Source organism: Cygnus atratus, chromosome 1 (genome assembly GCF_013377495.2).
Source record: "Cygnus atratus isolate AKBS03 ecotype Queensland, Australia chromosome 1, CAtr_DNAZoo_HiC_assembly, whole genome shotgun sequence".
Classification (NCBI taxonomy): Eukaryota; Metazoa; Chordata; class Aves; order Anseriformes; family Anatidae; genus Cygnus; species Cygnus atratus.
This window is the reverse complement of record NC_066362.1, coordinates 136270007-136414185: the sequence shown is the minus strand read 5'-3', so window position 1 is coordinate 136414185 and position 144179 is coordinate 136270007. Positions and strand designations below refer to the sequence as shown.

Genomic DNA, 144179 nt, shown 5'->3' with positions numbered 1-144179 from the left:
ATAAATATGGATCATAATTCCACATTGTTGTTGTAGACAAAAAGAAAAAAAAAAAAGGAGAACTGTGGAGATTTGTACTTTATGAATGGTCTCTGGGAGAGGTTGAGATGAAGGATGCAGGAAAATATCAACTGAAAGATTAAATCAGTATAAAGGAGGAAGAAGAAGAAGAAAAAAAAAAAAAGCATGTTTTCAAGAAAGCTCAGTACTCTTCTGAGAAGCATTTCCATATATGTCAAATGTTTCACTTCTATGTAATCTGGTTGTTAAACTTCACTTCAGTTTTGAAAACAATTATGGGAAAGGCAATGCCAATTCTTCAAAGAAGTTCCTGCTAAAAGACTTACAGATTGAAAATACACTATTGATTTTTTTCCAAAATTCTGCTCTTTAGCAGAGGTTAAATGCTGCAAATTTCATCCTCCCAGCATCACCGAAAAAATTGTTCATACAAAAGGAATTAAGATGGAACAAGCTAATTTCTTAAGGGATGATTTTCTATTTGTTATTTCACTCATCTGTCGATAGATACATGTGCAAAATTTGTAAGTGTCTACATCATTAAATGAAGCAGACACACTGTCATCTAGCAAAGAAAAAGCTCTCAGTCTGGTTGTTTTCTATTTAGGAAACAAACATCACTGGAAACTCCTACATATTTGACAGTTTCAATGCAGAAAAAAGATACAGCATCAAAATCAGAGCTACTGACAATGGTTGCCTAGTGAGCAAAAACTGGGGGGAGTGGAGTACACCTGTAGAGTTTGGTAAGAGTGAAAATCATTTTCTTGACCTAATTTTCTCTCAGATATTACTTGTCTGCCTCACTTCTTACTTCACAGATAGAAACATTTTTATATTTGCAAATTTCTTCAATTTGCTAGGATGAAAGGAGCAAAGAACCGGAATATCTCTTAATATAAGGGAGGTTTCCAACCATTCTGTTGTGACAGTTAATTCTTCTTGCAAGAAGATAGTGAACAAAGCACATTTTTTTCAGGTCTTCATTGCTAGCTGTTTTCTTTCTTCCATTTCTACTTCTGTCTTTATAAACTTCTCATTTCCCTGTTGCTCTGTGACACCTTGAATTTTGAAGTGCTCGGTAGGCCTCAGAACCTCACAAAATGCTTGGTAGTCTCAAGTTACTGGAGATGGCCCACATATTGTCTGCCATCCTACTCTTTCACATGTTACAGGATCATGAGGAGCTAGGCTAAGGAAGAAGTGACTTCATACTGGTGTTTCACATAGTTGAGCAATCTTTCTTTTTCTGTGATACTAAACAACATTTTGATGACTACATGTCTTTCAGGAGGAGAACAACTTATGTCTACTTCATCATATGTGCTACTTCTGGTATCAGGACTGGCAGCAAGTATCGTATTTTTTCTCTGTGCAGTGTAAGCTTTGTTACTTGTGCATTTTTTTTTATTTTTATTTTTATTCTGTACCTGAAATAACTCCTCTTTCTCCAATAGAAATGTTCCGGTGTCTTTTAAGGAGGGGGGAGGGGGGAAAAACTGACACTGAATTATTGCAGGAGTCATGACACCATGGACATTCCTCAAGTGGGCTCTACATTTCTGATTGCCAACCTTTTTACTTTCTTGATCAATATTGCACAACTCCTTTCAAGACAAGGTCTTATATCAGTTCCCCTTTCCTACTTTCAGATACTGCAATGTAGAGGGGTGGCATGTAAAATTTCCTTGTTTTAAGAATATTTCTCTTTAAGAGAATGAAAAAACTTCCTATGATTTTTTAAAAAGTCATAAAATAGATTATTATAATCAAAATTCTGAACAATGAACTGATGCCATTGTTTTCAATTCACATAATTTTTAGTTAATCTTTCATTATTTTTGTCTTGGAGGAAGAAAATGATAACTCAGGAGTATAATAATAATATAGTACATTTTGATATGTTTACATACTGAGTCTTTTCTTCACCACCCCTTTTTGTCACTGTAGAAACATTTATTTGAAAACAGTACCTGCTAGAGTACTACAGCCAAAAGACCCATTCCATGAGATCGCTCCAATGAATTTCCAGGTATATTTTCCTTCCATTTGTCTGAAATTTGTTGTAAACGAGGATCCATTGCAGTTTCAAAGGTATGACCTAAGTGTCAGAGAAATGTGTAGAAGCACAGATTATATTTTTTTTCCTTCTATTGGTGTACTGAAAGAGGAGTTCCATATGAAAATAATTCTTCTGGTTTTCCTTTTCCATTCTACGATATTTGTGATATGTCCACCTGGAGCATTTGACAAGTACATAATTTCACCCAGCTCTCCCTATAAACCATATGTTATCACTAAAAGAGAGCTGAGCCTAAGCTCAGCACAATAATAACGTAGATCCAGGCTGCTGCTCAGCTATGGGGTGAGAATGGACAGAGAAATCTACTTTGGTCAAAAATACTTGTGTCATAGCAGATGCTGAGACCATGTCAATATTTGGCAACACTGCTTAAGAAGGGAAGTTTTTGAGGTTATGGTAAGAAAGCACAGTAGAGAGCTAAGAGATTCTAGCTTACGCAGAGTGCTCGAGAGATTCATGAGAGCAAGGAACAGATTGCAAGTAACAAGGGAACTGACAGTCTGGAGAGCATTGTGCAAAACTTGCTGCAATTCAGAAAGTATTTGAGTTAGCTACAGGCAGGCCTGGAAGCAAGAACATGTCCACAAGGAAACACTGGATCACTGGAAGCCTCTCTTAATCCTTTTAATTTCAGTTCCTTAGTCACACGAACTTTCCAATGTTAAAAAAAAAAAAAAAAAAAAGAATAGATTTCTGGCTTTTGAGTGGAATGACCCCAGGCACCAGTACAGACTGGGGGGTGACCTGCTGCAGAGCAGCTCTGCAGAGAGAGACGTGGGAGTCCTGGTGTGCAGCAGGCTGACCATGAGTTAGCAATGTGCCGTTGTGGCCAAGAAGGCCAACAGTATCCTGGGCTGCATTTGGAAGAGTGCTGCCAGCAGGTCAAGGGAGGTGATCCTCCCCCTCTGTGCAGCCCTGGTGAGGCCTCACCTGGAGTATTGTGTCCAGTTCTGGGCTCCCCAGTACAAGAGGGACATAGAACTACTGAAGCGAGTCCAGAGGAGGGCTACTAAGGTGATTAGAGGGCTGGAGCACCTGTCGTATGAGGATAGGCTGAGAGAACTGGGCCTGTTTAGCCCGGGAAAGAGAAGACTGAGGGGAGACATCATAAATGTGTATAAATATCTGAGGGGAGGTTGTCAAGAGGATGGAGCCAATCTCTTTTCAGTTGTGCCCAGCAACAGGACAGGAGGCAACGGGCACAAACTGAAGCACAGGAGGTTCCAGCTAAATACGAGAGGGCACTTCTTTACTGTGAGGGTGACAGAGCACTAGCACAGGTTGCCCAGGGAGGTTGTGGGGTCTCCTTCTCTGGAGGTATTCAAAACCCACCTGGATGCCATCCTGTGCAACGTGGTCTAGGCGATCCTGCTCGGCAGGGGGGTAGGATTAGATGGTCTTCAGAGGTCCCTTCCAACCTCAGCCATTCTGGGATTCTGGGATTCTGTGAGATGTCCTTTGGTCCTCTTTGGGGAGCTCATCATGAAGGGAATATCTAGATGCTACTACTTCACTCCTCTCACTGACAGAGTCCTACAACAGCTTCTATATAATAAATAACTGCCATTTAAATAATAGGAGGTTCAAAATTGTAAACTAGTGACTAATCTAATGCGTGAAACACTAATTAAATGTTTTATTCTTCCTTTAATAGACAGAATATGAGAATCAATTAATAAAGCATGAAACTGAAGAAATAATAACCGTTATTGAAGAAGTGGCATAATGGCATGCAAGTGAAGAGAGTCGGATTTTTTTTTGTTGTTTTTGTTTTTGTTTTCACATGAACAATTATGTATCTTGTTGGCAATAATTTATAGGTTTTTCATATTGTCCTTCTTGTAAGCAGAGATAACAGCATTGCCTGTAGAGGCAGCTCCTCAGGAACCTGTCTTTGAAAAACTCCTTGTATTTGCTTGCAGTTTCCAAAAATATTTTCAGTTGTGTGGACTTCCTTCTTCCTATGACGATTTCTTCATTCTTCTTATGAAGACCATTTTTGCAGTGTTTCAGCAAAAATATTTCAGTAGAGCTCTGGAAGTTATTATACTACTTTTCAATCTCATCCAGAAGAATAAAATAGGAGCAACCAAAGTTAAGTGTTTTATTCACAACCTCCAGCGGTCCACTGCCTAGGAAGCAGCTTGATCAAGGCTGTAATCAGGAGTAAAAATTTATCATCTCTATGAAAACCCACTGAAAATAGGCCAAGATTAAACATCTCAAAAATGCTCACTTGCCCACAGAAAATGAATATTGTTAAAGATTTCAGGAGACAATTTTCTCATAAACCCATTTGTTGCCTCCAAACTATGTTGCTAAGTCCTTCAGCACAATATCACCTAGAGGCTGATCCTCACTATTTACAAACCCAAAGGTTTCTTCCCACTTCTCATCACTTCATATTTGTGGTAGATAAAAATATAACTTGAATTGTGAATACTAACAGGTAGCAGATAACTGGGAAGGGGAGGAGGGATGGTGTGCAATGTCAGAAATTAAACGTTTGAACTTTCAACCAGAAGCCTGTCACTTGCAAGCTGAAGTACAGGCTGGCTGTTTTTATAACATCTGGACAAAACAGAAGTGACACATCCTGAACCTCTAACTAGCAAGCAGATATGAGACACAACCTTAGTATGGAAGCTAATCATGCATTTCACTTTAGCACGTGGATCGTTTCAGTTGGGGAAACCAAGGGTTAGAGGTCATTCATAACCATGGGGTGCCCAGTGGCCCATCTCTTATTCCCCCTGTGCCTGTACACCTCATTACTGTACCCTGTGTCTCTACTTCTAAAGGCCTCTGTTGTCATCCAAGGATACACTGCATCAGTGGTGGTACCTTGGTGGAACCACACAAATATAAAAGTAAACAAATTAGCTACAAAAACCTGTTCAATGGTCTGTTACTAGCAATAGAAATACCATGTTACAGGACTACATGGCTACAACAGCTGAGTTCACTATTACTGCCATTGTAAATGATCTGTTTTTCCTCATGCCAGCATTACTGGCATGACTGTCCCTCCAGGCTCAATACTAAACGTCTCCCATGCCTACAAAGCAATTCTGTTCCTTACTGTTTTTTCAAAAGTTTTCCCCGAGACTGCTAAAAAACTTATTCTGGAATTGGTTTCGTCTTTGTTTCTGTGATTCTGCCAGAAAAAGAAACAAACAAACAAACAAAACAAGCAGAGCCCTGGCTGGAGGGAAGCATGCCTTGAGCCATCCCATAGCATGAACCAGGCAGGCACCAAGTGAGTTCCTGCAGCAGAGTAGATCCTCAAAGTCAGGAGGAAGCAAGTGGGGGTAGAGGTCTCGGAGACCCTAGTCTGTGTGGTATGAGAGGACACCTCTAGAATGGTAAGTTGTGTGCCAGGGGCAAAGGTAGCAGATGTCAAAATCTGTTTAAAGATGTTGCTTGGGACTGAAAAGGATGAGCTGTGGTCTGTATCATGGTATCCAAGACACAGCAAGAAGAGAAAGGATGTTCTGGAACCTAAATCCAGGCTGCTGGCAGAACACTTCCATAGAAGTCTCTGAATTACTGCCAGTCTCCTAGCTAATATGTGAGAGACAGACAGAGCTCTGGATCTGAGACCCTATCCTGCCCTGAGCAAGCTGAAGTTGACTCTCATGACATCCAATGCATATATTACACTATTTGCCTTTCTGCTTTCTCTCACGATTTTTGAAGTCCATCACATCATAGTCCTTGCATTCAAGACTGCCCTTGACTCACATCCTTGACCAGTTTTTGTTTAATGAGTTGCAGATCCAGCTGAGGAGCTCCTGTAGTTCGCTTGTCCAGCATATGTATCTAAATATTGTTTCTGGTGATTTCTATAATTCTCCTGTTTTGCATGTACCCTGACACATTGCCCTTCCAGCAGGTCTCAGGATGGTTAAAAACACCTCAGGCAGCTGAAATCCCATCCTGGCAGATAAAGTTCACTCAGGGTGACAAAATTCCACTAGTCCACATGACCTTCAAGAAGTCCCCTTTGAAACCAATTTTTTCTGATTGTGTTTCCAAACAAGCTTTTATTAACATTTTCTTTCAAATACCTTTAAAAACAGTAACAGAGAAGGAGCCTACTCTTTAAATTATTGCTTCCTAACAATAAGAGCTTCTGCATCAAAAGTGTCCAACTAAAGGCAAAGTTTATTTTAATTTAAAGGAAATGAAACAGATAAAGTCTACCGGATCCTCTCACTCCTGTTTCGCTCGCATTCAATCATGGCCATTGGTGAACTCCTTGCATCCACACTGCTTTCACTAGGAAAGCTGATGAGGCTACAAAGCCACTCAACAACCTGGAATTCACTTCTAGCATCCTGATGAGAACACGAGAAATCCTATCCATGACACAGTAGAGGAGGGAGTAGGTGTGGGGTTAAGGCATCCCTTTCCCATCCCTGAGCAAAGGCCCCATATAGTGATCACTACAAAAGGATGGTCAGGCTGTGTAACCTTCTATTCAAGTGATTTGAATGTTCACACAGATAGAAGTCCTGCATTCTGGTCTCCTGCTGCTGTTCCTCTGTTCTGTGGAAAACATCATCTCCTGAAAAACAAAGAATCTTTGGTGCAAGGACCAAAAAGAAGGTCTTTGTAATGTTGCAGTCTATACAAAAGTCATAATACATCAGCAATACAAAATGTCTAGGCAGTTCATGTGAGTGCCCTTATTGCTGTTGGATCAATGAATTATTCTTCAAGCTTTAGGGACTTTTAGGAAAGGTTGTTTTTAATTCTGTTTCCGCAGTGACTTTACTCCTTGTAGAGCTCAAAGGTGGGAACCAATCTCAGTATCTCTGCCCAGTTTTCCTCTGGAAATAGCCTATTCATCTTCCTCTCCTGGGTTATAGTGAGACAGCTCAGCGCTGGTTTCCTAGCCTCCAGAAGATAACAGGCTTTGATAACATCATCAACTGCACTGGCCTTGCTTGGAGATTTTTTTTTTTTTTTTTTTTTACATTTTTTAAAGCCTCAGGTGAGGTTTTGCCCTAAATATAGTTAAACAAAGAAATCCCCTGGGTAGAAGAGTTCCTTTGTGGTGGTTACAACACTGTCCTTGTGGGCTGTTTGGACTGTTCTGCTGTAATGTTTTCTAATTTAAAAAAAAAAAAAAAAAAAAGTATCCAAACCCCAAAACCTCAAAACCCAGACTTCCTCAACATGTTATGCAGATCCACAATCTGAGAGAGTGCCAGAGAGCATGCCACTCCTCTGCTGTTTGCTACAGGCTTGGAAGCTCTTCAGAGTGGGAGCAGGAAGATCTGTCTGGGATGCACAAGTAACCATGTGGAGGTACAGCCCCCTCACACCAAGAGTTGACATTAAACACCATCTCTGAAGTGGTGCAGGATCAACAAATGCAATTTTAATGGCATTGATCCTTCCTCCTCTCCAGCCCAATCTCTGGGCTCAACTCAACTCCCTCCCTTCTTCGCTCCTGCAGTGTGAGGTGCCTGGAGGTGAGCAGAGCTCCTATTTTGGAGGTGTCTGCTGCAGGAATGGGTGGGAGACAGCTTAGCACTCTGGGAGCTATATTGTTGGAGGAGGGAGAAAAAGGGAAGTAAAAGGCTGGGAGAAAGGAGAGTGAAAGGCACAGAAACTCTGTCTTCCTTCAATTTCCTGAACCCCATTTGATTCTCCCAGGAATTTCCTATGGCTTTAATTTTATTAGCCCAGGCACTTTGCCCCCCTCCTTCTCTATAAAATGTAATCACCATAAAAATCTGTTACCACCATAAAAATGAGTGATTTTCTTCCAAAGATGAGGACACAATAAAGCGTGTTTTTGCTTGTTTGTTTGTTTTTAATTCTTTGTAGTCGGAAGTCCTTTCTTCTACCTCTACAGCTCAGTAAGTGTTCTAAAGATATCTGCATGGGCAAGCACGGAATTTCTTTTACCTGCAAGTGCAGTGAATCTTCAGATGATATACTACCTTTTCCTCTGAATGTCCATGCTGGGTTCAGACCTGAAGTCTGAACTTTCAGTTGCTTTGTCTATTGACATCTTCAATGCGATAGAAAAAGTGATTCTCAACAGAAAGAGCTTCTTCTGTAACTAAATCTGTGTTTTGTTTTTTTTTGACAAAAAAAAAAAATCCACCTATTCCCATTTGCTCATCATTCCTGTTTGCTTCACAGTGTTTGTTTGTTTCATAATTATGCTTCAGAAAAACTTTGCCACATTTTTATTCTCTCCTGAAATACAGAGAAAGTGCACTCCCAAGGGACTCATGAATGCATCCTCATAAAACCACCATTCCCTTAAACCTTTCCATTTGAAACCATGAAGGACCAAGCCAGTCTTTCTTGATTCCCTTGTGATTACTGTTTCTAGGGATGACTGGAGGGGTTTTTTTTTTGTTGTTGTTTTGTTTTGTTTTTTGAGTTCTGAATGCTCAAGGTGAGTTGTTCATCTTCTAAATCAATACTGAGTAACTGATGGACATGATCAAACGCATGAAATCAGCGACAAGGTGTCACTTAATACATTGCTTTCCAGTTCAGCCTTGTTCTACACTTCTAATACATCATGTGAGCATAAGTGGAGATGGTGTGATTTTCATTTCTGTAGAAAAGACTTTTGCAGTCAAAAAGCTGATAAGGAGATTTACTGTGCCGCACCAGTTCTCTTTTTGACTTGCAGAGAAGAAAGCAGGTCAGAAATCCATTTGGGGGTGATGGTTGGTCTTAGTGACAATTCAGTATCATTTATGTTTACAAGCAGTATAAGAGCATGAACCTGGAAAACAATGGCACACTTATGGCTCATCAGTCATCAGTCTCACACTGCAGCGGGAATTTAGACAGTGGAAATACTCATGAGCCCACTGCGTTATATCTTTAGCTTTTTCCTTTGGAAATAACTGTATCATACCTATATATGACTAGCTGATATACAAACTAATACTGATATGGTTATATCTTTCCATATGTCAATAAAGCAGTAGCAGGACAGGAATGAACTGGGGATTTTGACAGAGAATGGTGACTCCTGGAGCAGCCTGGTAGGGTGCTGGGCAGCAGCCTTTTTTTTTTTTTCCCAAATATAATAGGCAAGAAACAGGAGTGGTAAAGGAGCACATAGACAGACTCCTGTAAGATTTTAACCACAGTAGAATGCATCTGCCTGTTCTTAAGAAGAAAATGTTGTCATACTGTCCTGGTTTGGGCTGGGATTGAGTTACTTTTCTTTGTAGAGGCTCACAGGTGCTGTGTGTTGGATTTTTTATTAAAGTAGTGGTGATAGCACACCGATGTTTTAGTTGTTGCTGAGCAGTGCTTATGCTGCCCTGTCAGCAAAGAGGCTGGGGGTGCTCAAGAAGCTGTGAGGGGATAGAACCAGGACAACTGACTTCAACTGATGAAAGGGATATCCCATCCCATATGATATTGTGCTCAACAATAAAAGCTGGGGGACAAAAAAGGAGGAAGTGGTGATGTTTGGAGTAATAGCATTTGTCTTCTCAAGTAACCGTTGCATGTGATATGCCCTGCTTTCCTGGAAATGGCTGAACATCTACCTGCAGTGAGAGGTAGTGAATGAGTCCCTTGTTTTGTTTTGCTTGTGTAAGCAGCTTTTGCTTTAACTAGTGAATTGTCTTTATCTCAACCCATGAATTCTCACACTTTTTTACCTTTCCATTTCTCTCCCTCATTCCACCTGGAGAGAGTGAGTGAACTGTGTGGTGCTGAGCTGCCTATCAGGGTTAAACCACAATACATATCTTACTGTTTGAAAAAAAAAAAATTTCTAATGATGTTTCAATTTCAATAAGTGGTGAAATCAGATTACTTTATGTGGACCGCAAAGCTCCTTATTAAGTAAAGTACATTGCCTTGTGTGAAGAAAATCATTTCAGGGTATAAGAGAATTTTTACTTTTTTTGGACTCTTTATAATTACCCTCTCCTCTAGAAAATAGATAGCTGTGACCTGAGAACGGAAAGGATGTTAACTTGCTTTTTTTTTTTTTTTTTTTTGTCTGTTTTGCTGAGCTTCTGTTTTGGGGGACTGTTTGTTTGTTTTCCTGACACTGGGACAACTGGACTCAGAACAAACTCAAGGCATAACTTCTGGTTCAGTTGTAGCTTATGAAAAGACTTGAGATCCAAGATTTGAAGTCCTCTTTTTCCACAAGCTTAAGTAATTTTTAGAGTGTGCATTGTCATGTCACTGAGCATCACCCTTAAACACACCAACCCTGTCCTCCCCCACCTGCTGAGGCCCAGGCCCCCACAACACCCTGGGATCGCCAGCCCCTGCTCCAGCAAGGCTGCAGCAGGGCCAGGCTCCACCTCACCATGGCCAGGCCCGACCATGAACCCTGCCCAACAGGGTCCAACCACAGGCTCATGTCCAGCCTGTCCCCAGGGAAATGCCCAGGTCTGCAGCTGAGGCTGTGCTTGTGCCCCCAGCTGCCTGCTCCTGGCAGGGTGGTGCGATGGGACCTGGCTGCCAGTGCCCACCCACCCTCAGCAACCATGGGTAGCCCCAATGACTCCTTGGGTGAGAGGCTTTGTATTGAGAGATTCTTTGTACTACTAAGCATTATTTAGAGCTGTGGTGGTTTTACTCAGGCAGGCAGCAGAGCTCCACCACAACCACCCTCTCACTCCCCATCCTCAAAGGGAACGGGAGAGACAATACAACGAAAAGGGCTCAAGGACTGAGATAAAGACAGGGAGATTACTCAACAATTATCATCACAGGCAAAACAGACTCAGCATAGGGAGAACAGAAAAAATTATTGCCCATTACTAACAAGCTAGAGAACTGAGAAACAAAGAAAACAAACAGAAACACTTTCCTTCTCTTCATCCGCCCTCTTCTACTTCCTCCTCCTGAGTGGTACAAGGGAACAGGGAATGGGGGCTGCGGTCAGTCCCTGACGCTTCGTCTCCGCCGCTCCCTCACAGTCACTCCCTGCCCCTGCCCCACGTGGGGTCCCTCCCACGGGATGCCGTCCTTCCCGAACTGAGCCTGCGGGGGCTGCCCACAGGCAGCAGCTCTTCAAGAACTGCTCCCACATGGCTCCGTACCATGGGGTCCATCCCCCAGGAGCAAACTGCTCCAGCACGGGTCCCCCATGGGCGGCAGCTCCCCCCAGACCCCCTGCTCCTGCGTGGGCTCCTCTCCACGGGCTGCAGCTCCAGCCCGGGGCCTGCTCCTGCGGGGGCTCTCCATGGGCCACAGCCTCCTCCAGGCCACATCCACCTGCTCCACCGGGGGCTCCTCCAGGGGCTGCAGCGTGGAGATCTGCTCCATGTGGGACCCATGGGCTGCAGGGGGACAGCCTGCTCCACCAGGGCCTCTCCACAGGCCACAGGGGAGCTGCTGCTGCATGCCTGGAGCACCTCCTGCCCTCCTGCTGCACTGACCTTGGGGGCTTCAGGGCTGCTTCTCACTCCTCCCAGCCACTGTAGTGCAGCATTTTTTTTCCATCCTTCTCAAATATGCTCTCACAGAGGCACAAACACTCTAGCTCGTCTCTGGGCAGCAGTGGGTCCCACTTTAAAGCCAGCAGAAACTGGCCCTTATCTAACATGGGGCAGCTTCTGGATTCTTCTCACAGAGGCTATCCCGTGCAGTCCCCCGCTACCAAAACCTTGCCACATAAGCCCGCTACAAAGAGCCAGACATAAATATCTGTAAAGGAAATTTTTTATGTACTTATTGGATTCCCTAGCACAAGCAGACTCAATACAACAGAAAATTTAACAAGCTAGCTGCTTGTTTGAGTTTAATGGAATTGTGACTTCTATAGTTGCATTAATTTGCTAAGAATCAGGAAGGAAGTGATGAACATCATACCTTGCAACACTTCCGATGGTTCCGACTGTTCTCTAAAACTCAAGTGACAAGCAAGACAGCCCTATTTGTAACTGTACAACCATTTCAACTGTAAGTCTTTCCATCTTCTCTGAGCCTCAAGACTATGATACAAAAATAAAGGAGACAAAGAAGTTTTGAAATACAAGGTAGGTCCATCTTTGTGTGTGTGTTGCTTTTTTTGTTTGTGGGTTTTTTTGTTTGTTTGTTTCTTTTTTCTTGTAGAGGTATTTGGTAAGGCTCTAGGATAGATACTGGAAGCCCAGGGCTGGAGGGATGATATCCCAGGCAAAATCTTAAAAGCTGCCAAAGAAATATGCGGAGCTAAGTTGAATGAAGTTTATTTGCAAGGACCTACTGCCTGCTAAGAAAGTTCCCAGCCATATGGTTTATTCTCTTTCTAGTTTTGGTACTGAATTTGTAGTAACAGTAGACACTCCTACTGGATTCACTTTTATGCATGTACTCAAAAATATCCTTGAAAGTACATGAACTATTATGTGGTAACATGATCACAAAACTTACTGATCAATGGGTAACGAAAGCTGACTGATACTGAAAATGTCTCTATCTCCAAGTGGAGGCCAGTGACGAGTGGTGTCCCTCAGGGGTCTGTCCTGGAACTGGTACTGTTTAATATCTTTACCAGTGACATAGACAGTGGGATCAAGTACACCCTCAGCAAGTTTGCAGATGACACCAAGCTGAGTGGTAGAATTGATACAACAGAAGGAAGTGATGCCATCCAAAGGGACATGGACAAGTTTAAGATTTGGGCCCACATGAACCTCATGAGGTTCAACAAGTCAAAGTGCAAGGTGCTGCACCTGGGTTGGGGCAATCCCAGACATGAGCACAGAATGGGAAAACTCATTGAGAGCAGCCCTGCAGAGAAGGACTTGGGGGTTCTGGTGGACAAAAAGCCCAACAGGAGCCGGCAGTGCACACTTGCAGTCCAGAAGACCAACTGCATCCTGGACTGCATCAACAGGGGAGTGGCCAGCAGGGCAAGGGAGGTGATTGTGCCCCTCTACTCTTCTCTTCTGAGGCCCCACCTGGAGTACTGTGTCTGTGGGCCACAGCACAAGAAAGATGTTGGTCTGTTCAGGCAGGTCCAGAGGAAGGCCACAAAGATGATCAGAGGGATGGAGCACCTCTCCTGTGAAGAAAGGCTGAGAGAGCTGGGAATGTTCAGCCTACAGAAGAGAAGGCTCCAGGGTGACCTCACTGCAACGTTTCAGTACTTAAAGGGGACTTATAAAAAAGATGGAGCTCAATCAGATAATGACAGGACAAGGGGGAATGGTTTTAAACTAAAAGAGGGGAGATCTAGATTAGAGATTAGGAGGAAATTCTTCACTCAGAGGGTGGTCAGGCACTGGCACAGGTTGCCCAGAGAAGCTGTGGATGCCCCATCCCTGGAGATGTTCAAGACCAGGTTGGATGGGGCCCTGAGCAACCTGATCTAGAGGGTGGCATCCCTGTCCATGGCAAGGGGGTTGGAACTAGATGATCTTTGAGGTCCCTTCTAACCCAAGCCATTCTATGATTCTATGATATTGCTGTGACCGATTTTGATATTTTCTGTTTGCAGCTGTTTACCCACATGCTTGAGGTCTACTCATCCTAACCGTTCTATGCACCAGACAGGTGATCTTTAGGCCTTAAGACAGCAGTCATAAAGTGTATGCATTTCTAGAGTGATTCCCAAATAGCTTTATGAATCATCACACATTTGGTTTTTCTGCAGAAAAGAACAACTTCATTAACTTTGTTACCATTTATTTGAATGTTCCTATGACTGCTTGAGAGGTGTATTGAATCTTTTCTTGCTCAGTAATTGAGAGGTGGGCAGATGGTGTTGAAGCAGGCGGCATGAGCAGATCAGACCAGACAAATTCAGGGGACAGTGATTCAGTCTGGTGTCTTTCACCTTGGGCAAGTTCTGCTGCTTTCTGTCTCCAAGGAAGAAGAGATGCTTGCTTGTCTTGGACTCATCTTCATGACCCAGTGGCTGCTTCCTGTTGCCCAGACGTATGTTGACTGGCAATGCACAGATTGTGAGTAGAACACTTCCATGCAGACAACCTCCAAGATGAGGTGTAGCATTTTTCTCTTTACAGGTAGTTGTCTTCCAGTTACCTTTTGTCTTAGACCTGATAGGTAGTAGCCTTTGCACTCCAAAAAATTGGGTAGCATCAATCCTGCACCTTACTGATCCTGTTATGTGATATTTTCAGTGGAGATGCCAGAACCACCTATCAGAAATTTGACACTGAATCCTTGGAAAATGCAACTGAGTTGGATAAGCAGTACGAATTTCACCGAGTACGAGTGTTCTGTGGCAGCAGACAATGAAAAGGCCATTATAAAGGTAAATTTTCTATATAAAGTTTTAACAGAAATAAATCACTACACTTTGTTCTTTCTCTTTCATATTCTTAAGTAATTGAAAAAGGTATTCTTGGTTAGAACAAGATAGTCTCTGTTTTAGCAGTTTTTTCTAGTTTTTATTAAGGCCCATCTTGGTACTGAGATATGTCTGCCCTCTCTGGCCATTCTTGTGAAATTCTTGCCTTGAGATCATCCTTGGGAGGTCAGAACCTTGATGAGACTTAAGTGTAAGATTGCCTCTTTTCCTGGTTTCAGAGGATCTTCAGTGAGAGGCATCTCATGCTGTACAGATGCTGTACTTAAAGTACGGAGGAGAAACTGAGTTAGATACATGTGTCCTGACTGACTTACCTAAAAATAAGGCATTGGAAATGTAGTGAATGATCAGCTCAGGACTGACTGATGTGACACAGAAGCCTGTGAAGGGATAATATTTCTGGAGTGGCTCCTGGGAGCTAAGCAGGTTATCTGGGGTATTTCAAATGCAGCAGGCACCTTTGTATAGGCCAACAGAGCCAAGACCTTAAAAAACGTGTGCCTGAGCAGCCAGCAGCTCTGTAGCTAGACATTCTTGGAAGGCATGCACTCTAGATCACTCTGCAAGTCAGCATGTTCCAGATGCTCATCTTAGCCTGATGCAATTGTTAACCTATACAAAGAGCTAAAAAGGAGAAATACACTGGATTTTTAAACTATAGATCTAACCTTTTGATAACAGACCGGAGGCATGGAACTCAAATTTTGTGTGAATGGATTACCTGAGAAGTGTTCTGACATTATAGAAAGGTAACTTCTGCTTCTGATTTAGTCTGTTTTCAGAAGTTCTCATGCAGAGAACATTGCAAGCTAAAACTTTCCCTATTTGGTAATTACTATGCATGTTAACCAGAATAGTTTCTCTTTTACCAGCCTCTGCAAACTGCACAGATACATTAAAGCAAGTTGTGAAGTTGTTCCCTTGCACTTATTCTTTCTTGAATACGTGTATTATTCCAGCCTTCACTAAGCTCTCTTCCTCTAGATCCCAAAGTTGCATTAATTTTGAAGTCTATCTGGCCAATATTTCTTGTGCATCAGATAGAGTAGGTTATCTCTAAAATCAAGTTATTTCAGGAAGAGGAACTGTAGCAGAAGTCACTGTTTTTGATGCTGCATTTTGCACTAATAGAGAGTAAGCATGTTATGCTACACAAGTGTGTCAATAAGTCAAATATATACCATGCTTACTGGTTCTGTAGGCAGTTCCTAGAAAAGTCTGACTTTGGGGAACTCTTTTAATACTCCATGCAGTTATATCACCGGTATCGCTAATCACAGATCAGAATAGGGTTATATCACCCTCATTTCAGCTATCAAAGCATGGAAATTGTAGTCTTCTAAGCTCTGACAGGTGTGACTAGAGAGGTATAGGCCCTGCCTGAGACAGTGTATCTCATATGTCTCAGATGCTAACATCTGTGTTCCCCTTCACTGCTGCACAGACAAGGCAGCTATATGAGTTGTTGAAACTGGCTGCTAGTATTCAGAAAGGTAATGTTACTGGAGATGAACCTCAAGCCATCTCCTTATGCAGGCAGTCATTTGTGGGGTATCTGCCTTTGTCACTGAAAGGAGAGTAAAGCACATTGAAGTCATCTTTTGATTCTTATGAAGGAGCATACGCTCCATTTTGAGGAGGCACAATAGATTTGTTGGAAAGAGGGGAGGAACTTCTATTCCTGGCACTGTTCTGTCATGAGATTTTCTGGAGGGAAGCACCAATGTCTTCACCTTGCACTGTTAAAGTTTCATTACACAAAACTTCTGGGAAGGAGGTTCTTAAACCTGGGGAGACATCAGTACCTACTTCACTACTGTAGTGGTTACACTGTTACAAAGCAAGCACAAGATTTCTACAGGAAGTGTTATGTAAACCATTAGATGAAAAACTGAAAATAAACCACCAGCATGTCATTTTTCAGGCAGAGGACATGACCTGCATATTTGATGGAAATCTAATGTTTCCTCTGCACAACGGGGCAAAGTTTTCAGTTACAGCAGTGAACATCAACAGTACATACTCAAGCATATGCAGATGTATTCCTCAAGGTAATACACTAGACTTTGAGAGAGGATTTGCCTTCTTCCAATGGCCTGAGGGTTAAATAAATAAATAAATAAATAATAAAAAAAATCTTTCATTACTAAATTCTTTCTTTCCTATAAATGGATAGCTCCCTGTTCACACCCTTATGACAATCTTTCTTAGACAAGTAAAGGAGTTTCCTACAACTAACTCAGTAATTCTTTAGTCCTTAGTTGCTGCCTTGCTTGGTGCCATCTTTTTAATTGCTAATTCTCTTTTAAATGTTTGTGCTAATATTTTGTTGGCTGCATTTGCATGTCTATGCTATTAAAAGTCAAGGTGAAACAGGTTTGTGTCTGTAGTTTTTAAATTCTTTCTTGAGAATTCTATGACACCTTAAATTTTGTCACAGCATAACTCATGGTGTTATGCCTAACACTTTGTTCAATCCACAATAATGAAAGTTCTGACAGAAACTACCCCTCTTTGTATGAGAGGGATAGTTGATACAAGAGTGTTAAGAGAATGAGGTACATGATCTGCTCCTTTAAGCAACATGGAGTTGGCAGGTATGAAAAAAACAAACAAACAAAAAAAAAGACACTACTTCCTATCTCATCAGGCTCAAAGAAGTCGTTGTTTCCTTATAAAAGGGAGAGTGTCATCCTTCCTCTTAAACAGCATGTTTAGTCTCCTTATTAGTCTTTGCTGGGGGTAGGTGCTCAAGAGCTATTTGAAATGTTTGTGATATGGGGAAGATTCCTGGTGTTTATCCCAGGTATAAGAAGGTTTCCCTGCAGAGAACACCTCAGATGTTTACATATTCACTTCCATGAAGTCTGGAAAATCTTCACAGCTCTGCATTTGACCTTCTCTCCCTCTCTGGAGTCCTCAGTGAAGCTCCTCGTGCTCTTCATTCATCTGACAGAATGCTGAAGAACATCCCTCAAACAAAAATGCTATGGCAGGATCCTGAAGGATGATAGGCAGAGATTTCAGTCTGCAGCATTGGACACCAGTGTGTCCTTTTGAATCAGAACAGTTCAAAGCACAACGGTGGCCACTTTGGGTGTCAGCCTATGGCAGTATAGGCTTCCCTGAGCCTCATTCTAACAAATACAACTGTTATTATATCTTTGGAGGATATAGCCACATTAAATTTTTCATATCAGTCCAAGTATCTTCCAATGCTGCTACCTAAAATGAATTCCATCATTACTAACACTAGCAGTAATTGGTTGGAGTTGCAGGTATTTAGCATATCTAAACATGTGCCAAGATCCTCCATCTTGGAGCAGTCAAACAGTTCTTCCTCCTAACAGAGATTGCTGTGTTTGCAGGTATGAATGGGTCAGCCATTGAAAACTTCTCCTGTGTGATTTATAATGTTTCTCTCATGAACTGCACTTGGCAGGCAGGCAGGAATACTCCAGGAGATACCCAGTATTTTCTCTACTGGCAGAATTCAAGGTAAGTAAGCCTGCTTGAGTCCTGGGAAGTCTGAATTCTCACTCAACACATTACACTGCCCACCTTTAACTAAAACACTTTGTTATATGCAGAGATGATAATGAGACAGAATGTGAGCTTTATATTAAAGATGAAAATGGCAGACACGTGGGATGTAGATTCCAAAATGTGATGATTGAAGACAAAACTGCTTACTTCATGGTGAATGGGTCTAGCAATGTCTCCCTGATCCGGTTCTATGATAAATACATCGAACTGTATACAATTGGTGAGTAAATAATTTATCTCTGGTTTATTTCCATTATTGCATGAGGGTGGTAGAGCACCCATCCCTGAGATGGAGACTGAATTCATTTCAGAATTGTCACCCCACAAGATAGTCTTTTCTTTTCTTTGAAAAGCTTTGATCTTGTCCTCAATTTCTGCAAAAATATAGTTCCAAAGTGGACCACAAGAGGAGGTAGAAACATTCAGAAACAACTGTTCAGAGAAGTCTAAACACCCTAACAGAATTCTCATTGTTGAGAGTTAGGATTTCCTGGTTTGGATATCATTACCTAAAAAACATGTGAGCATTTGATGTTGGTATCAGAGTTTCAAAATTCCAGTTGAAATCTCTACTTATGTCTTCATGTAGCTATAGTGAAATTTTGTTGCCTAGACTGTCAACTGATTTAGCTGATTATTAACCTAAAAGACAATGAATATTGACTTTATCACTGCATTTACTACAGACCTCCATACCATTTTCTATTATACTTAAAACTTCTGAAAATGGTCTTATGTCTGGGATCAGTGCTTGGCTGCATAATTTTACTCCAGTATACTCCCCTGTGTAATCATTTTCTTTTGATGGACTTTCTACACGTCAGTTCAGACTGCAGTTAACCACTTACCAGCATCATTGGACAGAATGTTTTTTATTTAAGAATGGTATCCATTGAGGCAAGCCCTGAAATGTCATTTCACATATTATCGTTTTTCAATTATTCTATTCTCACTATACTATACTCACTTCGTTTATCACCTGTGACAGTACCCTGTCATGCCTTTAGACCTAGGGTCAAAAGTAAGAGACTGTAGCTTCTTCAGGAAAATCTGTTCCCTAAGAAAAACAGCCCTGAGGGAAAGGAAGCAAAAAAGCTTCACAGCTGCAGCCTCTCTCAGCTTCTTTAGCAACCTACTCTAATTGCATTTAAGTCTTTCTCTAGCAGGGTCCACAGGACTTAGAAGATTGCAATTCACATTGCTGTCTTTTCAGTGATGGCCACAGACATTTCAACTGAAGAGACTTTGCAGAATAACATTCTTTGGGCAATTGCTCCTCCTTCTCATTGCCAGTAGGGATAGCGTGAATGGACACCATACCCTTGACTAAAGAAACCAACATGTATAGAACAGCTCAGGTTTTCATATGCACTTGCACATATGTTGATCTACTTGGGAGCTTCCTGTGCAATTACTTATACTATTGGTAAAGCCTTTTTGGCAAAGCCCTACTGATTTTGGTATTGCCTCCAAAAATGGACAAAGCTTCATTCTATAAAAAGACATCAAGCTATAATATTACTCCTGGGACATGAAACAGGAGTGTTCTTTGACCAAACAGCCCATCACAAATAACCCAGTTTTGTCTGTAAAGACTGGTGCAAGGTAATCTAACTGAAACTATTTCCTCTATCATCCTTTTATCACCCTTTTAGTCATCAGTGACTATTTGTCTTTTGCTGTTACAATAATCATCAAGTCCTTGGCGATGATCAAAATTCAAAGGTCTGCAATACTTTTGTCCACACCTCTGAAATTAGGGGAGATATATTTGTGAAGTTCTAGATTCGTAAAACTGAACTCTTAAATTTGTATGACTATTTTTGGAGGGGGAATAAGCTGCATAGTTCACAACACCAAGCAAGCCATAAGTTCATGTAACAGAAGAATCATGCAAGGAGTCTTAGAGAAAGAAATGATCTTCAGATTTCTTACATTAGGGCTGTCATCATATTATTCTTCCCTGGTCATGTTCCATGGTTTTTTTTTTTGTTTGTTTTTGTTTTCTGATCCTATGGGCAAGATCTAGAGACCTCTGGTCTTTCAATTATTTCTAACAGAGCTCCCAAGAAAAAAATAGATATAAATATTTCTTCACAGAGATGTTACCTGCTATTGCACTCTCTTTTATCAAAGCAAAAAGAGATTACATGATTATTTGAATTCTCAATTGTATCATTTCAGAAAAGCTCATGCCTCCTTCAGATGTCACTGTCAAATGTGACAAAAATCAAAATGATTGCATAATTCAGTGGCAACGACCCCAAATAAGTCATTTGGACAAAGACAAGTGTTTTAAATATGAAGTCAAAATAACATATAAGGTAAGAGGAGAGTTTCTTGATCTACATTTAACATTAATACATACACTTTGTTTTCTACTACACATGGGTAAAAAGAAAATCTCTCTCTCTTATATGGTGTAGCCTTCCTCATATGTAGCACCATATTTCTTTGTGGTTGTGCCTTTCTTGCACCCTGACATGCTATACTGCCCCACTTTTTTATCCCTCTTATCCTGAGTGCCATGCATACACTGAACATACACTCAGTGACTATGACTGCGTGGTACTAAGAGGGGAAGGATGGTTAATCAAGACTTGAATAGACTACAACTTCAGTTGTGACAAAATTCAGAAAAGTCACTTCTTTCAATGAGACCTGCTAGAACTGTCCTGGACTGGATTTTTTCCAGTAGCAACTGTATCTTTTTGAAACAGCAGAGCTGGGCTGTAAATAGTGGATGGAGAAATGGACGTCTAGTTAAGGAATACGAATTGGTGGAGGGGACTGAAATTTCTATATATTCAAAATGCAAACAGCTTACCAGATATTATAGACAAGAAACACACATTTTGGTCTAACAATTGAAGCTGCATAATATTATGTAAAATGAAAACAAATGAGAGAAAGCAGAAAGGCAGTGTGACTAAGCACAGGTCATTGTGCAGAACCATTTAAGCTACTGAAAGTGAAGTTCAGATCTTGATTTTACAAGGTTTTTTGCACGAAAAAAAAAAAAAAAAAAAGAGAGAGAGAGAGACTGCTGTGTGCCATTGCAAGAAGAGTAGACCGAAAATACTGTGTCAGAATTGCGGCAAATGACCACAAGATGGCAGATAGCGACTATGAAGGAAGAACCTGCTTGTACTACTACCGGACAGCCACTGAGACGCTGGTTGAAGGCATTCGTTGGATTTCTCTTATTTGGACTTTAGTCCAAAGACTAAAAGTCTTTAGACTTAGGGGCTTGCTACTTCAGAAATGAGTTGTGTTTTGTTTTGTTTTGTTTTTCACAAGCCCAGCTAGCTGCTGCAAAAAAAATATTACTTCTCTGACTCCCTTTGCCTTTGTTTTTCTTTGCAAAGAAAGCTTATACCAAAGTCCGTGTGACTTTAGCATAAAAATCACAGTAAAACAATACATCATTCTTTAAGACTTCATCTGAGACAAAATAATAATAATAATAATATTTGAATAGTATTTGCAATTAAACATAGTGAAATTTATTTTAAAATACAAATACTAAATTTAAAATAAAAAATCTCAAATATTTTTTTCTGGTATGTGTAAGAATGAAGCTATAGTTTTCATTCAGATCAGGTCTGGTTTGTTTGTCTTCAATCACAAATTGGAAATAAAATGTATTTCTTGACTCTAGTAGTAAGGAAAACAAATACTTTTCCAAAGAAAAATTAGCTACTCTATAAAATTGGCATTGCAGTTGAATTACATATCAGAAACTAAACATTAGGTAAATTGTTGGTTCTTCTGAACAAACTGTAAAGTAGATAAGAAAGTAATGTAGTAATGGAGAGAAAGGACACGGTAGGTTAAAATGACATCTCAACAAAAACCAAGCAATCATAAAAATAAAGGTTTTCTCTCAATTTACAGGGTAATTCTGCAGAAGAGGTCATACATACTTTTACAAAAGTAAGTCTTGCCTTTTCTATTTATCAGCATCAAATGTTAGTTTCATAGTCATTTGTGAAAATTAAATAGTATGTAAATGCCTTTAGTATCAGTATCCTATGCTTTATGGGATCGTTATTTGTAAGTTTCTTTTTATAAGTGTCAAACTGATAAATAATTATGATAATTAAGTAATTTATCACACATTTAAAGAGAACTTTATTACTATTCTGCAACTACTCTGGAAAAAAAAAAAAACTTCCATTTTACATTATATTGTTCCCTCTGCCCCTCAAATGTTTGGATCAGAACTTGAAGTTATACATTAGTAACAGCAAAGAAAAGAGACACATAAAACACCTCCTAGGAATTGAATTTTATTTCTGAAACACAGAGAACACACAAGCTTTGTGGAATGGGGGCTGTTCTTCAGGTACGCAGCACTTTCTTCTAACCAGTGAAGTTTGGACATCCCCTTGCTATCCTGAAAGTACCTCAGAGTAACCATGTTTCAGGAACTTCTAGTAACACTGAATATTGCAGTATTCTACTTATTTTGCACGTTTGAATGGGAATTTATTCTTGTCCTGAAGAGTCATAATCCAAAGACTGAGGAATGTGAGTGAGGTGCATGGAGACAGTTTATTACTCACATCACGTATTATAGCTGTAATAATATGAGACAATTCAAGATATTTTTCTGCTTCTGTCAACTTGCCAAGGGAAACTATCAATAAATCAGGCTATATCATAAGAAATTGTAGGCTACAATGTCAAAGATTAAAAGCTTCTGAACAGAAGAATTTACAGACTGTCAAACTATTTTTGAAAGAAGATACATAGATACATATCCATTACATATTTAAAAACATGCAAGTTTATTTTTTGCTCTCTAACAGCAGTCTGCTCTAACAAGCAATTCTCTCATTACCTTGTGAAATTTCACTGGTAAATGGAACTTGCATATTGTCAACATCCAGACATGCAAAAAAGTAAAAGTTTAATTGCTTTGTTCATTGTTCTTGTTGTTTGTTGTTGTTCTTGTTGTTGTTTAAGGAAATTGAAAGAAGCCACATACTTCAAAGTTACAATATGGGAAAGAAGTACCTTGTGAAAATCAGAGCAGCTGGCCATTACTGTTTTGTGAATAATGCCTGGGGGGAGTGGAGTGCAGCTGTTGAGTTTGGTAAGAACAAAAATCTTTGCTTTGGTTTACCTCGCCTAGCTATAAACTATCTACTCTGCACAGTACTGCAGTGGTGGTTTTACCCAGCTGGACAGCAGAGCTCCACCACAACCACTCTCTCACTCCCCATCCTCAAAGGGAACGGGAGAGACAATACAACGAAAAGGGCTCAAGGACTGAGATAAAGACAGGGAGATCACTCAACAATTATCATCACAGGCAAAACAGACTCAGCATAGGGAGAACAGAAAAAATTATTGCCCATTATTAACAAGCTGGAGAAGTGAGGAACAAAGAAAACAAACAAAAACCACTTTCCTTCCCTTCATCCGCCCTCTTCTACTTCCTCCTCCTGAGTGGTACAAGGGAACAGGGAATGGGGGCTGGGGTCAGTCCCTGACGCTTCGTCTCCGCCACTCCTTCATGGTCACTCCCTGCCCCTGCTCCCCGTGGGGTCCCTCCCACGGGATGCCGTCCTTCCCGAACTGAGCCTGCGGGGGCTGCCCACAGGCAGCAGCTCTTCCAGCACTGCTCCCACATGGCTCCGTACCACGGGGTCCATCCCCCAGGAGCAAACTGCTCCAGCACGGGTCCCCCACGGGCGGCAGCTCCCCCCAGACCCCCTGCTCCTGCGTGGGCTCCTCTCCACGGGCTCTAGCTCCGGCCCGGGGCCTGCTCCTGCGGGGGCTCTCCATGGGCCGCAGCCTCCTCCAGGCCACATCCACCTGCTCCACCGGGGGCTCCTCCAGGGGCTGCAGTGTGGAGATCTGCTCCATGTGGGACCCATGGGCTGCGGGGGGACAGCCTGCTCCACCAGGGGCTTCTCCACAGGCCGCAGGGGAACTGCTGCTGCCTGCCTGGAGCACCTCCTGCCCTCCTGCTGCACTGACCTGTGGGTCTGCAGGGCTGCTTCTTCTCCCATGTCCTCTGTCCCAGCTGCTGTTGCGCAGCAGTTTTTTTTCCCCTTTTCTTAACTCTGCTCTCCCAGAGGCCCACCCAGCATTACTTCCTGGCTCAGCTCTGGGCAGTGGAGGGTACCTTTGGAGCTAGCAGAAACTGGCTCCTATCTAACACAGGGCAGCTTATGGATTCTTCTCACAGATGCCAGCCCGTGTAGCCCCTCACTACCAAAACCTTGCCACGTAAGCCCGCTACAACTGCAGACACACAAAAATATAAAGGACTGTTAAACATTATCTTTCATTCTACCTTATTGAGAAGAAGAAGAGAGAGAGAATTAGTTCATCTCTTAGCAGTAACATTGGGAATTAATATAAAAGTAATCAATTTGCAAGTGGAGTGACTACCTGCTTACTGCTAGAGATTAACAAACAGGTTCAATGTCGATCCTTCCCAGAAAACTGTACTGCTAAGGTGCTAAATTTAAGAGTTGATTTTTATTCCAGGAGAAACCTTTCAGACTGACATTCAGCAGTCACTCATCAGAGACATGTTTGGCATAGCTGTGCATCTGTTGCTTTTCATTAACTAAAATACTTCATGACTTTTGTTCTTTCAGGAAACGAAGACATTTTTTCTTCTTCAGCATGGATTTTATCTGTGGTGGCAGTTGCAATATTCTTCGTGGCTTTTTTCACAATTTTGTTCTGCAAAAGGTAAATTTAATTTATGCATTTTTAAAAATTTTTGGAGGTTTGTGATGCATCTGCAATTCTTAAACAAATAAATAATGTAGAGATGCCTTTGAAATATAGGTGCAACTGTTTCACTCACACTGTAGTGGAAGCCAAACCAAAATGGCGGTCCTGAGGCAGGTAATGTAATTGTGATGCCCAATGTCCTTCTTTGGATGATCCACACAAATATTTCCGGGGTCTCTTCTGTCAATATGGCAAAGAGAGCAATTATATGCAATCACTTAGATTAGCAGTACAGCTACTGGATATCTACAATATAGAATAGAATAGAAAATAGAATAGAAAATGAACAGAACAGAACAGAATAGAATAGAATAGTTCAGATGGAAGGGACCTTCAACGATCATCTGGTCCAACTGCCTGAACACTTCAGGGCTAACCAAAAGTTAAAGCATATTATTAAGGGTTAAGGTTAACCCAACTATCTGTTGAACACTGACAGGTATGGGGCATCAACCACCTTGCTAGGAAGTCTGTTTCACCATCCTCATGGTAAAGAAATTTTTCCTAATGTCCAGACTGAACCTCCCTTGACACGGTTCTTTCTGGCGTGCAAGGAAGATCAGCATTCCTTGGGAAGTTGTAGAGAGCAATGAGATCACCTCTCAGACTCCTTTTCTTGAAACCAGACACATCAGGTGTCCTTAGCCTCTCCTCATAGGACATGTCCTCCAGCCCTTTTATCAGACTTGTTGCCCACTTCTGGATGCATTCAAGTATCTCACTATCCTTGTTATACTGTGGAGCCCAGAACTGCACACAGTGTTCAAGGTGAGGCTGCACCAAGTGTAGACTGTCTACCAACATGTAGACAGTCTGCAAAACAAATCTGATTTGTTGAAATGTAGTTATTGCACACAACAGGCTGATTGTACTTAACAGTAAAGATTTTGCAACATTCACTAAAATTGTCCTAGCAAGCGAAATGGATCTAAGACCACAAAAACTAAGCAGGTTGTTTCTTGAAATAAACTATGCCAGGGAAAAAAGAAAGAAAAAGGATAATCTTCTTTATCATACATTTGATATAGAAATATACAGTCATTCAGGGAAGATACTGTTCTTCCAAGTTGTTTAAATGTTTATGTTCACTTTACACTGGTTGCAGTGACTTAAAGAGGAGGACAATAGGAAGTTCCTTTTTCTTTCAAAGAAGAAAATAACTATTAGTGAATCTTTTACCAAAAATGAAACTATTAGCATCCAAATTCTTAGTGTTATCCTTATATATATTCATTCTGTGCTGTGATGATGTATAGTTTTCATTTCTCTTCTATCCTGGAAGAGTAATATAAGAGCTGGGCACAATGGTTTTGATACATGCTAGATACTTATTTTTTCCTTTTAACTCCATCCCTTTTGACCTCCAGGACTCATTACTGGAAAACAGCATTTCCAAAAGTCCCACAGCCAAAAAATCCATTTAATGGACAGCCTGATATAAATCCAGAGGTAGGCTTTATTTATATTAAATATATGAAATGCATACTATACTTTACTGAAGGTTGAAAGGTATTATTTAAATGGTAAGGAACTTAACACAAAGAATAACTGTTTTCTCTGCCGTATTTTGAGGAATTATGAGAGAAAATTAACAGGGAGTTTGCTAAGGGAGGTCAAATGCAGTGGCCTGCCAGACCCAGAGGGTTTCTCCCATTCCAATCTAACAGGTACAGGGATTGATGCTCCCTTTGGTAGGTCCAGCCAGCAGCAAAGGCTGTGTATTTTCCCAATACAAGGCACACACATGCACAAACACACACACAGAGGACACTGAGATAGCCAGTCACACAGATCAGCACAGGTGCCTTTACCAGTACCACATTAACGCTGACACCAGTCACATAAACAGTGTCACAGACACCCCAGTACTATTTTTCCTCTCCACCTGAGCAGGGCTGAAGTTTGCCAGTGAGATGTGCACACACCCTCACTCTGCATTCACAATCACTACACATTCACAAATCCTTCACATCTGATCTTTGTGCCCAGACTCTGGGTCCTCCCACCAAGTCATCATCTCACCTTGTCTTTCCAGGTGTGGATCTTCCACTGACCCACTATCTCAGCTTTAATAAAGTTTGTTAGCAAGTTGCAAAAACGGTTACACAGAAAACAGTTCAAAACAGGATTTTGTAAGATGATAGGGCAGACTGTAATTGTCAGACCAGACAAACATACAGCCCAGCAGCTCCAGATATCCTTTTTCTTGGCCAGCAGGTTCTCATGTGACATTCAATAATTTCTTATGGTCCGCTCAATTAGCCAAGCTTCAGGCCAATGTGTCTACTTGCATACCTTTTTGTTCTGATTCTTTAGAAATGATTTGTGGTAAGCTGTGGTGTGTTGGAGAAAAAGCATGTTCTCCCTATCCACTTCCAGGCCAGCCAAAAATCATGTGTCAGCATTACAGAGATGTTGAAATTTCAATTTTTTGACTTTCTAAGGAAAGCTTATTGGCTAAAGAACTAAGAAGTGAACTATTTTTATAAAATATGCAACAGAAGTTGAAATACTGTCAGAATTACACATGAGTAAGTAGAGTTCAACTTATCCATACGTACAAAACTAATGGACATTTTTATTTTCCTCTCAGCTGATGGAGTGCAAAATGCAGTCAATAACATCTGAAAATGAACAGATTTTAGTTGCTGAATTAGTAAAATAACAAAGAAAAATTGAGGAACCTGAAAGTGTATTTCTCAGCTCAGGCAACTGTATGTCCCTGTGGAAATTCGGGAATAATAATGCACAGGCCTTCTTCACTTACTTTCTTTTCTTGGCAAAAACAGTAGTACAGCCAAGAGAGAAGATTACTTCACATGTAATTTTGTAATTTTTTGAAATTCTATTGTATTTTCTTTTAATTTTGGCTGACTTTAACTGTTTGTGTAACTGCCCTTATTGTGTATCTTCTATTTTGTGAATATGATTTAAATATTTCAGTAAAGAAGTTTCAGTTACATTTCAATTTGTTTAAGGAAAAACAATGTTTTTGTTTTTTTTTTTTTTCTTATATTACAAAGAATGTGTTCATTAAGGTTAATAAACTTTTTTTGTTGAGATTCCTGGCTGCTGAATGCTATTGTTCTAGTCAAGAATATGCCTATTTATACTTCAAGTTTCCTCAGATCTCTTAAAATACATATAGGCAACCTGAAAATTAAGAATGGGATTAAAAACTGGATGGCATATTCAGTGGTGGTCTGTAATCAACAGAAATCTCAGAGAACATGTAAGTTTGTTATTTACACGTTAAGAGATCGGCCACCATTAACATGATAGCAGCCCAGAATCTACTCTAGGCATCCAGCTCTTTTTGTTCTTACTGCTTACTTGCTTTCTCATTACTTTCGTTTTTCTTTATCTACTTCATATTTTAAAATATGGAGTGTGTGACTCAGTTAATCTCTGTGTCCTTTTATTTGAGTAGAAACCTTTACTACTCAGTATTTTTCAGAGTTATGGGGTTAGTACAAGGTACCAGGAAAATAGCCCAGGCTGTTGAATGCACTGTCTGGCTATGAGCAATGCTTCTACAGGATCAATGCTAAGACTAATACTGCTTAGTACTAACAACAGCTTGGACAGTGGTATGAAATGCAGCCTTGGCAAGACATGTATGACAGCAAACTGGAAATGCTGCCTGATATACTGGAGGGCAGTCCTGCTATGCAGAGGGTCCATGACAGGCTGATGAAATGGGTTGATGAGGACTTCATGAAGTTCAACGTTTGTTTTGCAAATGCAAAGTCCCATATCTGGAACAAACTAAACCCATGAATACTAGAGAATGTCTGACTGGCAGGTTTGCAGAAAAGGCTCTGAAGCAAACACAAATCAGCAACGTATCCTTATGGTAATAAAAGCTATCCATATAGTAGGCTATACTGGGAGGAATGAACCCAGCAGGTCAAGGGAAGTGATTCCCACTGCTCAGCACTCGTGAGCCTGCACATGCAGCTCTGTGTCCAGCTTTCAGCCTTCTTCAGACATTGGCAAACTAAAGAAGTTCAGCAGAGAAGTACCAAGATGACTGGGGAGAGCTGAAGCACACACTGTTTCAAGGGAGGCTGAAGGAATATTTTTTTCAGTATGATGTATAGAAGCTGTGGTGATCTTTTGCTGTCCTCCACTGAATTACTACTGAATTACTGAATTACTACTTACTGAATTACTACTCTGAAGACAGAGTAGTCTTGTCTGGCAGTTGCACAGTATGAGGATGAGTAGGAACAGTCACAAGTTGTAACTAGAGAAATTCCAATTTGACATAAAGAAAAAAATGATTTACAGGTGAGAGTGGTTGGGTAACCTCTGAAACAGGTGTGAAATCTCCATCCTTGGATACAGAATCAGAGAACCATAGAACAGCTTGGGTTGGAAGGGACCTCAAAGATCACCCAGTTCCAACCCCCCTGCCATGGGCAGGGATGCCACCCACTTGATCAGATTGCCCAGGGCCTCATCCAGCCTGGTCTTGAACACCTCCAGGGATGGGGCATCCACAGCTTCTCTGGGCAACCTGTTCCAGTGCCTCACCACCCTCTGAGTGAAGCATTTCCTCCTAACAGCTAATCTCACACCTCTTTTAGAGTAAAACCATCCCCCCTTGTCCTGTTACTGTCTGCCCGAGCAAAGAGTTGCTCTCCATTTTTTTTATAAGTCTGCTTTAAGTACTGAAAAGCCACAATGAGTCCAGAGCCCTCTCTTCTTTAGGCTGAACAGCCCCAGCTCTCAGCCTTTCAAAGGCTGTTCAAAGGTCAGCTGGGCAAGGCCCCAAGCAACTGAATGTAACATTGAAGTTACCTCTGCTTTAAGTGGGAGGCTGAACTCAATGACCTTCAGAGGTACCTTTTAACCTAAAACTTTCTCTAATCCTTTAAATTAGGAAAAATAGCTCTTGTCAAAACTGGCCAGCCTTTATAAATCTCTGCTGTGAAACAATAGGGCCCGTCCATACATTTTGAGCAACAGGAAATGGATGGAATAGCACTATGTACTGGTAAAGTTTCCTGGAGAACTGCATAACACATGCCTTTTCCATTGGAAGTAGGGCTTGACTCAGAAGGATCTCCTTGTTTCTTTTCAATACTGAGGTGGAGATTGGAGCCCCTTGGAATGTTTAAAATGAACCTAAGAATCAGCATTAGAACACACCTTTGAGAAAACATTGTTTTGGGGAATACTGTTACTGTTTTATGTTGGAGAATGCCTGTAGTTAGTAAGAGACTTAATGTCAGTTTAAGTCAGCACTTCTTTTTCTTTTTCATTCCCTGAGGCACTCTCCAACAAACAAGTAGACTTATGGTTAAGGTTAGGACTTGGGGAAGCATAGCAGCATAGGAAAGCCCAGTACTGTGAAAGATGAGAATCTCATGTAATGCATACATTTCCTGTGGCAGGAAAATGTAATAATGTCATAACCACTATATCAAATTTGAGATTATGTTTTGCAGAATAGGCCCTGCTTTAGCAGTGCTGGGTAGACTACTGTAAAAACCTTCCCACTACATGCTGGGTTTAGCTGACCATTGCAGCTCGTCTAAGTAAGCCTTAGAAAACTGCTACCATTTCATCCGTTAAATTTCTCCTCCCCTCCTAATGACACAGGGCAAGGTTCCGGTAACAATTTTATTAACTCACAAGTGCTTAGTCCTTCTGAAGCTAAATTGCTGTGTTTCTTCATAGTCTTGCTTTGCTGTATACCTACACTGACCTGCACTTATGACTTATAAGACTAAGTGGTTTCAGAAAAGATTCTGGCCATTCGATGGTGTCTCCCATTACTGAGCACAGATTGAGTCAGCCACACCCAGATAATTCACACAAAATATTTGGAAAATATTTTAAACCTCCCAAGTCAAACATTTTAAGACTGAACAAAAAAGATCTTCGGAAATGTATCCTATGGCAACAGCAATATACAGGGACATAAAGGCCATACTATAACAGAGCAAAATGTACAATTGGCCAGCCAAGCACTTCTGCATGTTAAGATTTTTCTTAACCATGTATACAGCCTTATGTTTACATACATAATATTTCATCTGCCAGTTTATCATCCAGTCACTCACAGCTCTCAGTTTATTGCACTTCCCCAAAGTCATCTTCCTTTTCTATTACTCCAAACTACTTATAACTATCCATGTGAGGATCTTCCTTTTATCTCACTGCAGTTTAGGCTTTTCTCATGGTCTAATGATGCAGTGCTGATTTGTTTCTCTAAGTCCTTTGACTGGCATTTCATTTTCAGCATGGTCTTCCTTCACATGCTTCTTAAAGAAAAGTTCCAGCATGAAAGAAAAGTTCCAACATCCTTGGGGGCCTCTGCAATATCAATTACTCACTGAGACTTTCTGCTGCCACTTTACCTCCTTTAATAAATCTTTAAATATACCTTGCTCATCTGTTTGTCCAGTTATTTCTGGTGAGCTTCCTTTTTTGGGGAAGTGATTTATTACTAGATTTCTTTTATTCCTTTTACAGGGTTTTCTGTAATAAAAATAAATAAATAAATAAATAAATGTATATTTTGGCGTGACTCACTGTGCTGTAATATTTATCCTGTTAGGATTCACTTGCTTTCCAATTTTTCTTCTGTGGATAAAGCTCCAGCACCTTGACAGATGCCTTCTCATTTTCTACATCGTCTCCCACCCTGTTACCTTGCTAAGCCAGGATCAGGGACCTTTATGTTTCTAAATGGGCAAAAAGAACCCAAATATTTGATCTGTTTGTATTATCAATGAGGCCCAAAGAAGACATTTCAATGTTTGATTTAGCTGTGTGGGAAGATACCAGAGTAGTCATAGCTGTGTCTTTATCACACACTGCATTAGTGTCTCCACATGTGGTGCTCAGAAACCATCTGACTGCTTTTGTAGAAGTAAAGAATTTTACGTAACATTTGTACAGAATAACAGTACTACCCGTGCTTGACAAAATACTATTTTCTACATCCTCTACAAAGTGTGGTAATGAGCAAATGTAAGCCCCTGTAACAGCTAAGTAGTCAGTAGAGACTGTGAGATCGGCACAGAAGACAAGAGGCAAATATCCTCACCTTCTGTGGCATCTCTTGATCTCTTGGCAGAGATCAGGAGCATAACAACAAATTGGTTTACTGGTATAACTTGATTTTTGAGCTCCTTTCTTTCAGTAGGAAGCATATTCCTGCTAGTAAATCAGAACTTGGTCAGTTAACAGCAGAGCACAGACAAGGCTTCATATTTCACTTAAAGTCTAGTTCCGTACAAGTCTCATTCTGGATCTGGAGTTATACCAAACTAATATCAAAAATATACCAAAATGTCATCTGACTCCCCAGTTTGGATGGCTGTCCACTGAGCCATCCACCTGTTCCAATCTGAGGATGTAATGTTGGAAGCTCACCATGATTTCAAAGGTGGTCTTAAGGTTCAAAGAGAAAATGGACAGGAATTTTGCCCCCATAACAGAAATAGCCTTTGAGTATTTTCATTCACAACAAAAAAAAAACATATAACCATACAACAGCATGGGTTAGAAGGGACCTCAAAGATCACCCAGTTCGAATCTCCTGCCATGGGCAGGGACACCTCCCACCAGACCAGGTTGCCCAAAGCCTTGTCCAGCCTGGTCTTGAACACCTCCAGGGATGGGGCATACACAGCTTCTCTGGGCAACCTTTTCCAGTGCCTCACCACCCTCTGAGTGAAGAATTTCCTCCTAACAGCTGATCTAAATCTCTCCTCTTTTAGTTTAAAGCCATTCCCCCTTGTCCTGTCATTGTCTGCCTGAGCAAAGAGTTGCTCTCCATCTTTTTTTATAAGTCTGCTTGAAGTATTGAAAAGCCGCAATGAGGTCACCCCAGAGCCTTCTCTTCTTCAGGCTGTACATCCCCAGCTCTCTCAGCCTTTCTTCATAGCAGAGGTGCTCCATCCCTCTGATCAACTTAATGGCCCTCCTCTGGACCTGTTCTAACAGATCAACATCTCTTTTGTTGGGGGCCCCAGACCTGGACGCAGGACTCCAAGTGGGGCCTCACAATGGCAGAGCAGAGGGGGACAATCACCTCCCTCACCTTGCTGGACGCTCCTCTGGTGATGCAGCCCAGGCTGCAGTTGGCTTTCTGGGCTGCAAAACTTTAATCTTTAAACTTTTAACTTTATCCTTTAAGTTGCCCCACTGATTTTTATAGCTCATATATCTCACTGCTCTTTTTGGTCTTGGAGATTCAGATTTTGGGGATCTTACTATGGTGACACTATAATGACACTATAAATTAAATAAATTATACTATAAATTTGATTATTAGACTATATATTCCCAGGACTACTTTCTCACACTAAGGCCAATTGCCATGTAATTTTTCTAGATACATTTTATTAAATCCTTAAGTAAGGTGGATACATGAAAACTGCCATTAGAAATTAGCCCTGATCTGAGATAACCCTTGGACTATGCCCAGGATTTGTTCAGGACATTGCTTGCAAGTCCTGGCCAAGTCAATGCTTGGAATGGTTGTTCCTGGATGCTTTCCAGTGCTGGGGAGTCTTCCAACTACCAGCTTAGGCAGGGTCTATCCCCCACGCTGTCCAATTCATACAGGAGCTAGATGCAAACAGCTCTTGGTACACTCACTGCCTTTGACAAAGTTAATGATTGCCTTTTGGTCAAAGACTCAGCTGGGAATCTTTCTTTTTTTTTCAGAAGATTAGAACAACAGGGCCAATTTCTTAATGAGACTGAGTTCATGCTGGACACACATGCAAACCAACTTTGTGTTTCCTTCAGTACGCAGCAGTGGCCAGAGTTGAAATGCTCATTCACATGCCAAAGGGGTGATGGGGTTGTACTAGACTGCAGTAGTTTGTAAAACCTTTCATGATATCTTGCCTCTTGTGCAAAATTGCCAGAGTGAAGCATAGGTTGGTTGTAATCTGTCATAACATAGCCATGAGGCATAAAGCATACATTGGCTCGCTACAGGGAAGGGAAAAGGAAAGCTTAATAAAGACAGTACCAATACACTCAGCAGATGGTATTGTTAAATTGATCTGGTTAAATAGATGCTAAGCAAACTCCTTATTTGTTTCCTGTTTTCTCCTGGTAAGGGATAGCATATTTTAGCCTATTCAGGAACGGAGCTTAGGAAAAGCTGGCAGGTCACTCAGGACATCATTCTCTAAGTAGAACAAAGAGCCATCGTGATACTCAAGGAAACAAGCAAACATACCAGGAGACCAGCTTGTAAGAAAAAAGGGTACAAGGAAAAAAGAAACAACAAAGCAATGGGTGAGAGCTGAAGGAAGAGATTAAATGAAAAAACTCAAACATACATGCTCATGAGCATGTATTACCTGGACAAGCTTGAGATTTGGGCCCACGTGAACCTCATGAGGTTCAACAAGTCAAAGTGCAAGGTGCTGCACCTGGGTTGGGGCAATCCCAGACATGAGGTCAGACTGGGAAAAGAGCTTATTGGAGCAGCCCTGCAGAGAAGGACTTGGGGGTTCTGGTGGACAAAAAGCTCGACATGAGTCAGCAGTGCACACTTGCAGCCCAGAAGGCCATCTGCATCCTGGGCTGCAGCAAAAGAGGAGTGACCAGCAGGGCGAGGGTGGTGATTGTGCCCCTCTACTCTTCTCTTCTGAGGCCCCACCTGGAGTACTGCATCCAGGTCTGGGGCCCTCAGCACAAGAAGGATGTGGGGCTGTTAGAGTGGGTCCAGAGGAGGGCCACAAAGATGATCAGAGGGCTGGAGCACCTCTCCTGTGAAGAAAGGCTGAGAGAGCTGGGGATGTTCAGCCTACAGAAGAGAAGGCTCCAGGGTGACCTCACTGCAACGTTTCAGTACTTAAAGGGGACTTATAAAAAAGATGGAGCTCAATCAGATAATGACAGGACAAGGGGGAATGGTTTTAAACTAAAAGAGGGGAGATTTAGATTAGAGATTAGGAGGAAATTCTTCACTCAGAGAGTGGTGAGGCACTGGCACAGGTTGCCCAGAGAGGTTGTGTATGCCCCATCCCTGGAGGTGTTCAAGACCAGGCTGGATGGGGCCCTGAGCAACCTGATCTAGTGGGTGGCATCCCTGCCTATGGCAGGGGGGTTGGAACTGGATGATCTTTGAAGTCGCTTCCAACCCAAGCCATTCTATGATTCTATGAGACCCAAAGAACTTTTCTCAAGGGTGCTGAGACCTGCCAAACCCATTATCTCTTCCAAAGGTTGTGGAGACCTGAGAGGTCATTGATGACTGAAGAAAGGCAAGTGTTGCCTCTGTCTTCAAAAAAAGATCAGAAGGTTGTCTCACAGAACTGCAGGCCTGTCAGCATGGGAAAGTCATGGAGTAAGTCCTTGTGGAGCACATTTCTGGGCATATTAAAGAGAACGTCACTGGGAGTAGTCAGGATGGTTTTACCAAGAATAAATGTCTGTGACAACTGGAGTACCAGTTCTATCCTGGAACCCGTCCTGTTTGACAGCTTTATCAATGACCTCAAGGAGGTCTCATCGTGTTTGTAGATGACACCAGATTGGGGTGACCAATTCATTTGCTCAAGATGAGATTTGCTCAAGATGTTGCTGCCATCCACAAGGACCCACACAGGCTGAAGGAATGTTAAAAGCCAAACAAACCTGAATTTATCCATTACTCAATCGAATTTAAGTTGTCCAGAAGAGGAAAAGGTAATATAAATATTTATTTTTTTAGAGTAGCTTTTTCAGAATAAACATTGTGGGGAAAAAGTTGCTGTGCATTTCCTAAAACTCTATGCATTACACTGGCCCTTGTTAGCTTGTTACAAAACAACTTCATACCACATTGGGCAACTTCTTGAATGATATGGAAACAATTGTTCCATCTACTCCTTACTTATGAAAGATTGGTAACATTTCCAACCTTTCATTAGCCTGGTGTTTTTTTTGTTGTTGTTGTTCTTTTTTTTTTTTTTTCTTCCTCAGGGCTTCACCTAACACTGGAAAGCTAATGCTAAACCAATCTATTAGTAGTAGTAGATTTTTCAGACCATGCAAACTGAATTTCTCTCTCTTTCATTTATGATAAACAATTCATGAATTGGCTAGCTACACCTGCATCAACGCTGTGGAACACAACCTGTGAGAGGTTTCAGCAGAACACCCTACACCTGTGAACCGAGAGCTCTGGTGATGGAAGGGACTCTCTTCACCACTAGCTACAGGCCTCCAGCTAGACTCTGCACCACTGAGCACAACCCTCTGAGCTCTGCCATCCAGCCAATTGCCAATCCACTTCACCATCCACTCATCTATCCCACACTTCCTTGCCTGTGAGGTTGTTATGGGAGACAGTGTCAAAAGCCTTGCTGAAGTCAAGGTAGACCACATTCATCTCTCTCCCTTTATCTACCCAGCTAGTCATCCAATCATAGTAGGCTATCAGATCGGTTAAACATGACTTCCCCTTGGTGAATCCATGCTGACTACTCCTGATCACCTTCTTATCCTCCATATGCTTGGAGATGACCTCCAGGATGAGCTGTTCCATCACCTTTTACAGGGATGGAGGTGAGGCTGACTGGCCTGTAGTTGCCTGGGTCCTCCTTCTCACCCTTTTTGAAGACTGGCATGACACTAGTTTTCTTCCAGTCCTCAAGCACCCCTCCTGTTCTCCACGATCTTTCAAAGATAATGGAGGCCAAGGGAAAGTCCTCATTTCTCCAGACTTCCTCTCATGTCTCCAGGGTCTGAGATTCTGGAGAGCTGGTCTTAGCAGTAAAGACTGAAGCAAAAAAAGCATTCAGCAACTCTGTCTTCTTCGTATCCTTTGTCACCAGGGCACCTGCCCCATTCAGCAGCAGGACAACATTTTCCCCAGTCTTCCTTTTTCTGCTGATGTATTTGAAGAAGCCCTTCTCCTCTTGGGAGGACTGAATAAGTCTCTGCCTGTGCCTCACTACTCCTAGGGGAGTCTCAGTTTCTGATGCTGACAACACTGAACTAGAACAAAGCACAGAATAATACATACACAAAACCAAATCTTTGCTGGCTTATCATAAACACCAGGATATGGAGTGTCTCAGTTCACAAGCTGTTGAGCTGATAGCTCCCAGGAGAGGGTGGGGACTGTTGAGGGGGGGCACAAAAGAGATGTCCTGAAGGAAGCTGGTCTCCAACAGCGTCACAGTCCTGGGCTTGGCTATGCAGATATATCAGTGCACAAAGAGGGTCACTTGCCCCCAGGAGGGAACCAGGACCTGAGGAGAGCCATGGGGCCAGCAGGCCATGCCCCCCCCTGAGCAGGGCCCACCCCACAGCAGCCGTTGAGGGAGCAGGGGCAGACACAACCCAAGCAGAGGGGAAGGTTGGCCAAGCCAGTCGGTGCACACAGAGCCCTGGTGAATTAATCCAGACTAGAGTTTAAAACAGATTAGTCAAAACTAATTCAGCTACTCTCTGAACAGCCTTAAAGTACTAGTCAGATGAGACTGTTAGACAACCCTCAAGTTACCCAGAACCTGACCAAAAATGCCACCACAACAAGAAGTAAATTCCTTGATAGAAATTAATTGCCTTTTGGGTGAAATAAATAAATAAATAAACAATTAAATAATAAATAAAAGTGGGTGTAAAATGGTTCAAGGTTGTCTCTGAACACTTAATTGATCATTTATTTATCTATTTCCTTCACCTGGAATGACTTGTCTTGTTACTCTCATAGGGCCCATCATTTAGACAATCTTCAACCCTTTTCAATCCTTGTTCCCCTTCTCCTGCTCCCAAGTGAAAACCATCTTCTGAGAGCAGACTCAGGTGCAAATCCTTCCCTGCACCTATCACAAGGCTGGAGGAATGTTCTCAACCACCAACAGTGAGCAATACTTGCTTGAATTGTGTCCTGAACATTGTTGAACTATTTTAATTCCCACTAACAGAATAAACCCAAAACAGAAAGGGTATGAGAAATGTCTGAGAACTCTCTATTGGTGGATCTGATCACATGCACAAGCCAACTACTAATAATAATAAGGAGAGAGATTTTGGTTCAAGGAAAGCAGGGTTAAGAACTGCCCTTCCTCTAGCAGACTAAGGATCCTGTCCCATTCCTAAGAAGCCAGGGAGTTCTCTTTCCTGTTATTGTGCCTGTGCTAGAGGTGGAAGGTACAGGGTAATTCAAATCAGTTGAGAACAACAAGAAATAAAAAGAACCATCTGCATGAAGAACAACTAGCTTCTTCTATGTATATCACATACCACATAAAACCAACTGTGAAGTAGCTAATTCTCAGCATCACCCAGAGCCACATCTAACGTTGCTGAAAGTTAAAGCAAATATTTTGGGTTAGATTCTCACATTTATATGACTGCAAAGTCTTTTACAAACTTGACATTACTCTATTCAAAATATCCAGTATACTTTGGATATTTTCTTTAAATTTGAAAATTCAGGAACTTTTGCATGGTATCATAGCCTAAGATGAACCAAACCAAACCAAACGTCATACATTTCAGAAATGAGGGTCTTGCATTTTCAATGCCACTTCTTTGCCTACAAATATGCAAGACAGAATTTTCTTGGCTGCTTCCAGATGCATGCCTAAGGATTGATCTTACCCAAGGGAGAACCTGGCCATAAATAATGTATACAGCCAGCCAGGTCCTGATAAAATTAAATAACCTTGTTGTAAGCACTTTAAGAATGGACTAGTTCCACAAAACTGCAGTTTTTGTAACAGAACTGCAGTAATGTATTTCCAGAACATATTATTTATGAAACTGTTCTTATTTATAGGAGGGGTATTTTTGTGAGCATGTTCACAACTATTGTGTATTTTAGTTTGCACACTGTGACTATGAATATTTAGCTTATCCAACATAGCAGGAAGGAAGAGTTAGTTGCGTGATCAGTTCGTGTGAAATCATTAGCATCTGCAAATTAGGAAATTTAAGGAAGTTCAAACACAGTAGGGGAAATGATAATCTGAGTAACTTTCTGACTTGCAGCATTTGCAATTGAACATTTGCTTACAGTAAGAAAAGTGACAGAGCCAAACACTTGCAGGTTTAAGGGTCTTTGCAGCTCCGATCCATAATCAAACACGATAAAGGAGGAGGGTTTTTTCAAGAGGAGGTACGTGACTCTATTCTTTATGTTTTTGTGGTTTTTTGTTTTTTTTTTTTGTTGTTTGATTTTTGCCACAAAATAAATAAATAAATTGTGCAGAATCTAAATGTTTGTCAAGGATTAAATTAGGTTGACTTATAGTACAACATCTACAAAATCTGTATTAGTTTACTGCTTAAGAAAACCTCGGCAGAATGTTTGTGATGCATAAGCCTATTTGATTAAAAATGTAAATTTATATATATATAAAACTTCTAGAGCTTTCTGCAAGATTCAGGGAAAACTATGAAATGTCTATGATGTCTGTAGCTCTTTATTAAAAGGGCAAACTAAAATGAAAAACAAAAGGTAATAATTTAGTGGTGATTAAAACTTACATTACAGTGATATGTGATTGTATAAGAGTGCAGTAGTATCTCTGTAGAGCTTAGTACTATTTAACAGACATTAAAAACTAATTTTTCACACTTTAGCCCTTTTAATCCATTTTTTTAAAAAACAAACAAACAAAAAAAGCAGACTCGAGGAGGTTATCAAGAAATATTTCAGCATGGAAGCTGTCTCTGCACAGGTGAGTATTTCAATACGTATGCATGGAACTCATCTTGTTCATAAGAAACTTTAATTGGAAGAAATTACTGTTGCTTAAAGAAATCAATCATTTCTTGGACAATCCTAGTTATCTTGAACAGTTTATTTTGCTTGCAGACTGATTGTGAAAGGGATGTGGAGGCAGCTCTGGTGTTGCTTCACTATTTGTCTGTGGCAAGGAGAATTACAGAACCTACAGTCAGCCCTGGGGCCCCCAGCACAAGAAGAAAATTGGAGCAGGTCCAGAGGAGGGCCACAAAGATGCTCAGAGGGCTGGAGCACCTCTCCTTTGAAGACAGGCTGAGAGAGCTGGGGCTGTTCATCCTGGAGAAGAGAAGGCTCTGGGGAGACCTTATAGTGGTGTTCCAGTACCTACTCTTTGTCAGGGATTGTACTGACAGGACAAGGGTTAAAGATTTTAAGCTAAAAGAGGGAAGATTTAGATTCGATATAAGGAAGAAATTCTTTATTCAGAGAGTGGTGAAGCACAAGAACAGGTTGCCCAGAGAAGCTGTGGATTCCCCCTGGAAGTGTTGAAGGTCAGATTAGATGGGGCTTTGAGCAACCTGGTCTGGTGGGAGGTGTCCCTGCCCACGGCAGCAGGACTGAACTAGATGATCTTTAAGGTCCCTTCCAATCCAAACCATTCTACGATTCTATGATTTGACGTTTGTTATCTGGCATTTATTTTGCAATAACTAAAATAAATGTTCATTTCTATACCCTTTCTATTATTTATTCTAACTAGAAATATGTAGGTTTCTGTTTCTTTGGGGGGAAAAAAAAAAAAAAAAGTGAATCCTAAAATAAAGAATATGGGATAGTCAATGCAGGAAGGCACCTCTGGAAACTGTCCAGTCCCACCCCCTGCTCAGAGCAGAGTAAGCTGCAGCAGGTTGCTCAGAGCTGTGTCCAGTCAGCTTTTGAATATCTCCAAGACTGAGGACTCAACAACTTCTCTGAGTAGCTGTGCCAGTGTCTGCCCACCCTGAAAGTAAAAAGTGTATTCTTGTGTTTTAGTGGAATGTCCCGTATTTCAGTTTGTGCCCATTGCCTCTTGTCAAGTCACTAGACACCACTGAGCAGAGTCTGGCTCCCTCTTCCTTATTCCTCCCAGTTGATAAGATCCTCAAGATGAAGATGAGCCTTCATCTTCCCAGAATGAAGTCCCAGGTATCTTCACCTCTCCTTTTATGAAAGGTGCTCCACTCCCTTAACCATATGCATGGTCCTTTGCTGGACTTACTGAGTCCATGTCTCTCTTGTACCAGGAAGCCCGAACTGGCCACAGTACTCCAGGTTGGGCCTCACCTGTAGTAGAGGGGAAGGATCACCTTCCTTGTTGTGCTGGCATCATTACTACTGAGGCAGCTTGGGGTGCCATTGACTGCCTTTGCTATAAGGGCACATTGCTGGTTCATGGTCAGTTTCTTGTCCACCAGGACTCCAAGGGCCCTCTCTGCAAAGCTGCTTTCCAGCAAATCATCCTCAGCCTGTGCAAGAACCCCAAGAGCTCATTTTCCTTTAATGAAATTCATTAAATGCTTGTCACTCCATTTAGCTGGCCTGTCTAGGACCCTCTGAAGCAAAACAGAATAGTGCTATATCACTTCTCCCACTTTTGTACCATCTCAAAAAAAAAAAAATACTGATCTAGAGACTGAATCGATTCTGGAAAAGCTTCATTGAAGTAGGTAAATATTTCATTGCCTTGTATGCATTGCCCAATTTTTATCCCTATTTCTATGCCTCCTGGTACACTTAGCATGTGTATGGTGCTCCCCATATATCCACAATGTATAAGCATTACTTTGTTGTATGTATAAGCATCGATTTATGTTCACATCACCCAGAGAGTAAAATTCAAATTTTCATCTCTGGAAGGGTGTCACAGGCAGGAGAAATTTTCCCAGAGCCACTCAAGAAAACAAAGCCACTGGTAGAGCTAGGAATTAGAACCAAGGAACCTTGGACTCAGGTAGCATTTTCGGGTAGCATCTTGCACTCACACCCTGAAAGAAAAGACAACAGTCTGTACAGACTAATAGGGTAAGAAATTAAAGTGTTTAAGTCAGTCTTTAATTGATGCTTTGTGTAAAAAACTGCTATAGATATGCCACAACTTTTAAAGGTGACCTTATTTTCCTTCTGGCACATCAATAGTGAGATCATTCCAAAGCATATTGAGTTTGCCCATGCCTAGCTACAAAAGACTGAATATGCTCAAGCTCACTAGCATACAATGAAAGAATCCTCCTTACCAGGGATATGATCACTATTTCTGAGTAAGACAAATCATACATCTGGTAATGTTAGATAATAAGCTTAGCAGTAATTTAAATGTGTTCCTTGGTAAGATTTTGCTAGTAAAAAATTAACCATATAGTCTATGTCCATACATCTAAATAAAAGAAAGCTAGGGCTTTTCATAGCTCCAGGGTCACGTAGCACTGGCCAGCTCACATCCACATAGCTTAGGTGGATAGATTAGGTTTATAGCAAATCTGCCTTGGAGAGAACTAGGGAGTGAGCTAAGAACTGAGGAGAGTGGAAACCAGGTTCTTGAGTTCCCTCTGCATCCCTCCCCCATGCAGTAGCATAGCCACATGCTGAAAGGCAAAGGCACCAGTAAGGCTGGTCAGGAGGAAAAAAAAAGGAAAAAAAATCAAAACAGAAACAAGCATAGAGTTAAGAATGAGAGAAACACTACTTACACAAGTATGTTCTTGTTTCTGTTAGTTTGATCCTCCAAATAACACTTCCAAGCAGTCTGAGATAACTACACCTTTCTTCTGACACCCTGAGGTCTGTTGAGAGCAGAGAGAGTTTAACCATACCTGTTTGCAAAAGACCAGTCTGGGAGAAGGTGCAGGTCCTGAGGGTACAAAGCTCCAGCAGATGTGGTGCTGGAGCCATTTGCTTGGCTGCCAGGCAGAAGGTATGGAAGAGTAAGGCAACTGAATTAAGTCTCCCTGCAGCTCCTCTATCCGTCACCCTGCCTGCAACCCAGAGAAAATCCAGGAGACCTGGGTATGTGTTGGTGCTTTCAGTCCTGGTGGGGCAATGGAGAGAACACAGCAGTAACCCAACTCAAATCTTTTCTTCTGTAATTTATTTTAAAAGTCAGTCAACAGTGAAACACAAATCCATTGGGAAACAAATTCCTTCAGTGCTCTGGTCAATGGAAAGGGCCATTTCTTATGAGGGGAGTAAACACAGCTCCCGCTACCCTCACTACAAGCCCAGTGACATGTCCAAGAGCCTGGAGACAACAGTGCCAGCAAGCACTCCTCTAAGCAGGAAGGGCTGCAGATGACTCCTTTGGCAGTGATCAGATGAGCATTTCCATGAGAAAACATGGAGAGCATTTACAGTATGGGCCTGCTGTCATTCCTAAGAATTTGAAAGCCCAAGAGTCACAAGAGCAGACAGAAGGAGATGACAAGAAGAATGAAGCAAAGACAATAAAGGAAAGGAGAGCAGAGAGTTGAGAGAGAATAAGGAAGCAAACACCTAAAACTGAGGGTAGGATGAGGAAAAGAACAATGAAAGGTTAAGAGTCACTAAACAGAAGGCACAAAACAAAGAAAAATACGGCTATATGAAAAGAATAACAGGAGGTCTTGAGGTTCCTGTGTGCAGTTCTGAGGAGATCACTGAGAGCATGGGAGAGTGGAATACGTGTTGAGACCCTTATCTCACAGAGCATTTCAGTGCCGGTCCTCCGTACAGTTTGTACTTAAGATTCTTCAGTATCACTTCCCAGCAGCTGTGGCCACATCCTCACTGTAGCAGGATGATTTGCAAAGAAAAGATTGATGTTGCAGAGATAAGCAGAAAAGCATCAGGCTACAGTGAAGAGTCTCTCTGTCCTGGCTCAATTTCTGGAGACTGTAATGGACAGGCCATGCCAAGCCATTTCCTTGTCTTCTTCTGAAATGACCATAAAAATTAATGTAGAAAGACAGACAATTAACAAACTATTAGCATGCTTCTTCTCCTGAGTTCATAAGAATTTACCTAACAGTCTTAGAATTAGCCTTAGAAATGCCTGCAATCAAGAAAATGGCTACTAGAAAATTACACTACTAGGAAATACTAAAGCAAAAAATGCCATGAATTGCCATTGCTTCTTAGCAAGGAACATAGAAAAGAACAGAAAAACAACTGCTGGTCATAGTGAAAGGAAGTAGTGCTGGTGCTTTCCCAGTAAGGGAAAGGAAGGGAAGGAAAGGGGAAGAAAAAGAAAAAAAGAAAGAAAAAGAAAAAGAAAAAGAAAAAGACGAAGAAGAAGAAAAAGAAAAAACAAGAAAAAGAAAAAGAAAAAGAAAAAGAAAAAGAAAAAGAAAAAGAAAAAGAAAAAGAAAAAGAAAAAGAAAAAGAAAAAAAAAAATAAAAAAAGAAAAAAAGAAAAAGAAAAAGAAGAAAAAGAAAAAGAAAAAGAAAAAGAAAAAGAAAAAGAAAAAAAAAGAAAACAAGAAAAAGAAAAAAAGAAAAAGAAAAAGAAAAAGAAAAAGAAAAAGAAAAAGAAAAAGAAAAAGAAAAAGAAAAAGAAAAAGAAAAAGAAAAAGAAAAAGAAAAGAAAAAGAAAAAGAAAAAGAAAAAGAAAAAGAAAAAGAAAAAGAAAAAGAAAAGAAAAAGAAAAAGAAAAAGAAAAAGAAAAAGAAAAAGAAAAGAAAAGAAAAAGAAAAAGAAAAGAAAAAGAAAAGAAAAAGAAAAAGAAAAAGAAAAAGAAAAGAAAAAGAAAAAGAAAAAGAAAAAGAAAAAGAAAAAGAAAAAGAAAAAGAAAAAGAAAAAGAAAAAGAAAAAGAAAAAGAAAAAGAAAAAGAAAAAGAAAAAGAAAAAGAAAAAGAAAAAGAAAAAGAAAAAGAAAAAGAAAAAGAAAAAGAAAAAGAAAAAGAAAAAGAAAAAGAAAAAGAAAAAGAAAAAGAAAAAGAAAAAGAAAAAGAAAAAGAAAAGAAAAAGAAAAGAAAAAGAAAAAGAAAAAGAAAAAGAAAAAGAAAAAGAAAAGAAAAAGAAAAAGAAAAAGAAAAAGAAAAAGAAAAAGAAAAAGAAAAAGAAAAGAAAAAGAAAGAAAAAGAAAAAGAAAAAGAAAAAGAAAAGAAAAAGAAAAAGAAAAAGAAAAAGAAAAAGAAAAAGAAAAAGAAAAAGAAAAAGAAAAAGAAAAAGAAAAAGAAAAGAAAAAGAAAAAGAAAAAGAAAAAGAAAAAGAAAAGAAAAAGAAAAAGAAAAAGAAAAAGAAAAAGAAAAAGAAAAAGAAAAAGAAAAGAAAAAGAAAAAGAAAAAGAAAAAGAAAAAGAAAAAGAAAAAGAAAAAGAAAAAGAAAAAGAAAAAGAAAAAGAAAAGAAAAGAAAAAGAAAAAGAAAAAGAAAAGAAAAAGAAAGAAAAAGAAAAAGAAAAAGAAAGAAAAGAAAAAGAAAAAGAAAAAGAAAAGAAAAAGAAAAAGAAAAAGAAAAAGAAAAAGAAAAAGAAAAAGAAAAAGAAAGAAAAAGAAAGAAAAAGAGAAAAAGAAAAAGAAGAAAAAGAAAAAGAAGAAAAAGAAAGAAAAGAAAAAGAAAAAGAAAAAGAAAAAGAAAAAGAAAAAGAAAAAGAAAAAGAAAAAGAAAAAGAAAAAGAAAAAGAAAAAGAAAAAGAAAAAGAAAAAGAAAAAGAAAAAGAAATTTCTTGATTCCCATCAGTGACCCTGAGCTAGAGGACTACTCATGAAAGCAAAGCCATGAAGTACCTTGATAAAGCAGGCAGCAGTGCAGATCTCTCCTATATTCACACAGCCTGATTGGGAAGGTCTACCCTTCCACTTACGGTCTGTACAATGCTCTACCAAAGGTAATATTCACACACTTTGTAAGAGACAGAAAAAAAGAAAAAAAAAGAAAAAAAAAGGTAGGCGAAAAAGAGACCTGGCTAGATATAAAATTTGATTGCTGCTTTTTCTTTACGAAAAGATTTCCAAATTAAAGAAGCTCAGCAGAAGGGAACAGAAAACCAGATATGCAAAATAAATAAATAAATATTAGAAAAACATCAACAAGGTTAATAAGACCTCCATATAATCAAAGGATTTAAAACAAGAGCTGAGAAATTATTTATGTGTACCAGAAGCAGTGAATAGAATTCAGACAGATCTCCAATGCTTGTAATGGGAGCTTAAACAATTCACACATGTTAAGACCTTGTGAAATTACTATACTGTAGAAATAGAATATAAAATACATAGATAAGAAAATCTAATTAAAGCATAAACACATTCTCAAACCGGGAGTCACGTATCTCTCTCATCTATGAGCATTTGGTCTGTATATCCATAAAAAATTGGATAAAAGTCAAGGAAATAATTTAATATATTTAGATTATAAAAAGACTGCTGTAATGATCATACCCCAAAAAACATTAAACTCAGAAACATATCCTTCTGCTAATTTTGAATTGGGTATCATCAAAGACCTAGGCACGTTTACCACTTTTCCCAGCTTCTCAGGTGTATTTTATAGCCCTAATTCAATTGTGCATCAGTGAAGTTTAAAATTATCATGGAGATGGTTCTATGAGATATCTTCATATTTTGATTACAAAGCAGATATCCTAGAGGTTCGGCTGAGTCCAGAGTAAGATTCAACATGTTCAGGACCCAAAACAAATGAGCATAGAAAGTGCAGAAAAAAAGTATCATATTTAATGGTGATAGGGATGCAGGAAACTACACCTAACAATTGTGATTCTTTATTATACTCAGTCTTCCATGAAAACAGGTGAAAAGTGAGGGACCATAGTAAATAACAACAACAACAAATAAATAAATAAATAAAACTCATTCAGGTTGATCAGGAACTGACAGAAATGTCAGCTTTATGATGAATGCTTCTATTTGAGACATTCAGGAAAATGGAAAAGCAGATCTGTGGTCAGGGGGAAAAAAGTGAAAAAAGATTATAGTAAATAGCAAAAAAACAAAAATCAAGAACCCACAAAAACAAAAACGGGAAAACCCTTTGCTTCTAAAAAAAATAACAACAAATATAAAAAGTGATTCAGGGAAATGCTCCAAGCATTATTAATGCTTTCCTACATGAAATCTTGAAATCAGCCTGAAAAGCTTTTCAAGCAAGACTGTAGATTTGCCACAGTCAAAAATAAATAAATAAATAAAGTAAGCAGGTCAGTATTTCATTCCTTCCAAAACCTGACAGAGCCTTTCTCCTCCTGCTTTACTTAGGTAGTTCATATCTCATGGGTGTTTTCCATGCACACCTCAGATACAAACAGGAGGAGGCAGATGCTTTGAACTTGCCTTGGTGGTGATGCTGGCTTTAACAGAGCACTCACAGAGAAGTGAGTCAATCGTCCATAGCCTGACACAGCCAAAAACCGATTTGTCCACTTTCCAAAAGGTGCCTTCAGCAAAGAGCTGAAAGCCAGTGTAGATGTTCTCTTTGCAGCAGAAGCAGGAGTGCTGCATAGGAAAATTGGCAGGGTCATTCACAGGATCAGGAAGCAAGAGTGCACAACTTTTTGATGGTATGGTTAGGACAGATATTGGGAGAACAGCAAGCTGAAGTCATGGTCTCTGCACTGAAAACTGAGTGGATGTGTCATAACTAGAGTTTGTGGTGTCTGCATCTCAAATTGCTGTGCTATAATAGCTGATAGTGAGTCTATTCAGTTCTTTCAAAGAATAGGTGCCTACCAGAAGTCCTGAAGCACAACTTCTGCTTGTTTTTTCTAAAGAATATGTTCTAGGGGTAAATTAAACAACTTATTTCACTCTTCCCATGAAGAAAATGAAGCTTTGCAGAAAAAAAGTGCTCTTTGTTATCACTCTTTTATTAATTATTATTTTGTTTTTCTTTTCCCTGAAGGCTTTGTTATCTCTTTCCAGAGAAGGAAAGATGTTTGATACTCTTGGACTCATTTGCATGATTTGGTGGTGTATGACACTATTTCATCCCTTGCATGCTGACCTCCAGTGTACGGAGCGTAAGTATGATTTTGCAGACAAAATCTGAGAAACAGTGTTTACTTCCTCATTTATTAGAGATATTTATAATTAAGCTGGCAATAGTCATCTTAGGCCTGACAGATACTATCCTCTCTACTCAATAATAACAGCATGTCCTTACTGAAACCTGTTCTTTAACCCTTTCAGCAGAGACACAAGAATCACCTATCACAAGCTTGACATGGAATCAGGGAAGAATGGAGCTGTCCTGGGAGAGCAGCAAGAATTTCCCTAGTTATATTTGTACGATGACAAGGGGTGGTGAACATAGAAGTATTCAGGTACACTTGCTATTCGTTGAGACAAAAAAATTGCACCTTTTACTTTACCTCTTATAGACTACATTTACCTTTAAAAAATGGATCAGTTGGAGGTAAAATCTGATAAGTGACTGTTTGCAGTCTACGGCTTGATCTGTCAAGAGCTATGGAAAGCCACCACTGACACCAGGGCATATTCATTGGGAGAAAAGCACCTTGTGCACACTATAGAACCAAAGTTCTGTCACCAAAGTGGATAGGAGATGATAGCCTGAACTGCAGCTACTATGAAGTATGAGAAGGAATGTAGATGCTGAAAAAAGGGATTGAGAGACTAAGTGAGGTGCCTAGATAATTTAGAGAGAAAAAGATTCTTCAGATGAAAAGTGAATTCCCTGAATACTATATTGATGTTCAACATCTCAAGGTCTTCACCTGTTTCTCAGTAAACTGGATCTTGCCTCTAGGACATGTTGTTATAAGCTCACATTCTCCCAGCAGAAAAGGTGATTGGGTGGAGGGGGAGGAGGAGAGAGGGAGGGCTTATTTAGCACAGAAAAGGAGATGCTTAATTGGAAATATGTACTAGAATAACACCACAATATTATTGAAGATTATAAGCTTAATGCCATAGACACCTTTCTTAACCCCTGGCGAGACTAGCTGAGGACTTCTATTTAACCAGGATCCTGTGGTTAAATTCCATTTTGGTTTCCCAGTTTAGTCACAATCTTCTCTTATGGGGTAATATTAGCCTTCTCTAATAGTCACACACTAGTATAGAAAGCTTTTTGTGTACTTACGTGTTCAATGACAGCTTCACTCTACATTACCCTCAAGTGTTAAAAGAGGAGGTTAGCTCCTGAGACTGAAATATGCACAGATATATATACACACTAGATTTTAGCCATAGGACTTGTTGCTGACTATCACTTTCAGAGTCAGTGCCATCTAACACAGCAGAGGAAAAACAGACAAATAAGGTATCAACTTGTTACTTTTCAGGTGAAGAACAGAAAATGCAGGGTTTCAGTAGAAGTTAGTCTACCTTTGCACAGAGGGATAAACTTTACCATTGGAGTACCAGACATGAACATCTTAAAACATTGCCAATTTATCCCTGAAGGTAATGCTTATGATCTGGGTAAGGTTTTCTCCTTTTGCATTCTTTTAAAGGTAAACAGTGCCATAGAAAACAATTCCTTACATAGTAATTAACTAATCTTTAGTATTAAAAAAAAAGTTCGTTTCTTTGTTTCTTTTCAAATCTGTTAAAATTATTTGCTCTCTAATGACTGTTCTGCACTTCTGCAAGCGAGTTATTACTAAAAATGTATCAGTAATTGCATTATTATTTTTCTTGCTAGGGCTTCAAAATGCCACCATATTACAGTGTTTTTAGGACTGGATTCAAGTGACTGTTCTGGTTGTTATGAGTTTGAATCTTCATGCCTGCATCTTTATTAAATGTTTTTCTGCTGGGCTGTGTTGGGTTTGTCAGAAGCACGACCACAGTGCTAGCAAAAGGCACCGTCTAGAGATCAGTGAAACCCATAAAATGGGAGGAGGAGAGGAAAGGAAATGCTGGTGATAAGCAGATGGGGGCAAACTGAACGTAGTAATCTAATCTGGCCCTGGCTCACACACACGGTAGGGTTCCCGCAGCTGGCATGCACCCATTGTGCTAAGGCAGCTGTTCACAAACAGAAATATTCTGCATCTGTCCCATTAGTGAGTTAATCAAAGTGGGATTTAGGGAGATCCAAGATTTATAATTCCAAACCTGTAGTCTTTATGGCCCATTTTCCCCTTCCTTCTGAACTTGGTTTTCTCCATTAAAATCATGCAGTCACTGGTGCTTCTGCAGCTGTGTGTAGCTGGGATACTTCAGATCTGACAGAGAGGATGCAATTAGCAGCCTGCTCATATCTGAGCAGAGAAGGCACTGCCCTGTTCATCTTTTCCTGGGAACTCCACAGAGGAAACTTTCTCACGGTGCCGGTCAGAGTGAAGACAGGACTCTGCCTTTTAAGACCTCTTGCTCTTGGTGCTCTTCCCCAGCCAGACCTCACATCCACATGTGCAGGTTCCCCAAGGGAATCCCCACTGCTTCCTGAGGCGCCCTCAACATGGGGCACTGGAAGGGGTCGGAAGCAGAAGTGGAGGAAGGCCCCACCCCTTTGCTGAAGTTGGGGCACACCGCAGAAGCAAGCAGAGAATTGGCTGAAGGAGAAGGGAGAAGGAGGCCGAGCATGCCTGCACAGTGCAGCCATGAGGGAGCCTCCAAAGAAACGAGATCCGCACTTGAAAGTGCTCCACGAAAGGGACAAAGTTGCTCTCTCCAACGTCAGGGTGGACAGCTCTAGTGAGTGGGCAGTTTGATCAGGAGGCACCTCAGGAGAGGGTTCCCGAGTGTTGGTCACAGAATGAGAAATACTTCTCTCTGTAGCATCAAGGATGGTGTTAAAAGCCAATGTGCTTTGCTTTACCAATGTGAATGCTCTCCTCTCCCAAGTCTCACAGTTCAGAGGTAGGCAAAATACAGTGAGAGTCCAGTTTTCTCTCAACTGTCACTGCTAACCTAAGCAATAATTGATTGGAGATGCAGGTGTAACTAGCACATCCAAGCATGTGCCAAGACAGAACAGAACAGAACAGTTCAGTTGGAAGTGACCTTGAAAGATGATCAAGTCCAACTGCCTGACCACTTTGAAGCTAATCAAAAGTTAAAGCACATTACTGAGGGCATTGTCCAAATGCCTCTTGAACACTGACAGGCAGGGGCAGCAACCACCTCTCTAGGAAGCCTGTTCCAGGGTTTGACAACCCTCATGGTAAAGAGATTTCCCTAATCCCAGCCTGACCCCCCCAGCACAGCTCTGTGCCGTTTCCATGCGTCCTGTCACCGGTGCCCAGGGAGCAGAGACCGGCACCTCCCTCTGCGCTTCCCCTCCTCAGGATGCTGCAGAGAGCGCTGAGGTCGCCTCTTGGCCTCCTTTCTCCAGGCTGGGCAGCCCAGGTGTCCTCAGCCTCCTCACAGGACGTGCCTTCCAGCCCTTCTACCAGCTTTGCTGCCCTCCTCTGGATGTTTTCGTAGAATCATTAGGGTTGGAAAAGACCTCCAAGATCATCTGGTCCAACCATCCCCCTACCACCAATGTCACCCACTAAACCATGTCCCTAAGCACCACGTCCAACCTTTCCTTAAACACCCCCAGGGACGGTGACTCCACCACCTTCCTGGGCAACGTATTTCAATGCCTGACTGCTCTTTCTGAGAACAAATTTCTCCTAATTTCCAACCTGAACCTTCCCTGGCACAACTTGAGGCCATTCCCTCTAGTCCTATCGCTAGTTATCTGCGAGAAGAGGCCAACCCCCAGCTCCCCACACCTTCCTTTCAGGTAGTTGTAGAGAGCAATTAGGTCTCTTGAAACATATAATATAAATACTTGAATTTATAATATATATGTTAATATATATATTATAAAATATATAATATAAATACTTGGAATATAATAATATTTCAAGTTCCTTAACAGCCTTTATATATTGTGGAGCCGAGAGCTGCACACACTACTCAAGGTGAGGCCGCACCAACGCTAAATCCAGTAGGAGAACCACCACTTTTGACCAGCTGGCTATGCTGTGTTTAACGCACCCCAAAATGTGGTTTGCCATCTGACTGCAAGGGCACTCTGCTGGTTTGCGCTGAGCCTGCTGTCACCAGCACCCCCAGGGCCCTTTCTGCTGAGCTGCTCCTCAGCCATTCAGCTCCCAGTCTGTGCCTGTGTCTGGCATTACTCCATCCCTGGTGCAGCACCCAACATTTACCTTTGTTGAACTACATGCTGTTGCTGGTCACCCAATGCTCCAACCTATCTACATCCTTCTGCAAGGCCTCTCATCCCTCCAGAGAGATAACACTTCCCAGTTTAGCGTCACCAGCAAACTTGCTGAGGATGCATTCCACTCCTGCATCTAGATCATGGATATAAATGTTGAACAAAACCAGCCCTAGAACTGAGGGAACACCACTAATGACTGTCCACCAGCCAGATGTAGTCCCATTCACTGCAACCCTTTGAGCTCTGACATTGGGTCAGTTCATCAGCCAGTGCAGCATGAACCTGTTCAACTCACAGCTGGACAATTTATCCAGAAGGATGCCAAGAAGGATGATAGCAAAGGCCTCACTAAAATCTAGAAAGATTACATCCACTGCTATGTGGATACATCCCTCTATCTTGGAGCAGTCACACAGTTCTTCCTCCTAACAGAGATTGCTGTGTTTGCAGGTATGAATGGGTCAGCGATTGAAAACTTCTCCTGTGTGATTTATAATGTTTCTCTCATGAACTGCACTTGGCAGGCAGGCAGGAATGCTCCAGGAGATACCCAGTATTTTCTCTACTGGAAGAATTCAAGGTAAGTAAGCCTGCTTGAGTCTTGGGAAGCCTGAATTCTCACTCAACACATCACACTGCCCACCTTTTTCTGAAATACCTTGTCATATACAGTGATGAGAACGAGACAGAATGTGAGCTTTACATTAAAGGTGAAAATGGCATGCACACAGGATGCAGATTTCAAAATGTGATGATTGAAGACAAAACTGCTTATTTCCTGGTGAATGGGTCTAGCAAAGATTCCCAGATCCAGTTCTATGATGACTACATAAAACTGTATACAATTGGTAAGTACACAGACAACTTTATTTTATTATATTATTGCTGTATTAAAAAAAAAAAAAAGGAGGGGGGAATTTCTCTCTGAAGAGAAAGAAAGAAGAATAAAACATAAGTGCATAACTACTACAGGTTTCTACACAGTGGTACAAACTTGGTTCTTGAGAGCTGACAAGATATATTTCCAAAATTTACTAAACTGAACAGACATAGAGACTGCAATAGCAGCTTTGAGAACAGTGTGAACAAATCCATGGGATCCAAGTGATGAAATGCAATGGTTAATAACTTTCAAAGTTAGCTTTCTGGTGGGCTCATTTCACCGTCCCAATAATGCACATTTCTCTGAGAGCTGCAAGAGCAATATGTCCTAAAGCCAGAGGGAGGATTCAAATAGCATATTAAGACTGTATTAGTTAAATGTGGCTACCTACGTGTGAGCTAGGTGGTCAAGCTCCAATAAAGATTGGCGACAAGATTCGGTTCTCTAAAACATGCTTCTGGTTCCACTCAAGACACCTTCAGACATCCACAAGGCTTGCAGTTGTGCTTAGGACTTGTGAGAGACCAGGGTCTTTCTGGGTGTTCTGTGTGGTCTGAAATCCACAGCGCAGGATAGTTCAAACAACTGACTCTTGCCTGCAGTCAGTGCAGGCTGGAAAGCCAGAGCTGTTCAGCTGAGCACGCCTACTCCACAGGGGGCTTTGCAGGCACTGTGGGCACTACTGATGAGGTCTCTGCTGACTGTAGCAGTTAGGCACCCAGGTCACCCTTGGACAGCTGTATTGTAGGCACTCAGATTCAGATGACTTGATCTTCTACCTGAATACCACCACCTGGATAAAAATGACCATCTTTTTTCCTATAGAGACTTGCATTGTCAATGTGAAATTTAGGTGTAGAAGAAAATTGTGCACTGCAGACTGTATGACTGAATTACGCAAAATCCTTCATACACTTTTTTACATGAACTTCAGTTACTTCGATGTCCAACAGCTGCAGCACTAGATTCTCTAGTTTTGCTCTGTATTTTACTTCTGTTTACCAGGTAACTTTTGTTACCATCAGTAGCGCACAGCTGTATATAAGCTGCATCAGTTTTACATGCATTTTACTATGAAAGAGTTGTAGTTGATTACAGACCATGTCTACATTAATTGTTTCATTTCAATCCACTCCAGAAAGATTCACTCCTCCATTAAATGTCAGTGTCAACTGTACTAGCAATCCAGCAGGTTGCATAATTACATGGCAAAAACCCTATACAAGTTATTGGAAACGTGAAAGTTGCTTTGAGTATGAAATTAACATACAAAATAAGGTAAAAACAATTTCTTGGTTTGAATTTGGCACCATATCTAGCTACATGTATTTACATAGCATGCAATGTTCTCTTGCCTTTACTTATTAACTTCTGTCTCATAAGCTGTGTAGTGTCCTCCTGCTCTGGTCCTGCTGTTCTAACTTCCCACTGCTCGTGAACTTATTTCAAACTAATGAGATCGACATAGCAGAAAAACAGAGGAGAGAAGGTAACCGTTATGAGGGTTCTCTGTCCAAAGACTAGGAGAGCACCTGAGATGCTGTCCTCCATGAGCTCATCTCACAGATGACCGTATGATTGCAGCCCAGTGATCCAAAATGAGATTCCTTCCTTGGCACCAGCCTCCAGCCCAGGCCAGGGCCCCTCATGCTCAACCTGCTTCACAGGGTACCTCAGCTTCAGCCATCCTGATGGCATTTTGCAGATGCTGGAAAGCTCACAGCTGCCTCTCAATTTCAACACATGGGGCTGTTTTTCCCTGTCTCCTCCACCATCTCCCCCATGATGTCACACTCTTTGACAGTTTTCTCTCAGACACTGTCCTTCTTCTGGTTAAGACAACCCAATCCTCATCTTTCTGCACAATCCATCTCTTTCTTTCTGAACCTACTTTTTGAAATCAGAAGCTACTGAAAAAAGAATATATTCCTCCAGAAAAAAAAAAGATACCAGCGACTCAGGGGAAAGTTAATACAGGCCCAGGGCAGACATCCGCAAAGGATGCATTTACTTCTCAGTAAGTTATCCTCTACTCTCTGTGCAGTCAGATGTGGTATTTTTCACCTCCTAAGGTATATGACAAATTGTGTCCTTAAAATGCTTCTTTCTTTCCATTGGTTGTAAGAGGAACATAAGATGGCTAACTCTGATGTAAATATGTACATACCAAAAGCGAGCTGGGAATTATCTTACTGTATAGGCAGAGCACTACCAATTTACCATGGTAAGCACGAGAAAAACGCAGGGCAATACAGAGCATGCCAATTTACCACAGGTGAAGTATGTCTGGTATCCGTCAAGTACAACAGACAAGAGGCTGAGGCATCCGATCCTCCTCCACAGATCTCAGAAAAATTTCTTGAACCCACAAGTTCAAAAAGAAATAAGACTAAAACAATATTTAAAACTAATATCTCAACATTTATTTTAAAGAAACGTATGTTAGCTCTTCTTTTATCTGTAGCAGTAGGAATGGGTGGGATTCACTTTTCCATAACGCCAACTCTCCTTCTGACGTTACATGTTATAAACGTTTCCAGGAGCCCACCTTTTCAATGCTTTCTGGGATCCTTACTAAAACCACTGCTGGTGATATCGTTTCCTAATTTTTATGCTTATGTTTTTTTGTTTCTGTCTTAAATATTTCAAAATTTTCAGCCTCTTTGGTCATGGAAAATATTTGATTCTCGTTAAGTAAATTTTGACTGTATGGAATGCGTATTTGTCTAATAGAAAATACATTCATGAGTATTTGTCTAATAGAATTTGATTGGAAGGAGAAGAAATTTGCTGTTCACATCAATTTTGTGCCCTGTGTTATCAAGAAGACAGCTGAAAAGACAGCTTCCAGATCTGCTATGTTTAGAGGTTGTATATAAAGATCGCCAAAGATTTTAAACTTGATTACTTCATGGTCACTATGGCCAACAAGTCCACCAATTGCCACTTCACCCACAAGACCTCTGTTCACAAGCATCAGACCTAGGAGGGCACCCTTCCTAATCAGCTACCTTATAATACCTGTACCAAATTCATGTTTTCTTCCTTTTCTAAAATGAAAAGGAGGAAGCCAAAACTCTGAATGAAATGCCATATTCTGAGATGTTACTGGAGCAGAATCTCCATTTGGACTTTTCAGTTTAAAATTACTTATGATCTTTATAAGTGAGAAACAGAGAACAAAAGAGGGAAAAACATGATTACTTGACAAGAAAATCATAAAAATGAAGATTTGTCTTTGTTTTGCAGGATGAGCCTGAAAAAGATAAAAAAGATCCTCCTGTAATAGTAAGTATTCTTACCCTATACGTATTTGCACTTCTGCCTTCTTTAGCATGTAAATTACTATTATACAGAACATTAGTTATTTCTGGAACTATAGCTTTTGCATCAACATAAGAACTCAGTAAGATATTTTCCTGTGGTATCTTCAGATGCAAGTTTCTTAATACCTCTCTTAACAACTTTAAACTTCAAAACAAAAACACTCAGTGGTAGGATGAACTAATGTATCAGAGTTTAAAATTTGGAGAAAAGAACACTTAACCATGTATCTACAAAATCATACAATTTAGTTTTGTTTTTTTTACAAAACCCATATCAGGAAATTAAGCCCCAGATTTTATTAATATTTGCTTCTGGAATGAAATACACCATCTAAATGCTTTGATTTTAGGTAGATGAATATAAATACGAATTCAAAAATTATAATGTGAAAAAACAATACATTCTGAAAATCAGAGCACGTGGAAAAAACGTATGTATTGTAAGCAGAAGCTGGGGGGAATGGAGTGAACCAATAGAGTTTGGTAAGCCCATGGAATATTTTTCTTAATTTTTTTTTTTTTTTTTGGTATTACAACGTTTGCAAACCTTCCTCTCTCGAACTCATATATATGACTAAATCTTGATTCCTACCCAGTGACGTGGAAGGAACACAGTAGAAACTATTAATGCAGAGGAGATGCTCAAATACTGTGAAATGGAGGCTGATATCAGCCTGTGACCAGCTGTGATTGTGAAAGACAGCTATTAGTCAGATGCCAGGGTTATAGGAACTGGCTGAGATAGACCCAAACAGTCATCTGTCTGGAGCTCTGAGATTCCCTTTAAGTTCTTGAAGTTTTTATCACAATCATTCTCTTCCTTCTGAATCCTTTTCATCATTTCCTAAATGTTATTTTTTTAGTTCCACCACTACCTCTGCTTTTCATCCTGCGACTTGCTCCTACTCTGGATTTTTTTTTGTAATTGATCTCTACAGTTTATATGTTCAACTTGTTTTAAAATGTTTTAAGTAAGATGCCAAGTTGAAATCCTTTAGATTATTCAAGAAGTTAAGGTGAAATTGGAGTTAATTACTGACAGTCACAAAAGTAGATTTTGGGCATACTAGGATATTTCTCCCTTCGATTTTTCAGGTCAAGAAAAAGATTACTTCATTGTTGTGCTTTTACTTCTGATAGTACTTGGAACAATCTTAGTGACACTGCTCCTTTTTTTTCTTTGCAAAAGGTAAATCAATTTTATTAACATAGGTATTTCTGTGAAACACATTCTTCCTACCTCTATAAACTTGGAGAATCTGGTTATCGATATCATGAGGTGTTATTACCAGTATTGCTTGGGATGGCACTGTGGCACACAAAATCACAAGTGAAAAAGGGGGAAAGTGATAAAGTTAGTGACTGATGTGAGCAGACCCTGGAAAAAAAAAAGTCTTTGTTTTTAAGCATTTAACATCAACATTACTTTAAAATCGTTGACTTCACGTAGTGCAAGACAACAAGGAAGCAGTATAAATGAACGTGTCCTTTGATAAAATTTCTCACATAGTGGTGGAAGAAAGTTACACCAGGTGAGTTACTGAAAATTAGTTTAATAAATTATTTAGCGTAGCTTTAGTCACAAAGTAAGCTTAAGTTACCCAAGTGATCAGTGTAAGAAGTTACCCATCAGTCTACACTCACAATATTTTCCTTCTTCTCACTTAGCAATTTGTAGAGCAATAAATAACATCCTTAAGGTACAACACAATGCTTGTGTTATATTACCAGTATTTACCAGTATTTTCATTTATTCTCAATCCCTTTTTGTATCCAAAGGTATTGCAGTTTCAAAAGAATATTTCCTCCTATTCCACAACCAATAGACAAATTTAACACATCGCATGATGAAAATATCCAGGTATGCTTTCTCATTTATTTAGTCAAATTTGCATATATTTTTTTTATTTTTGCTTGTTTATTGCCTACAATGTTTCAACAGGCAACACCTTTTTCAATAAAGCTTTGAGAAGTGAGAAGTTTTCAAACCTTTACAAAGGCTCCTCAAAGCTATGGTTATTGAAACTCCTGTTTTGGTAACTGTATACCAACACATTGCCCTGAAGATGATAGGTATCATCTTTGGCTTTAATATAAGGTAGATAGCAATGCAACTTGGATGAGTTTCCTCATCCATAAGTTACAAAAGCCTGGTATCTCATTTCCTATCTGGCTACAGAACAGCAGCTCACGGTGTACCAAATTATAAATTGGTATTTGCTAGTAAAATAGCAAGCAGTCCTTAAATCTTGCAGACCCTCCATCTGGATGTTTATGCTAAACTTGAGGGACCTCAAAATCCCTGTACTTGTATTACTGGAATAACACAACACCCAGAACCCAGGTTATCTTTGTGGATGTGGTTTCATAAACTGTGGCATGGGCACTTCCACGCAGGCAGCAGCTGATCAGTAGTAATTGCCAAAGTTCAAGTTCACAGCTGCCAACCCTGTGAAGGTATTTTTTCCAGTCTCTTACCTGCTTAACACCTTCTAGACTCTTCTTTGCCTATTTTAGTCTCAAAAATTAGTTTCATCTCTTCTTCCCAAAGACGATCAATGGTAAAGATGCTTGAATGTTGTAAACCTTCAAAAAGGATAAAGCAAAAATGTGTTCTCAGGAGAACTTCCCCATTGAATACCAGGACTATCTATTCCTGGCATTTAGGTTTAATACATTTATGAACTCTTTTTAAACTTCCAGTGGTCCTTTGCTTCAACTTTCTGATGCCTGTATTTCCTCATTTTGTCCCTGCTTCCTCTAATGACCTTTTCACATCTTCTCATTGTTTGTCCTGCTTCTTGACACAGCTATCCCCTAGATCATTGAAAAAACTCATGGTTTATAACCCTAGACTCTGCACCGAGTTTGCACTTGCTTCCTTCACATTTATGTTTAAAGAGTGCTTGCTTTCCCATTTGATTTGGGTAAGATTCTACTCAGTTCAGACAATTTATGTTCCTGGGATCCTTCATTTTATTTTAGTGATCTTCCCTCACTTTGTCCTTTTATGTCTATCCCCTGCAACTACAAGCATTTCATACGCATCAGAACAGCAAAACCAATATGCCTTTGAAAGCAGGTGTGTCTAATATTTCTGAATGTTCTCTGCTCAACAACAGTATATCTGTAACTTATTGCAAGTTAAAGGCTAATGAACGTCTCTCTCCTAGACAGACGTGTTTCCATCCAGTCTAAGCTGTACTAAGGAAGTAACTATGGTTGAAGAGATGACCTAACTTTCTAAAAAGAAAGACTTGGATTCTTCACCACAAAATCATGCATCATGACAATCAACAAGCATTTAAGGTGTTCTTCACAGTACAGACTAGAAATAAACACCTATGAAATTTTCCCCCATTAAAAACAAAAAAAATAAAAATAAAAATAAAATGGAATAGGAAGCTTTCTAAAATACAGGCCTTAGATTTAGATTCCTGCTTTTTTGTATGTACATGTAAAATTCCAGATCTTTTTCTGTTAAATGTATTTTTCAAAATAAACACATTTTACCAAATAAGTGCTTCAATAAGGCAGAGAACAAATGCTTTTTTTTAAAAGTCATTTATTGTTTGCCTCTTATGTTCCCACACTGCATAATCACATTGAAAATTGCTGCTGCATGACTAAGGGAAGCAATATACTAGAAAAATGAACACCAAGTAGTACATGCTGAAGTGCACAGCATAGCTAATTGCAGTTCCACTTACAGAACAACCCACACTTACATTGATTTATTTTCCTATTTCCTCTGGTTAAAACCAAATTCTGTAGTGGGGGGGTATGAGATTTGTCATCCCCCTGTTCAAGAACTGCTCGAGTAATTGTCACGCTTGGTTCTTCCTCACAAAGCTAGGCCACCATGCACTCACAGCAAGGTTATGCAAGGTGCTTTATCTCTACCTTTCAAGCCACTGATGTAGAAAGTAAGCCTACGCAACCTATTTATACAGACAACCTTTTCCCCTGCCCCCCCCCCCAATCAATATAATTACAACTGAAACAGCAGCTTGATTGGCAAGGTCAACATCAAATGACCTGCTCACATCACAAGAGAGCTACCATTACTGAACAAGGTAAAAAAACCACCTGCAGTAGGTACATAAAGTTTGCCATTAACCTGTGTACAAAGTAGCTATGTAATGTACTTACATTCATACAAAGATGTTGAAAGCAGTGCTTGTGCCAAGGAACATCATGTTGGAGCCAAATAATCAGACAAAGCCATGTAGTAAATTTAAATACCTCATCTTGAGTAGCAACCTCAGAAGGCACAAAGAAAACCTCAGCTCAGTCAGCCTTCAATGACTCATACAATGATACCATTTCTTTCAGATACAGGGCTAGTTCTTAAGAAGATGACTGGAAGATGAACACCTTGCCTTCCTTTACTGGTCTCCCCACATCCTTGTAGATTACAGAGTTCAAAAGCAAGATTATATACACACATATGAAGATCACAGATTTAATTCCCCATACTGCCATTTGAGATAATGTACTACCTGTTTTTAGCCTTCAGACAATCCTTGAAAGTAGACATTATTCAGTGATTATTGAAGGCTGACCTACCTTTACCTCTATTTTAAAGCTACACAGGATCATGCATGTTCCCTGTCACATACCCTAACAACCGCACCTCTAAAACTGAGCTTCATTTCAGATTAAATCCATCTTCCACAGAGGTACTGACCGACCACTGCTAGAGATCAGGCCAAGCACACTCTTCAGTGGCACGATCAGCATTTCCAAATAGCAGCAACAATACAATAGATAGGTCACTCAAACGTTAAAGGCATTTCACTGGGTTCCTAGGTTTTTGCATGAATGTCATGTGTTGCTTTCTATATTAACTTAAAGAATATACATATTCCATTTTAAGTTGTTTCCATATTCCATTTTAAGTTGCTTCACCAAGGGCAAGAGCATCACTTTTTGACTGCCCTTGGAACTTTGGGTTCTTGTAGTGCTACAACAAAAAAAAACCTCATTTTACATCACATGAAAAGCTGCAAATCAATTTTTAAGAATCATGCAAAAAGCCACTTGCAGCAGCCCATCATACACAATCAGGCACAAAGAATGGGAGTGGTTTCTACTAGTACAACCTATGCTTTTCCTCGAAGTTCTCACGTTCAATTATTGTAATAAAATCAAGCTTATTCTGTTATAGTGCAGTGTAAGTGTATCAGATGAACCATTATCCGAAACAAGTTTTCAAAGAAAAGAGGCTTTCCCAAAGCTTTGATGTAATAATTTCAACACAGACAGAGTAAGTATGTTTATTGTTTTACAGCAGAATGCCCCAATTTAAGAACAAAATTGCTAGATGTTCAGCTGTGCAAAATGGTACATAGTGCTTCAGTACAAGTGGAAAAGAATGATTTGTTAGCAAGTACTTTCAAAGACAATTTTATGGTCCTAAAAAAGATAGGACTTGAAACTGGGGACTGATCCATGGGCATACAATGCTTTTCTACCTAACTTGGACCCAGCCACTTTGGACCCTGAACCAGTGACGCTGATTTCTCATTGCTGAAATAAGTCACCACACTGAACTGCCAGATTCAGTGTCTTCACACAGGTTACTGTGATATGGATCAGTTCTGTATGTCAGTTTCTAGCCCCATCTACAAATATCATCTGGCTCCGATAAATAAGACTCACAGGAATTTCTTGAAGGTCAATGGTCCATAATGGTAGTTATTCTACATGATCTGCTCAACTTGATTTCAAATTCTAGTTAGGCTGCTTAAATGACTTTCTTGAATTCATCATACAGCACAAGCACGAAAGCTCCCCCCATGCCTCGGAGAACATTAGACCATGCACCCTTGAAGAACGCCTTTCCTCCCTCATCCCTTGCAATCTTCCGCCAGCAGTCAATCGTTCCAGAGTACATGATATCAGCTGTAGAAAAAGAGCAAAGTGATTTTTAGCTCCTGTAATTGTATCTCAGGTGTCTTTAGCAACTGCCATTTCACTTCTCTAGCTACTTTATGTCCCATACCTTGCTTTAAGACTACCACACTACTAGTTTAGGCAACAGAAAATCTTGCTACCTGCCTGCCTAGTTATTAAAAGTTATGTCACAAAAGAATCTTAAGTGTTCTTACGGCATCTATACTGTCAACTAATTGCTTTCACTTAGCTTGTCACTGTAAACAGCCAGCCCATTTACCCAATTTATATTCCACAAAGTCCTCAGCATAATTCCTCACAAACACCACAAGTTGTGAGCCTTACTGAACTGCCTCATACCACTTAAACATAATAAAACTTAACAGAGATCTATGGAACAAGGAACTGGAAGTGCTGAGGGATGACCGTTAGCAACTCCATCTTGCTAGCGCTGCGTAAAAAACTACACAGGGTAACAGCCTACCTCCTTTGCGTCCCGACTGCATCATCATCCTACGCCGCACTGTATCGAAAGGGTAGGAAACCACACCAGCCACAGCTGTCACTGTCTGTGCAATCATCCAGCTGATAACAATGTGAGTATTTCTGGGATCTGGCAGCATGCCTGCAATAAAGAAACTAATTAGCTTTTTATCCTCCACATCCTCCTCCAATTCAGTGCACACCAGCTACTTTAGTAGAAAAGCTTTTATAAGACATTGTAAAGCTATGATTTAAGTTGCAACAAGACACTTAATACACTTGAAGAATACTTCGGCGTGTAGAAAAAAATCAAGGAAACCCACAGTATTTTATTCCCAATAATCAAAATATGGAATTGGACTTGATGATACTTATGGGTCCCTTCCAACTCAGGATATTCTATGATTCTATGAAATTCAGCCACCAAGATCCTTTCAGACTGGCACAGTAAGTGTTTTAATCATTCCCTATATGCTTACAGAAAGAAGTGTCACTAGAATAACTCATTGTCCCTATAAATTTTAATGAACTATACATGCCAACGATTTCCAAACCCAGAAGTCAAGCTTAAACAAATGCTTTCTGAAAGCACTGCTCAAACCAATTCTGCTAAGCACACCCGAATTGGTCTAATGTAACTACAGCAACTCAGTGAGCAAAACCAAACTTACAATATTTGCATATGGTTACCAACAAACATTACTGCCATAAGGAAAACCTGATGGTTTTTAATGGTCAGAAAAACAACAGGAAAATTCAAAAGCAGCCTGCACTATCAATACATGATGAAGATTTGCTTTGAACAGTGTCACTGGCACATCACACTGATGCTGACCGACACCCCCTTCTGCTCCCACACTTACATAAGCTATAGATACAACAAAGTGACATGCGAGAACAGACGTAAACAGGCAATACAATTCTGCAAATAGGTCATGAACTCCCTCCTGAAATTTTACCTTTTGCTGTATCGTAGATTCCAAAGTAGGCAGCTCTATAGATGATGATGCCCTGGACAGAGACATTGAACCCTTGGTACAAGCCACGCAGACCATCAGACTTGGTGATTTTGACTAGACAGTCCCCTAGACCAGAGAATTCTCTGTCTGCACCAGCTTTTCCAACATCGGCGGCCAAACGGGTTCTTGCAAAATCCAAGGGGTAGACAAAGCAGAGGGAAGTGGCTCCAGCTGCACCACCAGAGGCCAGGTTACCAGCAAAATACCTCCAGAACTGAGTGTGCTTGTCTACTCCTCCCAGGAACACCTGCTTATACTTATCCTTGAAGGCGAAGTTGAGAGCTTGAGTTGGGAAGTATCTGATGACATTCGCCAAATTTCCTCGCCAGAAGGACAGCACTCCTTGCTCCTTTGGAATACGCACTACACAATCGATGATGCCCTTGTACTGCTTATCAGCAGCAATTTGTTTACTTGCGTGTTGCACCTGCAAATACAAGTACGTGTTTTTGATTCTATGCCTTAGCAGGCCTGCACTGCGTCTTGGCTTAAGCCTGTTTGGAGCGTAACAGGAAGAGCTGCTAGGCCAGAACGCCTGACAGCAGCTGGATATAGAAACCGAGTCTCTGGTTACCACAGTAAGCCTGCCCTGATAACAAGCTTCCAAAAAACCTCAAGATTCCGGGTCGGCATGAATATTAAGACTGAAAACCGATGTCAGTGCGCGACGGCCGAGTCCCCCCGCAGAGGGGCTGCCCGAAGGGGTGTCAGCGCTGCTGGGGGGCGGCTAACGGCCGCCGGGGGCCCGTTAACGGCCGCGAAGGTCACGCGAGTCACCTTGTGGCGCCGGGCCGCCCCGCCCAGGTCACGCCAGGCCCCGCCCCGCCGCCAGCACCGGCCAATGGGCGGCCGGGGCGCGCCGTCACGTGAAGGCCGCCAAGATGGCGGCGCGCGGCCGCCCTCCCCTACGCGCCCCGGCGCCCTCGGCGCGAGGAAGTGACAGCGCGCGCCGCCCCCTCTCCCGGCCCCGCCCCGCCCCCGCGTAGCGGAACCGGCTTCCCCGCCGCCGCCGCGCGCGACCACCGCCCACGTGACCACCCTCCCTCCCCCCCCCAGGGGCCGGCATCCCCCTTTGTCTCGCGCGGGCAACGGCCGCCTCCTGCCCCCTCCCTTCCCGCCCCCCCCACCGTCGCCAACCGCCTGAGGCCCGCGGAGGGAAGGAAGGAGGGAGGGAGGGAGGGAGGGAAGGCCACCGGGCCCGGCCGCGCCGCCGACCTGCAGCAGGAGCTTGACCCGCTCGATGGGGGCCACCGCCGTCTTGCTGATGGCCGCGGCCACACCGCCCGCCAGGAAGTCCTTAAGGAAGGAGATGGCCTGCTCCGCCATGGCCGCGCCTGGCACCGGGGGAGGTGGGGGACAACCAACGCCGCCGCCGCTCGCGCCGAAAAGGCGGCGCCGCCGCCGCGCATGAGCTAAATGCCGGGCCCCCGCCGGCCACGCCCCGCGCCTCGCGCCCCATTGGGCGAGCCGCGATCGGGGGCGGGGCCTCGCCGCGGGAGGGGCGTGGCCTCGCCGGCTGAGGGCGGCGGTTGCGGCCGTTGCTCCCCCCTCACGCCCCCCCCCGCGGCGCCAGTAGCGCAGCGCCGCGTCGGCCCGGCGGAGCCCTACGGCTGCGCCTAGCCGGGGGGCGTTAGTTGCCGTGCGCCTTGTGTAACCGCTCTCGCTTTTAATGGACGCTTCCTACAAACGTAAATAGAGCCGACCGTGTTCTTACTCAGATGACTTGGCTGGCGAACCACAAAGCTGCAGCGGCTGAGGTGTCCGAAACCGCTGGTTACGGGTGTGTGTGCGCCCTGCGGGAGCCGAGAACCGGAGCTTCTCTCTCAGGCAGTGCTGAGGGAGATCAGGATGCACCAGGCGCGCTTCCACCTCGCAGACTTTGTCTCTGCTCTGGGATGAATGATACTGCGTGCTGCACATCACCGCACCTTGTATTGCACATCGAAAGATATGAGGGAAATTGTATAATGGGCTAAAGTTGCGCCAGGGGAGGTTTAGGTTGGATATTAGGAAGAACTTCTTTACTGAAAGGGTTGTTAGGCATTGGAATGGGCTGCCCAGGGAAGTGGTTGAGTCGCCATCCCTGGAGGTCTTTAAAAGACGTTTAGATGTAGTCCTTAGTGATATGGTTTAGTGGAGGACTTGTTGGTGTTAGGACAGAGGTTGGACTCGGTGATCTTGGAGGTCTCTTCCAACCTAGGTGATTCTGTGATTCTCTGATTCTGTGATAATTGTATGCTATTTTATATCCTGAGCCATGATATGGAGATAGCGAAGGGACTCTTCTGCCAACACGGTGTTAACAGGACCATAGGTTGGATACATGCAATGAAAAGCTGTGGTGTGTGTTCTCAGGGAGACACGTGCAGCTTAAACCGTGCTATTTATCTCATTAAAAAAAAAAAAAAAGCTTGTAATTGAATATTAATCCTCTCAGCACAACGCCCTGCGCGCATGCAATTATCTAGGCTGGGACTTTCTTCCCCATAAAACTTTATACTGGCTAGAAAAGAATTTCACTCTTTGGAACTCTGGTGCTGTCAGTTTGCAAAACGAAAGTGAAACGTATGAAACTTTTGTGATAAGAAATTGTTTAGTCAATAGTTGTCCCATCCTGTTCACCTTGGAGATCAGATGCATCTGACTGGGGGAAATCTCATTTTCTCTTTAGCATCATTCTTTTCCTCCTGTTTCTGTGCTATTTTTTTTATTTTTTCTGTTCTTTAACTAATCTCGTATTCTGCTCTCATAAGAGCTCATATGTTAAGCAGGGCTAAAAAGGAAGGGGATGTTCTTAAACCAAATGAGGTGCCCCCACATCTCATCTCCAATTATAGCTGAGATGAAAAAAAATAAAATAAAAAATGAAACCTGTGCTTTTATGCAGCTGTCTATTCCAGAAACCTCACAGAACGCAGAAGAGCCTGTCTTGATGCTCTTGACAAGCTTCTGCTCTAGTTCTTCCATTTCCAGTCTTGACTACGCCATCGCAATAGTGCTGTTTCCTGACTTTGTTTAACACTTCCATGCTACACAGGTGAATGCTTTAATGCATTTTATAAGATAGCAGTGTTTAACAAGTTTAGGAAGGGGAAAAGAGGGTAAGCCAGTGGTGATAAATTCAGTTACACTGAAGCAATTGTGAATTTTATCATTGATTTTCACACATACACACACACAATGTCTATTATTGAATACTTGGTGTCATGGCCCTTCCAGCCCATCTTTGTAAATGGACGTAGATAGGAGAAGAACAACGTGCTTCCTTAGGAGCAATCTGTTTCCATGGCCCTCAGTTTTCTGAGGCTTACAAATGATGTCCTGAGCCCTGTGGCTGGAGACCACAGCAATGCGATGATCTTCATTCACGTAATTACTAAGGAGAAGACAAGCCCCAGGGCTGAACTGGAGCACTGCTGTGAAGGAGGAAGGACAAGAACAGGAATCCTGGGAAGCAGTTACAGATAGGTAACGGGGGCAAAAGCGTTCACGGGAGGCAGAGGAGTGGCACCTCCTGCATCTCAGGCTCCACCCTGTCTGTATAGTGGCAGTCAGCCCACCCCCCTTTGGAAGCCTGCTGTGCCCACACACTTTCTTACCAGGTAAAGAGCATACACACAGCTGTGGGACAATGAAGAAAAGAGGTAAGCAAAACATGAGGAACTACTATAAATTGCATTTGAAACATTTAATCAAACCGTGGACTGTGAAACAGAAGAGATTGTGACTAGCAGAGAGTATGCTGAAAAAAGATGCAAAGAAAACAAAAGTGTATAAAAAATAATAGTAGGGAAGGTAGAATGCAAAGCTACAGGCAAGTAGTAAGTGGGATAACAGTTCTTTATTTACAGTGCAGACTATAAAAATAAAAACGGTATTAAAGTGGATGGTGTTGAACTTATACCTGCATTAGCCTCCTGAAGCAGGGACAAAGCAATCAATGTGCGCTAGTCTAAAAGTTGGACTCTTTGAATTGCACCCAGTACAGAGAAACTGACTTCTCAGCAACATCAATACTGTAAGGCTGCTGATACCCTTGGTTTGGAGCCTGTTTCTGACCATACTACAAGTGTTGTGCAACTACAGTAGGTATCGGTGCCATCAAATGTTGCCAGCACATTCTTTATTTTGAACTTTAGTCGAGTTTAAAATAAATGCAATCACTTCTCCCTTTTTGAAAGTAACTTCAAAAAGTTACATTTTTTTTTTTATATATTGATGGGAAACAGAATATACTTGCATAATTACAAGACATCAAACATGATCTAGATTTTACTAGTAAATCTTTCTTTTTCTATGTCTTAATGCAGAAGACTACATCTAACAGATTTCCTGTCAATTTGATTTTCACATTCGTGAATCCGTGTTGTTCCAGTAAACCTTGGTATTCAGAGCCACTTCTCTCCTTTCCCTCTGTCTGCACAAGCATGTTCAAAGACTGAAGCAAAGCTGTGCTCCTGTTCTTCTTCTCATCATCCAGTACCATTTCAGCCAGCAAAATCCCACAGCCTAATTTAAAAACAAATGCATGCAACAATGCTACTCCGTTATCGAAGGAGAGAATTTCTGCTACCATATGTAACGGTGCAAAATACAGGACACAGGTGATTCTATTTTTCATTTATTCATTTGCTGTATTTTAAATGACTAACCCAATATTAAATGATAATCTACTATTATAAAAAACACAGGAAAATCCAACACACGTCACAGATGTTTGCAGGGCAAGAGTGGGCTACTGTAGACTTGGTATGACTGCTATGGAAAACAGTAAGATACGTATAGTAGTTACAATTATTTGGAATATACTGCTGCTTCACGTTCATACTGAAATTGTGGTGGATGGCAAGTATTACAGAGGCAGCCAACATTGCACATTATTTCTGTACAAACTGAGGTTCTCCTGGTGGGAGCAACCAAGGGTGGAGAGCAAAACTTGAATTACTCTGTGCTCACACAGCCTCTTCCTCCCTCCATCTTCAGACCCATGAAAGGGAAGACATGAGCAAGGGGATTACTGTCAAAACAATGCTTGTTTTACTTACTGTCTTTTGGACCAGCATCTTATATGGCAGTTTCTCTTGGCACAGTAGAGATAGGAGGCCACCAACTTGGATCAAAATGCCAGCATTTTGCAGTGATTTTAGTACTAAGCGCTGCACAACACTAATAACTGTTCTGATGATGAAGACAATCCCTTTTGCCATTCCAGTCAGTACACTTCTGACATTTAGCAATCAATAAAAAAAATAAATGAAGCATAACACTGCAGCCTGGTAGAGAAAAGATTAGGGCTTGACGATAAAATTGCTGGATGAGATCTGTGTTACTATCAGGTGTCCTCGAAGTCCTTCTGAAAGCTTATTGAGTTCTCTACATCATCACCATATTATTAGTTACCTTAAGGCAAGTTCAAGCCACTTATGCTGTGGTGAACAAGTGCTTCACAAAGAGAAACAGTTAGCCAGGCACATCTGAGGTGAACTGAACCTACATTCTGAGGTGAACTGAACCTACCATGGGATTTCTTGCCTGAATTCAGGCATCGAAAGATAAGATGCATTTCAGTTAGCTTTCTTACAGACTATCCACCATTAAATGTATAATCAATTTCCATACAAAAACCAGGAAATTTCCTCTCATAGGTAGGTAAGATGATGCATCTACCGAAAATACCTGTTCTCTAGGAATAGGAACTTGAGCTGACTAGATGACTTGAATGCCTAATGTTTAGGTATCTCAGGCTAGAAAGATAAACCCCATTTGTCAAGGATCTGTAGTTTCTGTTCCCTCTCACCCTTCTTGTGTGATTCTCCTTTGCCTTTAACAGAAAGCTGAGTACTACAATCTCAGATTACACAGCAAATGCTAGGTAGAGTGATGCAGGACTGTCATTTTTAAGTCACTGTGGTACAATTTTGGAAGACAGTGTCAAAATTTTGTGAGAGGGGGACACAAACAGAATAGCCATTATCTATCTCATTCATCTATTATTTTTTCAACCCGTGATTCTCCACCTTAAAAAAAAATCCTGCGCATCAGACTTCCTCCAAACTGTTTGTTAAAGAAGAACATGGGCAAGACGGCATCTTCAAGAAGGCATCACTGAATGCCGTTTGCCAAGGAAGCAACAGAAAACCTGCAAGCTTTATTGGCAGCAATTTATTTGGATTTTAAAACTTATCTCCTTCATTCTTTATGACTTCATTAGTTAACTGACCCAAGTTTTCTTACACCAACTGCTCAGGAAATCATTTCAGTGCAACGCCATTAACTCCACCCCTTTCACCAGTCAGCAAACAATACCAGCCTTCTCCAGAAGAACAGAGTTTGAACATTAGTGAGAGAAGATGAGTTTATGATTTCTCAGGTGACTGAAATATGCCAGATGATTACAGAACGTCTTAGGTCAAGAAGGACCACAAATCTCCAGCGCTGCTCAAAGCGGGGCAGCTCTACAGTCAGATCAGCTTGTTCAGGGCATTGTCCTCAGATCTTGAAACCTCCAAGGACAGAGATCCACAGACTCTCTGGGCAACCTGCTCCAACACTTAATTATCCTTACAACAAGTTTCCCTTCCCCTCCCCTTGATATCCCAGAGTCTCCCCAGTTATGCCCACACTCTCTCATTCCACAGCTGCGCACCATAACGAAGAGCCTGGCTCTGTCTTTTTGGTACCTGTCTCTTTGGCAGTGAAAAGCCAGATTTCCCCTCAAACCACCTATTCTAGACTGAGGTAGGTTTCCTTCAAGGCTCTCCTCACAAGCCACATAATGCAGCCCCAAGCCATCTTTGTGACCTCCACTGGACTTGCTCACATTTATTAAGGTCTCACAGCCACCTCCTCTTAAATTTTTTCAGGAGTATTCCTTTGCTCTGCCCAGTCTCCTGACTATGGTAAAAGTTGAGGGGTGTGGATGATACAAGCCACTTGGGAAGGTAAAAATTCAGCTTGCATCTTTTCTTCTCACTGCAAGACCAGTTTCTAAAATAGAACAGTCTATTTTGTTTGGAGACATCCAGGAATATAGACTACATTCAGACTGTTCAGCAAAGCAGATTTGTCTACAGTTTGTATTAGCCTCCTTTTTAAGGCAAAGGTAGCTAGGAAAGCGATCCTGAACCCACTAGCAACACAGCACTGTATTAATTTAATGTTTACTAATTTAATATTTATAAGTAATGTTTATTTATGAAATATTTTATTATAAATAGCTTTCATTCATACCTCAGAATACTTTACAAAAAGGAAATCTGATGAAGAGCCCAGCAGAGCTGCGGTAGTACTTTACCACAGACACCATGCCCAAGGGAATAAGGCTCACTGCATATAAAGTGCTGCACTTAAATCACAGAGTACACTGAGGCTGTGTGGTAACCAAGCATGTGCTATTTAAGTTTTATAGTCAGCAAGTACATAGTACTTACAGGCACAGGTTTAAGTCTGTGACAGAGGTGTGCCAACTTTGGGATTACAGTGTTCTGACTCAAACAGCTTCTAGCAGCCTAAAGAACAGCATTATGTTATTCATAACTATGAAGTGAGAAACACCTCATTGCTGGAATGAGTCTTAGGATACAAACCCGTAAAGCATAATGGCAAACTTCATTAGAATACAGAAAAGAAAACTCTTTTAAGTTTATTCAGTAGGCCAACATCTTCTCTCTAAACGTCTATGCAGATTAGATCAGCCGAATTCCACACATAAAAAGCTTCTGCTAAGACTTAAACCCCTCTCTGGGAGCAGTCTGCATTTCCCTGATTTTGTACAGCTGAAATGCTCTGTACTACACGTTTCTCATGCTTAACTAAATCACTGTAGCACTTTTCCTTTACTCAGTGCTCGAAGAGCAAAGTAACTTCTGATTAATCAATAAGACCAGGTAGATGTAACTCTTGACCTTGCTCATAAACTTTTATTTGCAGAGGTCGGTGATTCAACATAGGCACTGCCTCTATCACCCTGGCTCATCAGAATTACTGCTGTAGAAACACGTGGCAGGACATATGGCAAAAAACTCACAACTGATAAAGGAGAAAGCTAGTTATGGAAAGCAACTTTAATCTCCAGGAAAGCTTCCACTACGAAGTACATTTTAAATCTAAAAAATGCCAATGAAGTACCAGGAAAAAACAAAGATTAAGAGTGGTGACATAAGTGACGAGTTACTTGAGGAGAGGGGATAGAGAATATAATTCTCCAGTTAAAGACTGGAACATGAAGAAGCTGCTACAATTTCTATTCATAGTTTTCATAAGAGAATTTACGTATAAAGCCTAGGATTCGTGTCAAATGAGACAGAAGTCATATGCAGCTGTAGAACTGTATTCAGAAGAAACAAAACTGATAGGAACCAATAGGAACAGCTCTGAACTGCAGCCTGTGGGGTAGATATTATGGCTGGAGGTTAGAGGCTGCTGAGGCTCATGACACTACTGCTCTTGTAGGAACACGTTCGGAGCTTTGTTCCATCTTCCTTTTTACCCAAGGCAAAAAAAACATGCCTAAAAATGTTATCCTTGAATTGCTTTTCAGTAAAGCCCCACAGAAGTGAAAAAGAGGACTAGCATCCTGATATTGATAGAGTATCATTATTATTTTTACATTTCTGATAAAAATGAGTAGTGACCACTGAATATACTGCAGAGGGACAATTCTGTAGCTTTAAGGCCCAAGAAAACAGATATTAATGAGGCTCATGAAAGCTTGTCATTTTTAACTTGCTGCTATACAGCTACATCAACTCCAAGTTTAACATAGTCTGCAGACTAGCCAAAGTGTACAAAAGTTTTTTCATACACAACTTTCAATCTGCCCCAAATACTTTTTAAAGCATAGAACTCATTCCTGCACAAGCAACAGTCCAACTTCTTATTCAAAGCCTGTAATGACTATGCTTCACATAAAGGGTCAAAACAATCTTAAACTGACATCAACCAGCAAAAGTGTTATAAAAAATCATCCCATGTTATTTCTGTACACACTAAGGTGACAGATTCTTCTTGAAGCACAGAACAGCATCTAGTAAGGTTCCTGTGATCTTAAGTTGTATATTTGTGAATCCATATTTCTCCAGTAGCTGTTTATATTCTGAGCCACTTCTCTGCTTTCCTTCAGTCATGCTGAGGGACTGTAGTACAGCTCTAGGAGGGTGCGTCTTCTGCTCGTCAAGCACAATTTCTGCCACTAGCAAGGCACTTCCTGCATTGCCAAAACAACCAGAAGTGCTTCAATAAAGTATTTCTAGCTTCACATTTTTAGCGTTTTGTTCAGAGACAGTTACAGATAGGTCCCCACTCAGACCAGCGTTTTCACAGACTTCAGTGCCAATCATAAATTTATTTTCAGTAATCTCTTCCTGGAGAAAAACTTCCTCCTAGTTAGGAGGAAGGGGGGAGCTTTGAGCACTGCCCTCACTTCAGTGAAGTTCAGACCACTTCCTGAGTATGTTTTTTTTTTTTAAACTCAGTCTTGTTACCATTTGAACCAAGCAACTCCTTTAAGGATTTGTCACCCCCCAGTCTTTGTATAAGATAAGACAGTCATCCACAGTTTTCTTTTGTAGTTTATAAACAGGATTATGCTTGCAACCTAGACCTCATTTGGAATGTTCTCCTATGAAACAAACTTCATAGCTACAGTTAATCCCCTTAGATTAAGGGATCAGTTGAATACAGCAGTCAGGTTTTTCGCTGGCTTCTTTGTCTTCTCTTTTGATCTTTTATATTGTCGACATAGGAGAAAGCACAAGATACTTGTGCTTCGTATTTCTCAAGATACATATTTCTCAAGGTATTTCTCAAGAAATCTGTACCTAAAGTATTACTGAACTCCACTGCTGTAGGCACTACTGACTAACAAAACAAACTGCCTCTCCTCAATTAACTTGAAGCCACTTTATTCGGCCTGCTTGCATGTTTGGATAGAAACACATACTTTGGTATTTGATGATACAGGTCTTTGCAAGAAAGGTTGGGCACGGCAGAGAGATGATATGAAGCAGTTGCAAGCAAAATCTGCAACTACTGTAAGGGCTTATTTTATATAGTTTTATTAGAAGCTTTGTTTTTTTTTTTTTTTTTAAAGAAGGTAAATATGCAAACTTAATGCAAAATATAAGCATTCAAGCGTAGGCTGCTATGATTAGACAAAAATGTGCACTTTTTAATATGAACTTACTATGACTGTGTATTAACATGGACCTGAAAATGCATGAGATTAAAAACTTACCTGGTTTGCAAACAGCTGATATTTTACTTAGCAGTAAGTGAATCTTTTCATCTGGCCAGTCATGAAGAACACGTGAAAGGATGTAAAGATCTGCTTCTGGAAGGTTATCCTTGAAGAAGTCACCTGTTGAAAAGGAGAGTTAGTACATTCCTGCAGAAGGAAATGAAACCATCAAGATGGAACTAGGAGTTTTTTCAGTAGGGGTAAGGTAAGAAACATGAACAAACACGGGTAGCAATACACTGATTTTTAGTTCAGGATAGTTTAAGAGTAAATCAGATCACAGGTAAGAATTCTGTAACATGTAATGATAGAGAGAAAGCCAAAAGCAAGGAAGGACAGATTGAAGTCTTTTGTAACCACCATGTTGATCCTGCCTAGAAAAGAAAACCCTGAGACAGGGACATACAGCAAGCCTCTACTCCCAGGAGTAACAAAATTATTTTAATTCATACTTCCTTATTTAGCCCCACTCTCCAACCATAGCCAGTTTGTTGACTCCAGTGAGAAGTACAATGCCCCTATTTAGCATGTGTGCGCCTGCCCTGCTTTGTACTAAAACAGATCTGGGACTGGAGCAGGGCAGAACACCATTCTCATCAGGAAAAGAGCCTGCTCTATGCTTCAGGATAACAGAAATAAGGAAAAGTCATGCTACATTTACCTGATACAAACGTCACTGGAGCTGTGCATTGTTCTGAAGGCTGAAAGTAAGAGATGTTTGCAATGACTTCTGGAAGGTCAAACACTGTGACCTTCATATTTGGGTATATTTGTATTAATTCATGAGCCAAAGCTCCAGTACAACCTGTTGAAAGTTTTAAAAAGTCAAAAATCATATCTTTTCTCCCAACATTTGCATATGTTTAAGGACAAGGCTCTATGTAACATTAAGAAATAGACATTAATTCAGAATTAGAGGTAGCTAGTAAGCTCTAAAATTAACACTGTCAATAACACTTCCCAGTGAACAATGCCTTAAAGCTTGGGTAATGCATTATTCCTTACTCTGTCATAGGCTTGACAATATGACCTTTGATACCACTACCTGTTTGTGCCTTTTTATTTTTTTATTTTTTAAACACCACCACTAATGGACTTGTAATTTGTGGATGAAGTACACTAGAACTATTTACAAGATATAAAGCACTGATATCTGAAGTTTGACAAATACTCTCCAGCATAGGAAAGGATAGGGGTGGTAAGGTCTTGAAGTCTCTGCACAAGTGACAGAGGTTTTACCAGCATTCTGTTAATTCCTCTGACATGTTGTCCACCTCGCCAGGCACTAAGTTTTTTTCCTACATCGGATCTTTTCGCTGTATATTAACATCCTGTTTTTGCCACTCCAAGAACGGCATAAAAGGACACTAGCAAGGAGAGTTTCTTCAGCTCTGTCATCAGTATTCAACACTTTGGTGGTCATCTTAGATATTAATTGGAGAAAAAAACACTAAAACCACAATTCAATCCATTCTAAGAGAATCCAAAGTTTTTGTACTAGCAGTACAGTGTTTCAAGCCTGACACACAAAAACTGAAAGGGAGTTTTCAAAATCAAAATCAGCTAAGCCACAAACCTCCTTATTTTCTTTGTCGAGCTGTGTGTCAGCATGTAACTAATCATGACAAATGTTCACTTATTTTATGTTACTCCAGTATAATTTAAGGAACTTCGCTTTCAGTTAACTGCACTCAGTCCTTTAATTCTAACATTACAACACCAGAAAAATAGCAGTAGTAGACCATTTTACTGTATTCAAGTGGAAAAATGTGTGTGTTTTAAGTAACAAAATATGGAACTGAAATCAAGCTTTTTTTCCCCTGTAAATTGCACGCAAGCTCAATTACAGACCGTACCTCCTAAATCACAAGTAGACTTAAACTGTGAAAGATCAAATGCCGTAGCCACATCTCGTGCTGTCAGGTGGGCAATGCTGTGCATGGCAGCCATAAAACGCTGCTTCACCTCCTGGCTGTGATAATAGTCCTAAGAAGGAAAAACAAACAAAAACACAGTCATTGGCATTTATTTTCATTACTTAGGAATGTTGAGATTATGTTCAGCCAAGGCAGCAGGTGCCCTTATGCACGATTAACATGAGAACTCTGAAATTAAAGATCAGCTAAAGCACCATTGACTAGTTGCTCATCCAAATCCGTTACTGGTGACAAGCTGCTTCACTATAGCAGCAAGCAGATTTCTGCATCCTGTCCAGAACTGTCACACAGTAGGATGTCTCAAAGGACACACTCAGCCAGTTTGTACCCTATCTTGGTGATGTCTCACGTGCTGTTAAACTCAACACTTTTGTCCACTGAAGCTGAGGTAGCATAGCAAGAAGAGGTAATCTGAACTGTTTTTAAAGCAACACTATGCCTTTGATATACATTCACTAACAGCTTTTCTCCACAGCAAGATGTCTCCAGACTTTAAAACTTCTGAAAAAAACATAATTGATTTTTTTCCTGCCAGTCTCCTAAAAATGTTTGTTCTTCCTGATATACTCAAATTACTTAATTTAAATCTTTTATTCTCCCATAATGGGAAAATGATTAGATGAGCAGGCCATAACTTAAGACAAAAACATTCAAGCTCATAACATTTATTTATTAAAAATTACTTGACAAGAAAGTACTCAGTACCGGAAACTTGTTCCTCAAGCTTCGAAATGATGCATAAAGCATGAATTTGTCTCACTTTCCTACAGGCCTCATTGGTTTCATCTCAGTGGAAGGATCTCCAGGCTGTGGTATGTACAGTGCCATAGGCAGCCCACCTGCTCTGCTTGGACACATTATCCTGTACACAAATGGAAGCCCAGACCTGAATTGGTAGGGACTCCTGCCACTAACATCACCAGAGAAAACTCAAGGTGATCCAATCCAGATTAACACAGGATGAGATCCAGTTCACTTACGTTAAAGCACCTAATTCACACATAGATTGAAGCATCTATTGCAGCACTTGTCCTTAAATACCTAAAATCCCTTTAAAATAGTCTGTAAAGTATTCCTAAAGGAGCTTCTGTCCATCAGTAACTTAGACACTAACATTAGGCTAACAGGACCTTAAGTCTTCAGAGGCCCTTATTTCTTCCATCATACATGAGGGATGTAGACATTTTCTTCAGAAGACTGCCTTCATCAGCATCTGGAACTTGAGTACAAATCAAGAACTTCAGGATGCTGTCTGAACTACTGCATTCAGAGATAAATCCTGACATATTCTCCTCCCCACTCTACCACTCCTCTCCTTAAGCAGGCACATTTATGCACTCAGCCTGCTTCAACAGGTGGATAACTGACAAGTTAGCCTAGTTAAAACCCTAAGTGATTTCCCAGTCTGAACAGATCCACATACGCTAGCATTAGGAAATGAATTTACAGATGGAAACAAAGGCAAGGATTACAATTTTTAATAGCAATATATACTAACTTGAAGTATATGCAAAACTACAAACCTAAATAAATTAGACTGGATCCCTCCTCTACAGCATCAACACAAATAGTTTGAAAATAGCTTTGAATATGCAGCCAGCACAGATTGCACTGGATACACATCAGTAACAAGCAATCAGCACTCAGTATGGAAGGAGTGTATGTATAAGGTACTACCTGGTATTTGTTATTAAAAGGCCACACAGCAGTCAGTAAGACAGGCTCCAGGGTTGCTCTGAATATATTAGCTGGATGGGCAAAACTTCAGTCAATTTTTGTCAGCACTCAGAATTTCCCAGTACATTCTGTGATTGCTCCAGCACTTTAGAGCCTAAAGCCTGTGCTGTTAAAGCTGCAGGGAACACAAGTCTGACTAGTGAGTTCCACTGTATTTCTAGCATTTCTGAGATTCACCAACTTTCTTAAAACAGCCCAGTCTCAATTTCCCTCCAGATCAGTTATTCCTTGGCTCTTCACAGCTAGTTTTGACACACTAAGAGTTTACATTACCTTAAATAAATCCTCTGCTTTCCTTCCAAAAGCTCGATGGTTCTGCCTGCTTCCCTCTCTAACAGCAGACTCCAGGTTTGTAAAGAGAGGCCAGAGATGATCGTTAGAGTGGATAATGTAGCAATGAAGTGAGTATTCACCATCTGATGTCAGGTAAGTATTTGCTGAATCTGTATTACTGTAGCCTTAATGGAAGAGAACAATTGTAACCTGTTTTGTTTCAGCACTTCACAACTGTCTGCTAATATCTGAAGCCATTTCACCCTGTACAGCTGTTAAAGATGTAGGAAATCCTGATCTTGGCATCACAGGGGTTTTGGTTTTCATACAAAGATTTCTATGGAACAGTTCTAAAGGTCTCCTCATTCTTAAAGAAAGAATCAACTAGGGACTTTCTTGTAAAAAGAATGTAGGTGCTGAAGGATATATATAAGCATATATATATATATATATATATATATATTTATTAGTATCTCAATTATATACCTGATATTCAGGGGGAAACCACCAGAAGTTCCTCATTCCTGACTCTATTTTTGTTCTGCCTTTAGGGCTTTCTTCTTGGTCTTGTCCTCTAACAGAGTTGAAAGCCTCTTATTTTTTTCTCAGCCCTTGATCGTACCATGTAGACGATTCATATGGAAACTTATAAATACAGAGCGCAGGCTGAAAAAGTTAATCCTATTACTGACTCTCACATACATACACCTTCAAGCACTGTACTGGTTAGGGGCACTAAAATTTAAGAAGCTGTCCATGAAGAAGGACAGATTTCAGAGCTCTCAAAATTCCTGATTCTCTGCTCAGGTTTGTGACTCTTTATGGCTGCAGCAAGGAAGTGAGTTTAAGGGGTCCTTATTTTAGATGATACATCTGAGCTTTTATGCTGCTCCCTGGGACTGCCCATGAAATCTATTAGAATTCAGAAATAATTGTTTTTGCTCTCTGAATACAGTCCTCAAAGGACATCTGGTGATTTCATTAAATAATGCCTGTTCTCAAACAATTCTAGCAATTCTAGCTGCTAATGATGAATGGAAAGAAGCAACAATCCAACCCCCACACCTCAAATCCAAGTTACCTACAATATCAGGTCAGTTCTTGTAACCTTGGAAACATCTCTGCTAGTGCTTTACATCTTTCAGTGCTACATGCAGCTGGGGAGGGGACACACAGGAGTGGAGGGAAGAGAGAGAACCCTTCTCCCTTGACTAGAAGTTAAGCAGCATTGTTTGATCATTTTGATCTTTTTCCCCTTACACCCCCAGTCTCCTCACTCACCCCTTTTTATTTAAAAAGAAAGGTAGGTGAATGGGAAGAGTCACCTTGTGATGTCTTCTCCAGCAATCCAAGAGCCACACAGGCATCAAGGAGTCTTTCTGTTCCACACACTGAGGTTCCAACCTCATTTGCAACATCCACAGCCTTCAGAGGACCTTTATTTTTCAAATAATCAAACATCTTCAGCTTAGAGGCTACAAACAGCGCCTATATGTAGGAAAGAAGTGCTGTCATGCTGCATTTAAGAAACTGCAATCAAGAAACAAAGGAACTACATCTTTTGCCACAGACATTCTAGAAGTATTATTCTACATTATTAGTGTTATCTAAATGGAGCATAGGGTAACAAAACTCCCAAAAACTGTTAGGACAGGTTTCCTTCCCTCTCAGAGAAGTTTCAATGCCTTAGCCAAGTAACAGTATTTAGGATAGATACATGTCAGAGAGAAAGGAACTATTCTGGAATGCAGCCTAGGTCAGACCTGCTTTACCATCTGAACTGTTGCCCATAAGGAATTTGAAAATTTCATTAGGGCAGTGTAGCTGCTTCAGTTACAAGACTGTTCTTTGCTTAATAAAAATTAAGTAGAAAAAGGAGTAAAACTCCAAAGCACAACCATACCACATACACACCTTAAGATGTATATATGGAATTGGGGAAAACAGAATAGTTAGTGCACGACAGTAGAGGAAAAAACCCATGGGCAGTGAAGCTGTTTAGGCTGAAAAGCTTAACCAAACTTTTACAAAAATGCTAACCAGACCAGAGAGGAATGTTAATGATATGTGACTATGTACACCTCTCCATTTGAGATTTAAGTGCAATTCTGCACCTAAAACCAAGGAGCATATATGGAGCACAAGAATGGAAGCACAGGCAGCAATCACTGAATCTATTTCTTTGCAACTGCAGGCAACTATGATGCACTTAAAAAGTTCAAGGCAGTCAAGAAAAATGGATTGACATTCTATTTAATAAAAAACAAGTGGAGAAACAGGAGATTAACTTTGAGAAAGTCTGCTACTGTGTAATTATATATATATATTTTTTTATCTTCCTATTTTTATGTTTTTCTCTGTTCTAATTAGAATGTAGAATTGGGATTTACTAGAATCCAGGCTTTCACTATACTGAGTCAATTGCATCTACGCTGCAAGCATTTGCCTTCCAAGATCTGCCTAATCTTTGGGCTAATATGACCTGGGAATTACAAGACGAATGAGAATGTGGAAAGAGTCAAAAATTTAGCTGATACAAATCATTCTTCTATCATTCTGTAATGCTTAGTTCAAAAAAAAAAAAAAAGTCCTTAAAGGTCTGAGTAAAGATCGAACTATACAAATTCAGAATATGTTAAGTTTGAGAACATGCTTTAAACCTGATCCCCTCCTGTTCTGCAGCAGCAGGTGTTCAGAGTAAAATAAGTGGCAACATCATCTTCCTCTGTAAGAGATTTCAGTCTACTTTACAAAAGCCTTAAAACAACACTCAAGGATGAAAACAAAATAGATCTTGAGCTTTTATGAAGCTGAATGCTTTTGTGCTCTTATCAGTACTCTACAAAGGGAAAGAGAGAAGGTAGAATTTGTCAAGTTATAGAGACAGTCCACCACAACTGGTAGTTCATTTTACAAAGATCCAAGCCACAGGAAACCAAAGTCCCACTAGCTCAAAATGAAATTCAGCACTGTATACTATGATTTTACACTGGATTGGGGGGAAAGGAGAGGTCCTGGTTCTGTTTACAGTTGCCACCAACTTTCACTGCACAAAACTGAATTAAGCATCATCACAGTGACTAGCGTACATAATATGCAACAACAAAATGGTTATGATTCTTATTATGCACTTAACTTGAAAAAAATACTAAGCATCATCTCACATTCAAGTACATCAAAACATGCTCCCTTTGCATGCCTGCAAGCAACATGCCTACAGATCTGTAGTGACTGCACTGTAGTTTTCCTTCAGATTTGAAGCATAGCTTCCTGCTCTTTCAACAGAACCATTGTTGACTGTTCTGAGTGTTTCCTTCCACAGGCCAGACCCTAAAGAGTTTACTTTTTAATGTATCTTTAGGTTCAGGTTTGTCACTTCACTGCCACTTGAGCATTTTTTTTTCACCTCTTCTTGAAACATGAACAGCTTGATTGAGATCAGTGATCTACTTAGAATGACTGATTTCTCCTTCGCTATACTGGAGCTGAGTAGAAAACTTGGTAGCACTTAAAATGTCCAGCTACTCATTTCCCTTCACACTTGGCTGCTACACAGAGCACCTGACCTTTAGTTTGTAGCCTATGTCTTTATCAGACATTGCATGGAGATTTTACCTGCAACATGAAACAGGGTACAAAAAATTATTTCTGTATTAGGAATAAAAAATGCTATCTTTCAAAAAATTCTATTACTAACCATTAAAAGTTAAAAAGAAAAAACTGTAACAAGCATTGCATATATTTTAAATGAATTTGGTAAGTTAACCACATAAGATGTCTTCTTTGTAGTTTTGTAGTATATCTAAAGGTAACTTACTACTTGATTCTGGTCTTACAATCAGTACAAAAATAATGAAAACATCGAAATATTCAGTGGTAAATTCTTACTTAAAGCCTTTTGAAGTTTCCCTATAACAGTCCACTTCAATATTGGAGTATAACTTGCATAAATACATTTCTGAATTTACTGTTATTTTGTAATTGGGAGACAATTACAACACGCACCAGAGCCTGAATCACTGTTGTAGCTAAGGAAAGATGAGTTATGATTTCCGTAAGTTGCATTTAATTAGCGTGACAAAAGACACATATAGGAGGCAAAGGGATACTGTTGTCAGACACTCTGGAAGCAGTTTCACCATTCATACCCAAGGCCAATCATACAAGAACAAAAGTAAAAAAAAGTTCTGCATTTTTTCATTTCAAATCAAGAGATAAAGATTTTTATCACATGGGTAGTTGAAGTTTCATAGAACAGATAAGAGTCAATACCAGAAAGCATTATTTATGTTGTACCAGGATTTTCAGCTTAGATCCTCTGGTACTTCACTGGTCCTTTTACACTAATTATTATTCTTATCCCAACTCAAGTATTTCACATTACCTGCTATATAAGCTATATATATTCCCTGCTATATGTAAGTCCAACAAAACAATTGTATCCATTAGCAAAGTAGTTTTATTTTTTCCTTACCTTTGAAGCTTTAAAACCATCCATCAGGTCTAGAATTTTAGATGGAAGTTTTGCTGCACTTTCTGACACTCCATTCTGATTTCCCAAAGGTACTGTAAAGCCAGTTCTGACACTAGAGCTGTTCTCACAGTTGTAAACAGGTCTTGAGGAACACATCCCACTGCTGTCCAACTTATTAGCACCTTTATGCTCTGTGAAATTTGATGATTCACTTTCTCCATCACTTAGGTTCTCAAAAGTGTCCACAGAAGGGATAGAGTCATGCTTTATATGCTGTACAGTATGTTTGGGGGGTGGATAGTACAACTCTGCTAGCTTTTTGCAGAAGTGATTCAGAGGAAATCCCACCACGTTCAAGAAGTCTCCGTGGACATATTCAACTAACATCCCACCAAGGGCCTGGATTCCATATCCACCAGCCTTGTCCCTGAGGGAGAGAAAACAACAACTGAGACCTATGAAGTTAAGGTTAAGACCATGGTTAACAGTAAAGGTAGCACAGAACACATAATCACTAATACTGCAGAGTCTGGAATAAAGACTAGTATACTCAAGTTAGAGGTGGATTAAAGCTACTAGTTAGGCTCAACACTGAAAGTTATCAATCCTTATATTTACATTGTTATTTACATTTTTTTCTAAGGGTGGATTGTCTAAGGTCCTCATGCTTCGAACAGTCCAAGTGCCAATGCCACAGAAGATGGAAGCACATCCTCTGACTGCAGTCAAACTGTGTTGCCATCGCTCACCCAGCGCTCTCCATGTCCTGGCTACCAAGGAAAAGGTAACAGCAAGTGTTACTGAGACCAACGCTGTTGCCCAGCTGCGTACCAACCCTAGCCCTACTCCACAAGTGGCCGAAGGGCCTTTAGGTATACGTTAGCTCCAAAAAGGAGCTCACAATGAAGAGGACATCCTGGAACTCTAACAATTGTAGTACACGTCTTGTGGCTCTCAGTCACAGGAATATCTAAAATGAGGATCAGGAGGATAGGTTGCTCTTCATCAAAAAAGTCCTAATCAGATATAAAATCCACTGCTATTTCAGTCAGCCTGATTTCTGTGCAGTTCTGAAATGCAGAGTTGTATGCAAGGTGCTCTTAAACGTCATGATAATACTAATAATTTGGCACAGGTATGTGTTCCACAGAAAGTAACCTTGGGAATCCAATTTGTCTTCATGTGTAATTATGCAAATTCCACTGTGCGGAATGGAAATGCATACAACCAGATAAGCTGTAACAGACCCAACATTTTTACTGTTCACATCTAAGGAACAAGGTAGAAGTACATTTACTATACGATAACACCAGAGTCTGAAAGCCTAAGTAAGCAACCTTTGAAACCAAAGGTCAGTCAGCCTCAGATCTATTAACTCTGGATAGTAGGCAATTACAAACTGCTTTTGAAAGAAGGCTACTACACAAGAGATAATTTACTTTTCATCCTAGATTTCATGAGAACAAGTTCTCTAAATTTAGAACTTATTTCTGGAGAGCCTTTCAGGTAGTCTCCTAAATAAAAGCAAAGGAGTCAGTATCCCAGCAAATGGGATTCTGAATTATTATAAACAAGGGAATAGGATTTAATCTTGCATTTTAAGCACCACTGTATAGTTTTTCCCTTGTTCAAAGTATTCTTTGTTTTATAACATACTGAAGACTTACATCATCTAAGCTAGGAATACTCTCATCACTAAATATATTGCTTTTATTTTTAAAATGAAGTAGTACTCCAGTAGAATGAAGTCATTCGGGTATATGCTGACAAGTAGGCAAAAAAAAACTGAGCATCAAAAGCAGTGGTATCATGCGCTTCGAAAGGATATTAACACCATTTGTCACCTCATTTATTTTTAAACAGAAGTTTACATTCTGACACCACATCCAGGTGATTCTCTACTACAGCTCCTAGTCCAAAGATGTAAGGCTATGCAGTTAGTAACAGCTCCATTGATTTTTAAGCTAGTGTCTTCCATACCAAAAATTCTGAAAAAACATCAGTATATACACAGCTCTTATAACTAGCTCTGGCTAATGTGACTGGCTTCTGTAACATGATAAAGTTAGTGCTATGCTAGTAAGAGACTTCATTTAGAATAATGCGTATAGCATCAGTTAATTTGTATTAAAAAAAAAAACTCACTTTAAAGACCTCTTGACAAGCTATAAGATCATGGCTGTAGCCAAAACATTTTTCAGCAACTGACCTTTCTAGGGAAAACCGTGATTTCAACAAGTATGTGTGCAACATCCAGCAATCAAAAAATTATAAATAAATAAAAACAATAAAAAACAAATACCATACAACATATGAAACAGTGGAGGAGAAAGAGTTATGAAAAGTGAATCAGAGGTAACAAAAGTTATACTACATCTGAGTTGTCCAAATAAAGCAAGCAATCAAATAAACCACTGCTGCACTGACAAGTACTACTGGTGCTACAGATGAAGAGAGATGTTTGGTTGGGTTGTAGGTTGATTTCCAAAGGCAAGAATGCATGTATGACAGTTACATGTGTCTTGGCCTGTGTATTCACATTATTTGAAATACAGGCAAATTTCAACCACATTGGACACTCTGAGCTAGTGACTGAACAATAATAGACAGAAAAGAACAAGTTCATCTTCAGTGAAGGAAACATTTAAAATAGGTCAGAAGCTGTACACTAATTTCTTGTATTTTTATCACGTATGAGACAGTTGAGACTATGAGACTAATATCCAATATTAGTTATCTACACACATCCACAAATCATACAAGTCCCACCTTTAGTTCCTTTAAATATGTAGTAATTTTGTAGAACAAACAAGAATTATTGACACCAGTGAAAAGCAGAAAAGCAGAATTCATTCTCTTATCTCTTGAGAAAAGCAAAGTCAACATACTGACAGCAAGGAACAAGTCAAAGATGTGCTTCCATTTGCAAGGAGCTTGCAAAGAAGCAGGGATGGGCAGGTGCAAGAAAAAGATCTGTTAATGGATTCTGGTGAACGTTCAACAGCTTTCATAGAGAGAGGAGTCAACCATAGCAATGTTATTGATTAAAACCAAGATCATAAGTTAATTCTAGCATAAGAATACAGCTTCCGTTACTTCTGTAACACCATGCCTGTAAGATTTTAAGATTTTTTTCAGCTCATAGGAGCTGAAAAGATTGAGCTATATGCTTGCTGGGAGACCATAATTATTTGCAAAGCCTGAAAGAGACAATTGCTTCTACATTCTATAGCTTTGGGGGAAATAACTCTTGGAGAAATCACACAAGGGAAGAGACTTGGACATATATATTCTATTTTTTATTACTTTATAGTTAAGTTAGAAACTGTAGAGCTCAGAGTCTGGAGCACTCTTCCCCAAGTCCTGGAGCCCTTCACTTTCATTTCATCATTCAAGCAGAGCTATCAAAAACTGCCCAGGATATTCACAACTTTTTCCACATGGGAAAGATTGCAAAATAAACAGCTTGCTCAAAGAGGCTGACAGAAACCAAGCCTACTCATTACACAAGCGCAAAATAATTAGGATCACTATAGTCCAGCCCTCTTCTGACCGAATGAAGAGTAAGATAAGCCCTTCCAATAGGCAAAAAAATAGAAATCCTTGCTTGGAAAGAAGAACAGGAGTGAAACAAAGTGAAAAGCTATCTTTCTGCAGACAACATGCTGGAGCCTGTTTTTTTTTTTTTTTTTTTTTTTTTTTTTTTTTTTTTTTAAATAACCTCCCAGTCTACCTTGAGATAGTGCTTTTTCCCTCCTCCCTGGTTCATAGTTTAAGGCAGATATATACATTTAGAATTAGACCATGTCACCTGTGACTGAATTTAAAATATCAAGAACAAAAGTGACACGTGATATTAAAAGGACAACTCAATCCAATCCTCAACAGCAAAAATTAGCCAAATTTTTAATTTTTCATGCAGTCTTATATGATTTTTATGAAATTAAGTCCTCATTATAAGATAGTGAAATGGTTTACTTGAATTGTAATAGTAAAAAAGAAAAACAACCCTACAGGAACTTAATCATGTAACTTGTATGGGTGGCTAAGGAGGAGCAACAAAAACAAAACACACATACAAAAAAAGGCTTCTTACTGTTTTACAATATTTACAAGGCACTTCATTAGCTGTTCCCTTACAAGCCCAGAGCAAATGCTTCCTGTCCTCTTGATCATATGAATTAAGACCAAGTGACTTCTGCTCTGGAGAGAAATGAAAGATACTCAACTGTTGGTCCTTCAAACTTATGCAATCGCACACTGTTAACAGAATAAACTGAATTACCCAGTGCTGTTCATGAGCCATTCTGATGTATCACAGCACTGCTAAAGCTCGTCTTCCAGAGGAAATAATGAGAACATTCAGAATACTTTGACCTTACATTCTTCCTAAAAATCCAGTCATTTGCCCTTTAAATCAACTGCATACTAAGGACAGCCTTCCAAAAATCTAACTAGGAATTTGTTATAAACCATATTCTTGCCAAAATGATTTTTCTCTGTATAATCCAAAATAGATATAATCCAAATATATGTATAATCCAAATTAATTCCAGCCTCTTTAATAAGCTGGGCACCTTACATGTTCAAGGAGCACGCCTCATTTACAAACATGCACTTAAATCCAAAGTCTACACTGGTTCCTCCTTCCTTAGCAGGACATGACTATTTATGCCACAATCGAGTGCATAAAAACACTCCCATTGATATTCTTACATAGTCAGAGTTGAAGCTTCAGAGCCAAAAGTCCACCTAAGATCACAAGATACACAGTCCACAGTGCTAACCATGACCTGATTTGCCTTCACGAAGCTGCAGCTAATGAAAGGGAAAAGCACGTTCGGTAACATCACCTTGTTGTCTCCAAATAACTACTTTTCTTTTAAACAGTCCAGTCAACTTCACCTTAAAAGCAGTTAGGCACTCTATTCTCACTCCCATTTCTTCTGTGGAATCAACATTGTAAGTGGCCATTACATTGCAAAGGTAGAGAAAAGCCATAAGCCAAAAGACATGTGTTCTTATGCCACAATTTTAAGCTGGCCACAAGAATAAAGTGAAAATTAAGTTGGTGTTTCTTGCTATGAAAGCAGTGTGAACCTAGATCAATCGTATGCCTGTTTCCTTTTTTTGATAGGTTAAATAAGCTAAGTTCTAGCTTCTTTCAGTAAAGTTCTTCAATACCTTGATTATACAACAAGCATTCCATTCACCTATTTTATAATGAGAACTATCCATTTTCTCAGGTATCCAAGCTTCCTGAATGCTTCAGTTAACAGAGAGGTACCTGAATATTGTATGAGTGCTTGATAAAACCCAGAATGTTTCAGTCGTCACTTTTCAAATTTATTAGTGTGCTATAAAGGTAGTTCAGTTTACCTGGAGGAATTACAGTTCTAGACAAGGACAGAATATCCACACTGCGTCACCTATGCTATATCACGTGAAGCAGCAAAACTCTACAGAACACTAGGCAAAATGCTTTCTGCCAGAGGCTAGCAACATACCCTCAGACCTACTCTCAAGTACATTTTGATAGCTAGCTTCAGGGTCTTACTTACATAGGCTCCCCGCTATGAATGTACTCCCATAACAGCTCTTCAGAAAGGTCTGAAAATTTTACTTTAGTTTCTTCATAGAAATCAGTGATTTCTGTCTCTAGCTGATTACCTAAGAAAGGAAAAAGTTTCATTAGAAACAGAAATTTTTAACATGAAAATAGTAGCTTAGAGAGCAACATAGGTTTCATTTCACCTCATATTAATTTAAGATTTTTGCTAGAAAAAAAATATTACAGCTATAAAATGGTTATTAATGCTCTTTAGGGACAGCAAACTTATCTGTTTACCTCCCCCTGCACATACTCATCATTTTCAGTAAAAGATGAAAGCTGTAAAAGCTTACATTTTCTATCTTTGTAGTCCTATCTTCAAGCTAAATCTTCAAGCTAACAGGCTGCTCTCCCTGTGCACAACACACAAGTTAATGCTTTTGCAGAACTATCTATGAACTGCTAGCATATACATCCAGCAACAAGAATGAAGAAGTCTGCAAACACCCTTCTAACTTTGTAACTGTTGTCAAACAGCTCATAACACATCATAGAGAAAATTACAGCTGTTATACATGCCCGAATGTGCTGCTGCATCTGTACTGCACTCAGGCATTCAGCAGTGCCATCTGCAACCATCAATACAATTGTCATATCATCTCTCAAGATATAAGAGGAATATTTCAGATCTCTATATCTGGCAGTGGTTGTAACAATGTCCAAGGTGCTATAAAATATTGCACACCTGCATGTGGACCCCAACATTGTGTTGCACAGGTATACTGTAAGCCTGGTAAAACTGCAGAGCAAGGCTGCTCCAAAAAATGTTCAAAAGAAAGCAGCCTTACAAAAGTGATTATTATTAATTCACTCTTTCCTACAAAAGGAAAGTCGCATCTCCCGCTACTGCTGTGCAAATCATTAGTCTGTATTCCCGTAGCAGTGGACATTTTTTGGGAGGAAAGAAGAAGATCTGCAGTACAGACCACAAGAAGAATATTATCCAACTGCTGATGGTGTAAGAATTGAAAAACACTTAATCACACAGAAGAAATTTTAAAAAGTGTTAGTAATCTCTCTTCCTATACATGTCGTTCCATATTAATACGTAAACTATCAGCTCAAGATGAAAATTTCATCTAACATCTATGGGGCACTTCGCAACAGCATTATAATTAAAACTAAAAATGTACTCTAGAAAATTCTTCCATTGAATCACTTGAGGAATACGCTGACTTAAGGTATTGTTATTCATCTGAATATACCATGGCTTAAATTTGTAAGCTTCAGATGAGATAAGCTGTCATTAGCATCACTACTGCAAGTGCGTGCAATTGTATTTTCTTCTTAGAGTAAAGAATGAAAGGCATTATTATTCTTCCTACATTACTTACAGATACAACTTGACAACATTTTTTCTTTTCCAGCAGCTACTCCTTCTACTGTAGAAATATTAATAAGGGTATTGGAAACACTGACCTTATTTCTGTTACAAGAGCTAAGAGCAACCATTCTAATAAAAAATTGAAGTCGCAAAGAATTTGTCAACAGAAAGACAAATGAAGTTTTGGACGAGATCTTGACCCTGACAAAATATTCACTAACGAAGTCTTGACATAATTATCAGAGGAAATCCCTTAACCAAACACTCCTCAAGTTTTAATATTAGGGTGCTCAAAAAACGTTTACTGAAGAAATTATCCAATAAATAATATAGATGTATTGCTCTTTACAGTTCAGTAAAGACTGAGGCACTAAGCTAATATTTTTACTCAGCTCCTAGAAGTAGACTTTTGTCTCCCTTATTTTCTGAAAAGGGAAGTATATCAAAGTTAGTGTGAATCAGATTCTGTTCAGTCCCGCAGTCTGTAGTACCTTATTCGAACTTCATATAGAGTATTCACACAAGTTTACACTGGTCTTTTAGTTAGCCTCATAGCTTTCAGAGATGGTATTTTTATAGTCTATTGTATTTTGTCTTCTTCCCTCCAGTGTGAACACTGAATGCAACAAGAAGGATGGCTTTTGTGAGGAGTTTTTTTATTTACATATCAATATGGTAATTTTCATCTTGAGCAGGAAGCCAATTCAGACTGTATATGAAAAACTTCCACCGTTTCTTCACCTGTACAAATCGTTATGTAAATAATTGCTCACGAAAGTACTGAGTTTTAATAAAATGACCCATGTACCTTTACTGCTGCAGTGTATAATAGCCACTCCTGTGAAAACACTGTGCTCTTTCCCACTCAGCCTGTCAGGGAAAACAATATTAAGAAACAGTTTAATGAAACCCATCACATGTAAAAATATTCTACATAATTATGTTACCACAGCCTGCGCAACAGACCATCATGTAAATATATCCCTTGATGGCTCTGACACGTATCCTAAACAAATTAATTTTATTTATTTCAATATAAGTGAAAAGGCATTAACAAAACAAGCCAAACATAAAAGTTGAAGACATTCAGTTATGTTGTTCCCAAAGGTGACCCAGCTTGGACTAAACAAGCTTTTGTATGGATTTCATCCAGACACCTGGCCCCCAGGGATCCCACAGCAAGCTAGAGTAACAAAAGCAGAGTGTACAGGAAGACAGTTCATGCTCACTCTTACCCAGCCCAACTCTCAGCTGAGCTGACAGCTGGCGTGGAAATCCTGAGCCGGTATGATCTCTCTCATAGTGGCTCCAGAGTGACACACTGTGGCTGATTAATTGTGAGGGCTTTAAGTTTTTTTTTTAAATGTAAAAGCAACAGAAGTACAATAAATGCTACGAAAACTTACATTTTTGAAGAGACTAATTAAGGAATAGTCTCATGGCCAAGCTATAATTTGATGTGACCAGGAGCATCTCACTCTTAATAAACCCCACAGGATTTAACATAATTAATTTTAAAATGAAACCACGAGTGAAAAATTTTAGCCTGACACCTTGGATACATGTGTTTTTATCTTTTCTATTTTTTCCAGTTTATATAGAACACAATTAACAGGAGTTAAATTAATTTTAAGTGCATTTCATGTACATGATTAAGAGAATGAACAGCTGTACTTTCAAAAAAACAGACATTTGTGTGCAACAGTAGACTAAGCTCGTAAGAAAAAAGTACTATTTTTGAACTAACCAAGCTTGGCATGATTTTAGCAAAAACAGAGTGGTGAGAAACCTCTTGCCAGACAGACTCCTCTGGGAATCTCCTACTAATAACATATGCTGCTGTCACTTACTGGAAAGAGAGGAAAAACTACTGCCATTAAGTTAGTGACATGCTACAAAGTATAAAAATCAGCTTAACTGATCAGTGCAAAAAAAAAAAATCTAATAGACTTAGAGAGCTAAACTCCAAAAAAAACACCAAGCCCCTTATATTCTCCCTAGCAGACTCCTGAGTTAAAATGTAAACACCTGGATCAAGTGGAAGACATTTTGTGTTTTTCCCCCCCCGTACAAGAGGGGAGTGACTGACTAGTGGATTCATCACATCTCAGTCTTCTCTGAAAGGTGATTAGTTTTATTCAGTTGGTATTTCTTAAAGGAAGAAAAAAATCCTACAAGATACCATTCACCTAAAATGGAAAAGTATCCTTCAGGGGAAAAAAAAAAAAAAAAAACAAAAAAAACAGAAGCCTAAAAATTGCCAGCCCATCCATTGAAAACAATGATGGAAGAGATTTTTTCCTCAGTTAAACTAAAAATCCAAAAAGCCAGCATCTGGGTTGGATGAAAACCGCGAGACATGCCATGAACGGGAGTTACTTTTCAACGCATTCTTGTAATTAGTTTCATTATGTGACCCTGCTTGAGCAAAGGTGTTAGGTAAGATGACCTTTCAGAGGTCTCTTCCAACCTCAACCATTCTCTAATAAATTCTCTATTGACCGTATTAGCTCTGAACATAAAAAATAATCAACATCCACATTCTTATTGTAAAGTAATTAGCAAATTATTTATCTAAAAACATTTAAACTAAATGACATTGGACATTTCCTTTGAAAGGAAACAAGGTAGCACAATTTAAAACAATCAATGAACACACATCACTATGTACTCTTCTCATACATGCAATTCTTTTTCATTAAACTTCAAGCCTCAAAACACTTCTGTCCTCTTTCCCAACATGGTATCTCTCCCTATCCTCCCTTCCAGTACCAACTGAAGTATACAGAAAGTCTTGTGATAAGTGACTCTGGAAACTAACTCAAGTGAAAACAGAACGGTTACATTTCTTATCAGCTCCCTGCGGTGAAGCAACAAGAATAACCAGTTGTGGGTAAGATAAAAGCACATCTAACTTTTAGTGGCAGAACTGACATATTTAAAAATTCTTGAAAGATTTGTAGCCAGAGTTCTTGATATACACCTAGGAACCCATAAAGCTCCTGTAAAAACAATTTAATAGGCATATTTGGAATCTTATTTGAAAGCACGAACCTTGACAACATCCTATATGCATCTTGCTTATCAACTGGTTTCTCCAGGATCTGCTCATCCACGGTCTAAAACAGAAAGACAGAGATACCGAGCTGTCTTCTTACTTTTCTTGAAACTGAGGCCAGAAAACAAAAGATTTAAACAATGATTTCAGACAAGTCTTCAAAATAAGTCTACCGAGCAGAGCAAGAAGCACAGATACTTTGGTAGAACAGTTAACTAACTGTCGAGCACCGCTACCCTCCAGCGGAAAAAGCTCTCGAAAAGGTAATTCAACTTCCCCTGACCTTCACTGTTTACTGTCTCAGTGGAGGTGACAGGTTTAAAGTTGCTCCCCCTGTGAGGCATGACATTAAACAGTTCACATGATCTGGATTTCTTGACACTAAGTCACCTGGGAACAGAATTTCTATTGCACAGGAATCCGTATTACAGAGGATCAAAGGCAACCGTTAAGCAATACTAGTGTCTGGAAAAACAGTACCAATGTTCCTAGCACCCAAGATACCAAAAATTGCTTCGTTTAGGAAAAAATGGAAAACATCTACAAAACCCTCAAAACACGTCCTTCCGGTGTAACTTTTCAGTGAAAATCATTTTCCACCTTTAAACCTAAAGATTTTCTACACTTGACAAAAATTAAAACAAGGATAAAGCATATAAGGCCTCTTACCACAATAGTGTCTGCTCCTATCACAACATCAGGTGTTCTCAGGTGCTTCTGCAAAGGCATAAAGAAAGAATATATTTCTCAAAACAGGAAGAAAGAACAAAACCCCTTAAAAAACTGATGTTAGAAAACTTAAGTTGACCAGTTTACAGGTTGGACTACACAGACCTGAAAACATGACATTTTCTCCTTTTGCACTTTTTACAAAACAGTAATCATTTATAACACCATGAAAGTGAAAGAAAAAAAGGAGGCCTGAGCAGACTATTAGCAGGTTACAACTTTGCCAAAACACGTTACTGATGAACAAACACATCCAGGAAAGATCTAACTGCATTCTCAAAGCTCAACTTAATCTTCAAGGTGGCAGTTAGAATTCCTTTAAAGGAAGTAGCCCGTGTATTGGAGCCAGAGTTGAAACCCTTTAGAATCATTTTTCTAAGCCAAGTATTGCTATTTTTTTTTCTTTAGCTACGCTTTGCTTCTCTCTCTCAAAAGGAAACATATACAGCCCATTTTGGGGAACTAAGTAGGGGTATATAAAGATTCCTTCTAGCCCTTTCTTGGCTTTAAACTGTAACTTGTCTTACAGATGAATTTTGATTCACTTGCACGTTAATGAGGTACACAGCTATGATTTAACACATGTAGACAAGAAACTTGTCTGTAATTCTGACCATTATATTAAAAAGTTTGTAGGGAAGCAATTCTTCTGCAGATATGCTGTTGATGTGTGTTAACTAGAACTAATTCCAGCTATCATTAAAAAAAATCCTTTGTAATAAAGCATTTTGAAATCCACTGAATTAGCATTATCACCAGCATATTTTGCAATGAAAGCCCAGTGTAAGTTAGTTCATAGGTTTGCATTGAAAATACAGTCCTAATGTATTCTCTGAACACCATTCCCTGAAAAGAAGTAGGCAGAAACCTGGATAACGATTTACATTGAAGATCATGCAATATTTGCTTTGAAGAATGGTGACATCTGGCAACTCTGTTGGTTTAAAGCATCTGACACTCCCCTTCCGACATCAGTATAGGTTCAACAAATATACTCCTCTCTTTTAGGGCTTGTATTAAGATATTACAGTACATTTTGTAGGATCTCATCAGCTAGACTGCTGAAAAGGTTCTGGTAAAGAACAGCCTTATGTGCTCACACTGCTTACAGACAAGGGCAGAAATCAGATATGCTACTTTTAAAAGTTGGACCACCAGTTTTGGCAATACTTCAGATTCAAAATTGTTGCCTTAACTACAAAACCTGAAATCAAATCAGCTTCCCACTCTTAAAATTAACGTCAGTCTCCTTATCCAGAATGCTTTATAGCTGAATGCCTTGCTTTTCTGCTTACTTCCAGCATCTTTATACTCATCAATTCTGCATTATTCCCTTGTCACAACTGTTCAATTGAACTACTTTTCAATGAAAGCTACAGCAAAGCACTGGATTCAGTCAACTAATACCTGTGATAAGCAACTGTCAGGATAAGATGTAGTCACAAACCTGACTGCTGAAAGGAACTATCAATTATGTATCCCAAGCCAAAGCAGGTACGCTTCTGTCAAAATATACGAGCTATGTCTGCTTGTAGAAAGCCTGAACTGCAGGCACTGGACCTTCTTTTGAGTAGGTGAGTAAATTTCAGGGATGCCACCTCTCGCAAATGACAGAAAATATCCATTTCCTTTAAGTGGGGAAAAAGCACTCACAGACCACCTCAGAACTACGTGCAAATTAAGTCACTGTAACACACACCATTTAAAGACGAAAATCTCACTGCAGAAATAGCTGGTAACTTACTACATGCATTCTGTTTGCTACTTCCAGAGCCTTCTGTTTTGCAGTTTCTATGGCATATTCATAAGGGGCTGCAAAAGATGACTTTTCAAGTGTCTCTTTAAACCAAGATGGAACTACCTCAAACCGCAGGCCCTGTAACAAAGAAAGGAAAGCAATACAGTCAGTCTCATGTTGTTAAAAAAAAAATTGCTTCTATTATAGGGTTTTGTCTTTTCATATGATTTGTAAGTAGTCCAGAATAAAAAGCCTCACCAGAAATAACTTCTGAACTGGTATATTCACATTCTTTTCCCCTATTCCACCACTGGCATTTTCACTGAATCTATCCATGGCACTTGTGCAACAGTTGTGCATGCTTACAGGATCTTTACCACCTGCAGTTTATGTGTTATTATACATGTAATAAGTAGAAACCAAGTGCCAGTTATCTGTGGTTTTGTCAAAATAACAACAACTCTCCCTGCTTCCTGCCTCCAGATTACATATGTACACCTCCTACACCCAGCAGAGACACTATGCTTCTAATAGCTGGGTGCACGTCTGAACCCCTGTGCTTCTCTACATCTCTGTATTTCGTAAAAACATACTTTCTTCACATTTATGTTCTAACTTCTCCTACAAGGATGACTCTGTGCAATCTATTAGACGCATTATAATGCATACACTAAAGTGCCATATAAAAGCCTCCTGCAGCCAGACTGGTGAAGTCGGTGTGTGCCCCCACGGGCCAAATGCTCTGAAAGAGGGGATACAGCTTCTTCATCGCTGTGTGCGAGAACAAAAAGTGACACTGATCTTATTCCCCTCGCTGCACACACCTAACACTAGTCCCATGAAGTAAGGGAGACGGTAGGCCATTTCTTATTTGTTTCGGCCCACAGTAAGGCCTCCCAAACTTTTCTGTGACATGCCAAAAGTAGTTATGCAGGCATTTATGAGTCAGAGCCAGCCTTCCACTTGCTGGATCACCTCCCTTTCAGCAGAATGCCTTAATCCACACGTATATCAATCTGCATATAAACCAACCGACACACATGCGCTTGCTTATAGAGAAACCCTAAGAAGAAAACCGTGATCGCAAAGATAAACAACAACTCTAAAGTTTATTTTCTCAGGCATTCACGTGTAAACTGACCTCCCCCCCCAGGTCCTCGGGCACCGCCTGGCCTACTCCCGGGAGGGGAATGGCAGGAAGGGGAACGGCAGCGCAGGAATGGCCGGCGCGGCACTCACCACGTTGGTGAGGATCTCCTGGCGGCGCGGCGAGGCGCTGGCCAGCACCACCCTCTTGCTGACCAGCTTCCCCAGCACCGGGTTCAACGCCATGGCCGCGGCCAGCACCGCACGTCCGCCTCGGCTCGGCTCGGCTCGGCTCGGCACGGCTCGGCACGGCTCGGCTCGGCTCGGCTCGGCACGGCACGGCACAGCTCGGCTTAGGGGCGGGCGGAGCGGCGGCCTTATAATGGCGGCGGGGAGGAGCCGCGGCCAGGGAGGCCCGGAGCGGGCGGTGCGGGTTTGTCGGCGGTGGGTTGGAGCCATTTGGAGGCAGGCGGCAGTGGAGGAGGGCGAGGCATCGACCGCGTCTAGCAGCCTCTCCCCACCGCCGGTAGTTCTCGAGGGAAGTGCTTGGCAAAGAGGTGTTGTCGGTTTTAGTTTGGTTTGGTTTGGTTTGCAGAAAAATGAGATGTTATCGTCACCGGATTTGATGCATATCTCAGCGGATAGGATGTCTCCTCTTTAGCCTTTTGTGTGAAGAAAAAAAAAAAAAAGGCTTAATATAAAAGCTCAGATATATTCCCCAAAACTTGCAAATAGTATGATGCTAGGTATTTTCAGCTGGATAGAAAGAGAGTGAACAATGTATTCTAGCATTAAAAAGTCATAGCAATCTAGTCATAGCAATAGCAGTTTGCAGTCTCTTGACATCCATCTCATGCCATACGTACACACATGGCCAGCCATGTAGAGCAGCATCAGCAGGCAGCCTCAGCACCCACACAAACACCAACGGCCTCTTCTCCCCTCTGGCTGGTCAGGATGAAGGTCTGTTAGTGGGAAATATGTGTACGTATACACATATCTACCTACTTACCTATATACAGTATGAGCCCCTGCAGGATCTGACCTTAGACACCCAGTCAATGCTTTAACTTGCTCCCCAGATCCCCAGGTCTCTCAAGCTGTTGGCATCTGAGCCTCCAAGCCACAGTCCCACTCCAGTTGCAGGTGCAGATATGCAGGCACACACACACATCTTCCCCCACCCTGGCACATACACAAATGGGTCTCCCAGTTGACCTCCAGGCCCCATGGACCCTCTGGCAGTCGGCCTGTAGCTCCTGGTTCCTCCAGCAGCCACCTCCCCGAGTTGTGCCACATTCACAGAGACACACACCTGGCTCTCAAGATACTTACCCTACTCACTGGCTAGTCCAGCTTGAGGTTTGGTGGCTATAACTCACCACCTCACATGCCTTGACTCCTTCCAAGTGCCTCTGTCCTGTGGCCCTCTTTGAGACCAGACTCATTTATGGGCAGCAGTGACTTGAGATCAGGACTGAAATTTGTCTTCAGAGACATTTTTGTTCAAATAATCATAAATATTAAGCACCTAGGGAAAATATGCTAAAATGAAAAAGGAAATAAAATGCTTAGATTAAATACAACTGTGAATGTAGGTTGCTGTCCTTAATATGCAAGGAGATTTAAGTAAATGTTAACATCCTCATCAAATCCATAATGCTGAAATAGTTCTGGGATAGCTGGAGAAGTGACTAAAAAGAAAGGGCAAGTATGAAACAGGGAGAGGAGCAGTCTCTGCTTGTCATAGAGCTTGTCAGATCTAATTCTTTGCTCTTTTCTCAGGCCAGTGAAACGTGACATTTATCCTTGCAAACAAGAAGATATCACAGAAATAGAATCCTGAGTATCCTTCATATAATACCATTATAATTTTTGATTGAATAAAGGGACAAGAATCTCATCGAGTCACAGAAATGCATGTCTCCTGGTACACACAGGTCAAAGATTTGGAATTAGTCCTCTGGAAAAAAATATTATGTCACTACCTCTAATGGCTGAATTTAACATAACCCTAAAGCGTAATTTATGTACCTCTTCATTATGACTGCAATATGAACCAAAGAAAGGGAAATTGCACTTGTATGGATTTTGCAAGGATTTGGAACAGAATTCTGATCTGAAGTCGTCTTTTTATACACTGAATTGCTATGTGTCTAAGCAAGTTTGATAAACTTAATTCATACACTCCAGAGGATTAAGATGATAATGCAAAGTTTTCCATAACAATCCAATAACAGTCCTGATTTTCTTCTATTTCTTTTCATTTTATTCAGTCTTCTAGTGTACTTTCACCACTATAAATGTGAAGTAACGATGGTGTGCCTTCCATCCAATGCATGTATTTATATAAAGAACAACCTTGACAGAAAGAATGCATTCTGCTCCTTCCAGCTTGTTTTGATAGATAATAATGAAATACAAATCTGCTGTCTCTAGTAATTTATAGAGGTTACAAGGATATATGTAACATACATCATTCCCCCTGCTTGTGGAGCCCAATTAATTCAAGTGTAAGACAAGCATGACTTACCTCCCTTGACTGAATTCTGCTTACATACTGCTCCTCTGATTTGCACAAAGAACTTTATGAAAGTTAAATAAATAAAAAAAAAAAAAAGGAAAATGGATAATTTCTACAGTCTTTCCCTTGAAAGTTCAGACAATGTCCAAAAATGGAGATTGGTACAAAGAATTTTTTTAATATGAAAACAATGAGAATGTGGCTTTTTTAATTATTAGTTTAAAGACTGGTAATTAGTAAATCTGTTATCCTGACAAACATGACAAAGAGCTGAATTAGTTTATTTCAAAGATAAAAACACAAAGCTGCTAAAATGCATGTTTTCATTTACCTGTATGTGGTTTATACTGGTCTAAATGTGGTGAAGTTCAGAGTACCCTTTGTGAGCAAGCTAAAAATCATTAAGTAAGCTATCACGTTTTAGAGAGATTTGACAAGTAATTATTTTTAATTAGTCTATAGCAACTTTGCAAGAGTTGGGCAAAGCAAGTGTGAGGCTGCAGTGAGCCAGACGAGGTGAAGATCAATGACAACAGCAGTTATCAGAAAAGTTTCTGTCTTGGCTGACCATGCTCGTCAAAGATTAGCTTGTCCAAGGTTGGTTATGAAACTGTTGACTTTTTCAAATACTGGGTTTATTCTGAGCAACAGCAAAGTAACAGTTAGAGCTCTGAACTGTAGAGACCTTTCCTTAATATTTTTGTACTGGACTTCTCTACTTTTCTGCATATATATTTATACTACAGCCATAACAGTAATAACTCGAAGTATGTAGAGAACACTGTACTAATCAAATTCTCATACCTACATTTATGCATATCGCAATAAGTGTATGTATTTCAACCTGGATCTATTGTTTGGCTGAGTCGTCTGTACCAGAACAAAATCAAATTGCTTGGGGAACAATGCATTTGCATTGCAAAGAATGTAGAGAATCCTAGGGATGTTGCGATGAAGATGAACATTTCATCTTTCACAAGGCAACTTGGCTTTTCTAGGACAACCTCATTAATTCTGAGAGTGCAGTCTTAATTTTTCAGAAGCCTCTTTCTGGCATTGAAATCCTTGCTGTAGTCCAACATATCTACACAGTTCACAAAGCAATAACTCTTGTTTCTGCTACTGTAGGGATTTAAAGATGTATTCTGTTTCACCAATTCATCATCAGCTCCAGGAATTCTCCTCTGTTTAAAAATAACAATCAAATCATTCAACATTACCTGCATAATGTTTTATTATAATATTTTTGCATACAACTGTATTTAGCTAGCTATTTCATCTGAACTATGCTATTGTAGTGAGTTTCCCATTTCATATAATACAGTATCTGTTATGATTAGTCTACATCTTCAACTAGATTTTTGGATTTTGAAGGGGTATTCTAGATTTTTAATGACTTCAGATTTTTGCAAGATAGGTAAAACACGCTGACTTTCAAATTATTTTGTCCTTGCTTCCTGTAGAGTACTGCGGAAATTCTATTGGAAAAGCCTAAGATTTTAAAGAGTCATTGTTCCAGACTGAGGGAGTATTTTCAGAGTGGGAAGCCTAGATTTCTTTCACTTTGCTATCTCTGTGTTCTCATAGTGCATTTTTAAGAACCTATATCAATTCAGTTTTCTTCAGCTCAGGCCTAAATACTTCTTTGTTCTCTTCTATCAAACTTTGAAGTTCAGCAAAATCTTGGTGTGCCTACATGATCACATAATTCCCTTTTTATCTTAAGTAATGTGGTATTATAAGCATATAATGAGCTTTTGAGGAAACCACGGAAAGTCAGATTAAACATTATTTTGTTACAGACATAGGCTTTATATTATGTAATGTCTCTGTAATGTTTGAACACATAGTTCATTTCATGACATTCATCCCACATAGTTATCAAATGGCATTAAGCCTTGCCTATGAAGAAACTTCCCAGTTGCTGGAGGAGTGTAGTGTATCTCATACCAAAGGAACAGCAACCATCTCTGAGGCAGCTCCATGCCCATTTCATGAGACAAGGAGAAGCACCTACATCAATCATAGCCCTTGGGCATGCTCGCCACTCACAAGGCACTTTTTTAACACAGAAATTGTCACCCAAGCCTTGGTGAAGCATCTTTGACCAGCATACTTAAATAGTGCAAGGAAACTGTTTACAAGAACTGGAAAAGGGATGTCAGTGATTAAGACTAACGGGTTGCATTTGGCCTCCGCCACAGAGAAGGTATTGCATTGGGGAAAAACCTAGAGCCTTGAAGAAATCCCACTGGGAACACAACAGCATCCCAGTGAGAGGAGCACAGAATGACAGGCTTTGTCCCTTTGTTGTCCACAAGGATTAGCTGCCAGCCAGCTCCGTGGCAGCAACACCAGGCTGAAATAAGAAAGGAATGCTTCCTTCCAGCTTGTGCTCCTTCAGGGAAGAAACAGTGTGCTGCAAACACTTCCCAGTTTACATGATACAGAAGCAACAACACAGTTGTGCATGCTTCCAGTGCTGTCATTCACAGCTGTTGCCACAGCCCGGCATCTGTCACTGAGAAACTTCTCTGATCCACAGCTTGCTTTCTCTCTCCTGTTATCCCAAGGCCACCAACCAACCTCAGAGGAGAAGACATGGTAGTGCCTAATAACCCTGTAATCACTGGGACAGGGGGTTCAGTGTTTGCTGACAGCATCCCTAGTTTTTTGTGTGCTTGTGGGGCAGAGGTTTATTTCAAATCCCTGAGTCTCTCTTAAAGTTGCATGGCTTGTTGGTGGTAGTTCCACATCTAATGGCTCTGGTAGTTCCACATCTAATCTCAGCGTTTCCCCAATCTCATTGCTGTTAATGTTTGTATAAGCTTTAGAGAAAAATAAATAGCATATCAGACTATAAAGAACACTTTTTCTAGATCGTTTATTCTAAAAAAAAAAAAAAAAGACGATAAAATATTTTCAGAAAATGTGTGTACATAATGCATATATTATATGCACAGCATGTGCACACTACATATGTTTGTGTGTCTGTATTAAACACATGTACACCTATATTTGTCTAAATATGAAAAACAGATGTTTCTCTTCTCCTTGTATAGTATAATGGTTACTGGAATGAAAACGGTGCAAAGGTAGTTAAATGAAGCTAAGATGCAGAAAAGAGGTTTATTGGCTCAGCTGGAATACCACCTCTTCCAGAAAATGATTTCCCAACTGAGACTCCAAGGTCAAGCACGTTTTGTGGAGCTCTTAATATGTTCACTATACAAATCTCCACAAGAGGGCAGTACGTCCCACGTTTTTTTCTAAGGTTTTGCTTGCATACTGTAATTTTCAAATAGCTGTAGAGACCTGTAACTGGTAAGGACAAAAACTAAGCACCACAAACACTCGAAGTCCTAGTCTGAAGTACAAGGACTGCTTAATATTAACTGTGTATGCGTGTGTGTGTGTGTGTGTGTGTGCATATAGGGGTAATCTGACACAAAGTTAATGTCAATAGGTCTAGTGATATCTGGAAAGTTAATGCATAAACGAGATTGGAACTATAAAGGGGCATCATAAAGATATTAATAGGTGCTAAGATATGTTTGTAACAGGGCTTAAGGCCCCTTTGGCAGATTTGCATGACTGTAAGAACAGGAGTAATTCCACTCTGGGAGTCAAATACCTTTACTGAATATGAAAAATTAAAGTGTATTATAACAAAACCTAGACTAAATATTGTTAGGTTGAAGGGTTTATTTTTGTCTTTTATCTTCTTATCTATTCAGATTTATTGATTAAAGAGAAGTTGTCTGCTGCACTGTATCTTATTTTTTACTCCTTTAAAGGCTTGATTTTAGCAGCAGTATATAGAAACAGTTGCCTTGTTACAAAAGTTCAGGTATATTGACATTTTAGGTAAAAGTGTACAGTGATTTGCATTATTCATTAAAGAACACTAATACTAAGTGGTAAGAGACTGATGCATTCTGCATATACTATGGAAAGCAGCGTGAAATACGGAAAGGAAAAATGTCAGCCCGTGGGCAATAAGTAGGAGCTGAGAAAATCGGTGTTGCACTGCGGAAACTTTTTGAAGAAGAAAAGGGCAGTGCACCTCCCTAGAGAGTTTCGAATTGAGAAGGTTGTATAGAGTCTCTGTAGAGGTAAACAGTGGGAAGAGGTTTCCAGTAACTTAACTGATATATTTGCATTTATTTTGTGAAGCCATCCAGGTTTGACAAGGTGAGGGAGACCTGCATTCTATTTAAGCATTTGCTAAGGTCCCCAGAGTATTATTTCCCAGCACATGGCTTTCTATCAGATGAACAAGCTCCCATTAGAAGCATGAAGTTGGCAGAATTAGAAGAAAACTGTCAAGAAGCAGAAGGTAACAGGCCTGGAATACCAACGTTGCTTTTGTGGTGGGGTTCAATGGTAATATGGAAGTCTACTAACGTCTGGATGTCTGAATGCAGTCAACAGCCAATGCAGCTATCAAAGAGACTTAGGAATCAGAGCAGGCAGTTGACTTGAATGTTGCCAAGCACTAAGACACACCTACAGTAACACTTAATATCTAGTTTTGATCAGATGAGTTTCACTTTTTGTGCCTGGCAAGCCCACATTTCCAGAGACCTGCGTTTTTCCGTGAGACGTTTACTCTGTATCTTGGCAGTGGTTTATTTATCTGTTAATCACATTCCTTTCCTTACGGCAAGAATCTGGAGCGCTGCTGATGATTCCAGCTTTCACACTGAAAGGGCCTCATGTTTCTAAAATGAAATTGGCTGTTTATGTAGAAAACTATTTACAGACATTCTCTAACTGTGGATGGTTTCCTGCAGACACCAACTTTCTGCATCTTTTTCCAAACTCTCACTTACTGTATTTCTTCCCCCAGCTTCCACAGAGGTTACTTCTTCAGCCCCATCCTATCTCCAGCTTGAATCTGTTCATACCTCCCTGAAGTCTGTTGCTCTTCCTTCTTTGACAAAGCCTTTAAGATATACCGCAGTGAAGTCAAACCTTGGAGTTTCCTTCAATTGGAAGTACTCCATAAAACACTTCCCTATTTTTTCTGGTAGCTCACCTATGTTCCAGCAGCAGCAGTTAAGGATATGAACATACTGGGAAAAGCTTAGCCCTAGTAACTCCCAGCAGGACAACATGCACACTTTACTTTCTGTATCCACATAATTCTGGTATACCAGAGCCAGGTCATGTAGATACTGATGCAAGAACTGGGGCAACAGAACCGTCATAGTTACAGTCCTGAAAATTTCTGCAGAAGAAAAAAGCTTCCTGAAAAAGAAAAAGACTGTCTGCAGGATATCATCGTGAGTCAAGATAGTCAAGCAAGTGGCTGAGGTATTTATGCTGAAATCGTGAACGGTATTCTGGCTGACAGCTCTGAACTTCTTTAAGAGGCCTGAGAGTCTCTCCATTTGATAACATATCTCCAGCTGTTTAGGCTTAAAGGTTAAAGATTAAAAGTAATAAGACTTGGAAGCAAATCATGAAAGACTGAGTTAAATAGGAGTCCAGACTTCAGACAGGTTTTTTCTCAAATGAAGAAAGAAAGCTTTTAAAAAAATATTTCAGCAGAGCATTATCCTCTACTTTATTATGTTCTCCATAACTATACTTTCTAGGTTTGACAAGAGAACACATATGCAAATATTTAACCCAGAATGATTGTAGTCCAGAAGAATACATCAAGATGAATAGCATGACTGAAATTTTGTTCTCAGTGACTCCTTTTAATCCTATGAACTGCAGCATAATTGAAGAAAAACGGTACACAATTTATTCCAATAATGTGTTCCTCATTTTTTTTTTCAGGATGGATTTAATTACTAGAGTACAGTAACCAAAGCTTATATCCTGGTCATTCTTGTGAGAGTCATCATATATTAGAATTTTCATTCTGGGCTGTTAAAAATCTACAATATTAACGACATCTAAACATTTTTAACCTCTTCTTGCTGCTACCCAGCAAGCATGATAGTGTTTTGTTTATTTTTTTTCCCAACTCCTAACAACTTGCAATGTTTTACTTGCTTTCTTTCCACTGTCACTGAGCTAATGCTTCAAATTATGTACTATGATGTATAGTGGTCACTACCAAGCACATCATTTTGTATGCAAAGCTGTGACTGGATTTACCCATGTTCATCACTTCATGCTTACCAACACTGAGTTTCTCCCTCAAATGTTCATGCTATCATACATACCTTTGGGCACGTAGCATAATGTAGCATATACCTTAAACATCACCTTATAGAAGCCCTACTCTGGTGGGCAGTGATGTAGACCTCATCTTATTTCAAATACTTTGAACTGAGAAAACAGACAAAAAATTACCAAGTGAATTCAAGACAATCTCCGGCCCTCTTTCATTTATCAGCATAGACACACCCACACAGATCCTGAACCCCAAATGAAGCACAGTCAGTCTAGGGAAGGTTTCTATCAGGGTGTCATGTCCTGAGCATCCTCACAGCCCTGAACATCTCTAGAGGCCTGACCCACTCTGCCCTGGGACCAGGACCCCACATCAGCCCTGGGGGTTCCCCCACTTGCCCAGGCCTGGGTCCAGGTCCCCACATCACCCTGGGACCACCAGCCCCTGCCCTAGCGAGGCCACAGCAGGGCTGGGCCCCAGCTCCCCACAGCCGGGCCTGGCCATGGCCCTTGCCCAGCGGGGTCCACCCAGCAGGCCCATGTCCCAACCTGTCCCTGTCCCCAGGGAAGTGCTTGGGGCTGGGGCTTGGGGTTGGGGCTGCCCCAGTGCCCCCTGCTGCCTGCTGCCAGTTGAGTGGTGCAATGGGACCTGGCCTGCTGGCCCTCTAGAGAAATGCACTGAAATTAAAATATATATAGAGAGAGACAAAATAGCAATGGAAAACTGATTCATTTTATTTTATAACTTGATCTCCCTGCCATGTTCTAAGTTAAGAAGTAGCTCACACATGACAGGTGCAAACAAATCTTAAATCTTAAATCCTGTCCTTTTCATGGTTTCTTTCTTGATTTTTATGTACAAAAGTCAAAGAACATTCATAGGTTAAATTGTTACACAAATAAAACATACATATATATGTAAAACCACCACCGCCACCACCACCAACAAAAACAGAACAGAAACCTGTACATTCGTGTCTTCTTCTCAGTAAAATTACTACCACAGAGGCAATCAAGTAAGCATGTCATACAGAACCCACATTTCCCAAACTGAAGGCAGTATAGACAAGAACTTTTTGATAACCTCTCAAAGGCAACCTCCATTTATGTGTATGTTTATATATATGTTTATATATATAAATGCATTTAAGCTCACATCCACTGAACAAGGTAGCAGTCTTGTGACCTCATAGTGTCCCATGAGGACATGTTTCAAGTGTTGAAGAACAGTTAATTGGGCTACTTTTAAAAAGAATTTATTCTCCTCTCTTAAAACACCCCTCTAAAACTTCACAGTATACACCATCAGACTCAAAAGATATCTGGAGGAAGCAATCAAAGATTGTATTTCTTTCTTAAGAAACAATCCCAGTAACATGAATTGGAATTTTGCCTCATCTGAGCTAATTTGAGACTAGCTTATACAATGGTGTAAAGAATGGGACATCCCTTCTATTCCTTTTTAGGCACCATTGAAAAAGGAATTACATGCTATGGAGAGCTGTGTGAGGCTTGAGAGAAAATTGTCAGTCAGTTGTGAGCATCTTTTCTCTGTTGCAAAAGGAGCAATTCAGTATTTTTCAAAATATAGTTGCTGATGTCCAAAGTGCAAAGTCTTTGCTTTTTCAGCTCTGTTTGATGTCAGTTACAGTTGAGGCATGTTTCAGCACATTTCAGGATGCACTGAGTGCTTGAAGATTAGGTTCAAAATAAAACAGAATGAAAATCTGCATTAAAGCTAGGGGAAGTAACAAAGAAGAATATTTGCAGAAGGAAAAAAAAGAAGGGTGAGAGAAGGGATTTTAGTATAACCTCCAAAACAGTTTCTGACACCATAAAATGCGAAAAACAGTTTTGGTAGTGAGAAAGCTGGAGTTCTGTGAAAGGGGATGGAAGGGGGATTTGAACAGCCAGACAAAGCAATGCACTGCTAAATTAATACACAGGTTCGAAAAACATAAATAAACTAACTGAATTTCCACCTGATGGATATGGGACAAGTCAGGAAAATCCCAGCCTGTGATTTTTTTCAGACAGTGTAGGTAAACAGAGGCACATATCCAAACAACTGAAATTTATGTAATGCTTTATGTAATGTACTGTGGTATATTTTGTATGTCTTTTTATTAATATTATTTCTTTCTTTGGAGGGGTAGAACAGGCAACTGTGTAGGGCATGTTCAAAGAAAATGGCACTGAATGAGCTGGACTTGGACACTGAAGTCCCAAGCAAGCAAGCAGTATTGTTTTGTTTGTTTGTTTGTTTTGGTTGGTTGGTTGGTTGGTTTTTTTTTGCTTTAAACACATAAAGTTATCCTTCTTCCTTTTACCTCCTCCTCTATCCTGGATCTTGTCTATCAAGGAAGCGGTAATCTCATATCTCATACCTTCACCTCAACACTCGTGCTCTTCCTACCCAAGCTAACAGCTCACATTTCCTGCCAGAAGCTTATATCCTGGTGCAAGCAGATATTTTGGAGGATGTTCTAGAGCTGACATGGGAGCTCAGAGCCCCTGACTTGTACAGGCTCCTCTCTTTCAGAATCTGTGAGGTGGTTTGTAGTTTTAAGCCCATCTCACTGCACCTGGCACACAGGCACTAATGCAGCCTAGCTTCCATGAGGCTTGATGTGAAAGTTTTGATGGGCTACTTGTGGCTAAAGCTGTGGGCAGATGTGGGCTGATGGGCAGAAAATGTGCAGATCACTTAAAGCTAATGCTATGAAATGCATAGAACACCTCACATGGCTTTTGAAAGGTAGCACTAGGTCCACTCACTTTTATCCCGCACTAATAACTGATGATACTTTAGCAGAGGGTAGGATGTACAAATATCTCATGATTGAATTTGTGGGTATCCAGCCTCTACAGCAATGAAATTCATGATAATTAGTGGTAGAAAAATGGCTTTAAATGATGTCATACAAGGGAAAAAAAAAAAAAAAAAAAAAAAAAAAAGGAGCCAAATAGATAATAGGAGCCATGGGTGATGTCTTTTACTTAGCTACTTAGCTGCAGGAGCTCAGAAATCAGTACAGCTGGCAGCCACTGCTCAAGGGAGACGAAATGTGGTGTCTGAACCAACCATCCACAATGTCAAAGAAAGCCTCCAGCTCACTAATGTAGCACCATCCAGCTTGCAATGTAGCAAAAGGAAACAAATAGCTTCATCTTGCTTGTGAGGGGAAGCTTGTCTGGCTCTGTCAGGTGGATTTTCTTTTTTTTTTTTTTTTTTTACTCTCCTGAGATCCAAACGTAGATAAAAAGCTGAAAATACAACAGGAAAAACTTTGTCTTTCTCTGTCCCCAGGATGTATTCTGTAGCAGTTGTCTTTCCAAGCACCCGGGCAGTTGCTGAGATGTGAGAAGAAAAACATCACACAATATATGCAAACAAGCCAGAAAAGGATATTTCCGAGAGAAATCCCAAGCACATGACTGCACTATCAACCTGATTATAGTTACAGCCTCTTTCCAGGATACTTGGTACATCTCCCACTATCAAACCTTGCTTTCATTTTTTTCTGCTTTCTTTTTGCCTGTTTGAAAGAAGTACGTTTCTGATATCTGGCCATAGGGGTGGGTTTTCAGGCAGCTTCTGCTTGCACAGAATCACTGTGGTCAAATTCTCATATATCCTGCAGAAGGTCTGATTAATAATCCACACCAGTACCATAAGGAAGATATGTATGTCCTCACACTATGTAAAGCTAAATTGTCTGCTGAGGGGGTGGTGCTTCCACATACAGTCTATAGTGATTTGGTGAAAACAACTTGATACCAATCTAACACCAGAAGCATTATTACTGTAGTAGGTCAATGTGGGAAACCTGTTTTCTTAAACCAATTTCTGCCCACTATCCTGAGAAATTAATACCTCCAGGAAATGAAAATATAAGCCATGCAGCAGCTGAAGTTGTCTCAAACACTGTTAGTTCTAGGTAAAACTAGCTTGGAACTAGAAAGAAATGCTAGATTTTCTTTCATAGCATGAGATATTTTGCTGTATAAAACTGAAATAAATAATATCACTCAATCTAACCTTTTCAAAGGTTAGTGTGGTTTGATTCAGATAAACGGGTGAGTGTTGTGGTGAATTCACAGTGGCTATGCATTATGCATTGATGGTAAAATGACAAGCTATGTTTACTCATTTATAGAAATGCAACCGAACAGTAAAGCAATACATTAACCCCCCCCCCCCAAAAAAAAAAACCAGCACATTGCTTAGAAAAATAACTCCCCTTCCCAAAATCCCATTTCAATGTATGCTATAACTCATATACAGTAATATTTCACATTCACTGAGGATCTCAAGCATTGGGTAACACTGAGATTATACAACTTGAAAGTAATTCTTGTTCTAAACTTATCCCTTGGACTAATTCCAGGCCAACCCTTAATTATCTACACTGGGTTTGCTTCAGGGGCTTTTTGAATAAACTCAGTTCCTTTTGTGCTTCCACTTTTTATCAGAAAATAGTCACTTACTCAAGTAGCATGCACAATATGCATATGGTTTGACTTCTGTCACTAGAGCATGTTACTTTGAGGGTAGACATTCAAAAAGAAATATTTTCTGTCTCTACTCATGGAACTCACAGGTGCCTTTCTGCTGGGGAAGTCTAAGGCTAGAAAACACTTTCCTGCCTTTGCAAATAGACTGTTACTCCCTCTAACCCATCCATAGGTCCACTTGACATCGATCTGGCTGACATGGTCCTGCCAGAAAATAAGCTTTCCCTTCTGGTTTCCAAGCTGTCACTGAGCAGTACTTTAGGGCGAAACACTTGCATCAATTTCTGGTAAAATTCTTTAGAGGCAAAGTAGTAAATGAAGGGATCTATGCAGTTGTTGAGGCAACTGAGGCACAAGGTGAGCTTGTAGGCAGGGTACAAACTCCTCTTGTAAAACAGGCGGACGATCATATGCGCAAGTAGGATAAAGTTATTGGGGGCGAAGCAAGTGACGAACACCGAAAGGACTATAATTGCCAGGTATATGGATCTAGTCTTCTGCCTGTTACCATATCTGTTTGATGTCTGAATAAGCTTCCGAATGATGCCGATGTAGCATCCAACTGTTACAATGAAAGGGATCAGGAAGAGCACAACAAATAGCGTGAGGAGAAAGGCCACCCAGGCTGCAAAATTGGGCAGCATATCCCACTTGAGAACGTCAAAACAGGTTATAATCCCCAGTTCTTTCACTTCATAGGTCAGATCTGTGCTTTCCAGTGGATAGAAAGCTAGTAGCAAGAAAAGCCACATTACCATACAGGCACCGAAGGCATATCTTTTTCTTCTCCACTTGACCAACTTCATGGGATATACCACACCCATGTACCGCTCAATGCTGATACAAGTCATGGTCAGTATGGAAGAATACATGTTGGAGTAGAACATCACAGTCACAAGGCTGCAAAGAATCTTGCCAAAGATCCAATGATTGCTCTGGATGTGATAAGATATTTGGAAGGGAAAGCAGAAGGCCAGCATGAGATCTGTGATGCTCAGGTTGATCATGAAGATAACAGAAGGCGTTTTGGGTTTGATATGCAAGCAGAGCACCCAAAGGGAGAACAAGTTGCCAGGGATACTGATGATAGCCACCAGTGTATACACCACTGGGAGGGTGACGGAGATAGCTCTATTCTGGAGCATTGCAAGTGTTTCATTGTCCAGGTGGGATCCGTTTTCAACCATTATTCACAAGGTGGTTGTTGATCTATAAGCCAGCTGGATCATATCATGAACTCTTGGCTTCCAAACCTAGAGGGCAAAAGTCAAGAGAAAGAAAAGCAATGTGTTAAAACAAATTACAAACACGCTTCTTATGCAACCTGATCTAGTGGGAGGTGTCCCCCTGCCCATGGCAGAGGGTTGGAACTGGATGGTCTTTAAGGTCCTTTCCAACCGAAACCACTCTATAGTTCTATCATTCTATATTAATTTAATAAGAAAAAGGCCTGTGTAGTTTGACATTATTTCTGAATGAATTGAATCAATTAAAATGTTCTCCTGACAAATGCCTCCTCCCTCCAAATCATTGTAGTGTTTTACCTGTCTCATTTCTTTCTAGCTTTGAACAGCTACTTTTTCCCTACTGAGAGGCTTTCTGATATTTTTTTTGCAAACTACACGTTATCATACCTTATTGTTTTGTTATTGTGGCACACGGAATATCACATCACAAATTGAAATGAAATTAATGTCTGCATGAGAACACTATGCCATAAGTTTCCCAAGAGCTAAACCCATCCTATCTACGTCAGACGCCAAGACCTTGCTCTCTTGTAATATAGAATATTTTCTGATTTCTTTTTGTCCAACTAAACAGAGATCCATTCCAAGTAAATGCTGGTTTTTTTTTTGTTTGTTTGTTTGTTTTGTTTTAATAGTTTGAAACTGCTTATTCGAGTCACCTATAATTCTGCAAAATGAGTTTCAGTTTTGCAGTCTGCAAAATAAAACCATGCTTTCACTGTCTGGCCTATATAGACCTTTCTTGGCAGACACAGTCTCTTATGGTTTAGCTTATTTATTTTACACAGTGTAGCAGCATTTAGTAGATGCAAACAGGAACTCATGCCTCAAAGCACTACATGCATGCAGGAGTGCAATTTAACAAAAGTAGAGGGTCAAAAAAAGCAAAGAAGTGGTAATGAATGATGTGAAAGGCAGATAATCGATGATCAGTAAATTCTATGAAGAGTGGAACTATGGACCTAAAAAGGATTCCAGGCCAAGCCAGCTGGTGACTGTGGGCACATCTATGCTGATTAATAAAGAGGACCAGAGAGTGAGTACAAGCACACAGTATTACTCATGGACTCTGATCATCTCCACTGTTTCATCTCTCCAAGAAACACTTGCCACAAGAGAGGCTAGTTTCTAAAAACATAGGCACAAGTCATTCGGTGTCATTTAACCTCAGATCCAGTTAAATAAGACCTTTAATTTAACTGTAGTCATAGCCAGGGAGCAGCATAGCAGATCTGCCCCTCAGAGAGGTGATCAGCCTTCAGTCCTCATATCTCTGGCTGGCTACTACCATTCTGACAAAAGCTTAGGTTTCTGACAAAAGCTCTTATCAAATGACTTTCACAAAATAACTGTTGATGATTCTTGAGACCTGGCAAAGATGAAGTCTCTATTGATGGCTGCAGTGCAGGAAAGAAATATTCAACCCTAAAAATAAACTGAGTGCAGATCCAAAAAAAAAAAAAAAAAGGCAGCTGTAGCAGTAAGAAGATTGGTGTAGGCTTATTTCTGTTATTTCTTGATTTCATCAGTAAGATATAGTACTTCAAATGTCAGCTGAAAATATTCAGAAATAGTCAGCATCAAGCAGGTAATGTTTACTAATGTTGCCAGTCTTTCAAGGGGTTTCTAGCTGAACTATTGGAAACACAGAAAAAGGCACAAGAAAGTAGGAATAGCAAAGATGTCAGAGACGTGTTCTGAATATGGCACAGAACAAACACGTTCTGAGTAATAAGCACATCACATGATCACAACTGCAAAAAACCCTTTGAGCCAAATCCATTCCAGATGAAATTCTGTGCTTGGTGGTGGAACGATATCAAGAATGAAACTAACTCTTCAGTTTTCAGGGGAACTTGGAAAGGCACTTAACTGACACTAAGCTCTTGAAAAAAGGTAATGCTATCTATTTCAGCTCTTCTATCTGTGACATACCATAGTAAACATCTATTCATGAACCCATTATTGCCTCAGAAATCTGTTTCAAGTGACACCCATTTGTACCTAGTAACCCTGCATTTCCCGGAACAAAGGTTTTATGTATACCAAAGTAACTACAGAGCCTTAATAATAGGCCTTTGCAAGTGAAAGATATTTACTCTCAGGGACTGAGAGATCTCACCTCTAGATTGCTATTCCTACAGCTACTCTGTACTTGGGAGGTGGGAGTATGGGTGAAAACCTCCATCAAATCTATTGCACTATGCATAAAGCTGTTCAATATCTCTTACACTGAGTTTTATGTTAGGGCTAATCACAAAGGTATCTTCTGAAATCAGCTTCTAATTTGCTTTTTCAGATAGCACATGCTGATAAGAAATATGCAAAACAGTGTCGGGATTTGTGGCCTGCCTAAAGGTAGATTTTACATGTTTATGGAGCAGAACTGTCAGTAAAACACAAGTGCCTCCCACATTGAGGCACCTCTTGAGCAGGGTGCCTGGACTGTAAAGTTCTGGGCTTTGTGTTTAGATACCTACAAGAGCTCTCCAAAGAGGGTGGGTCCCCTTGGCATGGTTTTTGGTAAGGAAGATGTCCTTCACAAGGAGCAAAAGAAGATGTCCATCACAAGGAGTGAATAGTTCCCTAGCGTCTTCTGCAGGGGAGGAGGGAGCATGCAGAGCACACAAGACTTGCACGTTCACAACCTGTTTCACATCGTAGGAAGATGTGGAGTATAGATAATCATCACTCCCTCTTTGCCTTTCCTTTTGCCAAATCTTTCTGGGGCTCTATTGTTGAATTCCTTGCTTGTGAAAGCCTGGGCCAGCAGAAATCCCTGCACTGTCACACTTACTTTTGATACTTTGCCTTTTAAATGGCCAGATTAAGCTGCTGGACTCACAACATAGCATTTCAAAGTTCTTCAGCTCTCCCATTACTGTTTTTATTTGGGTTTAGTTAGCACTGTATTTATGTTTCCATCTCGTTCAGGGTACTTATAAGTCCTTCCTCCACCACAACCACAGCATCTGTCTACCACTTGTGGTTTTAGTTGAAAATGTCATAAATAAAGTGAGAAAGTATTTTTTTATAAGCATTAGAATTAGATTTCCCATACATTTGTGAGTTGCTTTCTTGCAATTTCAGGCCTACAACACAATTCAAATCTGTGGATCTTGCACGATACACTGCAAAAGAAACTTTCCTGTAGAATAATTTTAAAATATCAACCCTCAGCTATGTTTACATAAACTGTAAAAATACATTTCTTTCTATATAAATATCCCTGTAATAAAGACATTGTTTTGCTTTTATTTTAGCAACAGCCAGATCTGTACTATGACAAATGAACATATAGGTAGACTGAAAGAAAAACTCAGTAAGGATTCTTTAAGTGAGAAAGTCCAGTCTTATTGCCAATTACATTAGTCCTAGAGATTTTGACATAGAAAGAGAAATGTTAAGCTTTTCTGCCTGCCTCATTTCTAGAACATTTAGTGAGCAGATGTATTTCAGTTCAATATTAGGTACTAAGAGCACCTGCATCTTCTGGAGCAACCCTCACTAAATCCAGGGAGGATTTTTTCACTCTTCTTCATACCCTATCACTCATGGCACTCTACACAGAAAGCTCACTTGGAACTTCAGTAACATCAGTTTCTTTCTGAGCTATAACCATAAGCTAAGGTGACAGCTGCTTAGTGCCTCTTTTGACAGGGATGGTGATTCCTTTCCGTTTAGTGGACAAAACATAGCGATTAAAACAGTAAAAGGTATACTGAAATAGAAAGATTAAAAAAGCAGAAAAGATGACGACTGACTTATTTCTTTGTCATGGAAGAGTAAAAACAGAAATGTGTCGACCTTTTTTTTTTAGGAGACTACTAAATAAAACTGATATATTTCCTTTCTCACATCTATTCTTTTCCTGTTATCAATGTCAAGTGCACCTGTGAACAAGACTGAAAAGCCTGTGAGTTGACTGAAAAACAGAAATACCATTTTATAAAAAGTTTGTGATTTGAGATGGAAAAATAAATTTCAAAACATTCATTGCAACAGAAAGTCTTCCAAAGCCTATTCTGTTTCATTATTTTGGTTCTCTGTCTGTTAAAGCTCTGTTGTCTAGAATAAATAAGTCTAATTTCCTGAATCCTTTGATATCTTTGCATTTTAGAAAGACACTATTCCAGTTGAAGAATGTAGGACAGCATACTTCAGACTACAGGAAAACAAACATACAAACATGAAATGCTGAACTCAACTGCAAATGTATTCAGAATGAAATAAAATGAAAGCAGAGATTTTATTCTAAGCACTTAAGAAAGTCATATTAGCTGTTTTTAATCAAAGCAAATGTGACTAAAGAATGTATTTTATTTTTATCAAGATAGTACATTTTTGGCAAAAAAAATGAAATTTTTTACTTGCTGTTCTTATGACTTATAAAACTGAAATGAGAGCTAAAGTGTTAGGACAGTTTATTTCTCATTAAATTTAGCTAAAACTGCTGAAAACTTTGGAGTTCTCTGTGTGCAATATTCCTTCTGAGGATTGAGCCTCTCATGGACCGTCTGAATTGCTGGTCAGATGACAGAATATTAGACCAGTGTAGAAAACAAACACTTAATTTCCTTTATACACTGCGTATGAAGAGAAGAACAAGCAAGGAAGGCAAAGGGATAGCATTCTGAGTTGTGAGAAAAATGACAAACACTTTGATATTTAGATAGAGAAAAGGGTTTTAATATGAGGAACAAGAAGAAGAAGTTCCCTTTTTAACACATTTTAGATCTTGCTCCCCAAGCGTTACTGATGTGATTCAGAGAAACACTTATTTCTGTAAATGTTCACGTTCCCCCAGCCGAGGAATGTCAATAAGTGCATCGCTGACTGCGCACTCCCTACGCTGAGGGTGGGCTTTGCTGAAAGAGGCCAAAGGTCTTGTTTGGATGTTCTTTCTCACCCTTTCAATAAACTTTTGTGGAAATTTTAACTTTTAGTGTTACATCTCTACAAGCCGAGGGTTTCCTTCACCCAGTCAAGATGTGAACATAAGTGTTCTAAGAAACTTCTTTGAATTGGGCCTTCCTTTCCCTGTTCTTTTTGCTGAGTTCTTTTTTTTTTCTTTTTTTTTTCTTTGTTTCGGTTGTTTTGTTCAGAGCATCATTCTCGCAATCGCTAAATGTTGCTGAGTCTGTAGCTATTTTATCACAATGGCATTATTTCACATTAATCTTTCACTTATCTTCTTTTAAAAATGAATACTTTCAGGAAATGAGCACCTTTGTGCACTTGTGTGTGCAAGTACTGATCTGTATTTCTGGGCAAACAAAGCTGAAAACATCTAACTAGCTGCAATATTCCTGACCTTCTATGTCATTTAGTTTAAGACAAACAAATCTTCATATTTTTCACTGAAGATTATTCAGATAAAGTACATAAGAAAACCATATCTATGCCTTCACTGAAAAAGATGACTTATTTTTACACCGAAAGAGTGACTTCAGAATCTCTATATTGATATTTAAAAAAAAAAAAAAAAAACTCTTGCAGAGACAAACTTCAGTCTTTATTTAAGTACATTTGGTCAAAGCAAGCCCTATGGTGGTTATAGTTCTGACCTCAAATAGTTAGGGCAAGGTAAAACATGAGTGTCTTCTCTCCACAAGTATTTCACATTGAGAGGTGAAAATCCCTCTATTTTTAAAGTGAAAAAATGTAGAAAAGTTACCAGGTTTAGTGTACTGGAGAAATATGTGCCTGTAGAGCTTTTTAACTGTATCAATCTAGACGAAAGCAGCTTTATTCAAAACTGAAGAAAAGTAGTCCTATAATTTCTGCCTATTAGAGAGTGCTAGCATATAATATGTATGCTCATCTTTCCTATAGACACAGACTTTGTAAGCTTATTTTATTTAAGGTTGATATTTTAATATAATTATCTTATATTAGCAAAGTTATAACAGCCCTTTATAAGGATTCAATACAACAGTTCAGGAATTAATTCCTACAGGACTCACACTCCTCTTTGGTCACATTCCATGTGCGTGCTCTTATTACCCAACAGCACAAGGCAACTCGCTTCTTGATGAAATAGTGCTACCTTGCACTTATCATGGAGCAAAAGCATGCATGCATGCAAGCAGTTACTGAAAAATTGCTGATGCCTGTCAGGGAACTTGACGTCATTAGACTCCACTCTTTGTCAGGTGGCTACCCAGGGTACGTGGCGATGGACAACCAGCTTGCAAAAAAAAACACTCTGATGGGTGTCCCTGTAGCATGGAGTTATCCTGTGCCATAGGGCCTTCCTGCAGGTAGCTTGCCCCTAAAATATTGTTAAGTAATACTGAGTTACAACAAAATGGTGATATTTTTATAAACTTTGACCACAAAAACTACCAAATAAAGTCTAAATTTAAATAGTACATGAACTGATTTCCTTTATAACTTTGCATCTTTTAAATATTGCCTATGTCCAGGATTGACAGACAATAGATTCCAGTCTGCAGTTACTTCACATAGTCCTTTTGAAAGTCAGAGGAAAAAGCAGTCAACCTTTTCCCTTCTGACCTCAAACGCCAGGAAAAGAATCAAAGCTTAATGGCAGAGGCCATTTGTGATAAACAATATGACAGGTTCCCAGAGGATCCTTCAGTCTTCTGAAAACTCTATGGTCTTATATTGAATCTGTGTGGTATGATTGGCATTTTACAGTAAATAAATAAATATTCTACTTATATATATTATATATTATATATATATTCTGCTTGAAATATGTACTTTCTATCTTTTCATCTCTCTCTTCTGTGAAACTCTTATTGAATGTTTCCTCTCCTGTTCAGTCCACAAAGGAATTGAGGTAGAGCTGTCTGCATGTTTTTGAAGATTATCTTTACAGATTAAAACACACACACTGAAGAAAAAAAAAAAAAAGAGAACAACCTTCATACATTGCTTTCTCTTGCAGTTGCATTAAGGATATGAGAGCCTGTAGCTGTTGACTGATTTAACATACACTGGAATACAAAACCAGGCCACTCAACCATGTTTTGCAGGTGTAGCTGAAAGGATAATTTGGCATGGTATCTGGGACATGTTTTTTTAGAACAAAGGATTAATGTAAGGTATTGTGTCAGAACTTGGAGATGATCTTGTTAGTGATGAATCAAAACTCTTTGGCTAAGCATCCACACTACCTCCAGACAGGCCTCCTTCCACTAGTTGGGCTCAGTATGTACAAAACATGGTATTGCCTCCTAGATAAATACAGAGGCACGTCCCAGAAAGCCACATCAGGATCCCTAATGACTGGTAACTCTAAATGCAGGCTGAACCATTGTTCCTCTTGCTAAGATCTATATGAACATCCCAACTCTCTTCCCAGAGAGAAGCATTAAGTAGCAGGATTTGAGTGTAGCTGGCATCTTGCTTCCCTGGTCCTTGCTACAGCTGTGGAGAAGCATCTGTAGAAATCTCAGGGTCTATTTTAGGGTGAGTTGGAAAGTCTAAATGCCACTGACTATACTGGGTGGATCTCCAGTGACTGTAGCAGGCTCATATGTAGTCAATTTTCTTGTAAAGGCAGATGGTTGAATTTGAATCCAACTCATTTTGAACGTCCCGTTGATTCAGATCCTGGTTTCCGGGAGGCCTTTAATTGCCTGGATTTTGTCAAAGTCTAAATTGGTCCCCTAGAACATAATTGTCCCCTTTTACACTTGGATCACTCAGGGGCCACTTTAAAGTGACCTGGCCAGCTTCCATGTGAAAATGAAGTGGTACAGAATAGGACCTAATGCATGATTTTACCCTCCATCTTCCACCTGTGTTTCAAAAGCTACAGCCAGCTTTATGTAAGCATGCCTGTGTTTTTGTGTAGCAAAGATGACACAGGTGGGACTCAGGAGAAAAATTATTTTGTCTTCTGCTGGTCTCACTGTGGTAATTGCTCAGCACAGGTTGTTTAGCCTTTATTGACAGCTCACCTGCAAGATTGACTGCTTTGCTTTCTCCTCAGATGTTTCCTTCTGCAATGTACTGATGGTGAACTCCTGACAGACTGGGCATTCTCCTGGCTCACACTTCAGCTAGAAGTGGTTAACACATCAGGACCAGTAGAAACAGTCTTGGCTGAAAAATGCATGACACGAGGGCCTCTGTACAAGCCAAACTAACATGCATTTGTCTGTTTTCTCTCAAGTGCGATTCTCTGCTCCTGAGTGGGCAAGAAGAGCTAGATCTACAGAAAGAATAAGCGTCACTTTCTATCAAACCATGACCTACCAAAAGGCTTTGATACAAAAACTAGGTTGTTGGAAGCTCTTTTGTTGGAACTGCTCTTAATTGTGTCTGCTAATTCCTCCGGACCCCTTGTCAATACCACTGAAAATAGGTGCTCACATGTATTCCAGCAGGAGAGGTGTGTCTGGGCTGCCGAAGGGCCAGGAAGCAGTGATGTGAAAGTGTGGAGGAACCTGCAGATTTCTTAATTCCCTAGCACTTTGGGCAATGCTTTTTTGCCTTGCCTGAAGGGAGCAGTGGTTGGGGCTCACCTCCAAAAGAGTTCCTGCACTGTCACAACTCTTTCCTTTGCACAGTTTTACTGCTCATTGTCACAGCTCAGAGTGTGAGCCCTGAATCATCTCTGTACTACTGGGCTATATCACTGCATTTCTTCTGAGTGATGTTCAGTCACCCATGGCGTTACAAATGGTTGCAATTCTCTGCTGCAGAAAGATTCTTTGCTTTTTTCAGCTTTGCCATCAGCAGTCAGTAGCATTAAAGCTATTATCATGAGCCACCCTGGATGATTCTGCTTCTCAGTTATGGTCGTATTATGTGAGGAGCGATTTAGGGCACTTGCATGACTACTATGGAGCCCAGAACAGGATTCATTTATCTCGTGAACAGTCCTGAAAGCCTTGTATCCGTGTAACTCCCATCACAGTCTGAGGCAGCTTTGTGTGCACAGCACCTTAGGGCTCTTTGCTCAGCAGGGAGAAGCCAGCTCACCCTGCTCATGCAAACTCACTGCGTTCATTCACACGCTGAAAGAACTGAAAGCTTGCTTCTCTGCAAAAGCTCTTGGCTTATATCAAACATTGATAACTGCAGCTGTGCTGCTTGTGACTGGCACAGGACAAAGTACAAATTCATATGTTCCTGAATAGCACTGAGCAGATATACCCAAAAGGCACTGTGCTCAGGTAACAGGAATCCCAGAATCAGCTAACTACAGTAGCCTACAGACTGCATGACCTACTTTTAAAAGCAGCGTTATATGTGCACACAAAGGAAAAAGACACAGCCAACAGCAGTTTTTTTTTTTTTTCCTGACTTCACACTTTTTTCCTGACTTCTTAATTTGATACCAGTTAGAGGTAGGACTGGTAACGTACAAGAATTGAAGATCATAAAATGGGGGGAAAAAAAATAGAAAGATTTCTAACAAAAGCTCCTCTTCTTGCTCATTTTCTTTGTAACTATGTATGCTGTCACACTAACACACAGAGGTACGACAGGAATAGCACCCTGAAACCACATCTGCTATTGTTTTATTCTTCTGAAAGTCCTCGAATGCAGGTGAGACAGTAGGTGGAAGTTCAGGTCTTTTCAGCTGAACTAAGCTGCAAGTGTCCTTCTGTTCAGTCTTTGTTCTCCTCAAAATGCCACTGCATTTCGGTAACTTAAATGCATAAATAAAGTAAAAATTGGATTCTTCCCTTGTCTAACACAGCCTTCCTGCACTGAGAAGTATATAAGTAGCCTAATTTTAATCAAGATATATGCCAGCATGTAATTATACATAAGTTTTACGTGAAATAATCACAGGCAGGAGTCGGAGTCAAACATTACACTCTGTAGATAATTTGGGGTGTGGGGAGGTGACCAGCCTGTGCTCTTATCAGCAGACAATACATTGCAAGAGCTTGTTATTGGCTTTACTTAAGTTCCCTTTTACCGCTAGCAATATGCCCTGAGATATCTGGACCATAGTTGCCATATGAATCATTGCCCGAGTTTTGCAATGTTGAGAAAAAATAATGAGGATGAAGATATTCTGCTTTGAAGGTTGTTATTTATTGACCAGTGTACTAAAAAATATTGTCTTAACAGTAGTTTTTATAACCCTGGCATTTAGCTCTGATTGATAGAGTTAATTCTGGGTATTCAATTTGTAAACAGATAGTCTGTATCTCAAAATCTCTTCTGCTACATTCAGCTGTAATCTGCTCCTTAAGGGCATGGTCAAGAAAACACGTTCTTGCAGTGTAAGTGAAGGTGTGAATCCTCATCATATCAGCTACTCTATGTATTTGACCGCAGTCATAGAGGCACAGGAGCTTGCCTACCCTTCTGCAGTGAAGCGCTGTGGAACAGCTCCAGGTTACCATGTGAGAAGACGTATTCTTTACGATACCATAGTCCATGCTATACCACAGCCAATGCACTTGGTAGTATGCCCTGGTTATGCCCTGCTTTGTCTCTGCCATGACTTGTCTGCTTGCCCACACACTTAAGGTAAATAAACCCAGCAGAGATCTTTTATATGTTGACCACAAGCAAGTAGCACACGTCAGTGTGAGGTAAGACCAGCCTTGGTGTGATTCTGATACAGGAAGAGCCTCAGGAACAGGGTACACTAGCAAAGTAAAGGAGAGGTGGGAAGATGTTATGAGGACAAGTATTCTTATTTGTCCATTTTCTAAAATATATATTATGTATGTAATATTATTATGATAACATATGGTTGTATACTGATCTAATATTATATATTAATCATTTATATGAGATAGATAGGAGATAAATATCTATTTCTACTGGTACCACAAACTGAAATATCTATTAATCCCATAATCAACACCCCAAGTGCAAGAATTTTAGCCTGTGTTACTGAGTCATCATATACATAGATACACACTATTATATATCATATATGATATATTGTACAGTAATAGGTAATAATGTATGCTATTATTTTCACATTTCATTGTATATCTACAGTTGATAACAGTCTTTTGTTTTTAGAATTATTTTCAGAACTACAGTTGAAATTTCAGCTATTTGGATACTAAGCTCTGAAATGATAAATCTTTAAATGAAATGAAAGCAATCATACAGTGAAAACTGTGTGCCAGAGGTGAAGACACTGAAACTCATGGGATATCTAACGATAAAACTCCAAGGTAGTTTCGAAGACTAGTACAATTATGATCTGCTTAGACACTAATAACAGTAGAGCAGTAGGAGATGGTGCTTTGGAGGCAAAATGTGGGTTGTTAGGACCCCTAGAGACCTTTAAGTGACATGCTTTGAAATATCATCACATTCCTGGAGTGTCAATGTATGACTGGAAACTGATGCATAGGAAACTGATATGAATGTACAAAGAATAAAGGAAAACTTTGACACAGATGGGTCCTATACAGGAAAACATTGTTCAACCTAAACCAAAACAGGCAAGGCTTCTGTTGATAAAAGTTAAGGTTACAGTTTTTAAACTGAAGACTAAAGAAAGCCAACTGGCACAGAAAAGCATATGGTTCAGGATGACACATACTCTGGGGTGGGAATGTTATTAAATCCTCTGTATTCTTAGAAGAAAGGACAGGAAAAGATATTAATAAAACCCAGGAAGGAACCAGACAAACAGCTTCTACAGCGTTTGAAGCAGATCATGTAAAACAACCAGAACAAACCCAAAATACTTCTGCCTCTACAGGTATGTGAAGAGTGTGAAAATGCTGAGGGTGATTGCACCATCTTACAGGTGGGAACCTGACCTCATTCGGCCACCTGAGAAGTCTGATGAATGAAGGTAGCCACTGGAAATTGTGTGGCCAGGACACACGCTGACACAGCACTGCCAGAGTAGGTCGTGCCTCTGAAGGATTGGTGCAATTGTATTCCAGGAAGCTGTGTGTCACATCCAACAAACAATTCAGCTGCATCAACAAATGATACGGAGTTTAACAGAGTGAAATACCTAAATAGGAAGGCTATAACTTCTTGGACTGTACCATCAATCACATAACGAGGATGGTTAAATGTGGCAGCAATGTGCTTAGGAGAGAAAGAAGGCTGTGAGCTCAAAAACCATGGAAATAGCAAAACCCTTCAGTTGCCCCTGAATAGACTGGACAAGTGCACAGAGGCATGACCCCGTGTGCAGGCACCAGCAGTGGGGAGCTCCTTCCCAGAGGAGGTCAGCAGCTGGTGATTCAGGCTTCTCTCTGTCCTCCTGAGCCCCCTTAGTGGCAGGAGCCCTGACCTGGTGTCTCCTGCATCCCCATCAGGATGCCCCCGTGTGCCTGGGGCCAACCCCTGGCATGGAGATCACCTGGCCAGGACTGGCCTGTGCCACGTTACCAGGCCTTCTCCTCAGGGAAATGGCACACGACCTGCCTGATCGCAACAGCCCAGGGCCTGAACCAGCTGCTGCTGCTCTGTGCTTGGGAATCCGTGGGGAGAAGTTACCTAGCACAACCGAAACCTGCACCAGCTGGAGCTGTCATGCATTAGCAGTGCAGAGCCACGTTCCAGTGACCAAAGACTTTTCCTTTTGATTTAATATAAAAATACAGCTTGCTGTCCCCAGAGAAATGCAGAATGCATGGAAATATCTGACAAGAAATGAGACTTGGTAGAATAAAACTGCAAGCTTTAAACCTGGACTCTCGTGAGGGCTTCCCTATCGAAAGGTTTTCGTTCCCTTTTTCACTCTGTTGTAGAGGCATGGGTCTCAAAAGGGAATTGCCACTGGCAGCTCCTTCACTGCCTGGCCCCTGGTGCTTTGGCAGTGGCTGCAGCCTGTTCACAGCCCTCTTCCCAGCAGCCTCCTTCTCTCCTGAAACCCCGAGGATGCCCTCTACATCATGGGAGCAGAGACAGGACCATGCTCTCAAAACACAGCCCACCCTCCTTCTGCTGCAAATGCATTCAGGAAGACCAGCACCAACAACTTCCTCACTTCTCTTTCTGAGAGAATTGGAAGTCATTTAATTTTTTTCTATGGCTTCGTTCCCAGCTCTGTTTCAGGACCATGGCTCGTGCTTGCTCATGGGAAGCTCATGGGACATGGAACCGTCCCTGGGTTTTCCCACAGAGCTGCCCAGCCCTGCTGAAATTACTCAGGGCCGTGGCAGGGTTTCTACACAAGTCTCCGTGTGGCAGCAGGCATGCAACAGGGAGGCCTGGTGGGGCGTGCGAGATGGAGTCATCCGTGCCTGTGATAGTCACCCAGCATCGCCGCCCGTGGGGCTTTCACTGTGGTTTGGCAGGCAAGTGGTGGAAAAAGGCACTGTTCTGAAAGTCATTCAGGGAGCTGAAGGAAACGGCTCCAGGTCCCTTTTATTTTAAATATCTCAGCAAGAGTCTCTTATAAAAGTATAAAGGCGATATAAATTTCATGAAAGCAGCTTTAGAATTTTTTTTTCTTGTGTGTATTTTTGTCTCTTGCTCTGCCTCACTGTCATAAACACATGTACACAGAGAGGAAGAAACAGAAAGCAGAGTTTTAAGCTTTAAAATAAATAAATTTTCTTGTCAAGTAAAGTTTGAAAATTAGATATTCATAAAAGAGCCTACAAAGGGAAAACAAATTCTTATGGCCCCTTCTAGTACCATCCATCCGGCCATGCAGGTGAGCAAAGACAGTGCTCGAACATCTCAGACAGCAAAGATAAGAGCACAGTGATAAAAGATTTTTCATCACATGTTGTGGGGAAAGTTTTGTACAAGCTAGGACGTGCTGCTCAGTGCAGGTTCCTCTTTCAGTTCTCTGAAACTCTTTTTTAAAAATTACAAAAAAAAAAAAATAATTCAAAAGAAGCTTCCTCAGTTCAAAACCTCCCAGCACTCCCACACCATCTCTGTAGACGTTGCCTCTGAGACATACTATAAGGTGCACATGAAAGTTATTTGCTTATAGACTGATAGCTTTTAGAGCTTTCTGTTAACATTCCGTTATAGAATACCCTATGCAAAAACATGGTTTGCTGTTTAGTTTTGTTTGCCTGTCTTTTTAACATAGAAGAAAACTTTTTTTTTTTTTTAGTACTAGTAGAAAGAGGAGACATCTAGCAATTCATCAGTTAAAACCTATCCTTTCTTTTTAAAGGTTATACAATCACAACAGGAAATATTTTGAAATGGTCACAGTAATCACAAGACAGACAACTTTTTAGGCTGAACATGTGTTTATACTAGTGCCCTATTTTTAGGTCATGTCACATGCCAACTCCATGCCATTGCTCTTTGTATTTTAATTGTAAATGAAATAATAATTTCTGCAGTCTTCACGAATAATAGGACCATACTTCATTCTTGCCTTGTTCTTACTTGCTATGCTCAAATTCATAATCTGACAGAAGCAGAGTCAAAATAGCTATTTTTGATTTAATTAAAGGTGGGGTTTTTCTTTGTCTTGTACTTATAGACTTTTTCTTTCTTTCTTTCTTTCTTTCTTTAAGAACCTGCAGCAATTTTATTCATTCAAACAATAGTTGGAAAAGATGCTAAAGTTGGCCTAAGAGCACTTCCAAGGTTAAGTGCTGGGATGCAATGGGCTGAAGCCAACACCCATGCTGAGCTTCCTCATTATCACTCATGCAGAAAGCCATGTCAATAAGGAGATGAAAATGTTGTAGACTTCTTCATTTTGGGAAAATGTCTCTTTGGAATAACAAGAGATAGAGAATTAAGAACTGGAACTCTGCTGAGATTTCATAGATGGACTGTAAATAGGTCCTTGAGAATGCTAATCAAACTGTTTTGAATTCCAGTGTTATCTCTTTCACTTGCTTGATACCTTTTTTCAAACAAGACATCAAGCTCTCTTACACTATAATGTTTGAAAACCTTTCAGTGACTTCTTAAAACAAAGCTGTAAGCTTGATTAATCAAAACTTATGATGGACATATCTTGAATCATAGTGAGTTTTTGAGACATTTTTTGAATGCCCAGCTCAAGAAATATTCAAGGGACTGCATTTGTCAAAACTGTGTTCAGATTTATTTATTTTTTTCAAAATAAGCATTTTCTTGTACCTTAAATTGTGATACACAAATAAGGAGACACCCCAAATCAATTATCAAAATAGAAAATCCTTGCTTTATAAGTAGCGATTTTCTTTCACCCAAATTATAATAATACCAGAATATTCTAAAGGGAAAAATATCTGCAAGATGCAAGGTGCAACTCAATTTTCTGGTTCTCGTGGTAATTAGTACCTACTTTAACAAAAGCCAGGGTCTGACTTTGTACAAAGGATTTCTAATGCCTTTTTTTTTTTTGGTACAAGACAAGCTCAAGAAAGCTGCAGTACCCCAAATTTCAGCTGAAAACCAGTTAAAAGACTTTCTTTAGAAACTGGGTGTAAAAGAGATTGTGGTTAGTTTTGCTCGATTATAAAGAAAGACAGACACAGGAAAGCAACAAGTATCAAGAGGCACTAATACAGAATGCAAATCCACAGAGAGAGCCTAGCACACCCACCATCTGCACCTCCTATACCCAAGGTTGTAGAAGCACGAGTAGACAGAGGCACCTGCCTGCCCAGGAGTCTCCAAGTCCCCATCTGAGATGTCCCATACCTTGTCGATTCACAATCAAGCATTTCAGAATGAGATCCAGAAAACCAGGACACTGCACAGTAAGCAAGCTAGACAACAGGAAACATCTTGGTCCCTGAGAAAGCTGCAGCTTTCAACACTTTGCTGAGGGTTTCAAGGAGACCTCCAGCTACAGCCATGTATTGCAACTGAAATTTCCCCTGGACTGAGATGCTTGCATTGGTTTTATTGCAAAAAAAACCCTTGAAGGATGGAAAACAGAAACAACAGTACTGCCCATAATCCTCAAATATCACTCAATAGGGATGTGGGAGATATGAATTTATTTCTCTCTTCAGATAAATGAAGTTTGAATCTATACTTCCCACGAAACAGTAAGATCTTCTATTAGTCACTTCATATAAAACATAGAATTGGATTGAAATAGGAACTATGCTTAGGACACCTTCTCCCTTTAGGTACCAAACAAAATACTACAGTTTTTCTTTCTCACCCATTCAGGCTATACCCCAGTTGCAGCATGCAAACTGGTACAAATTCAATCCTAGAAGTAAGCCTGGAAGTTAGGTATGATGCCTTTACTCCCAATTACCAGGCTGAGCATTTGTGTTTCTTTCCCTTCTGACAGGCAGGAGTGAAGTAGGGCTGTTTCTTGTTGCACAAGCATGCCTGATTTATTCAGTGGTTTAGAGCAGGCTGATGAGACTTTGCTCACAGGGCTACAGGTATACATGTTTATAGATCTGCTTGCTCTACTTCTCTTGCTGAGATCCTTTATGTATCCTTCCCTGCAAGCCAGCATGGGAGGAGGACCGTATAAAGATCCTATATTTACACTTTACAACATTTGCCTACTGCAATAACTAACCTTTCCATGGATAAGAGGGGCACTTGCTCAGGGGAGGTACCTAGAAAGCTGTTCCCCCCCACCCTATGGGCATAAAAATGAAAGCTGTGCTCATGGAGGAACAATGTGAGGCCTCATTTCTGAGGCCAACCTAATGCTTTTTTTTTTTTTTTTTTTTTTTTTTTTTTTTTTACAGAACTAGGCTCACAGGATATAAATGGAGTAGTTTACAAACACCTCGTTCTCAACTATTTCTCGTGACATCCTGTCACGGCTGGTGTGACTAATTCATATCAGTGGGTATACAGATGCATCACAGTAAAGGGCAGGGTAGCAGATGATCAGGTAATTTTTAGTGTTGTGTGATGGTAGGTAGCAAGCAATCTTGATAATTTTGATGCAATAAGCAAGGTAGGCTTGACAAAATAAAACACTATTAGAAGGATGAATGAGAAGAACATAAGGCTCTTGGCAGATAAAGCCTGACAAAATTCCACTCCTCCCAAACTGTTGTCATCTTTTCAACTCCTTCATGCTTTTCTGATGAGAAGCTAGATTAAAAATTGCATGATTTTCATACTCCCGGATGGCTGGGGAGATCTATAGATCCACTTATTCATAGAAAAAAAAAAAAGGCAAGAGTATCTAACAGTTTGTATATTAAAGAGTTAAGAGGAAGGGAGGAGAAATAAGGAAGTAGTGGTTGAAACAATCTGCTCTTAAGCATACAAAAACTGTGAAAGAACTTGATAACGTTTTAAACAGAGTATATAAACAACACAGAAGAGCACCAAAGTAGGTCTTCTTTTATTTATTTATTTATTTATTTTTCTAGGAGTGGGGGCATTAAGAAGGAGTGGAAAGTCTAATGGCAACATTGGAAATGGAAACTGCAGTTAGCCAAAGAACAAGCACAAGTTTCTCACCCAGCCAGGTTGAAAACTAAAGGCACCATTTGTAATTTTGAGAAGAGGCTGGTTTCCAAAGCCTTCCATTGTAGGGTAGTGCCACTTTTTTGTACTCAGATATTTAATTTGAGATGGGTTAGATGAAAAGTATATGGAAGAAAATAAATATAGTAAAGTATTTCACCTTGAGACTTACTACAAAAGGCAGCTGAACTATCAACATGAAAGAGAGAAATGCAAACTTCTTTCAAAGAACATTTTCATAATATGTTATTTTGATCTAACAATGCTACGCTGACTTCTTTAAAATTATGCTATATTTGGCTTTCTCTCCACTGGGGAAATACTCTTGTCATTTCTCATCATTGACAGCAGGGATTCAGCAGCAGTGTAGTTTTTGTAGTACTGACCTAGAAAAAACTTTTCTGATACTAAAGTCACTGTGTCCTTAAGAAGAGCATTCAGAAAAGTGTCGTTGTCTGTATATATGGCATTGCCAAAATCTACAGCAACGTGTTGCTCCTGTGTGAGGGTTTGTAGAAAAGGACTGCGAGTTTAGAACTAATTTATATCGGAAGCAAAATAAATGGGAATAAAATTAAAGATTTGAAAATATTTAATCCCAATCTTCAAAGATATTTAATAGTTTAACTGCCACAACCTTAACTTTCTGCTTCTGTACAATCCTATTTAACACTTGTACATGAAACAATAAGCCAGTGCCTAACAGTCTGTAAACAATCAGAAGTGATTTTTATTTAACAGCATCACTGATAGTTGTTTATCTTCACCGCCTTTGATAGCTACAAATCAAGAGAATTCAGCTCCGATCTCAAAAAAAAAGGAAATAAGCACCCACAAGATAATCTCTACAGCACATTTCTCTTGGGGAGGAGAACATTTAGACACTAATGTTGACACAAAGAGCACAGACTGAAAGTATTTCAGGGGAGGCTCTGATGCTCGTGTTCTTCCCAGAAGAAAGTAAAAGGTCACAACGGCACCGGGCTGCTGATCTGGGAGGTGAGGTCCAGGGCTTTGTGGACCATCGTGGACCAAAAGGGAGAAGGCACACCAAGACACTGGGCCATGCAATACCTCATACGAGCCAATGAATAAATGCAGTTCACAGGAACAGTGTAGGCTGCTCATGCCTGAAAGTGAAAGACTCTGTTTTTTTCAGTACACCTTCTTACCTGATGAATAAGGTTTATGGATAGGCACGTGGCCTCATTTTTAGGGGAAGGATGTGATGTGGGAGAATCCAAAAGGGTAGACTCCCTTCTTCAGTGTGTTAGATGTGGGTCTCGGGTGACTGTCAGCCAGCCCAGGCATCAAACAATTTTACTTGTTAACATTATCAATAACTTAGAAGCAAGAAAATAAATGGCAAGCAAACAGCTACTGGGGCCAGCTGCTGTTCTCTTCTGTTTGAAAAGAGGCTTTGGGCTATGTTCACAAGTCTGTATTTTCTGAATCACCTTCAATAAATGTGAGCATGTTGGTTAATTCCAGGCAAAGTTGATAAAGGGTGTAGGTCCCAAGATTAACTAAGTTTCTGTGCATTGCATTAAAATATCTTGCCAATTGGATGAAAGTCTGGGATTCAGACATTTACACTTCCACAAAAAGTGTTCTTTTGACTGGTTTCTGCAACTGTATAGGCTTCCTGTGTGTCATAGCCGTAATAGCTCAGGGGGAGAAGGTTGTAGACAGCTATCTAGTAATCCACCATAAATCACAGAATTGTATGAAGAAAATAAACTACCATTTTCTTCTGCTCACAGAACCACCACAGGACTTGTTGGACACAGGACTTGCTCCTTTGGGGCATTTGTCACTGGGACTTACATGCTAACTGCTCAAAAATCTTCTCAACATCCTTTTTGCAGCCTGAGATCAAGAAATAGAAGCATAGTTCGGATTAAATGGCAGAGTATTTAATATGATTACAAAAAATGGCCTGGAAATCCTTTGCTAGATCCCACTTGACTCAACACGTGACAGATGCAATGTATGAATGGGCCAAGACCCCTTGAATTTCTGTCCAGTTCTTTGTGAACAAAACCCTTAATTATAATTTTTTTTCTTTCTTTTCCTTTTTTTTTTTTTTTTTTAGGTACACTGCAAATGTATAAGCTGATGATAGACAGAAGGTAAGCCCTTTTTTCTTTGCTCAGGCAGCGGAGGGCAGAGGAGTGTGTACAGTTCCTGCAGATTAGCAGGTTAATCTGAACTTTGAAATTGGTGGCAATGGCAAGAAGCTGCAACACTACCTTTTTGACTTCAAACCCAAGGAAGTCAAATCTCCAGGTGTTCCCATGCTCTTTAGAACACAGTAAAAATGTTTCTGCTGGCCTGTTTTTCCTCCTACACTCATGATTGTACTAGTCCCAGAGCCAAGTTAGAGCAACCAGAAGCACAGGCACAACCAAAGGAGCCAATATTTCTGCAGTCCATTTTTTTCTCTTCTCTCCTCCAGCTTTCTGACACAACAATAATCTTTCCACCTGATGACATTTCCCCTACAACAAAGGGATACCCAAGCGCTGCTGTGAGACACTCCAAAGTGTTTTCTTTTTGCAGTACTGCAGCAGAAAATAATGGGATGTGCCGAAGATCCACCCCCCCTCAGTACTCAGTGTATACATTCTCAAGGTCTGGGTAGATCAACCATCTACACTATTGATATCCAGATCAGTTATGATCTCTGACTCTCTGATCTCTTCCTTTTCTCATGCAGGGGTACATGTAGTCATGCAAGAGAGCCCACAGACATTGGTGGGAATAGATAAGTGAGTCAAACAAACATATCAGCCCGCTATATGTCCCACCCACTGTAAGCAAAGAGAAGGTTCAAGACCAGCTGATGAAACAAAACAAGTACAAGTCTATGGGGCCCAATGCCATGCATCCCAGTGTCCTGAAGGAATTTTCTGATGAAGTTGCCAAGCCTCTCTCCATCATATTTGAAAAGTCCTGGCAGTCAGGCGAAGTCCCTGGTGACTGGAAAAAGGGAAACATCACTCCCATTTTTAAAAAGGGTAGAAAGGAGGACATGGGGAACTACAGACCAGTGAGCCTCACTTCTGTGCCTGGCAAGATCATGGAGAAGATCCTCCTGGAAGCAATGTCAATGCACATGCAAGACAAAGAGGTGATCTGAGACAGCCAGAATGGCTTCATCAAGGGCAAATCGTGCCCAACCAGTCTGGTGGCCTTCTATAATGGAGTGACTGCAACACTTGACATGGGAAGACTGACCAATGTCATCTACCTGGACTTCTGCAAGACCTTTGACACAGTCCCACATGACATCTTGGTCTCCAAATTGGATAGATATGGATTTGATGGGTGGACCATTCAATGGATAAGGAATTGGCTTGAAGGTCACACCCAGAGAGTGGTGGTCAATGGCCCTGTGTCCAAGTGGAGGCTGGTGACACGTGGTGTCCCTCAGGGGATCTGTCCTGGGACCTGTACTGTTTAATATCTTTACCAATGACACAGACAGTGGGATTAAGTGCACCCTCAGCAAGTTTGCAGATGACACCAAGCTGAATGGTGCAGTTGATACAACAGAAGGAAGTGATGCCATCCAGAGGGACATGGACAAGCTTAAGATTTGGGCCCACATGAACCTCATGAGGTTCAACAAGTCAAAGTGCAAGGTGCTGCACCTGGGTCGGGGCAATCCCAGACATGAGCACAGACTGGGAGAAGAACTCATTGAGAGCAGCCCTGCAGAAAAGGACTTGGGGGTTCCGGTGAATGAAAAGCTTGACAGGATCCGGCAGTGCACACTTGCAGCCAAGAAGGCCAACTGCATCCTGGGCTGCACTAAAAGGAATGGCCAGCACGTCGAGGGAGGTGATTGTGCCCCTCTGCTCTGCCCTTGTGAGGCCCCACCTGGAGTCCTGCATCCAGGTCTGGGGCCCCCAGCACAAGAAGGATATGGACCTATTAGAACACGTCCAGAAGGGGGCCACAAAGATGATCAGAGGGCCAGAGCATCTCTCCTGTGAAGAAAGGCTGAGAGAGCTGGGGATGTTCAGCCTACAGAAGAGAAGACTCTGGGGTGACCTCATTGCAGTCTTTCAGTACTTAAAGGGGACTTATAAAAAAGATGGAGAGCGACTCTTTGCTCAACCAGATAATGACAAGACAAGGGGGAATGCTTTTTAACTAAAAGAGGGGAGATTTATATTACAGGTTAGAAGGAAATTCTTCACTCAGAGGGTGGAGAGGCGCTGGAACAGGTTGCCCAGAGAAGCTGTGGATGCCCCATCCCTGGAGGTGTTCAAGACCAGGTTAGATGAGGCCCTGGGCCACCTGATCTAGTGGGTGGCATCCCTGCCCATGGCAGGGGGGTTGGAACTATATCGTGTTTGACGTCCCTTCCAACCCGAGCCAGTCTATGATTCTGTGTTTCTATAACATGTAAAACTGCACATTGTCCTGTTGGCTTATCTGAGACATATTGTTGATGGAAAACATTTGATTAAAAAAGCTGAAAAAAAACTTTCAAACATAAAAATTATTTAAAATCTCAAACTTTTAACATAGACTGAACCTGAAATGTCTCAGTGATGAATTTGTGAGGCTATTTTATCCACCGAGACCATATTTTAAGGTAATGTATCGATACAGCAGAGAGTTGCTGAGATCATTAAAAACAGACACTTATCAGGAAACTTCATTCTTCCTCCTCTTAGAGGCGTTAACAGTATCTTTATAACCTGCAGGAGAAACTTGTGACTGAGAAGGCAGATCTTATGAAAGAGAAGGTTCCAGAAATGTTGTCTGATAAGTATGTAAAGATTTATGTCATGATTTAGGTTCATAAAGAGACATTGTATGCAATGTGTAAAGCAGAGTTTAGTTCAACCGAAGGGCTTGATCTTGCTCCTATTTAATGCTATCTGATACTCTTATATTAGCAACCAACTTGTGCTAGCTTCACTCATGAAAAAGCTGCAAATTTTTTGACTAACAATGTATTTCTAATGACCATAACAGCACTGATCATCACACTGATTATTTAAGTACTGAATAATCAAGGTTGTCATCTTTGCAGTGACCTGAGATTGAGGACATGGGAAGGTGTCCCTTATGAAAATGTCTTTTCTTTCCCTTCCTTGTCAAAATACTCAAAATGATCATATAGCTTAGGCAGGTTATTGCTCTAACAGCAAATAAACTGCTGAAGAACCTGGGAGTCAGAATCTCATTGGCAGGTTCCCCTGGTTGCTTTGTAGTTTAGTGATCCTGTTAGTTAAATGCTGGAAGTCGATAACCTGATGAGAGCCAATCAGCCCAGCTGCCAAGAAACTTTACAAGTCAGGTGGATGGAAAACGGGCAAGTTTAAGCCTGCCTATTTCCATCAGATTTGTGTTGGAACCGGTGCCCTCCCAGCAATTCTCCAAAGGTAAAATACCCCACCAGAAAGCTTTAGACTTTGTTCTCCTCATTGTTAGAAGAATAACACTATACCCTATGGACAGTGCACTGTTCAACCCCTTGTTGAATGCCAAGCAAATAATTTATTTCTCAGCATTTCTGTGGCATGCAATGTTGAAGCAAAGGGCGCCCAGAAGACCTGCAAATTTCTTCTTTTAAGCCTTTCTCTAATTGGAAAATTATTTAACCATATTGCAAACAGGAAAGTAGGCAATGGAGAGCCTGAGGCAACCTAGGTTGCCTAAGACCTGAGTACCTGAGTTCTCAGAGCACCTGACGTTACATAAAATTGTATTGTTTCAAAGCCACATTTCTGTTGACTACATCTAGATCTATAAGTGCTCAATACTTCTGCAAGAAAGACCCAGGTGTCTATGAATACATGTTTAAAAATGAGGAAGTCGGAACTGGTGGCCCTTTCTGAAAGCTTAACCCTTTAAAGCCAGATTTGAAAAAAGATTTCATGATCTATGAGATGAGAATCACAAAGATTAAGGCACCAATGAAGAGTTAGGTGTCTCAAAATGAGATCTGAAATAGTCAGCAAAACAATGAGGAACAGTATGAACTTAGCACTCATCTAAGGGAGACTATGGATGGCTCTTGGAAATGTGAAAACTTGGAAAAAAATCTTAGTGAGTTTCCCAGAACGCGCTCTCTTCTTCAGGATGACTACTGGGACACCTAAAGCCTTCGGTCGGCTTGTGAAGTCTCCTTTTATAAATGTTCCCTGTTTCCTTTTCTTTCTGAGGACTAAATATGATTTTCTATAATCTTTTAAGATGATTGATAGAAGAAAAACACTTCCCTTCCCTTTCTAAATGACAGACTAGTGGTTACAGTCAGGAAATAGAGCCTCCCAAGTCTGACCATGGAAATTATTATCTGATCAAGAGATTTTTTTAACCACAAAACAGCTGGGTACTACCCGTATATCATATCAAAGATAGGCAATCAAGAAATTATTGACATGGTAGCTTAGGAAAAAATGCACAACATGTACAACAGCAAAAGATTCCCTAGCCTAGCTTAGCCTAAACACAGGGGCAGTCCATCCGTAAGGGAGCGGACATAGCCTGATCTTTACACTTTAGATTGGCCTTTGGGGTTATCCAATGACTACTGAAAGTGAAATAGTGTCTTTGAAGACAAGACTAGAGAATAGATATTTTGCCTTCTAGATGAACTGTATTTCAGGTGTCTGCTCCTCTTTTGTCCAATGGCCATTGCTTCATCTTCCATCAAAGCTGCAGCTTCAACAAGTCAGGTGCAAATCAGACCTGTGTGGTAGTTAGCACACTTTCAAGGAAGGAAGTGGTTAAGACTTTGAATACTTTCCAAAGAGAGCACTAAATGTGCGTGATCTTTCTCCTAGAGGAGTGCTCTAGAAGAGGAGTTACATGTGCTTGAAAAGAAAGTACTCGTATTTTTAAGGACATCCAATCTTACTGATGTACTTTAAGCATGCTCCTTACTGGCATGAGGCCAACTCTCTCAGTCATGTCTAAACCCAATTGCTCCATAATTGCAAATAGATATCTGCTTTATACTCGTCTTTAAGTACCTTAAGTACTGCTACTTTATGTTAGGAGAAGCAGTTCTTAGGGGATTATAGTCAGTGGCTGTCTGAGAATTGTCCCCAGCTGGGGCTGAAGCTCTGAAGTTCCACCTCAGATCCATTTCAGACATTCTTCTGCACCTATTTCTTATGGAGATGCTCTTTTCTCAGCATCACACAAGACTCTCAGGCAGAATCTGGTCTCCCAAGACATAACTCAAGCACCAAAATCATAAAACTACTGTCTTTTCCTGCAGTTCTTCCTCTCAGTCAGCATGTGTCCTCCAGCATCAAGCATATCAGGGTTTTCTCAGGCAATAGTCTCCCTCTGAATGAGCAGATGGCTGATTTTTTTGTGTGTCAAAGAATTCTGTAGTATCTACACTTAGATGACCGAGGGCTGTGCCATCTTCCACATGCAGGGAAGGGAGCTGTTACAGCACTAAGGCTAAGTCAATATTAGTAAATTAAACACTGTCAGAGCCTGGGTTCAGGCCATGAAATTCACTTCCTTCTGCGGTTACAGTTCTGGCACAGCTTTGATTCACACCAACTAATGCTCTCTCAAGCAACTTGTGCAACTTAGGAGTTATCATAGACCAAAGACCATTCCCAAAAAGGAGTTTGGGTGTAGCCATCCTGTTTCAGGGAACAGTTGTTATTACAGATGTGTCAGATCAGCTGAGGACCAGAGTAGGACTGGTCCCAGCACATGGATGTAGAGCAGAATTACTAACCGTACCAGGTAAAAACGCCTTTTCTGGCTAGACCACTAGAGGGTGTGGGCAAACATACTTTGCCTTGAAGTTTTATTTTTAGGTTACAGAGGCATGGATATTTCAGGTTTTTCTCTAGAGTCTTTGAGGAAATGAGCTGGCAGGATCACATTTTGCTGTCCTCTATAACCCACTTACATCATCTGTAACACGCAACCCAAAGTCTATCTTTCCCTCCATTAGCTGCCATCAAGACATGTCTCTGTTCTCATCTACCTGGACTGGACTGCCAGTTCTCTTCCTGTGGTGTTTTTTTTTTCTTTTTTGTTTCTTTTTTGTTTCCTTTTTTTTTTTTTTTTCCCTCAGCATTTCTGTTCCTGCCTGTCCACAGTTTCCTATCTTGCCCTCCCCCCGCACTCCAGGAGGATTTCCCTTTGTTTCCACACCGACTGACTGTCACAAGGAGAAATAATAAAAGCACGAAAGGCTTCTCCAGGCCTTCAGCTGCTGAACCACTGTAGCACAGCAATGGAGTCTACTCAGTGTGCCCACAATCCTGGGATAACAGAACTTCTGTTGAGCACAATTTAGACAATCTCAACAACTAACTATATCTTCTCAAACTTGTAGTTAAACAAACAAACAAACAAACAAACCTACCACCACCACCACTACTAACAACAACAACAAAAAACAATGACAGTCTTTACAAGATGATTCCTTTCTTTGTGCTTACTAACCTAACAGCAGAGACTTGTGTTCCTGAATATTCCCTTATTGCCTCAGAAATTGCCTCACATATCTAAACTCTGCATGTAACATCCTGCCAAAGAAAATGCAACACGTTTCATCTCAAATGTTGATCAGACTTACAGGCAGCTCCCTAAGGAATTTGTCTAGCCATGGTCACCGCTGAAGTTTCCGTGCTGTAGCAGATCAGATTTCCTCTCTGAGTAAGAGCTGCAGAAAGGACCAAAGAAAAATCTTTTAAGAGTCAGCTGCTTCTAAAAAATATATGTTTAAAAAGAGCACATCTAAAGATGCTGAACAGTGGCAAGTACTGATAATGCTGCCTTTCTTAGTTGTAAAACACGGTTCGCTAGCTGTGAAACATACCTGTGCTAGATTGCTAACGATGTACAATATCCACATCTGAAGAAGAGAAGATAAAAAAGCACATATTTTTGGTGACTTTATATTTTCTTTTGTTATTGAATCAGGAGCAGCATGAATAAGATGCAGGTAGTAAGTTACCCTAGCTGCTTCATCACATATCCACATATGCACTGTACCGGTGCATAGTATCTCTCATTATTTCAAGACCTAATGAGGAATTGGGAGACCAAGGGCCTGAGAGTAAAATTATTTTCAATTTACCAGCTGTTGAACAAAAATTCCTCATACAGTAGTGTAAAAACATGACAAAAACCTACTGCTTTTGATGAACAAGCTCATAGATGCATTGCCCCAGCTTGGAGAACACTTGGTTCTTCCTCAGTCTGTGAGCAAAAATGCAGAATCTCTCTTTTAGGATATCAATAATGGTTAATATCCATTAAATATATATACATATAGTTACATGAAGAGTATACAGGATCTCTCTCTCGCTCTCTTTCTCTTTCTGAACTTTTAGCTTTAGTTAAACACTCAGCTTACATATGACTACCAACGGAAACTTTCAGTAAGGACTGAAGGTTTCCTACGAAAATTGTGTGAGAAGAGACCAGATCAAATTGACAACACCAGATTCCAAGGATGAAGAAAATTAACCCTGTGGGATATTTCTCTTTGGTTAACAACAAAATGTAGACAAGAAAAAAAAATATACTACCCATTTTAAACCTATTTAAAAATCACAACCCTAATGGTCGGGTGAGAAGTTCCTCTCAGGTCTCCTGTGTACAAATACTAAGCCCAAGAGGAACACCAACTTGACTTTGCAGTTCCAATCAGAATACGAGATGCTGGCAGTAAGAGAAAAAAAGCCCAAAGCAAAGTCCCAATAACATTTACTTATAACATGAGTACATTTTATCCAGAAATTTTTCAGGCACAAATCAAGGGCCTCTTATTTCTACAAAATCATTTTTCAGAGAAGAACTCCATTTTAAAGCTCATCATGTACACTGTGAAAAACGTAAGAATGGCGTCAGAAAAATATGTCAGATGTCAAAAAGGTCCTTCTGCCCATTTTGAGACTTTGCAAACATTTGTTGTCAATGGTGAAGCATTCTGGACTTCTGCTTCAAAACAGCTTTCAAGGTGGAAACTATGCAAATATGAAGTGGAATTATTAGGCTGCAGTAGGCATGCAAAACACCACTACATCACTTAGATGCACTGAGAAACAGTCCTGGTGTCTCTGCGCTTTCAAGCAGGACAGAGGGAGCCCACCACACAGTAACATCATAGGGCTGGGTTGTGGGATGCTGGTTTCTCCCCTCTAGCCACTCAGCCAGAAGGCAGCAGCTACCAGGAGAGACCACGCTTACCATACAATGAATGGGTTTTCTAGGTTTTGTTTCTTTTCCATCCTGCTATGCTGCTACATACGAGGTATGCCTCCTTCCAACAGAGAGTGGGAGGAGTACAGCCTTTTCCCACACCAAACAAAGATGCTGAAGCTGGAGAGAGTGCTGAGAGCAAACATTTTAAACCACCTAAGCCAACATCCTATTTTCTACACTTACAGTCATCAGAGAGAGACAATTTGTCTGCCCAGGCAGATGCATCAGGGATGAAACCAAATCCACCCTGAAAGACAGAAGGTGAATAAAACATTTTCAATAAATGCGCCTGAAGGGATGTTGAAAACTGCAGGCAGAAGCAGTGGGTAAACTGCTGTTGGTGATAGGGAAGTCCAGGGTTCAGTTTGCTCTCCCCTCAAAAGCTGGTGTGTACTTTCACTTGAGCTATGCCTGGGCGATAAGTGGGAAATGCAACTGCAGGATGGGTAGGCATACCTCGGCCAGCTTTCATCTAGCAAGCCGCAGTATTAATAGCAACACGCTTCAGCATAGATGACAAGTATTTACCAGCTAAGGTCAAACACAAATCTAAGGAACAGCAAAATGCTTAGCATCAATACTCAAACTGATCAGGCTAAGGTTGATGCAGATGTTTCTCCCCATGCTGTAGTCTCTTCCCCAGCAGCATGCTGACATGCTCCCTGGCTGTGTTCACCATGGAAGAGCTAGGGTTCAGATCACCTGCACTAGGGAGGTGGGAAACCCTGGGCACAAGCCTGGTGTCAGCTGGCTTTGGGTTCATCTGGGTTCAGTGACAAATCCTGCTCCATAGGGTATTTGAAGGGTGAATTTCATTACAGAAGTCCAAGCGCTACCATCTCACAAGTAGGGTGCCAGTGATTTAGGAATGAAGTCCAAAAATTGATGGGACTTATATTTCCAAATAAAACAAGTGCCTTGAAAACCTTAAATAGATTCTCCCAACCACTATGCATAAAATCAAGAAAGCGTTTACACCAAACATGAGGCATGGTTGTGGAGCTGATCTCCAAACATTAAAACTGATTACAAGCAAAAATAATTAAAGAAATAAAAAACAAATGCCAGAAAAATGAATCTCCAGTATATGACTTAACCCAGGGATCCTCATCACTTTCTGCAGGGTGACCTGGTGACAGCCCGTTATTACAATAACTGCCATGCGGAAGGCTATTTTATGTTTGTGTCTGAACTATTAAAAAAAAAACGTTCACACAAATACTCTCTCTCCCTGTCTATTAAGAGACAACAAATGCAGTATGCAAGAGTGCACTCTGCTGCGAGACTTCCTTCTGGTGCCACTCTGTCTGAGCTCAGTTTTTATGCATCAAAAGACCCTGATGAAATTATATCTTTTTATGATATGCTTCCACCCTCACTTCTGTGCGTACATTCAGTTGCTGCAAACCTCAGGAACAGTCTCAGGATGACTATAATATGTGACTCTGCAATAGCTAAAGATAAGTATCAGGTCCAGTTTTATGAATAAAACTGGTCCAAAATTATCTGTTTTTGTTTTTCTTACAGCATGTAGCAGCTCACTCTTCCTCTTTTTAAAAAAGACCTTTGAGGACACGCTACGATTATCACTGCCCTCCGTACTAAAGCAAACTGTACACCTGAGAATCCTTATTTTGATCATGGTTTGCAAAGTGAACTCCTTAAACTGGCGGTAAGAGTCTTCTTTGTCTTCTACTGCAGTATTTGCTGTGATTATTCTGACCTCTGACTAGTAGCAACATACCTTCTTTGTTATATCTGCTCTGTTATTAACCCATACAGTTCTAACTTTATTTGTAATGCCCACAGTCATCTGGGACAAAGACACACATGCAGTTCTTGGACTCAATGAACTTTGTTCTCCCTTCAGATATAAATAATAGGAGGGTGAACAAATCAGTCCTGGCTGAGACTGACTCCACTAAAAGGCAATTTTGAAAAAAACAATCAAGAAGTGAAAAGCTGCAGTCCTTACCTGATCTGGGATGTACAGTGCACCTTGAAAGCCTCTTAAATGACAGAGAAGAATTAGAAATAGTTGAAAGTTTGCATTCATCCAACCACAGGGCTCAGGAAATGACCTTGTATTTTGCAATGATTAACTCCTTCCTCACTAATGTCTTCACTTTTTCAAGTACAATAAAAAAAATAAAATAAAAAAATCTTATCCTTCCACTGCAGTTTGGTAACTAATGCCATACTTTACACACAATTTCTGTTTCACACTGAGAACATGCAGGTGGCCAGAGAAGATGACTCTGATCTCCTCCATGGAAGAGAGAATTTGAAGCGTCTTCTGCATAACTGTGACAAAGTACATTTTACTGTTGTGTGAAGCTTATGTGACGAAACATAGAAATGACTAAGTAATGGCTTGAGCAGCTAATTCTCAGTTTTAGAAGATGCTTAGAGCAATATTCTCAACATGACTTAGGATGTGTCTCCCAGCAGAGCAAGAAAAAAAATGTTATTTAGAGAGCAGCAGCTATTATAGTCTGGACAGGCATTTGGTGCATATGTGGTCTGAAATACTTCTTGGCATGTAGGTTCTTTGGGTGAAAGCTGGGAATGCTGGAACATCAGGAGTTAGGTCCCGTGCACATAAAAACCTTCTGCCCCTAAAAGACTGTTCCTTTGCTGGATGTACCCGTTCAACTGAGGCATTTCTGAGCCTGAGCATCACATAAAGCCATTGGCCTGGAAGTTGTGAAGGTCAGTCCCACCAGGTGCACAGCTGCCTTTGGGGAACTGGCACTTCCATGCTGAATCCGTGCTGGCACTCGGGATCTCTGCACACAGGCGTAGGGGAGATCAGCACCCCAGAATGAATTCCTCCCACCCAAAAGCAGCAGTTCAAGGAAGAAAACATTTGCAACAGTCTGGATGGCAATGCTGAACACAGACCTGGGTTTTGTACCGTTCTCCTTTTTGTATGATTTAGTAAACAAGTCCTGGACATGCACACGTGTATGTGCCTTCCACAGCTCTGAAGTCTTCTCGCCTAGGCACATGTGTGTTTTATTTTAAAAACCTTATGGGGGAGGGAAACGTCACTCCTGCACTTGGGATGTTGGTAGAGGAAAAGAATAGAAATGTCCCCAGCATGCCCTTTTGTACGACATTTTCATAGCTACAGAGCCCAGCTAGAATGGTCTGGGTTTTGGCTTGTCTTTGACACAAACTAAATCTGTGTTTTGTGCAGCCCACAAAACAATGCCTGAACCTGCAAACTGCATCTTTTCATGGAGTAGGAGGTGTAGGGGAGGGACAAGTCTCTCTCCCTCTCCTGAACAGGATGCTCACACCTTCTTGGGGGCACCAGGAGGGGAGGGGAAACAAAGAGGGAAGACAGGTTGCTGAGGATGAGGCTCAGGTTTGGGTGCTGCTCCGAGGACAAAGAGAGTCCTGTCTAAAATGTGTCAAAAGTCCACAGAAACTACAGAAGTGGGTGTAGTCCGAGCTTCTCAGCAAGGCTGAACACACAAAACAAGATTTGAAGTGTCAGTAAGACTGTGCTCTGGGAATTTTCCATGGGAGATGCATTGTATGAACTACATCTATCAATGACTTCAGTAACAAGAATCAGCGCTCAGCATTGTCCAGCTCTTGGTGGATGGTGGTTTTCATGAAATGTGTTTCTTCTTAGGTTATTAATACTTGCAAGATACTGTCACTCAGATCTTGGATTCCTCTTTGCAGAGTAGTTGAGCTTCAGCAAAAAGGCTGGGAAAGGTATACATCCCAGCTGTGCGCTTAGGGAATTATCCCCAAACATGGGAGCAGGGACCCAGAAAATGTTCAGACTTCAGTATCTCCCACTCTCCCCACCACTACTGTGGGTGACTGTGGCTGAGAACACTCCCCAGCGCTGCCCACAGCTCCTGTGCCTGGTGCTGAGAGCAGTGCTGCACTCGTGTTGGACAGGGTTTAGGTTCCCCCAAGCAGGCAAACACCGTGGGCGCTTTCTCCCTCCCACAGAAAGCAGCAGAGGCTGGTACCTCAGCCTGCAGCCTGAAAGCCTCTGAGCTTGTGGAGAGACCTGTTTTGGGGCTGTCTGAGGCAGGGCTAGGGTTGTCTCTCCTGGCCCTGAGCACTTGCACTCTGGATTTCTGCACCAGAGCTACTTGTTCAAGACACCTTGAATATAGGCAATAAACAGACATTTGTAAGGCCCTTTCTCTGAGAGTTTTAGCAGCCAGCAAGAGTTCCTTTTGCTATATATATACATTTGTATAATTTTTAATAAATTCAGCATTTTATAAAACCAACAAATAAAATCATTCAGATTATGTCCAGTAATAATGACTCAAGGTGGATGCTCCTGCAAGGCTCTTGATCTCTTGACCTTGATCTGCCCTAGATGTTAATCCTTTCACACCCAGAACTAATGGGGATACTCACTGTTTTCATTGTAAGTGAGTGTTTAGTTTCTTTTTTGGGAAAAATAAATAAATAAATAAATAAATAAATAAGGACAAAACCTTCAGGTGATTCCTCAAGCTAGGGCTACTTATTATACTGCTTCACATGCAGAAGCATCTGGGAGTTTTATATAAAACACAGTTACAGGACAGACACTCAAGTTCTTCTTGCCTTGACTCCTCTCACTTTCACATACAAAAACTGAATCAACTGTCAGTCTGTGTCAGCTGCTGGACTCGCTTCTCACCATGGGGCTACAGGTAAACAGGAAGGAGTTTCAGTCTCATAACCTCAAGCACGCAAAAATATTGAATCAGGCATCCTAAAAGCTAATGAAATTTGGTTTGTTTCCTAGGTTGTTATTTTTTAACAAGTCTTCTTTCAGCTCAAACATGGCAGTTTAGAAATAGAGCTCCATTTCCACTTTTTGATCCTTAAGTCTACAGATATTTCAGATTTTATAACTTTAATTCACTACCTGTTTTAAAGGACCTTCACCCCCTAAAGTAACTTTCTGAAAATAATAAATAAATAAATCAGCATTTGCTTTTGATAAAAAATACAAAATTTGGTGGTACTGTAGTAGTATATGATATAATGGGTAATATAATTGTTGTTTCAGGATAATCCATATGATGGGACCCATTTGTCCACTTTCAGATTTCCTGAGAAAGCAATAAGTGCTAAGAAAGCATTACCCTGAAAACTGATCACGTCTTTCAGAATGATTATGAGTGATGCTATGGATTTTTATAGGTTGGTTGGTTTCCTTTGGGTGAAGTTGTGGCCCTTTGCAAGCCCATAGTCAGCTTCTTACTGAGCTCAGTAGGGTCAAGAGTTCATCTTGTGAGTCTTCCCTGGAGCCATCTCAAGCAGTTTATGAATATTTGTGTTCCTTCCTCTGTTGGTATGAATCTGCACTTTGACTACATTCTCCTGGGAGAATGGGTTGTGATTTTGCTACTGTAAGTCATCTAGGAGTACTCTGGTAATTAAAGTTTTTTTTTTTTCTTTTAAGTGATGTTAGAAAGCTCCTAATTATAGAGCCACTGCAAAGATCTTCCTCTAGCGTGAATCCATGCCAGCCTTGAGGGTGACCTGAATGTGCCCCTGGCTCCTGGTGCCCATATGAAGTGGAGTGAGGAGTTACACAAGGCACTGAGGGCTCTCTGGCCTCAAGACATACCGACAACTTGCACAAAAGCAGAAAAAAAATAAATGGTCTTGGGGAGCTGCACTAAGGCTAAGTGTGGTTATTTATTCCCAGAGGAGCAAATGTGCAGTTACAGGGTAATTCTGTACCCGCTTTGGGTCCCTCTGACAGACCCAGCCTGGCAGTCAGCATGAACAGAGGAAGGCCTGACCATTGGAGCATGTGGCATGATGCTAGCTGGGATACAATAAAAATAGGAGAGGCAAGCTGTCATTGCACTCTTCCTAAAGGGTTCCTCATCTTGGTTCTAGGTGCGTTAGGAGGCAAAGAGAGGTTGTGCAGGTGGTATGTGTGCGTGGAAGTCTGTGCAATGTGGGAGTGTGAACAGAGTGGTGGTAGATGGGCAACCATGAGGAAGAAGTCCTGTGTGCTGGGAGTGAGGAGGTGGGAAGGTGAATCTGTACAGAAAGGAGGAGCAGAGAGGGAAGGGATGTGAAGGGAGGTGGTGGGAGCGAGGGAAGCTGACAGAACAAGTCCCACAACCGTGGGAAGGGGACAAGCAGAACAGAGGGGAGGAAAGAGATTCTGCTGATGTCCCTTCTGGATCATAGCAGAAGGGAAAGAAAGCAGAAGATTATTCTGTGAGACTTCTGCTTCTTTGTCGCCCAGCTCTTGGAGGTCTGGGCAAGTCTCCAAGACATAAACATTTTTGTGCATTCTAGCCCGGCAAGATTGCCACAGCACGAAATGTCCCACAGCAAGGTAAGCTCTTCACAGGGATGGAAGGAAGGCAGGTGACCAGTCAAGAGAAGGAGCAGAGGCCCTCCCCACAGTCATCCTGGTATCTCCACACTCCTTAACACCCACCCACCAGAGCCTGGAACCAAGTTGTGATGCCAGCACTGACAAGAACAGAATGCATTATTTCAGCCCTCATCATCCAGGTGCCAAATCTCATTTTTGCCCATGCCATTGAGCTGGCTGTACTATGATGCCCTTACACATCCAGTGAAACTCCAGACCTCAGCTATCCATTTCAGTGCTATCATGCCACAATCTATGGAGCTCCCCAGAAAGAAGACACTCATCCTAACAATCCAGGAAATAAGCAAACAATCTTGGCCCATTTCTTCTAAACCTAGATTCAGCATCCCAATGTGCTATGTACGTGATCAGGTGTATGATGGGAGATAAAACCCGCCTAACACTTTTGCCTTGCACAAGGAGATATGACCTGTTTCCTTGTCCAACTGCAAGGCTTTCATAGTGTCAAACGGTTTCAACTGTTGGCGATTTTTCTCCAAACTGCACGTTCATGCAATTCTGCCCAATAGAAAATGAAGGGAAAAAACTCAAAGCCAAAGTAA

At 40.4% G+C, this 144179-nt stretch overlaps 6 protein-coding genes across 9 annotated transcripts in view; 3 read left to right on the top strand and 3 right to left on the bottom strand.

Moving 5' to 3' along the window:
- Positions 1–3830, top strand: part of LOC118245722 (granulocyte-macrophage colony-stimulating factor receptor subunit alpha-like) — a 9203-nt gene extending 5373 nt beyond the window's left edge. The window contains exons 6-9 of the mRNA XM_050712466.1: positions 629–767; positions 1313–1400; positions 1972–2053; positions 3759–3830. Of these exons, the coding sequence (XP_050568423.1) occupies positions 629–767; positions 1313–1400; positions 1972–2053; positions 3759–3830 (381 nt within the window). The remainder of the gene's footprint in view (positions 1–628; positions 768–1312; positions 1401–1971; positions 2054–3758) is intronic.
- Positions 3831–13931: 10101 nt separating this feature from the next.
- On the top strand, positions 13932–27360 carry LOC118245664 (granulocyte-macrophage colony-stimulating factor receptor subunit alpha-like). Its single transcript, XM_035542043.1, has 11 exons — positions 13932–14016; positions 14197–14330; positions 16312–16438; positions 17756–17885; positions 17978–18153; positions 20118–20257; positions 21831–21869; positions 22905–23034; positions 24554–24650; positions 26063–26144; positions 27289–27360. The coding sequence occupies exons 1-11, from the start codon at positions 13932–13934 to the stop codon at positions 27358–27360; spliced, it is 1212 nt and encodes a 403-aa protein (XP_035397936.1).
- Positions 27361–47263: 19903 nt separating this feature from the next.
- On the top strand, positions 47264–59391 carry LOC118245690 (granulocyte-macrophage colony-stimulating factor receptor subunit alpha-like). Its single transcript, XM_035542100.2, has 11 exons — positions 47264–47351; positions 47521–47654; positions 48639–48759; positions 51932–52061; positions 52154–52329; positions 53503–53642; positions 55614–55652; positions 56041–56173; positions 56786–56879; positions 57470–57551; positions 58864–59391. Exons 1-11 carry the CDS (start codon positions 47264–47266, stop codon positions 58927–58929), a joined length of 1203 nt encoding a protein of 400 aa, XP_035397993.1. The 3' UTR covers positions 58930–59391.
- Positions 59392–60955: 1564 nt separating this feature from the next.
- Positions 60956–64534, bottom strand: SLC25A6 (solute carrier family 25 member 6). The gene is made up of 4 exons (XM_035542101.2): positions 64306–64534; positions 63031–63517; positions 62073–62213; positions 60956–61597 (listed from the first exon to the last, which is right to left on the bottom strand). The coding sequence occupies exons 1-4, from the start codon at positions 64414–64416 to the stop codon at positions 61440–61442; spliced, it is 897 nt and encodes a 298-aa protein (XP_035397994.1). The 5' UTR covers positions 64417–64534; the 3' UTR covers positions 60956–61439.
- Positions 64535–66855: 2321 nt separating this feature from the next.
- On the bottom strand, positions 66856–95763 carry ASMTL (acetylserotonin O-methyltransferase like). Of its 4 annotated transcripts, none has more exons than XM_035542164.2 (13): positions 95448–95680; positions 94215–94346; positions 92411–92458; positions 91738–91802; positions 89492–89553; positions 87310–87418; positions 81749–82175; positions 78600–78762; positions 77275–77459; positions 75184–75313; positions 73989–74132; positions 73325–73447; positions 66856–67599 (listed from the first exon to the last, which is right to left on the bottom strand). In XM_035542164.2, exons 1-13 carry the CDS (start codon positions 95538–95540, stop codon positions 67385–67387), a joined length of 1896 nt encoding a protein of 631 aa, XP_035398057.1. In that variant the 5' UTR covers positions 95541–95680; the 3' UTR covers positions 66856–67384. The 4 variants fall into 4 exon arrangements, with proteins under 4 accessions (XP_035398057.1, XP_035398056.1, XP_035398060.1 ...); XM_035542163.2 differs by lacking the exon at positions 66856–67599 and adding an exon at positions 71130–72295 and having other exon boundaries at positions 95448–95672; XM_035542167.2 differs by lacking the exon at positions 66856–67599 and adding an exon at positions 71130–72295 and having other exon boundaries at positions 91738–91852; positions 95448–95668.
- A 12821-nt stretch (positions 95764–108584) lies between these two features.
- On the bottom strand, positions 108585–109658 carry P2RY8 (P2Y receptor family member 8). The gene has a single exon (XM_035542267.1). The coding sequence runs from the start codon at positions 109656–109658 to the stop codon at positions 108585–108587; it is 1074 nt and encodes a 357-aa protein (XP_035398160.1).
- Positions 109659–144179: the final 34521 nt, after the last annotated feature.

Coding starts and splice junctions, on each gene's coding strand:
- ASMTL (XM_035542163.2), bottom strand. CDS start 95,540: ATGGCGTTGAACCCGGTGCTGGGGAAGCTGGTCAGCAAGAGGGTGGTG. Junction 92,459..94,214: donor TAGCAAACAGAATGCATGTA/GTAAGTTACCAG, acceptor ATGCCTTTGCAG/AAGCACCTGAGAACACCTGA. Junction 75,314..77,274: donor AAGCAGAGGATTTATTTAAG/GTAATGTAAACT, acceptor TTTCCTTCTTAG/GACTATTATCACAGCCAGGA.
- LOC118245664 (XM_035542043.1), top strand. CDS start 13,932: ATGCTTGCTTGTCTTGGACTCATCTTCATGACCCAGTGGCTGCTTCCT. Junction 18,154..20,117: donor CATCGAACTGTATACAATTG/GTGAGTAAATAA, acceptor GTATCATTTCAG/AAAAGCTCATGCCTCCTTCA. Junction 26,145..27,288: donor AGCCTGATATAAATCCAGAG/GTAGGCTTTATT, acceptor TTTTCCTCTCAG/CTGATGGAGTGCAAAATGCA.
- SLC25A6 (XM_035542101.2), bottom strand. CDS start 64,416: ATGGCGGAGCAGGCCATCTCCTTCCTTAAGGACTTCCTGGCGGGCGGT. Junction 63,518..64,305: donor GGGTCAAGCTCCTGCTGCAG/GTCGGCGGCGCG, acceptor TTGTATTTGCAG/GTGCAACACGCAAGTAAACA. Junction 61,598..62,072: donor GCAGTCGGGACGCAAAGGAG/GTAGGCTGTTAC, acceptor CTTTTTCTACAG/CTGATATCATGTACTCTGGA.
- P2RY8 (XM_035542267.1), bottom strand. CDS start 109,658: ATGGTTGAAAACGGATCCCACCTGGACAATGAAACACTTGCAATGCTC.
- LOC118245690 (XM_035542100.2), top strand. CDS start 47,264: ATGTTTGATACTCTTGGACTCATTTGCATGATTTGGTGGTGTATGACA. Junction 52,062..52,153: donor CTCTACTGGAAGAATTCAAG/GTAAGTAAGCCT, acceptor TGTCATATACAG/TGATGAGAACGAGACAGAAT. Junction 56,880..57,469: donor CTTTTTTTTCTTTGCAAAAG/GTAAATCAATTT, acceptor TTGTATCCAAAG/GTATTGCAGTTTCAAAAGAA.